The following is a 110,088-nucleotide window of genomic DNA, read 5'->3' on the forward strand; positions in this document are numbered from 1 at the left end:
GTCATAAGACCGTCATCATTATGACATGACACTATCATGAGCATTACTGAATGCTTATGACAGATGTCATTAAATGTCATCCGGCAAATTATGTCACCAACTTCATTTATATCCGTACATCCATTCGAAAGTGAGATAATTTACCCGATGACACAAAATGACATCTGTGATAAGCATTTATTAATGCTCATGACAGTGTTGTAATTATGATTGTCTACTGACAGTTTTACGGCGCCACTGTCAAAGAAAGTGTTACCAAATACCATAGCAATTAATTAAATTGGAACAGTAGCTGAAAAAATAATTAGCACAGAACATCAATTTTGATTGCTATTTACATCTGCAGCGCTGCAATGCATGCTAGGAGGCATGTTGGACAACAACGTTGACAGCAGGTGGCAGCAGAGGTTCTCTCGCTCCCCCAAGGGAGCAGTGATGGCCAAATGAAGCTTCTTGATGCAATGAAGCTTTGCAGCGAATTGGTTCAAAGCTTCATGGTGGTTCATTTGGTCTTATGACAGTATTATGATGTCGCTGTCAAATTTAGTGTTACAGGTTAATATCTTTTGGTGTAAATACCCCATAATAGTGAGGACAGCTGTGGCTTATAGTCCAGTGCGGCTTGTAACTATAAACAAATGCTGTTTTCGCGTCAAATTTGGTGGGTGGCGGCTTAAAGTCTGGTGCGCCTTATAGTCCGAAAATTACGCTAATCATCCTTTGTTCTCATGACTGTGTGTTTATCTACAGTACGGCTTGCATACAAGGACTTCTTCCATTCTTTTGTCTAGTTAAGGGCCAGCACTGAGCTGCTGCTTGTTTTTTTCCACTGTTTGTGTAGACGGCAAATATAAACAGTATAAATTTTAAGGTCGAGGCACTTCTTCTGGGAAGCACGTCGTGGTGCTATGGGAGAGATGTCCTGGTTGCTCAGCTTCTAATGACTCTTTCCTTAATAAATGTACAGTGGGGCAAATAAGTATTGAGTCAACCACTAATTGTTCAAGTTCTCCCATTTGAAAATATTAGAGAGGTCTGTAATTGTCAACATGGGTAAACCTCAACCATGAAAGACAGAATGTGAAAAAAAATCACATTGTTTGATTTTTAAAGAATATATTTGCAAATCATGGTGGAAAATCAGTATTTGTTCAACACCAAAAGTTCATCTCAAAACTTTGTTATGTAGCCTTTGTTGGCAATAACGGAGGCCAAATGTTTTCTGTAACTCTTCACAAGCTTTTCACACACTGTTGCTGGTATTTTGGCCCATTCCTCCATGCAGATCTCCTCTAGGGCAGTGATGTTTTAGGGCTGTCGTTGGGCAACACGGGCTTTCAACTCCCTCCACAGATTTACTATGGGGTTGAGATCTGGAGACTGACTAGGCCACTCCAGGACCTTGAAATGCTTCTTACGAAGCCACTCCTTGGTTTGGTTGCCCTGGCTGTGTGTTTGGGATCATTGTCATGCTGAAAGACCCAGCCACGTCTCATGTTCAATGCCCTTGCTGATGGAAGATTTTCACTCAAAATCTCTCGATACATGGCCCCATTCATTCTTTCCTTTACACAGATCAGTCGTCCTGGTCCTTTTGCAGAAAAACGTCCCCAAAGCATGACGTTTCCACCCCCATGCTTCACAGTGGGTATGGTGTTCTTCGGATGCAATTCAGTATTATTTCTCCTCCAAACACGAGAACCTGTGTTTCTACCAACAAGTTCTATTTTGGTTTCATCTGACCATAAACACATTCTCCCAGTCCTCTTCTGGATCATCCAAATGCTTTCTAGCAAACTGCAGACAGGCCTGGACGTGTACTTTCTTCAGCAGGGGGACGCGTCTGCCAGTGCAGGATTTGAGTCCCTGGCGGCGCATTGTGTTACTGATAGTAGCATTTGTTACTGTGGTCCCAGCTCTCTGTAGGTCATTCACTAAGCCCCCCCGTGTGGTTCTGGGATTTTTGCTCATTATTTTGACGCCACGGGGTGAGATCTTGCATGGAGCCCCAGATCGAGGGAGATTATCAGTGGTCTTGTACGTCTTCCATTTTCTACTAATTTCTCCCACAGTTGATTTCTTTCCACCAAGCGTTTTACCTATTGCAGATTCAGTCTTACCAGCCTGGTGCAGGTCTACAATTTTGTTTCTGGTGTCCTTCGACAGCTCTTTGATCCTGGCCATAGTGGAGTTTGGAGTGTGACTGACTGAGATTGTGGACAGGTGTCTTTTATACCGATAAAATGTGTTAAAACAGGTGCCATTAATACAGGTAACGAGTGAAGCCTCGTTAAAACTTCGCTAGACCTCGTTAGATGTTAGACCTCTGACAGCCAAAAATCTTTTTTGTAGGTGACCAAACACTTATTTTGCACTCTAAATTTTGAAATAAATTCTTTAAAAATCAAACAATGTGATTGTTTTCACCACATTCTCTCACGGTTGAGGTTTACCCATATTAAAGGCCTCTCTAATCTTTTCAAGTAGAACTTGCACAATTGGTGGTTGACTAAATACTTATGTTCCCCACTGTATATATCTTAGGTGAGCTTTTTGTTCCCAAATTGTGTGATCTCCTGTTCGTTAATAAAATAACCTGTAAAAAGAAAATCTTTTTCCCTTTACGTGACTAAACAAAAGTCTGCGTAGCCATTCAATTAAAGGTTTTACTATAAATATAGATGCTCACAAATAAATGTGTAGCAACCTTCGTTTGTGTAGGTAGGATTCAGAGCCCTCACAGTGAAAACAAAGGACAGCTATTGTAGCTGCCTGTAAAAAGAACTGCACTGAAGTGTCAACATGAAACACCAAGCAAGGAGCTCAAAAGATTTGCAAATGAGATATTGCTAAGCACTTTGGATACAGGCAGTCCGTAACAAGCTAAAATTCTGTAGACGTGGAGGAGGTAAAAAAAGAATGAGTCGGTGGTGAATATAAAAACTCGTTGACAATATTCATCTTTATATTAATACCAACAAAGCAGTTTTTTTCTGTTCCAGTTTAGAACATGAACAATTTGTTTAAAATAAATCGAGGGTAGTCATCACTGTCTTGTTGCCGATGTCCTGTTGGGAGTCATCCCGAGGTGATTTTCCAGTTTTCCCTCTCACAATTCAGTGTCCATGTGGAATGAAAAGAAAAAAAAATCACAAGGAATTTACACAAAGGAGAAAATCTGCACTTGGCTCCTTTCACCCATGTATAAAAAAAAATATGTTTAAAATCAAACTTGGCCAGCCTCATTTCCAAGATGCTGTACCCTCCCCAAATCAAACAAAATACAGTACATCACATTTTGTTTTACTTCACTTCAACTGCAAAACGAGAGGGCGGGCATGAAAAATGAAAATGTAGGGATGCACCGAAATAGAATTTCTTGGCCGAAACCAATAATGATGAAACCGTGGCCGAAAAGTCAAACTTTGAATAAATTGTGTAAGCTCCAATGCTACTGTTGCTTTAGAGCTGTTTAATTGTACAATCTGGCATTTACTGCAATATTAAATAAGATCTAGGCCATTTTTACTGCCATTTGATATCCATACCTGTCCCTTGAAATTGGGGCCTTGAAATTTTCCATGCCCGATGTGGTTTCGATCAGAGGATTCTCTCAATTGTGGGTCGATGAAGATACTCTTTTGTGATCAAGGACTATAGGAATTTGCTGTGACTTGATATAGTAAACTTAAGAAAATGTTGATAAATGCTTGTTAATTAGTTATAATAGTGGGATAATTTACTTGTTTGAGTTTCCTCAAGAAGGATTTTAGGACTATCTTGCTCAGGAAGTAGGATTGTTTTCTCAAATCTTCTTTTTAAAATTTCCACGTTTTATTTTTTAATTTCCTTGAAATTATTTAGACAATTTTTCATGTGACGGTTTTCAGTCGAACATTTTTAGTGACAAGAATTTTAGGTGCATCCCGTGTACCAAGTGTACAAAGATGATTCTCAGTGGATCCGTACAGGTATCAAAGGGAACAGTTGAACTGCAATTTCTTCCTTCCTATTATTTTTTTTGTTTTTTTTTGTTTCCAAAGTGATGTCCATGACAGCCGACCACCTCTGCCTAATTTCCACAAGTCCTCTTCACCCTGGTGCCAAGACCCAGGGAGGCCCAAAATGGGGGTTGGGCGATGTCTGGCTTAATCATTCTTTTTCTCCCCTTCTGGTTTGTCTGTAGTGACTGGGACGTTGGATGCGGCCACCGCCGTGTTATTCTGTTGATGATCTACTCCGCTGGTTCCGTATTCGTTTACCCTGTTGGGGTCTACTCGATAAATCCAGCGCTGATACAGGTAGATGAAGAAGACCACATCTGCGGAGAGGACAGACCCTTTATTAAATTTTCTCATGTAGTGGTCAATGGCACTGATTTAACATATTACGATGAATCCAAAATGTTGAATTTTAGTGACACTATTTACAAGAAAGTCTACTTGTATTTGTGCTGGGCAATCCTGAGGGGGGGGGGGGGGGTCACTTTTTCCTCCTCATATTGTATGATTTTACATTTTTCACATTTTTTAAAAACTTGATTTTTCTATTTTATAAAGCAGTAGTTATAATTTTTTAAAAATCACATTTGGATTAAATATAATTTGAATTATTTTCTGTCTTTTGCAAACAACACTTCTCAACATCAATATTTGAATTAGTAAACCTAAAATTACAAACGCACAGACATGAAATGAAAAGGAATAAACGTAATGAAATACATCCAGAAAAATATAACTAGAAATAAAAATAACTCCAAAGGGGAAAAAAATAGTTTTTTGTAATAACTTTTTTTAAAACATAAAAAGTACAAAATACCTGTGATTGTTGGTATAATTCCTGTCTATGAATGTTCCAGAGTTGGGTAGAGTAGCCAAAAATTGTACTCAAGTAAGAGCAGCGTTACTTCAAAATAATATTACTCAAGTAAAAGTACTAATCTCAAAAAATGTACCTAAGTTAAAAAGTATTTGGTGTAAAGAATACTCAAGTACTCAAACAATGGTATTATATTTTTTCTCAGCATAAAGTTATCGATATAAACTGTTGTTATAATGATACTGTCCAGTAACCCATTACATAACAACATTAAGCCAAAGAAATAAAGAAAAAGAAAAAAATTCCGGCGAGAGGAAAAAAAAAAAGACAGAAATGAAGCATTATTCGTCCACAGAGCATTAGTGCCCTCCGGTGGAGAAAATAGTTCCTAGTTTGAATACTGATTAGTTCCCTCATAGTTCCTAAAATAAAATAAAATAAAATAAAATAAAATAAAATAAAATAAAATAAAATAAAATAAAATAAAATAAAATAAAATGAAATAAAATCATAATCATCATATCTCTGGTTTTCCGTGGTCAATCGGTGCCAAATATGAACTGGGCGAGAGGTTAAAATCTGCGCTTCTGAGTCACGTTGAGGACAGCACTCCAAGTCAAATACTTCATTTTTTAAGGTGCTTTAAAGACGCCACGTGATTGAACAAGCTGGCATGGTCATAGAACGGTAAGCTTACATCTGATTGGTATAATGGAGTCATTTAGAGCTGAAAAGAATACTCAAGCAACTCGAGTTTAAAAACTGATCTGAGTTATTTCATTCACCTCGAGGAATCGTTTTATTTTGCCAGCTCTAAGAAGCATCACGTTTTGCCCAGACTACTATTAATGCGGGACAAGGCGCCGACGTCACGTGCGTACAGAAAGAAGCATTAGTACTTTACTGTAGCCGACAGCCGTTACAAACTACGCCGACGTTGCTAAAAACTACGCTCGCATGGCGCTACGATGGTAGCAGGTAGCGTCTGATGAGTCTCATGGATATCACATAAATATAGAACTAGATGCGAAATGACAGACTCAGCGGCGTTAGTAAACAGCCCCCATCTTAAAGCAGTACACTTCGTTAAATAACATTAACGTTACTGTCCCTCGCCCTGCGGAGGGCTAGGTTTCTATTCATTATGACTACTGTCGATGCGTGGCTAACGTGTCTTACATACAGGCTTTATTTAATCTGTTAAAACATAGCGCTGTAGAGTGATGAGGGTGTAAAAAGAAACTTAATAAAGCTAACTGTCAATTTTAGCTCAGTAGTCATTGCTGGATAAAACACCAAGTAGCACTGGTCCCTAATGTGCTCCAATAAAGCAGGTATCATACATTTATTTTGAACACTGCAAAAACTCAAAATCCTACCAGGACTTAAAGTTAAGATTAAAAATTCAACTAGAACTTAAAAATAGCTTGACACAAATGGAAATTCAATTGCAACACGTTGGAAAAACACCTAACTTTTAAGTGATGTGTGTTATCAAGGGTAATGACATTTTTAGGTAAGATATATATGGCGGAAAACACTCAGGTGACTTGAAGTTCCGCTCTGAGACCCAAAATTTGGCCAAATTTCAAAATTGTCCAATATGCATGAGAGATACATCACTGGAAAGCTTAAAATCTCAATTTTCTGGGGGAAGAAAATTTTTGAACAGGAGGGCATTTTTTTTTTTTTTTAATTAAATTTTTAAACAGCAAAACCCTATCTGGAGGTGAGAGCACGCGAGAGCAGAATTACAGACGACATGACTTTAACGAGATATTATCGCGTACTTACCTTGTTTCGATCCAAAAACTCCATGTAGCATATATCACCAAGTGTCAAGACACAGCTGTGAATGGCCAGTTTTGGACACAGCTGGATTTTTGGGGGGATTATTGTGACGATTATGAAGATATTGTTTAATCAAATACAACAGTTGTTTTGGCTAAAAATACAGCATTTTCTTTTAAAGAGGAGTGCAAGAGCAGAAACTGCTTTTACAGTCTTGTCTGTGTTTTCCGCCATTTATATTGTTTTATCCAGATCTAGAAATGTTTTGAGTTTAAGCAGTGAATTAGTCTTTTTTTAATCTAGTCACATCTGAGATGCAATTGTTGGCTGTTTTCAACAATGCACATTGAAAATAAAGACATTAATTGACTGAAAATGGTTCAATATTAGATGAAATATCTTATTTCTCATGTATATTTATAATTGATCCTTTCCTAGAAAAAAATATGTTTTATCCGATTAATCAATTGGTATTTATGGATGTGTCCTCAGCTGATGTGGGAATAATGTTCCTATCGCGTGTTATTATTGACATATTATCTTTTTGCCACAAGATGGGAGGATGGAACTTAATTATCTAAAGTGCCACTTATATTTTGCTTGACTTTGATTACTTTGATTGGTGGGATTGCCTGTGAAGACAGCATGAGAGAGGATGTATCCGCATGTCGGTGGAAATTAAACACGCCGAGTTTTGGCTGAAAGAAAACTTATTCTCCTTGAATTATTCCTATGAATGCAACATTAGGCTGCAACCAAGAGTAGCGTTTTCTTCACAAATCTACTCAAGTAAAAGTAACGGAGTACATGTAACGCGTTACTACCCACTTCTGTAATGTTCCTGATACGTTTGTGTGTGAATATTATCCGTTTTGAGAGCCAAATTACTAAAATCATTGCTGATTTTTGTTCGCATGTAAACTAACTTTCAAAAAACAAAAATGTTTGTATTTCAATAAACAGTATGTGTACATTTGCTGCTTTTACTGTTGAGTTTTACAGTTCAGTTCAACTGGAGTAGAATAAACTGCTTGAAAACAAACAACACTGGACTCCTTTAGAGAAACACTTTGCAATCTGCCAAATGCAGTCTTTCGGCATCTTCTCCGTATTTGGTTGATAAAACGTGACACATCTAATCGAGATCTCAATTGTTTTTTCAATATTCAACCTCAATCCTAAAATCGCCCAGCCATAGTTTGCATTCTAGTGAAAAGGAGTTGTACCGTCTCTGAGGCATCCTATCCTGTACATCATTGGCATCTTGATGACAAAGGCAAACAGGTCATCAATGAACGTATTGAGAGCCTTGTATGTGAGCATCCTCCACGGGAGGTGGGCGACTGACTTCATTTTGTAGTTGATGAATAGCTGCGGCGTCATCGTGATGAAGCCTAAAATGGAGAGGGATGACAAACGTTGGTAATTGAACATGCGAGCTTGCACGCAGCAGAACCAAGCTTACCGAAGGTTAGCAAGAAGCCGTATAGCATGCTGAGTACCCATGAGTACCAGCCTTTGTGCTCCACATACAATAAACTGTAGACGGCATAACAACCGAACAGAGGGTAGAGAAGCCATGACAAGTACTTGAATGCCATCTGTACAGAGGCAGAGAGACCAGGTCAAAAACAAGAACACGTAATCATCACATTACTATTATTTTTTTGCCAACTATCTCGACTTACATCGTCATAGATTTTGGTAGAGGACTCCACATATGTAGATTTGTCTTTGAAAACGAGTCTCGGGAAAACTCCGGCGATTTTGTTCTCTCTGTCCAACTACAGAAATACACAAATCAAGTTTATAAAGCTCCTGAATGATCATTAAAAACACATTAATTGTGTGTGGTGTTGGCTTACTTTAACATCCATAACCTTGGTGATTTTCCAGAGGTCGATGAGAAGGCCGATGAAGACGCTGACCTGCACCACAAAGTTGGTCTCGTTGTCGAGAATGTACAGCAGCACCACCAGAGACTGGAAAACTCCGAAGATGATGGAGCGCACAGACAGGCCTTCCAAAGACTGTCGACTGTTCCAGAACTGGATGTCTTGGGAAGGACAGAGCAGTTGCAAACGGTGTGTTCCAACAAGAAAGTCTCTTAGACACATAAACTGTGAGAAGTGATGTCGTAACTTTACCATTTTTAAAGGCCAAAAACTCAAAGATGCTGTGAACGATGGAGACCACAATGGTGAGTCCTAGAAGGTAGGGGTTGGTTTCTAGCAGGGCCACCTTTAAAAAATATTTTCAGTACTCTGAGTTAGAAGAATGCTTATGCTTGGTGTTTATTCAGCACAGTTTCTCCAACATATTAAAGATTGTGGGTGCACCGCCATGCCTAATTTATAATTTGTATGATTTTACAATACGTCTAAATGAATATCTATAGCTCATTATTTACGCACTATTTGACAGACGTCTGATTTAACACATCAAATTGTTCCTTTACAGCTTTATTTTGTAAATCCTATCGGTTCTCCTGTTGCAAGTGTGAGTCTGACTGACTATGTTGGCGCAGAGTCGATAGAAAAATCCATACAAGGGCATTTCAAGTTAATGAAAGTAATTCTGGTTTATTCTTTTTGGCGTGTTTTACCAGAATCGTCGTATCCTAGCATAGCATTTGTTCATTGCTGATGTCACTGGTAGTAATTTCAGATGAGTATTTAGAAAAGATTTAAGTTGTCAATGGAAGAGGATCCGTTAACAGAAGGACTATTATTGTTGTGGTAATGTGTGCATATTAGAGCCAAATAAAGAAAAGAGATGTAAGTCGTACTATAGCTACGAGGAAAAAAAATCGTATTATCAGTGTTGTGCATGAACGCGTTCAATGAACGATCGTTCATGAACACGTTCATATTTTGGGCGAACGTGAATTGAACGCATCATATTTCTGTCTCATGAACGTTACTGTGAACGCGCTCATTCTAGCGGTTGTGAGCGGTGCTCATAACTTCGTTCATGAGTTCATCACATTTAGAGCCTCACCGACAAAACTGCATGTAAAGCCATAGGCTAGAAACACACGATAAAAAAATTAACCTTAATAGCGGAAAATTATCCAACCTGGCAACCTAAGCTGCCTGTCACGGCCGTATAGTTTAAGCAAATACGTCATCACAACAACGGCAGCATGGACACAGAAGCTGGCAGCTCTTGAAACCCGGCCCGCTCTGAGCAACTTTCTACACAGTACCAGCATTTAAAAGAGTTTTACGAAAAAGTCAGTACCGACCTGGATGGCAAAAATATAACGATTACTTGTAAACTTTGTCCACCTGGATTGAAGAAGACCGTCCGTACGTCGGTAACGTCTTTAGCCAACCTTAAACGGCACATCGAAATAAAGCATGCAACAAGCCTTGCTAGGTATCTGCGACTGCGAGCATGTGCGATTAAGAAATAGTCGGCAACGGTTGGCCAGAGCAGTACCTCTGCCACCCAAATACTGCTAACAGCATACCAGAGTGGCCCCGTTTTCTGTTTCTCGCAAAGCATTATGGAAATCCCAGTAATCTGAGGGCTGCCCCCTCACTGGTAGTGTAAACCCTGGTTGGACAAGGATTTGAAATTGAATATGAAGATGAATCTGACACATAGTTTCAGTGTTAAAAAGGATACATGGATTGCTGTCTGTGGTTCTATATGGACACTGCCAATAATAGCTTGCAACAATTTTTGGCGAACAAAAAGAACTGAACTACAAAAGTCCATTTTTTGGAAGCATGAACTTTAGTTCAAAATTTTGAATTATGAACTATGAACTGAACAGTTCATTTTAAAATTTGTGAACTGCAATTTGAACTAGTTCATGTAGAAAATGAACTTTCCCAACACTGCGTATTATTAAGTTCGGGAAATGTAGCTGTAATCAGGTACACATTTTACGTACATGTACCGTAGCTGAGAGCTACGACGAAGCATTAGTATAAATCCTTCGACTGATTATAACTTGATTAAAATGAGGCAAAATATTAAGGATTTCCTTATTTGGTAAACTGATTCTAAAACACAAGATGCTTTCAATATTTTTTATTTTAACGGAGGCGGCAACGTGCTATGTCAAGTATGTAGCTATTTATTCAGCTACATTGCCCCTTGTGATAACACGATTTTTATTCTTATACTATTAATTCGACATTTATTCTTGTAGTAATAGTTTGACTTTTAGGCAAAATCCACAACCCTCGTTGCCCCGACAACAGTAACTCCCAAATCCTCCTGTCCAAACCACAAACAGACAATAATCCCAAACACACCCTTTTTCCTGCCCACGGCCCGCCCCGCGAGAGCCTTTAAAAGACTGAATGTTTAACTAAGCGTTGTCATTTTTTTCTCAGGAACCTTCTGTTTACTTCTGATGTGGTGACCTTGGAACGAGCTTGTCTCACCGCTTGAGTGTTTCTGTTTGGCCTTGCCGTTTTGATCGCTGTCGACCTGAATAAATTGTCAACTTGTTTTCGGTGAGCCTTCTTTAAACCTTTTAAAATGGAGTCAGTACAAGGGTTAAGACCAAGGTGAACACACGGAGTTTGGCCCTTCTGGCCGGATTGCCGGTGTCCCGCCAGCCTGGGTCCTTGGAACCGCGCCAGTGCGGGTCCGACGGTTCTCCTAGCGTGATTCTGGCGGTCTGGCTGGAAGGTCAGATTCCTTCAAGCTACATTACGCCTACTTAATAATACTACCCCCCCCGTAGAAAATTTAATCTCATAGTCATTTTATTCATTTATTGTTTATTTGGCCCCATTACTCCAACATAAATTAGCCCGGCTAATGAAATATTTGAAATAGATCTTTGTTATGGTATTTGGAAAAGTTAAATGTTAAACTGTCATTAGTCGTGATATGAAGCAATTTCGCCGTGGCACAACATGTGGGGCCGTCTGACTTCAATGCAGCCCACCACCACTACAGTTTAAAAAAATACTAAGGAAAACCCTGTTCTGGTTACTCCAGACAACTTAATGTTCAGTCCGCTTTCATTAATCAACCCTACCTTGACAGAGTCCTGATCCTCATCATGCTCATAGGTGTCCTCGGGCAGGAAGTTCCATATCGAGCGAGCGTTCTGGGCAGCGTAAAGCTGCCAGCGCCACAAGGATAGCGGACAGTAGTTGAGGCGAAGTGGCAGTGTTGTCAGGGTGTCGTTGATGGGATAGTAGTCCTTCTGAAGGTTCCAGTAGTCATTGAAGTACACGATTGGGTAGTAGTCACCGCTCAGTGCATCAAACTTTACATCTGGTGGTAGACGAAGAAGAGGAATGTAGTAATTCATCTATGAAGTTGGATCGCACGCATGTTGTAGATAAGTAACTTACGTTGGTCTAGCGGAGGTGGGACAGAGCCCTTCACCCAGGCTGTGTGGTCATCCACCATGTTGATGGTGAGGTTGGGGTGCCAGTGAGAGATGATCTCCACAGGACCGTGGCTCTCTGCTCGCTGAGAGGCGATTCGATTGCACAGAGGTCAAGAATATGCAACTTTATTAATAAAAGTGTAAAATTGTTAAAAGTCGTAAGTAGAGGCGTGCAAAATTTCCGATTCTTAGATTATTCGCGATTCGGCCGTGGAAGTTTCGAGAACGATTCACAAACATCCAAATTCCGATTATTGAATTATACCAGGTAAAACGGGAGTAAAACACAGTCAGCGCGGTCTTTGGGACGCAATGAGGAACGGACCGTGAGTAAATATCATGTTCAACTCATGCCGCTAGATAAAAAAAAAAAAAACAATCATACCTGACTGCAGCAGACAGCCGCGACAAACAACGCCCAGTTGCTAGTTGCTACAAACATACATATATAGATATCATATATATGTAGAACTCGATGCAAAACGACAGAAGAAGGCGGTGTTAGAACATGTATTATTGAACTGAGATGCGAAATGACAGACTTTCCGGCGTTAGTAAACAGCCGCCATCTTAAAGCAGTACTAAAGCAGTGACTTCTCTAGAAGGCTGTTGTAGCGAACCTAATTAACTTTTTCTCTAAAATACTCCTAAATCGGTAGAATCTTGTCTTGAATCTATCTTTAAATGATGAAATAGTTTTAAAACTTTGACAAAAGTAGACTGAAGGGAAATTATGGAATAACGGGAGCAATTTTAACAACAGTTGATTCACAACATTAAATTAATTGAATGTAGTTTAAAGCTGCTGATACAGAATGGGGACTGGAGTATTTTATTTACTGTTATTTTTGTATATTTGTTTACTGTTATATGCTAACTTGATACTGAAATAGTAGTTTGGTTTAGCCTGAGAGGATTTTTGAACAATTTTGTACGGAGCCTCTAAATCGTAATCGTAATTGAATCGTTAGGTGCCCAAAGATTCCCAGCTCTAGTCGTAAGGCACATCCTGCTAAATGTTCAGCGATTGTGTGGCTCTATTTTATATGTTCTAACTTCTTACCAGTATTTTCCATATTAATATTTACCAAGAGCATGCTTTTACTACTGCATCGGTGGTATAAAACAGCACATTACAACTTAAAACTTTGGCTTTCGTCAGGGCTGTACCTTAATCATCTCAGGATCTGCTTCAGTCTCTCCCGTGAGCAGATTCTTGGTCTTCATGAACTTCCTACGTTTGAATTTGTTCAGCACTGGAATAACAAAGATTGCAGTTCTACACGTCACAACAACTGTGAATGACATGTTTCAGAGGAGATCCTATTTTCCGCTTACTTCGCGATGCATGAACAGTTGCCAGTCGGCGATACTGCCCTTTCCGGGTGGGGTCTGGCTGCAGTCCACTTTTCGTGAAATATACGTGAATGTAGAGGGAGCCGTTCTGCTGCACGGCCTGCAGATGCACACAGGTACATTTTAATTCAAACGTTTTCTTGTGTTAACTTTAATTCAAACGTTTTCTTGTGTTAACTAATCAGTCATTCATGTAATATGGGTTCATGATTATGTGCCTTGGTAGACTGTTACATAATTCAAACAGAATATTTTAAACCTTAAAGGCCTGCAACGGGAAGCAGTTGTCAAGAGAATCCACAAATTTGAAAAACAGGGTCTTAATGGAACCTTTTTTTCAAATATGTAAAGAAGAAATATAAAAAGGGTAATAAAAAAAAGGGTACCTTGACATATGAACGCTTCGACACATTATCTTTTCGACATCCGCCGTAAAATTTGACTCGCTGTTTGTTTCCACATCTGACAACGTGCTCGAAATACGATTTACGACAGCGCCGCAGTTTACAGATGCATGGCGGATTTTCTTGTGAGTAATCAACATTGGTTCCAAGAATGTTAGTGCAGGTGGTAAAAAAAGGAAAAAGGTGCGGCTTACCATTGAAATGAAGATGGAAACGATAGAAAAATATGAGCGTGGTGTGCACTTCCGTGAATTGGCTCGACAATACGGCCATAGAATGTCTACGATCTCGACGGTCCTCCTCAGACCTCTGTTCGCCAGACTTTATAAGTAAAGGTGACAATTATTTATGATTGTAACATCGACCAAAAATTGCCTGCTTCATCAGGTTTTTAATCATTTTTTTTCAGAACTTGTGCAACACAACATGCTTACTGTCCGCCGCAGCTGGACATGAAAAGTGAAAGTAAAAAGTCTTCTCTTCAGCCACGTGGTGCATTCAGGTACACCACGCAAAACACTCGCCATATTAGAACCCGATTGGTTACACTATTACAGGTATTTTAATTATTAGTATTATTATTATTCCTATTTTTATTCATAATTTAATTGTTTTGCTATGTGTAATTGCTATTTGCAATCGTACTAGAAGTATTTATTAAGGAATTAGTTTATAGCTTTTTGGGCTGTGGAAAAAATTAATGGAAATATCATTGGGAAATACGTGAAAATCCTGCTTGACATACGACCATTTCGACTTACAAACAAGGTCATGGAACTAATTAACGTCCGTTGTACAGGTACCACTGTATGTGTAATAAGCACGCGTATCTATAACCCTTGCTAAATTTTGATTTCTCTCATGGAAACTGCAGATGAAGAAATTTCAAAATTCTGAATTAAGAGTGTCAAAATTATGAAATTCTAAGTATCAAGTGTGATACATTTGGCAATTAGGAGGTAAGGAAATTACAAATTACTTGCCGATTTGTGCAATTCAAAACAGGACTATCACTGTAAACACTTTCACTTGATTCAACGTCCTCTTCTAATAGTCTCACCTCAGGGATAGCCATCTCTTTATAGTGCTCATAGCAGCCGTCCCCGTTCTCCCCCGTGGACCAGTCTCCGTAGACTAGGTCCCGATGGAACCAGAAGAGAGAATCTGTGTTGTTGAAGTCGGTGAAGACTTCCTCTTGGGAGATGTACACGTACATATCCTGAAGGCAACATATGAATTAAATGGATTAGGACACACATAAGAGCTGTCTGACTTTATCATCAAATACAAGAGACAAGAGGATTAAAAATGTTTGACAGACTAAGCGACATCTGGGAAAAGGAGACGCCTACTGGAGAGACTATGGGACAAGTCGAGTGGACCATTCAAGCATTTTTTGGAAATGCCGGGTTATTATACCCAAATGGATTGAAATCTACAGACACTTGGAAAACATTTTTGGGGAATGTGTCCTTTTCAGATGTGAATGTCTGTATTTGGGGAATTTGACGCAGGAAAATTGAAACGCCAATGATAAAAGAAACTAAAGATTCTATTAGCAGCCAATAAGAAATCTATTATGAGAAAATGGCTTAAAAAAGAACCACCTACAATTGAGGAATGGATAAAATTCTACATGACATTTATATCGTGGAGACGCGATCATTTTCTCTTAAGCTTGAGAAGGACACATTTTATTTGATATGATCCAAGTAGACAGAGTACATGAAACCAACTACCGTATTTTTCTGACTATAAGTCACAGTTTTTTTTCATCGTTTGGCTGGGGGTGCAACTTATACTCCGGAGCGACTTATGTGTGAAATTATTAACACATTATTATATCATTTCACATGTTATTTTGGTGTTTTGGAGTGACACTGATGGCTTGGTAAACTTGTTAGCATGTTCTTTATGCTATAGTTATCTGAATAACTCTTAATAGCTATGCTACGTTAATATACCGGCCATGTTTGCATTTTGTTGTTCATACATCATGTAACATTATCGTTAGAGATGTCCCGATCCGATATTTGGATCGGATCGGACGCAGATATGGGCAAAAAAAAAATGCGCATCGGTATCGGATCGGCCGACACGGAAAAATTCCGATCCAGACTTCCAGCGCACCGATTTACATAATCCATTCCAGTTTTTGCTTTGGTTTCCCTAAAATCCGGTCCCCATTTTACGGCACACCTCCAACACACTACATTACTGTCTCCCATTTTACCGAGAGACTTTATCGGTAAAAATGTCAGCTGTGTGGGATCATTTCACCTTAAAGGACGACAAAGACGAAGAGGCAGCGCGCAACATATGCCACAATAAAGTCAAGCGTGGTGGTAAAGCTGTAAGAAGTTTTAATTCAACCAACCTAATCAAGCATTTAGCAAAATACCACCACAAACAATATAAGGAGTTTGTTAAGAAAACCGAAGAAAAAAGAAAGGTCCTACGCAACTAACACTGGCAGAAACTTTTGCAATGCGTGACAAACTGGCACTCGACAGTCCCAAAGCCCAGGGAATAACAAGAGTCGAAGAATTCATTTTGGATGACGAGCCATTATCTCTCGTGAGTAAAGACGCACCATCCAACACTTAGAACCACGGTACAACATGCCCAGCTGTCATTACATCCTTGAGCGATTCGGCCGCGGAAGATTCGAGAACGATTCACAAACATCCAAATTGCGATTATTGAAATATGTCGAGTAAATAGCAGAACTAATACACAGCGCGGTCTTCGGGATGCAATGAGAAACGGACCGCATTGCGTCCCGAGAGTAAACATCATGCTTATCGTAGACCCGGGTAATGCCAATGCTCAACTCACGGCTTTAGCTCAACTCATGCCGCTGGATAAAAAGCACAAGAATACCTGACTGCTGCTGACAGCCACTACAAACTATGTCAACATCGTTTAACTGTAGATAATAGATATCATATGTATATAGAACTAGATGCAAAACGACAGACTCGACTGCATCAGCAACATTGAAGTATGGAAAACTAGATGCGTTAGTAAACGGCCGCCATCTTAAAGCAGGACACTTCCCTAGTAGGCTGTTGTGAACCTTCCAAGCGAACCTAATTAACTTTTTATCTAAAATACTCCTAAATCGGCAAAATCTTGACTTGAATCTATCTTCAAAACAGTTTTAAAACTTTCACATGTCGAAAGTAGACAGAAGGGAAATTATGGAATAACGGGAGCAACAACTAACAGTTGATTCGCAAAATTAAATGAATTGAATGTAGTTTAAAGCTGCTGATACAAATTGGGGACTTGAGTATTTTATTTACTGTTTTAAAATGTTAACTTGATACTGAAATAGTCGTTTATTTAAACCTGAGAAGCTTTTTATGCAATTATTGTAACTAATGCACTAAACATTAAAAGCATCTAATAGCTTGGGGGGGGTTTGTGGGATTTTCCACTGAGGTTGTTTGTGTGTTTTGCTTTTTTAAGACAGTTTGCAATATTATTTGCACGTTTGTCACTGAATAAACAGGTCAGTTTCTTGTTACCAACCGTTGTGTGTTATTCAAACTCACCTAATTCAGCTGGCTAGTTGTTATCAAGAGTACTAAAACTCTTTTCAACATGAGTCTGACAACTAAGTAAGGAGGCTAAATAACTTTAAACTTTAACACATGATCAGATAGGCCGGTATCGGTATCGGCCAGTATCGGATCGGAAGTGCAAAACAATATCGGTATCGGATCGGAAGTGCAAAAACCTGGATCGGGACATCCCTAGTTATCATACTGTACACTTATACGACCTATAGTCCGAAAAATACGGTATTTCTGATTTCAAATGACGCTAAACCAGTGCTTCTCAATTATTTTCTGTTACGCCCCCCCAAGGAAGACGTAAATGTTTCGCGCCCCCCCCAAACTCTGCCGCCACTGTAAATAGTATCATTTGTCTATAATATTACCATTATAAGTACGCCTCTGCCTCACATTGTCATTTTTTTCTATTACAGAAAATAACAGCTCAACTTATAAAGTATAACTTTATCAACATTGTTTTGTTTGTAACAGAAAAGACTTAACGCGCATCAATTTGCCTGAATTTAAAAAAAAAAAAAAAAGTTACATCCAAACTGTAAAAATACACTCAAGGTACATTTTTAACATTTGATACTGAAAAATAAAATCAGTAAATAATAACAAATTCAAATTGATTAGAAACATTAACTCATGAGGACAATGTGCCAAAAAAATTGACCGAAAAAACAAAACTGAATAGAAGGGGGAAAAAAAGGCGTGTCTTTGGACAAAAGGACAAGTTTTTATTTTCGCTGCTCACAGTATCACCTCCAGTTTGCAATAGTGTGGGGTTATTTTCCACTGAGCATGCTAACAGTGCTCACTGGTTTACTTATATAACACTGACAAAGTGGGACGATTATTGTAAATATTCGGCACGTTTTCGCTGAAAAACAACCAAGCGGCTTATCAATGAGATTGGGGTCTAATGTCTTTAAGTGGCGTCTTAATTGATTTGGCTTCCGGCTGTCCGCTACAATCATTTTTAGACACAGTAAACAGTGGTCTTTCCTCACCTACCACTGTATTAAATGTCAAAGCCAAAAGGCAAACGGCCCGAAAAAAGCGCATTCTCGGCGGCCGAGGGAGAACCGTAGGTGACGGCGGTCGTCGTGACAATCCCAAGCCGAAAATGGCACGTCTCAGGCGGACACGTGAGAACCGGAGAAGACAGTGGGTCGCTGCGTGAGTCCGGCCGGAAAACGGCTTTCGAAAACAGCTCTTCATATCTCTCGTCTGTGTGCTCTTGCTTACTTCAAAAATACTGCGCGCACTTTGAAAATGAGAGCGCCACTGCCACCCACTGAGTGGATGCGCAAGTACACTTTATTATAGTATGGCAAAAAAAAGAAGAAAAAAAAAGAGCATGTTCCCCGAGGTCACATGCGCCACCCCTGGCATCGCTCTGCGCCCCACTATTTGAAAAGTACTGCGCTAAACTAACGTGCTCCCAAAAGTTTTGTTTAAAAATTCCAATTAGATTAAAATGTTTCCCAAAGATATATTGATAATACCATTAAGGTGTCCTTAGTGAAGAGGTTCCTGCTCGGTACTCTGGGGGCCCCGGCCGGGGTGTTGGGGTCTGGAGTGGACGGCCCTCGACGGAACCAGCTACTGATGGCCCAGATGATAAAAATTCTAGAGGTACATCGAAAAACAAGGCTTAGAGTAAGTTTCAGGGAACATGATATTCGACATATAACAACATCAAAATGATAGAATTCAATTAGTGCTGCATGATAATTATCGGTCCGACAATAGGAATTATGACGTCATCCCAATAAATCCGATAACATTATATATTATCGGGCCTATTAATAATATTTTGGCCACGGTGTCGGATTGGGATGTGTGCGTTAGTTTCCACTCCTGTTTTTCCAGTATGCAAAGTTTTATTACTGTTCTAGAGGCCGTATTTTTCCTTCACTGAGTTAGAAACCTTACTACGTCAATTAGCAAATGTTTGCATTTAACAGTGTTATGTTTACAAGTTCTTGAGAGATCTTTTGGTTATTGATAGGCTTGCTGTTCTATAATTGCCAGGTTAAGAAAGTGGTTTCATGGACCATGACGACAAAAGTCTCCTCTCCTGTTGCACCACATGTTTTATCTGCTGACAAAGCACAATACCTGTTGGGTTTATGTTTGTTTTAGATCAGTGCTCATTGTTCAGGGGAACACATCGTCAATGATATTGACTGATTGATTGTTATTGACTCTAATCATACTTATTTGAAAAAAAATAATATGGGCACTATATTTAAGTCTAAACTGTTCTTTGTTTTGATCATTATAAAAATGTTCACGTCATCATTTTTGCTGAATCAACCACTAGTATTTTTTACCTAAAGGTGTTCAAAAACTCAAGTGAATATACATTGAAAAATTATATTATCAGTTATCGTATCGGTATCGGCCTTGAGGAGCAGGAAGTTATCGGTTTCAAAAAATGGATATCGTGCACCCCTAAATTCAATTCACCCACAGATTTTCAGAACAACAAAGATTGCATACATTAAACAGAATTATTGTTGCTGCATAGGATTTACAATTATTGTTTATGTACCTGAAGAGAACCCCTTTAATAACTTGCCAGGCATTAGGTGCTTGTTGCTGTTGCTGCTGCTGCTGCTGCTGTTGTTGTTGCTGCTGTTGAGGGTCCTGTGCATTTTCTGTCGTCTGCACCGTCTGACCGTCTGTTGTCGCAGCGCTTCCGTTACTGCTAACCTGCAGCACAACAAACGTAGCGTTAAAATGGCTTCTGTAGATTTGGTTAAGTGTTGCTGATTCAGAACATTCTCAACTATTGGGATTGCGCAAACAGTGTTCTATCACCATTGTTGCCCCCCCACCACCATCTTTGTACAGTGAATTTAAATTCATCAATAACTGGTAGACGTCCAATTTATTTGAATTGGGAGAGCGGCAGCCGCACCTCCCACTTCAAATGGATTGGACGTCTATCGTGGTCATTGGCAGTTAATGAATTAACTATAAAAAATTCGCTGGCTAATTTTGGTCAAGTTATTGTATCAAAGTTAGAATTTTGGCATTATGACAAACCTATTCTCTTCTGCATTGTTGGTTTCATCAAGAATAGTGATAACGAATATATTTCGTCGATGAACTATTTTTTCGTGACGATGACGAGCTAAAAATGTGGCTTGGGAGTCTAGAGTATAACTAGACGAATGCCAGTTTTCATCTAATAATATGACAACGAGAAGAAAATGCGACAGTTTCATATGTTCACAATGCATAATTTTCATATTTGTACATGGAGTAGGAGTGGGAACCTCTTGGTACCTCACGATACGATACAATTTGCAATACAAAGCTCATGATAACGATAATCTGACAATATGGTGATACAACGATTATCGACACATTGGTCAGGAAATCATTTAGGATATTTTACAAACAACTAATAAACAGAAAAACAAGCTTCTGCTGTGAATTGGAATGAGTTTATCACTAGTAGACGTCCAATCCATTTGAACCGGGAGTCCCTCCCACTTCAAACGGATTGAACATCTATGGCCATCAGTGGCAGCTAATGCCAGGCAATGAGGTAATTTTGGGCCATTTAAGGTCATGTTGATTTTCAGTAACTTCCTGTTGATTTTGGGGTATTTTATGGGTCACTTCCTGTTTTTTTGAGTTACAGAACAGGAAGTGACCTGGGAATCACCCAAATAAATAGGAAATGACTCAAACTCAACAGGAAATGACATGAAAATGCCCTAAAATGAACATAAAGTGACCCTGAAAATCGGATGGAATGACAGTGAATGCTCTGGTTTCGAATGAACGAATGTTCCCAGTCTAAATGGATTGGGCGTTGAGCACCGTCAATGCAGCCTTAGAGTTAACTGAGACACTATTATGGTGGAAAATTTTGGTAGCAACTTGTTGGTTCATTTGTATTTTTTTCTAGACATTGACACCTTTTTAAAACGATATCTCGATTCTTGGCAGGCGCATATCGATAACCTTTTGGGATACAAAGTATCACAATATATCACCGTTTCAATATTTTGTCACACCCCTAACACGGAGTATTTCAGCTTACGTTGTGGCAGTGTTTGAGTCATGTCACTCATGTGAGATGTGCTGGGCCTCTGCCACACTCTCCTCACTGGAGTTTAGGATGTGTTTCAAGCTAGGCTGCGCTCCATCTTTTCTTGTTTGGAAACACATGGTAAGATTGGTTTTCTTATCTTGGCAAGAGAGATTATGCAATGTTTCTTTAGCCTTTAAAGGTCTGTGCTGAGTGATGATCAAACATTAAATGTAACTCGTCCCGTTAGCATTAGCACCAACTTTAGTGTGGCGAGCATAAATGCATCTTAAACGCATAACTTTTTTTTAAAATATAGTTCCTGGCTTCTAGGAGGGTTTAATTGTAAATAATGTACTGCTTTTCCTGCTGAGTTTGTATTATCATCACAAAGTTAGCGTTGTCCTTGTAGACGCTACAAAATGTGTTCGTCTTTGTTAATTCGAAATTTTTAGAAACCTTCATTTTTGGATTAAAACTTTGGATGAAAACATTTTGAGTAGCTATCAACCAAAACAAGATGAAATTTGTAATTTTTTCGACTAAGACTAGACAAAGACGAACACATTTTGAAATGAATAAAAACACTAAAATAAAAAAACACTAAAATTAAAATTAAAAGGGCTGCCCACAACAACAATGCTCTACTGTAGTTTTCAAATCTTAGAAATTAAAAAATAAGGAAGAAACTAAACTAGACCTTAGCCGATTTCCTGACCTCCGATTTGATTTTCCTATTTTTTTTCTTAAAAGGTATGTTTTACCAATACCGATTCGATAGCTATATTTTAAGACAAGTAAATATAATGCACAAAAAAAAAAAAAAAACATTTTTTGTATAAAACTGAGCTCTGCTGGTACCTCCTCAAGAATAGTACACGATCCTTTGTTACTATCATTAATTCTAAAAAGCCAGAGTGTCACTCAGCGGACACATATTTATTTTCTTCTGGTTTGATTTACAGCAGCTAAAAAGCACGATGGTCCTGAAGACACAAGACTACTGGATCGAATACGACCTTGTGACTAGAGATGTACCAATCCGATCACGTGATCAGAAATTGGGCTGATGGCACCATTTTTCAGAGGATCGGAATCGGGTGAAAGGATCGGGTTTGAGTTTTTACACTATATATTTATTACTGTACATTATGCTCGCAAAACCTCTCACGCTTCCTCCTGCCGCTTTTCTTGCTCACCAAGCAAGCTGCTTGTTAACGTTAAGATGGTGACAGCTTTGAAAGCTTTGATCTTTCCAGAGAAGCTTGGGAGCGCTAACCTGAAAGGCGCTGAATTTATGAGCTCGTTGAGCTTGTTAAAATAAACACCAGCGGTAGTGTGCTGTGAGGCCTTCTCAGCAGCGTGAGTGGATTTGAGTGGACTCACTCAATGGAATATTTAATAAAGACAAACATTTTTTCTAAATTATTCTTGTATGAAGATAATTCAGTGGGACATGTTTCTCTTATTTTTTTAACAACACTTTTCTTTCGGTATCGGATCGAGACGCGGTATCGGCAGATCAGGTGAGTTGGACTCGGACGCAAAAATATGTGACTAGGCATCTCCGGAAAAGACAGCTGCACAATCAATACAAGGCTACGAGTACACAATAAACTTAATAATCACATAACAAATCCTTAAAGATTTGACAGAAGGAATTTAACCTTTCAACGATGTGAAAATACCAACAACAACAACAAAAATCAACTATCCACCTCTACAAACAAGGCCACTTTTCTATTCAAGTGACACAATAGACACAATAGCACATGCCAAGTCATGAGACTCATTTGCTATCTCGACGCTTAATCTTCCCCTTTGTTTTCAACACATAGGAGACAAAAGGGTTCGCTTTTGTGAAGTGGAGACACCACTCGGCAGTACAGCAGGTAGATTATTAAAAGTGGCATGAAGCTTCTAGTAAAACAATAAATTAGCAATTTCCAGCAAGGATTAAAAATTAACAACTAGTCGTAAAGTTGGGAAATTACATTCTTATAATGGTTAATGCACTTTGCCGAAAGTGCCATCTTATTACTGCATGACATTTAAAAAGCATGGGAAATGCAGAATTAACTGATTACAACATTAAGAGCTTAAACACCAATCAGTCTAAGTGTGAAGATTTTGAACTTACTGGGTGGTGAATATCATTTCATTCAGCAAGTTGATGATCAAGCCGATCCAACTTACGAAACAGTGTAATCTTTGACTGCTCCAATTTGCTCGGTTTATGATTCTGTCAGTTGGCGGAATCCAAGCCTCAGTCAGACCAGATGCAGGTTTTGCCTCCAGTCTGATTGGATTTGAATTTAATTAGCTCTAATGGTCATTTGTCATTCTAGGCAATATTAGTCATAAGTTGCTAGTTGCTCTTTGTTTCTAAAAGTGGACATCAGCCTAATTTCCACAGTTCCATACGAAAGTCTTCGTTGTTATAAAGTTAAATATAGATATTAACATAAAAAAGCATCTCATTCAGGGCTAGATGTTGGGCTAAATGAAGGTTTTACCAACTAGCACTTTTGTTGATTTAGCATCAATGTGGCAACAACAATTCCAACAATGAAACTGCGACGCTGTCATAAATCGTCGTATTTCGAGCATGTCTCCATATGTCGAGACAAATGACGAGTCAACTTTTACGTCGGATGTCGAAAGGATTGTATGTCGAGGTACAGTATGTGCATAACAGAAATTTTCCAGCAAAGACAGTTAAATTTATTACATTGAACGACCAACTATTTTCTATATGTTTATTTAAAACCACATACCATAATATCTAAACATAACTTGTTTGCAATCTTATTTAGCGCTGCACAACTGATTTACAATGTTGTTTACCAGTTCACTGAAACCACTGTTGTAGTAATAACCCCTTTAGATGGTTCTAATGTTAGGATAGCTTTGTTTAAACGAGTTAAAAATACAAAATAAAAAAAGATATCTGATGAGGTCTCCGTATGGGTAAATCCTCAAAATCAGGTGTCTCAAGACTCACATGCAAAAACATGTGATCAGGGTAGGCATGTGCCACCAAAATATCACAGGTTCATGGTATTGCAATTACAGCTCTAAAAGGTGTTACTTTGAGATATCTGGGTTTAAAAAAAAATAAAAATAAAAAAAACTTTTCCATTGAACAGGATTCAAATCATATTAGCAAATTGGAACACAAGTACAGTGGTACCTCTACATACGAATTTAATTCGTTCCAGGACCTTGTTTGTAAGTCGAAATGGTCGTATGTCGAGCAGGATTTTCCCATAGGAATACATTATAATTCCATTAATTCGTTCCAAAGCCTAAAAACATATACTAAATTCTTAATAAATACTGCTGGCACTGTTACAAATGGCAATTAAACATAGAAAAACAAATAAGTTATAAATAAATAATTCAGAATAATATAATAAGAAGAAGAATAATTAATAATTATTCCTGTAAATAATGTAACGAATCGGATTCTAATATGGCGGACACTTTTTACTGTCCCTGAACGCACCGCGAAGTGAGATAGGTCGGTGCGGTAGAGATAATACTTTCGTTTTCTTGAGAGCAGTCAACTGCTTAAGACAATGGGCGTTTTGTGTTGGATAAGTTCTTAAATTAATGATAAAAACGTGACGAAGCTGGCGATTTCCTTGGCAATGTTACCACAATGATAATTTTCACCTTAACTTATAAATAGTGGCGAACGGTGGTCGGAAGAGGACCACGGAGCTGTATTGTTGAGCCAGTTCAGGCTTTTTACTGTCCCTGAACGCACCGCGAAGTGAGATAGGTCGGTGCGGTAGAGATAATACTTTCGTTTTCTTGAGAGCAGTCAACTGCTTAAGACAATGGGCGTTTTGTGTTGGATAAGTTCTTAAATAAATGATAAAAACGTGACGAAGCTGGCGATTTCCTTGGCAATGTTACCACAATGATAATTTTCACCTTAACTTATAAATAGTGGCGAACGGTGGTCGGAAGAGGACCACGGAGCTGTATTGTTGAGCCAGTTCAGGGACACGCACCCCAAGCTCATATTTTTCTATAACTTGCATCTTCATTTCAAAGGTAAACATCACTTTTTTCCTTGTTTCTCCAACTGTATCAACTTTTTTTGAAAACTGTGTTGATTTCTCACACAAGAAAATCCACCGTGCGTTCGTTTGCAGTGCTGTCATGTCGTCGTATTTCGAGCAACTCGTCGGATGTAGAAACAAATGGCGGCTCAAATTTTACGTCGGATGTCGAAAAGATCGTGTGTCGAAGTGATCGTATGTAGAGGTACCACTGTATAATGTTAAAATAAAAATATTCTAACTAAAATAAAAGGCCCGGTTTGTATGACTCTTATCATGTTGACATTAAACTAGGGCTGTCAAAATTATCGCGTTAACGGGCGGTAGTTAATTTTTTAAATTAATCACGTTAAAATATTTGACGCAATTAACGCACATGGCCCGCTCAAACAGATTAAAATGACAGCACAGTGTCATGTCCACTTGATACTTGTGTTTCTTGTCTCCCTCTTTTGGCGCTTTGGTGTGACTGATTTTATGGGTTTAAGCACCATGTGCTTTGTGTAATTATTGACATCAACAATGGCGAGCTACTAGTTTATTTTTTGATTGAAAATTTTACAAATTTTCTAAAAACGAAAACATTAAGCGGGGTTTTAATATAAAATTTCTTTAACTTGTACTAACATTTATCTTTTAAGAACTACAAGTCTTTCTATCCATGGATCGCTTCAACAGAATATTAATGTTAATGCCATCTTGTTGATTTATTGTTATAATAAACAAATAGAGTACTTATGTACAGTATATTGAATGTATATATCCGTCTTGGGTCTTATCTTTCCATTCCAACAATAATTTACAGAAAAATATGGCATATTTTATAGATGGTTTGAATTGCGATTAATTACAATTAATTAATTTTTAAGCTGTGATTAACTCGATTAAAAATTTTAATCGTTTGACAGCCCTACATTATACACATACACTTTCTCAACACAGACAGTTGCCAGAGAGAAAAAAAAACAATTTTTTCCACTGCTAGACACACTAAACACGCTAGAGTAGCTGATGGGAAACATTCACGACAGTGTTTACTAACCTTTAATTTTGTATAAATGCGAAATCATATTGGAGGTATTGCCTCCTCAGCAGCCACCGAACGCAAACATATTTTACATGTCAGTTGGCCCTCCTCTTCTAAGCCGCGGCTGTCTGACTTTTCTGTAGCCGAAGTATTCCCATACCAGTGATTTCGTTTTCTTCGATGGGGGAAAAAGTTCAGGAGATTTTTTTAATTAACTTGTAGCAGTGAAAACGTACCATCACATCGCAAAGCATCCTAGCCAGACGCGCTCATCTCTTCTTCTCCCTATTATACGTACACTCCGACAGCGCCACTCACTGGCCTAACTGGTATTGTCACAACAGAAACGTTGCATATGTCTGTAAACACAACAGAATCGGTTTTACAAATAAGGAAACCTTATTATTTTGCCTCACCTACATCACATTATAATCAATAGAAGAATTTATACTAATGGTTCGTTGTAGCTCCCAGCTAAGGTACATGTATGGCAAAAGAATATAAATGTTATCTCAGTGAGCTTTTGAAAAATAAACATCTTTGGGAAAGTGCACTCCTGCGGAAAGAAACTTCATCACATTCGACTTCAAAGACTGATACTTATATACAAGTTAAAAATAACCCTGTGAGAAGTTCATATAATTCATAAATTTCATATTAATTGTATTAATAATAAATAATAATACATTTTAAATTCCTATAAATAATAATAATACATTTTAAATTCATATAATTTTTTAAAAATCGTGATAAACTAATATTTTTTTAACCCTGTTTTTTTTTTTTTTTTTTTTTTTTGACCCTGCCTCTTAAAAGAATCTGAATCGAGAATCGTTCAGACCCCGAATCGAAACACGGAACCGGAATCGTTCAATTTCAAACAATGCCCAACTCTAGCCGTTAGTAACGCCGTTATACTCTAACGCCGTTATTAACAACACTGATTTCTACACGTAGCAGGGTATTTGGCAAAAAGAAGAACTTTTTCTACGGTTTGGCCTATCATCCACACACACACACATTTAAACGAGGGTTCTTGAAAACTGCGCCCAAAGTGATGATGTGCGAATTCTGCATTTGTGGCACCATCATGTTGAAACTGAAACTGTGGAAACGTCACTGACTGCGACAAACTTTGTCCCTACGTCACACGTGAGACCAATGTTTACATTTGGAGTACATTAGACAGGTGCTTTATTTACAATCTCTTGCAGTGCTTCATACTGAAGGACACATGCGAAGGATGGGGTATTATGGAGTACTTAAAAATGAATGAATGCAGTTGGCTGTGGAAGCTTTTTTTCTACAAACGTGCTGGTGTGGATGTAATTATTTGTTCCTGACGTATTAGGGCAGGATCCTCGGTAATCACAACCCTGCAAGGTGTAAACATGGTCTAACTTGCAGTGTTTAATGACAGTACCTTAGTAGTAGAAAAAAAAATGCAAGCAATCTGCTCTAAAGCCAAAATCATTATCTTCAGGTAAATCACAATTCATCAAACAAAAACGCAAAAAATGTTAAAAATTGAGAGTAGACCACTGTTGTCCTCAAAGGCTAATTTGTCACGAGTTAACGATGCTTAGAATCTGCGTGGTTCTCTCTCGTCCAAGGCCTTGTAAAATAGCTAACTGACACGGCGAAGCGCTTCCACTTGACGGCGGGGGGCTAATTAGCCGCGAGCGTGGTGAGTCTTCCCGGTAGATGTTTCCGAGAAGACCGCTCTCAGACTAGCACTAGTCTTGCTCGCTTACTGTGAATTTGTCAGTATGAGCATCTGTAGAAAGAAGGGGGGTCGCGTTTTGAAAGCAACCGGCACTGACAACGTCACTCGGCCGCTTATATAGGTAACCGCGTGACACTCGAAAGCGAAGCGGCAAAGCGACCTCGCCGTCACCGAAAACGACAAACGGAAGGTCATGTCAGGGCGGGATTGGTTGAGTTTACCTCGCCATTACTGACGACCGCCTTAGTCGCTTGTCTCTCCTGCGTCGCCATCTTTCCTTGTCTCTGTAGCGCACAAGCACGTTAGCAGCACACTGCTACCTCGCTGGGAAATCTCGCGAGAGGAACGTCACCGACGTGACGTCTCGGTACCGGTAAGTGGAAACGTCAACATTGGGATTGAAAAATTTTATCACTACTCATATCTTTAAATCTGTAGGAGGTCTAGACTTTCTGTTAAGGTTTAATTATAACATTTCAAAGTTCCCAGTTAAATTAGCCAAATTTCACACTCACCTTCTTATGTCATTGGTCAATGAGATATGAACACAGTTTTTCACCACATAGAGCAGACATGTCTAAAGTCCGGCCCGGGGGCCGAATGTGGCCCGTGGTCAGATTTCATCCGGCCCCCAGCCTCTGTCATAAAATCAATAACGTCTGGCCCGAACACAAACTTTTAATAAATTGGTCAGCAGTACTGCAACCAGGATATGAAGTAGTTTACACCCAAAATGCTCCCCCTCATTTACCCACCAAAAGGCAGCAGCACTTTAACCCTTTATTGCCAAATGTATCACATTTCATACAACTAAAATTTCATGATATTGAGACTAATTTAGAATTTTGACATTTCTTTTTGAAAAAAAAAGTGATGGATGCATCTGCAGGTTCCATGAGAAAAAAAACCCCCACATGATTTAGCATGGGTTATAGCTATAGAGGGCTTATTAAACATATTCATTTTGACTTTTCTTTTTACAAATTTGAAAAAAAAAGGTTTCATTAGGACCTTATTTTATCAAACTTAGGGATTCTCTGATAATTTCTTCATGTTGGAGGTATTTAAGGGCTAAGCAACCTTACTCCGTGTGACCCATTATTTCCATTTTCTAAAATGGTGACAATCAACAACAAAAAAAGAAAGTTGACTGTGACGGCCGACGCTTCAAGGATAGGTGCAAATTAGACAATTTCTTCACTAAAATACGCAAAAACTGTGTCTGCCTCATTTGCAAAGAGACGTCACTGTTTTTAAAGATTTCAATGTGAGGCGATATTACCAAACAAGACACGCTGACATGTATGACAAGATTACAGGGAAGATACGCAGTGAGAAATTGAAGCAACTTGAAGCTAGTTTAATGTCACAGCAGCAGTATTTCACAAGAGCCCGAGAGTCGAAAGAGAAAAAAATAATAACGCAAACGTGACACACTGAATGGCTTGCTAAAATTTGCTTAAATATATTGTTCTAGGTAAAGGACGTCAGCCAAGGTCGGCCCCCCACATTTTTACCACACCAAATCTCGCCCCCTTACAAAAAGTTTGGACACCCCTGACATAGAGATTACATTTGGAACAACCAAGATATATAGTATCGAAATAGATCTTTGTATATTGAAAGATGGGTCAAAAATAACATTCTTAGTTAGTCAATTATTGAACGAAGATGGTCAACTTTTCCCTTATCAAGAATTTTGTTTATCTTATAGTATGGTTGTTACGCCTCGTGAATATTCTGTTGTGTTTGATGCAATATCAGAGGGCTCTCGAAGATTATTACAAAATTCTCCTAAAGGTAGAAATTGTAACGTGCCAATCTTTGATCCAAAGTCTCTGTTTATTGGTTATAAATGTGCACTATTAAGCTCTGAAGCCTCCAAACAGTGTTTGAGAGGACTTATTCAAAAGGAGATAGTTTCCAAACCTGCAGCAATTTCTTATTGGAATAATTTATACGACAATATTGAATGGAAACATACTTGGTTTTTGCCTAGAAAATATTTATTAAGAAATAAAGTAAAAGAAATCACACTCAAATTACTTCACAGGTCTTATCCTGTAAAGACGACAATGTTTAAATTTAAAATTAATATTGAGACATAATGTTCTTTTTGTGCAAATGCAGAGGAAACTATTTCCCATTTGTTTTGGGAATGTATTTACTCCCACATATTTTGGGTTGACCTGAACAATTACATTAATTCCAAAGTTGTGCCATCATTGAAAATTGGTTTTAGACATATTTTGTTTGGCCTATCCAACGTTGAAGAACCAGAAATGGATAAAAGACATGTTGTAAATCTTATTTTAATATTGGCAAAATTTCACATTCACTGTGTAAAATATGCTAATCAAAGACCAAATTTTCATGTTTTTGGGAAAATGTTTTCTTTATATTTGGACAATTTGAGTTCCTCTTTGAATCCCAAAGCTATAAGGACCAAAAGACTTTGCAAACAGTACGGCTTGTGTTAAAAATGACCCCGACCATTTTATTTATTATTTTGTTGTGTTTGTAAATCTGTTGATTGTATGTGTGGGAATTGTTCACCCATTATGTGTATTTGTTTTTGTGTAAATAAAGTTTGTTTAAAAAAACAAACAAACAAACATTGGGATTGAAAGGGAATGGCAGTTTTTTTTTTTTTTTAATTTAAATTTTATTTAATTTTTATTTTTTTATTGAACCATATACACACACAAAACAAAGCACTCAAGTATCAACATCAAATACAATATTAGAGATTGAGCAACACAAAAGAAAAAAAAAAAACTTAATTTTTTTTTTTTTTGGAAAGGACTCGCTAAACCAACTTCAATTGTTTGAATAAAGAAAAAAATGAAGGGAAGACTTCCCATCGATCAAATTAAAGCCTTTGCAATAGATAGAGAAATCATTTCTCCAGTGAGCCATACATACAGTGAGTACACCTCTCGCATTTCTGCAGATATTTAAGTACGGTGTATCTTTTCACAGAGGTGTCGCGTCCCATTAGGCAAACCAGGAAATTGCCTAGAGCCCCCAGCCAGCAGGGGCCCCCACAGGGCCAACAGATTTAGCACACGCAGCTTTAAAGCCTTGTGTCTGAGTTCCTTGAAGGGGCCCCTTCATTCGCACTACCCCCCCCCCCCCTCCCCCACGTGACTCAGAGTGATAGTGAGCGGCGATTTGGCTTTTTTTAAATTGGCGCATATCCAAAATGAAGAGAAGTTATCCTTTTGGAAGCGACAAAAGAAAGAAAAAAAAAGCAGAAGAGGAGAAAAGGAAGCAAGACAGCGGTGAGTGTACTATGTTACTGTAGTTTTATGTCCTAATGTAGTAGAAGCCGGGAACTTTGAGTGTCCTAAAAAGCGCTCTATGAGACCGAGGCGTTATTATACTTTTTTAAAATATGCTATTGCTCCAATTTCAACTGTCCCCCTTACTTGCACACGCTCGAAGGGCCCCATGTTGCTTGTTGCCTGGGGCCCCCGGGGACCCTTGCTAGACTTTTCATGGGACAACACTGACAAAATGAAACGTTGACACAATGAAAAGTAGTCTGTGTGCAGCTTATATAATAGAGTTAATTTATTTTCCCCTCAAAATAACTCAAAATATCGCCATAAATATCTAAACCCCAGGCAACAAAAGTGAGTACAATCCTATGAAAAACCGCACATCCCTAAATGTCCAAATTGCGTACTGCTTGTCATTTTCACTCCAAAATGTCATGTGACTCGTTACAAAATTGAGATGCAGAGGTGGGGGGTCAGCCTGTTAGTGCTCAGATCATACGCCGCACTCTACATCAAATTCCTGTGCATGGCTTTCACTCCAGGAGGAAGCCTCTTTTGAAGACAGTAAACAAGAAAGCCTGCAAACAATTTGCGAAGACATGCTTACAGCACTCCTGTAACGAGTCACATGACATTTTGCAAGGAAAAGGACAAGCAGTACTCAATTTGGACATTTAGGGATGTGCATTTTTTTATAGGGGTGTACTCACTTTTGTTACCGGGGGTTTAGATATTAATGGCTATACTTTGAGTTATTTTGAAGGGAAAATAAATTAACTCTATTATATAAGCTGCACACAGACTACTTTTCATTGTGTCAAAGTTTCATTTTGTCAGTGTTGTCCCATGAAAAGATATACCGGTACTTAAATATCTGCAGAAATGCGAGGGGTGTACTCACTTTTGTGATACACTGTAGTTTGGTTTAAAAAAAACTACACTTATGAATAAAAAACTTCCCCATAAGCAATATTACGTTTAAAACAAATTCTTAATTATTCTTTTGATAAACACCAAACAAAATTGTTTCTTCTGTCAGGGTCATATCAATATTTTTAGATTGCAGCCAAGTCTTTGACTTCAGAAGGAATTAACAACATTGCAGTGAAAAAAAAATTGATTTCAATTTTCTACATCCATATCACAAAAAGTACAATTATTCGCTTCAAAACCAAATTTTAATCTTAAAAATTCTTTTGTTGGGTAAATTTCATTCCACAAATTTTAATTGGACCTCTATAGCGTTAACTTTTATTTATCAATAGATTAATCAATTAATCAAATTTATTTATATGGCCTTTTACAAAACCCGAAAGGCCCTCAATGACATTAAAAAAAAACAAAAAAACAAAGACAGCGCATCGCGATAAAAGTCCAGCAAATAAAACAATAAAACCGATAAAATCCAAAGACATTAAAAAACCCTTAAGCAGATAAAACCAGGCTATCCTAATCTGTGTAAAAGACGAGTCTAAAAAGGTGTGTTTTTAGCCGAGACTTAAAAAGACCTAGATACATGATGGTGCGGATTTCGGGGGGGAAGGCTATTCCACAGCCTGGGGGCAGCAACCGCAAAGGATCTGTCTCCCCACTGTTTAAGTTTCGACCTCGGAACATCTAAAAGAAGCTGGCCGGTCGAGCGAAGAGTCCTGCCAGAGTTACGGAAAGTTAAAATTTCCGATAAATAAGATGGAGCCTGGCCATTAATAGAATTAAAAACAAACAGTAAAAGTTTGAACTCAATTCTAAAATGGACTGGAAGCCAGTGGAGTGATGATAGCACGGGGGTAATATGCTCACGTCTAGGTGTACCTGTTAAAAATCGAGCAGCAGCATTTTAAACAAGTTGCAGCTGAGAAATCGAGGACTTAGGGAGGCCAACGTAGTAGTCCAGCCTTGAGCTTATAAAAGCGTGAATTGCTTTTTCAAGGTCGTGGCGACTAAGAATACTCTTCACTTTGGCTAAGAGACGGAGCTGGAAAAAACTTACTCTTACAACAGAACTAATCTGTTTTTCAAAGTTAAGTTTGCTATCGAATATCACTCCGATATTTTTTAATGTGTGTTTTAAAAATGTCAGCCGGAGCGCCAAAGTTGGGCTAAAGGGCTTTCATCATGGAAGGTGTGCCAAAAGTAATAAATTCAGTTTTGCTCTCGTTAAGATGTAAAAAAAAAAAAATTGTGCAAGCCACTGCTTCACATCAGATATGCACTCCGTCAATTTAGCAAGAGCAGTTTTTTTGTTAGGTCTCAGGGGCAGATAAAGCTGCAGGTCATCATAATAAAAATGAAAAGCGATATTGTGGTTTTTTTTTATAATTGATCCTAAAGGTAGGAGATAAAGCGCAAAAAGAACAGGCCCTAAAATAGAGCCTTGCGGTACCCCACAAGACAGACAAGTTTGTGAGGAGGAAAATTCCCCAATCATTACCGAGAATGTTCTATGTTGTAGGTACGATTTAAATCATTTTAGAGCGTATGGCTTTATGGCAAAAATTTTGATGGAGCAACCATTTCCCATTTTCATTCAACATGAGAGCAACAGCCCATACACCTTTTGAATGCCATTCTGCCTTAAAAAAAACGATTTCCTATTTAGTAATATGTATGTTATTCCATATCGGTTTATTATGTGGCGTAAAATTATGGCTGTACAATAGTTTCCAATAAAGGAGTGCTTGTTGATGAAAATTGGAAAGTCCAATCGGTATCGATGTATATTTGAAGTCACATCTCAACAAAAATTCTATTCCCCCTACCTTTTGAAAAACCAGGTTAGGAACGATGCACCAAAATGATTTCTGATTTGTAGGGAAAGATTTCAGCCATTTCAATTTTAAGATTCCATTCATGACCTCAAAATCTAAGGCGTTTAACCCTCCTTCTTCATACCCTTTACCATGTCATTTTTTTCTTATATACTGACATCAGTTTTAGCATTTAAATTTAAAATTGATAGTATTTATCATCTTTATCATTTTGGTCAGTATCGGTAAGGAAAAGGCAGGAAAAATGACTGTTGATAGGCTCTCCATTTTTGTTAACAAAACTCTTCCAAAAATTGAAATATCCCTTTGTAACCACCTTGATAATGTAGATTTACATTTGTCCAGTTTCACAGATATTCATTTTTTCTGTTAACATTTTGTCTTTGGAGATAACAATCCCCTAGTATTTAACTTTCTTTGTGGAATGGCAGTTTAATGCACGATTTATGTTTTCCTTTGAAGACCACTGATCTCAAACAGAGAAAAAAATTAAGCACACGAATTTTAGTGACCTACCTGGATATTTCATCCTTTCATGCACAAAATGTTTTTTTTAATTTAAATATTTTTTTAACCCTTACATGGCACCAATTTAACCCCTTGATGCCTGCATGTACATTTGAAAAATATACATGAAGTATGAGGAATACATAAAAATAGTAGCTAGAAAAATACTAAATATAGTAAATTACATTGAAAAATACTGTATAGCTAAAATTTAAAAAAATATATATATTTTAAAAATGAAAATATGGAAAAATTAATTTAAAAAAATTAAACACATTTCAAAAATAAAAAAGGAGGGTTTAAAAATGAAAATAATCCAAAAAATGAGTGATTTATCTCCCTTCCCGTTTGGTCTGTAAAAGTAATTTTTACTGAAAAACAAGTTTTTTTCCCTCTTGATTCCCCTTTGGTTCCTTAAAACCAGAAAGCTGATATTTGAAAAGACTCAAGCTCTGTGTTCTGTCCATATCTTGTTTTTTCCACACAATAAAACAACCGAGTGAACGTCCAACAAAACTGATGATTCCAACATTTTTTTTACTTCATTTTAGGGCTGTCAAAATTATCGCGTTAACGGGCGTTAATTAATTTTTTAAATTAATCACGTTAAAATATTTGACGCAATTAACGCACTAGGCCCGCTCAGACAGATTTAAATGTCAGTACAGTGAAAGGCCAACTTGTTAATTGTGTTTTATGGAATTTTTCCGCCCTCTGTTGGCGCTTGGGTGTGACTTGCATATGTTATGTGGCGTAATGTCGCCCTCTGCTGGCGATTCAGTGCAGCTGATTATTTGGGTTTCGGCGCGCTTTTCTCACGTGATTATATGTCGACGCGAACTCACACTAATAGACAGTGCTATTCAGACCAGCTAACGTCCGCATCCAGTATTCAGTGGCAGTTCTTATAGCCCCATCACACTGTTTGTGTCTAATACATGCACCGCTTGTGAGTTATATTCCTCCTTTGTTTATATTCATGAGCATTAGATAGTTATTGATGATGTGTATTTGAATTTGTTCACCTATATGGTGAAATGCAGTTACATTGTTAGATGCTTGTGAGCTAATTGGCTAGTGCTACTGCTCAAATGGACACGTGTGTGTACATTTTATGTTATTTTGTGATTTATGCAAGTTATTGACACATTGCCTTGTTATTTTCAGTTTTACAAAAATACAAGAAACGTGCTCCTGTCAAAAAGAGATGACTTCAGTAAAGCCCATGTAACTTTGCCACACCGTCTGATTTCTTTTTGGAACTTATGTTCGCTATCTTTCAATTTGTGTACTCACATACATTGAGGACAGAATAGGGCTACTAGTTTATTTTTTGATTGAAAATTTTACAAATTTTATTAAAACGAAAACATTAAGAGGCGTTTTAATATAACATTTCTATAACTTGTACTAATATTCATCTTTTAAGAACTACAAGTCTTATTATCCATGGATCACTTTAACAGAATGTTAATAATGTTAATGCCATCTTGTTGATTTATTGTTATAATAAACAAATACAGTCCTTATGTACCGTATGTTGAATGTATATATCCATCTTGTCTTATCTTTCCATTCCAACAATAATTTACAGAAAAATATGGCATATTTTATAGATGGTTTGAATTGCGATTAATTGCGATTAATTACGATTAATTAATTTTTAAGCTGTAATTAACTCAATTAAAAATTTTAATCGTTTGACAGCCCTACTTCATTTATGATTTGGTCAAATTTCTTCATAAAGGTAGTTATATAAAAACATGTTTATCTCATCGACTTCCTTGCTCCTCGTTCTAAGTAGATTGGGCATATGTCACTGTCAATGGCTCCGAAACATGTTCATTGAATGCCAGCCCTCCAAGTTCAAGCAGATTGTTTATCTAATTCCGTCAATGGGAGCCTATGACAAGATTTAAACCGCAGTGGTTTAAAAAAAAAAAAAAAAAAAAAAAAAGTACCACAAACGTTGAGAGTGCAAACATTTTCAACGAGAGGAATTTATTTGGAAAAAAAAAAAATACAGCTATCAACATGGAAACTTGATGGATGAAGAATAGCTTTGTACACAATTGTCTTGAAATATCTTCCTTTGGTACATGCACATTTGCACATATAGTATGTAGAAAACACATGGTTTAGGTTTATACACACCAGTATGAAGTAGTGGGTTAGTATCATGACTAATACAGCTTAGGCACAAGGGAGTCAAATGAACAATTCTGCACAACCCCATCCTGCATAATTAAGAATGTACAATATAGTCCTCCAATAATTCTACTGCATTTACATGAATATGAAGAACCAAAAGTTCAAAACAATTTATAGATCACCGTTTGTGGTTCACGCCTTCTTGGAAAAAAAAAAAGCAAGGAAAACGGGTTATCAACAGTGTCTTTTCATCATTCTACATTTCATCTAAACCATAATCCTCCTCTGGGAAGTCTCCTACAGTCACGCTTAATGGCCTTACAAACGCACCATAGTTCTTCCCGCACTCAAAGTAGCGCTTGCCCTCGCAGCTGCGACGGAAAACGACAAGCAGAGGTTATATTAAAACATGGAAAAAGAACACCATATCAGTGCTGGGCTTGTGCACGACCCTTGTCTCACCTGCCATCGTTTTTCCCCAGTGGTTCATCATATTTAACTCCCACCCAATAGCCTGACTTGAAATCTGTTGTTCCTGGAAACACAACAACCACAGTTCAACATTTAACATTTATACTGCTTTAAAAAAAAACTGTCAAAAAAGGTGTATTTTAGTTCCAATATCACAGGGCGACTTCAAATTAAGAGCATGTTTGGAATGTAACAGGACAAGTGTACACTCGTTGTTCTGTTGCACTGAGTATCCACAGCTCGGTTATTCTATTACCGATCTGCAGTGTTCAAGCGCCTTACGTCATAGCTTAGCGGTAATTGATCTTATACATTAAAAATCAATGCAAATTCCATTTGGCATTTTCACTGTTCAAAACTGAACATTGCGACTGACTTTGAATAATCCCAAATGACAGCAATGCTATGTTGCAGATAGGCCTGTCGCGATAACAAATTTTAGTGTGCGATAATTATTCTCATAAATTATTGCGATATGCGATGTTATTGCGCCCCCCCAATTTTTTTCAACCAATTTACAATAACACAGTGAGAATACAGTATATATTAATAGATCAAGTACACCCATTTAAACACGATAAATATTTACTCCTAAATTCAAAAATACTTTTTAAGAAATCACAACTAAAAACAATAGACCAGGTGTCAGCAACCTTTTTGGTGTGGCGTGCCACTTTCAAATTTTCTTGTCAATCAGTGTGCCACACCAAGATTAATGAAGCACATCTGAATTTTTATATCCAACAGAGCTGTAATTTTACTTCAAAGAAAACAACATGAACATACGTTGAAATCTTACAACTACCATTCTTTATCAAATAACTAAAAAATAAATGTATATTGTAGAAAATACACAACACACACAACCCAGCAAGAAAACGGGAACAAGCGTGATTCTCAGTACAGGTCTCTCACAGTACAGAGCGGGCTGTTTTAACCTTCAAAGTCAGAACAGGCAACTACTTTGTCTTGTTCACTAACAGTGAATTCTATGCACAATTTTAGATTTTATATAACAAATACAAAAGATGCCTACCTTAATGTGATCCCTGGCCCTGTTTTCCATGAATTTTTATGTTTTGTCTCATAGTGGCGTTTGACACTTGTTGTGTGACACACACACACAACTCTCTTGAGGCATAATGCACAGAGCTAGCGGAAGTAACCAGCCAACCAGTTGTTACCGGCATCCTTAAGGGGCCGCTGTCCCCGACAGTATGACCGGCTTACTAGTTAAGGGTGAGAAAAAGAGAGGCAGCGAAACAAGGTGTTGAGAGAGAGAGTTGTGTGAAGAGCGCCGTGAAAAGTGGCTGTGTCCCATGATGGTTTTAGTTTTGTTAATAAAAGTCTCCAGCAAAATGCCATCCAACGTGTCACTGTGTTTTTATACACATCACCACCTCTCTTAAGTAAGCACCGGGCGAATCGACGACAACAAGCCACGTTAATCGCCTGTCTACTACACACTATGGTGCAGAGTTGAAACCACTGCAATTACCAGAAAGTGCAATTGGTAACACAGTGTACTTCCGCCAGCTCTCTGATTGGTCGGCTTCGTGACACGTTAGTAGCGTGGGCTGAATTAAACGCGCAGAGAAAAAAATCCGACAAGCACAGGAGTCGAGAAATAGAGGAAGAGCTGGAGGTGTGCTCAAAATCCATTATTGCTCGCATATAACGCCACAGGCAGAGTGGGTGAGAGGGGCGCTCCCGTAAAGCCCCTAAATAACAGGGCGCGCAACTGAAAATGCCTTGATTTCCGGTAAAAAGGCGCATTGTAAATGGGCTCGCTTCCGCTATCCAAGCAGCTAAACATGAAAAAGTTCACACTCCTGATTTTTTCAGTAATCCTTTATGTCTCTCTTTCCTTTTTTGTGAGACTAAAACAATGAAAAAATACATGCAATCAGCAACAATGCTGCAAATAACAAAAACGCCATCCATATATGCAAACACAATTAGCCTGTATTCAGTAGTTCTTAATTAGAAATATCAAACATTTCCCCTCAAACATGCAACCTAAAGACAATATAAAGAGTGAAATTCTCAGATTGACAACAAAATACTCACAGACGTTGCTCTAACAAACACAAATGCCGCAGAAGTTGTGAGAGTGGAGCTGCCATGTAACACACTGAATCACATTTGAAGAACTTCCTATTTGCATTTTTCTTCTACTGTTTTAGAACCAATAAATAAAACGGCCACAAGATGGGGCGCTTCAGCAACTGATAAAGATACAACTGACAATAAACATAACACGCTTTTTGTTTGTTTGTTTTTGTTTTGCCATGCCCTCGCGTGTCACTGGTTAACCCTTCGCGTGCCAGTGCTGACATGCGTGTCATAGGTTGCCGACCCCTGCAATAGACCATGCCTCTTAAGTAAAAAACAACAATATTGATACCGCACAGAAACACAGAATAAATAAAATGTGTTTAAAAAAAAAAAAAAAAATTGCACTTAATAACTTAAGCATTTAGGCAAATGAAAACGTTTCCCGTCATAGCTTCTGCAATGGTGTTCCATAGGGATGCAACAATACAGTTAAGTCATGGTTCGGTACGATTTTTGATACGGGGGACACAATTTTCGATCCGATTCAATACATTTAATGCTCAGTAAAAAAACAACAACTACTATATATATATATATATATATTTTTTTTTTGCTAACGAGCAAAAATTAAATTGCCATCATATAAACATGCATTTTAGTGCATAATATTTATGTGCTTACTTCTTACTGAAAACATTTTGTATAAAAGTGCTGAGAACAATCTTTACTGTTTGTAAAGTGAGGCAGGGCACACTGTTGATTAGAGGTGTGCAAAATTTCCGATTCTTAGATTATTCGCGATTCGGCCGTGGAAGATTCGAGAACAATTCACAAACATCCAAATTCCGATTATTGAAATATGCCAAGTAAAGCGGAAGTACAACACACTCAGCGCGCTGCGCGGTCAATGAGCAACGGAGCGAGAGTAGCTAAACATCATGCTTCTCATTACCCGGCCCCTCGGGTAATGCCAATGCTCAACTCACGGCTCTAGCTCAACTCATGCCACGAGATAAAAAAACACAACAACATACCTGAAGCTGCTACAAAAGTACGTCATCCACATAATGTTACGGTAGATATAATTTATATAAGACTAGATGCACTACGGTAGCGGTAGCGTTTGCAGCACATCTATAAAAAGCTAGATGCAGACGTAGTAAACGGCCGCCATCTTAAAGCAGTACACTTCTCTGCAAGGCTGTTGTAGCGAACCTTCCAAGCAAACCTAATTAACTTTTTATCTAAAATACTCCTAAATCGGTAAAATATTGACTTGAATCTATCTTTAAAATAGTTTTAAAACTTTCACATGTCGAAAGTTGACAAAAGGGAAATTATGGATTAACGGGAGCAATTTTAACAACTTTAACGGTTGATTCACAACATTAAATTAATTGAATGTAGTTTAAAGCTGCTGATACAGAATGGGGACTGGAGTTTTTTATTTACTGTTATTTTTGTATATTTGTTTACTGCTCTATATGTTAACTTGATACTGAAATAGTAGTTTGGTTTAGCCTGAGAGTATTTTTGAACAATTTTGGAACAAATGTACAAAATATTAAAAAAAAAAAAAAAAAAAAAAGGGGGGGGGGGGGCATCAATAATCGTTTTAGAATCGAATCGGACCATCTGAATCGTAATCGTAATCGAATCGTTAGGTGCCCAAAGATTCCCAGCTCTACTGTTGATTGCTACAGCTCTCTTAGCAGCTAGGTTTACTACATGAGCAAGACATCCTATTTGTGGTCCGAATCCATCTGTGTCACGATACTGAATTAACAATATTTGCAACATTATCTATAGTCACTGGTATGGATTGATTTGGCCTTCTTAACTTCCATTCAGTCATGACAGTTTAGAATTCATCGATGTAGTATATGGACTACGTGTCCCATAATCACTCTGGGCTCACGTAGCCAATGGCATGGGACGTAGCACATCTAGTTTGCCATTTCATGATATCTAGTGTGTGCACGCATTAAAAAAGTTAGCAAGCGCCGCTGAAGTCACGTCTGCTCATTACTACCCAACACCAGCATATGACAATCGACTTTCATAAGCAGGACGAGTTTGAAGCACAGCGCTCTTAATTTCATTCAGCTATTTGTTGTCAAAGCGAGGTTGTTCGTAGCAGCCAAGTCGGTAACAATGTTATGGCGGACTTCGTTGTAAATATCCGGCGTTGTGCCGAAAAATAGCCGCCCTGCATAAAATGTCATTCCTGACGGGAGTGCCCACACGTCAACAACACCGGCGCGCCATAGATGGTCCATAGTCACGCCGGAGCACTGACGCGGCCGGTATACATTGAACAATAGGATATAATGGGAACGATTGGCTCCGGCGCTAATTTTTGCCGGACCTGGGTCGAAGATGCATTTTGGGCAGTTGGTAACGAGGAATTCGAACTTTTAACAGCATGTCTGCCGCACGCGTGCACGTGCGATAAATCGCAGCGGAAAAATTACTGCCTTCATTTTTATTTATCGCGCGATAAATGGAATTATTGCATATTGCGACAGGCTTAGTTGCAGAGAACATCACTGGCACACCCACCACCTGTCCCACAGAACTTACCAACAAACATGACGGTCCCAACTTTAACTGGCTGCCCAGGTACGCGCACTTGGCAACGGCTGCCCACGGAAATAGCTTCCGCCGCCACCCGATGCTCCTCCTCCCGAGCGATGCTTTCAGCTTTCTTTCTGGCCATATCCTCCTCATTGTAACGACCGAATGACTGCTTTTTCATGAAGGATCTTGCCGAATCTAAAGGACGGATAATTGGTTATGGATCTTTTCTGTGTGAAACAGGCTACAGAGAAAACTCACCTGTTAGTTTTTCATAATCCTCGTCCGCCATGACATACTTTTCCACTTTGGTGACGTCGGTAAATTCTCCCAACTGGCCCCCACTTCGATCGATAACCTGATAAAAAAAAAAAATATATATATATATATATTAATATATATATTAATATATGTGGTTAAAAACATTTTAGAATCATGTATCAAAGCGTACACATAGAATGTTCCTTTATGTTTAAGACTGCCTGGAGGAATGTCTCAAAAACTCGCTTGGTTTGTTCTTCTTGAACGACGTTACAATTAAAATTGCTAATTTCCCCTTATTCAGGTATTTGGGATTTTTTTTTTCGTCTAAAAGCTGAATAATTATATCTGGGTTGAAGATTTTCGTAATTTTAAGTTGCAGACTTGTCCATCCAAACGAATGAAATCGTGTGAATCCATATACAGTGGTACCTCGACCTTCGATCGCTTCGACAGAATTGACACACGATCTTTTCGACATCCGAAGTAAAATTTGATTTGCCATTTGTTTCTACACACGACATGCTCTAAATACGACGACATGACACCTCTGCAGACGGACGCACGGTGGTTCCAAGAAGGTCAGTACAAGTAGTGAAAAAGTTGACACTTACCATTCAAATTAAGCTGGAAATGATAGAAAAAAATGAGTGGGCTGTGCATCCGTGAACTGGCTCAACAATATGGCCGTAGAATGACTACGATCTCAATGATCCTTCTCCGACCTCCGTTCACTTGTCTTTTTAGTTAAGGTGTCCATTATTATTGTGGTAACATCGCCAAAGAAGTCGCCAGCTTCGGCAGGTTTTTATCTTTTTATTTCAGGACTTGTGCAACACAACACGCCTACTGTCCGCCCCAGTTGACTGCAAGTCCCAAACAAATATAAAAGAGAAAGTAAAAGCTCCATCTCACTGCCAGGCGGTGCGTTCAGGTGCAACACGCAAAACAAGTCCGCCACATTAGAACCCGATTCGTTACATTATTACAGGAATTATTATTTTATTATTCCGGTATGCATTAATAATTTGTTTTACTATGTGTAATTGCCATTTGTAATAGCACCAGCGGTATTTTTTAAGGATTTAGTGTAGGTTTTTGGGCTGTGGAACAAATTAATGGAACTATAATGAATTCTTATAGGAAAATCCTGCTCGACATACGACCATTTCGACTTACAAACAAGATCCTGAAACGAATTAACTTCATATGCAAAGGTACCACTGGATTATGTATACATATTAGTTTTTGTATATGATTAACGTATGATTTGTTGTCACATGTGAACGTACTGTATATTACTACTCTGTTGTTCTTATAAAGTTTCATCATTTGTACTGCATACTACGAGAATGCAGAACACTACGTATGAAAACTCGGTAGGTGCTACAGATACAAATTTCCATTCACAAGCAGATGTGAGCACCTTCTATAAATATCCGCACTGGATTTCATAGCCTCATTATTGCACTTGTTTTAGCATCTGTTTGCATATTACTTTAGTTTTCCTATGTAGTTCTGCGGTGCATATACTCTTCAACCTTGCACACTTGATTCAAATATAGAAATATCGACTAGTGTAACCTAAGCCTACTTTCATACATGTATTCTGCAGTCATCATCAACAGGATAGGAGCCCAGCAAAGCGTTATCGTTGTCCAACTTTTGCAATAACGTGTCTGACGTGCTGAACAATTCTAGGTCCATGCTCGAGGCGGGAGCACCCACCACCATTTCCAGTTTGCCCTTAAAAAGACAGACTAATTAATACCAATAGAGATGGATGTTGTTCCATGCTAGGTAATTCCGCTCATATTGACTTACCTTCAGTTCTGCAATGGAAATCCCTCTGTCGAACCGTCGCTTCACTTCAAAGGACGATATGGTGGTTGTAAGGCGCACATTAACAGAGGGATTGGTAATAACACTTACTGAACCGTCCATCTTCTTGACTGTACACAGATGCGAGTTTAAAAAAAATGAAAGAAGAACAGTACATTGGTAAACTTATACAACACTTGACAGTCAATGAAATAATCAAGAGTCACATTAAATAATTGTCCCCTTCTCAAAATAGGGTAATCGTGCAAAAGGGCTTAGAGATTGCTAGTAAACATTGATAGCCATGGGTTGTCTACTTTCAACGCAATGCTGTAGAAGACAACGCCTACTTCTACTATTTAGCGCTTGTCAGTTTACTGTATGCCTCCCCTAAATATCACACTTTTAACACTTATAATATAAATTGTTCCGGTGGTACTCAGTTTACATGATGTTATTATTTTAATTTGATAGCAAGCCACCGCCAAACCACATGACGCGTTAGCTGTTAGGGTGGCTAACATAGGTAACAAAGAAAACACTCAGGAGGCACAAAAGATGTACATTTAATGATTGTTACTTACAATTGGTTCCTCTGGGGTGTACCTGCGCGAGTGTTGTATATCACAACGGGAATTTATGAGTCACGTTAACGTGTTTTTGCTGAAATTGTGTCAGCTCTCGCTGTTATGTGCAGTCGTATGTGTTGAGTTATGATTGACTCCCACAGTATTCTAGGCAAGACACGCCCTTAGTGTGATGTGATTGGCTTCTTCATCCCGTCTGAAAGAGGAAGGCGTGACCTACAGTGAAATCTCAGCCAATCATAATGCAGCAAGGCGTGTCCTGTCCATAACACCGGTGGGATTTCTGGTTCTAGTCGCGATTCAACGCTTTTGAACCCGCCCTAAAGAGTTCAAACAACCAATCATAGCTGGCAAAACTTTCGGCCCAATGGCGTTTCAAATGTGGCGGAAGCGGAACATCATGTGCCCCTTGAGTCAATGAGGCCTGGCGGCGTCACTCGTCCGCCATTTTGGGTCGGGGCTATTCAATAAATACAACATCACATTAGTCAATAGAGCATCCACTTATAAAGCGCTATAGGTTGCTCAGTTTTGAACCGGCTTAGTTTTGCATAAATTACATAGTACAGTAAATTTACTGCACACTTTAGAAAAATATAACTTTTTAAATTCAACTCCACTCCATTTACCAAGCCTGAATGGTCGTCAAGTTATTGTGGTTTGTTATTAAACAAACCTTCTGTAAATCCGTGAATTCAGCGAGTTTAAGAGAATTTTAGTGAAGAAAACCACTCTCATCTTCAGTGTTGGGTACGTTACTTTAAAAAAGTAATTAGTTACATTACTCACTACTTCTTCCAAAAAGTAACTGAGTTAGTAACTGCATTACTCTATAGTAAAAGTAACTAGTTACCAGGGAAAGTAACTATTTCCGTTACTTTAAAAAGAACTTGTTGTATGTCAAAGAATTTGAAATTTTCTCAGCAGTATTCGAGTCAGTGGAATAGAGAAGAACAGACAGGTCGTTAACTTGTTAGGTGCTTCAGCAGATTTGAATTGCTTACCACAGATGTCGACAAAAGCTTTGCTCCGGGACATAAATTACACAATACATGCAGGTTCTTTCCTTTAATTTCGACAAACTTGAAATAGTGTCTATATCTCCACCTCTTGAAGGACAATTTTTCTTCTGAATGCTCTGCCATCCTGACCCTGTGCATCTGTTTTGCGTGTGTGTGTTTGCCGCACGCGCTGTTCCGGTTTGCTTGTGAGATCACCGGCTCTGATTGGCTTATCACGACACATGACTCTAACCCTAAGCCAATCACAATCACTTCCATCGCATCTCTCGAGGGGGTGCATTCAGGTAGGCTCGTTTCCCGACTATTCACGTCACCTTCAAAGCGTCTGCCGTCCTCAAGATGGAAGCAGAATTATTGCTGGCTGACAGTGGGAGATGGGAACGAGGCTAGCATCACGTGTAGCAAATAAAGAAACGTTACAAAACTTTGGAAAGCATTGTCTAATTGAATGAGCAGGGACAAACAGCTTGGAGTCAGAAGTATGTGCGCTATTCTCGAACCTGAACGCACCCCAAGTCTTGGATGACAAATCAACAGAGCAGAGAGTCGACTCGACACGGCTGGTAGTTTCTTCAATTTATTCAGAGTAAGTAACGCACCACTTTTGACCGTCAGTAACGGTAACGGCGTTGTAATGGTGGAAAAAGTAATTAGTTAGATTACCCCGTTACTGAAAAAATAACGCCGTTACGTAATGGCGTTATTTATAACGGCGTTTCTCCCAACACTGCTCATCTTAGGTCCACTGCAGAGCACGCCGGAGGAGTTTCCCGACGTAAGACGGCCGTAGTTCCTAACGCCGCCGACTCAACTTTTAGACATCTACAGTAAATCTAGCCGTCTCTAGGCCTAAACCCGCCTGATGAAATAGCTACAATAGAAAGAGATATTCAAATATTGTAAAACTAACGAAATGGCCGAACGTAAACAGTATATCTCGAGCTATCTCGACAAAGTTAAGACATACACAGAATGGAATCGTTTAAGTGACACTTTTTAGTGGTTACGGGAGAGGTTTTGTCAATTTATGAACTTAAATCACATTTGCTTTTCATAACGATGAATTTGTTTGTATTAGTTATGTCACTCGTCATGCCTACTTTTTTTTATTGACAAACAACAACAAACATTACAACATAAGTGGCATGGTACAATGTTAAACAACTTTAAAAGTAACAGACAAGCCTAGAGCATAATCATGTACATAATATCTAAAATTACAATCACATAAAAAAAGAAAAGAGAAATGGAGGAAAGAAGAAAAAAAAAATATATACAAAATAAATAATGGTAAAAGAAAAAGACTAGGGTCTACTAGCCAAGTCCAGCTCCTCAACAATTTCACAGTTTTAAAGCATTTCCCCCTTCATATACTGATGACAATTCCAAAGAAAAAAACCCCCAACTATTTCTATTTTTTGTATTTATTTACACATTTATATACATTTACAAACAAAAACGGGCTCACACATTTTCAACATTCTAACAAGAAACCAAAAATAACACTCTCCATCATAATATACACATTTCTACTTGTTTGCCATGTTTGTATTCATACACACGCGTCACTATACAACATACACACACCCACACACCCGCACAAACACATACTCGAACACAGGGCTTTACAAAGAAATATTAACTTTCTCAAACAATGAAACCAAATTGAGAGCTTTTTGCTGCTTGATCAATTTCAGAGATCTATACCATATGTGAAACTCATTCATCCAATGTTTAAAACAAGGTCTTGTTTTAAAGTACCTGCATTTGTGAATGAAGAATTTTCCAAGGAGTAAAATCACATTAACAACAAAAACCAAATCCTCATTTTTGCCAGACACACCAAACTTAATAGATTCTACCGTCCACGTTGAAAGATCAATTAGTTTGGACTGAAGCCAGCTCAGCATATTAAAAAAAAAAAAACTAATGACAATTCCGGCTTCTATTTCTCCGCCCATCCTTCTTCTGACAACCAATCAGATCCAGGTGTAACTCTTTTCACCAATGACGTTTAAAACATGGCGGAAGTACAATGCGAACCCGCCTATTATCCCACAGATTGACACATTTCTAGCCAATCAAAACATAAATGTAACACGACGGTGCGCTAAACCCAACTTTACCGTGAGCAAACAATAGTTTACTTTTACTATACTAAATAATATTTAGGCAAGAATTATTAACGTATTTTTCTGCCAGGGCTTTAAAAAGACCCAACAAAAAGGCAAATTATTTTAATATGTTATTTTATTAGAAAGAAAAAAAAAAAAAAAAACAGAAAAAGTGAAAATAATTAGTGTCGTGGGTATTTTTTCCTTTAAAAAAACAGGAACAAACACATGCGGTTTTACAAACGCACCCTCAGCGAATAAAACTAAAACAGAAGGTGGCTAAATAATTTTTACAAATACATTTGCTAACTTTTTACGGGCTGTTGCTGAGAGGCGAAAATGGGCGCGTCCTCGTTGTCACATTCGACTCCGCTGGCGCAGGACAGAAAGGGGAGCGAGGAGGAGGCGGAGGAGGAGGAAGGGGGGGAAAAGTTCAAGCAAAAAAATGGCTTCCTTGTCTCCGGACTCCACGGAACAAAATGGCAATAGCACTGAAGAGCCCGCCTCCGTGGAGGACGAGAAAGACGCGGAGCAAGTAGCCGAACGCCTGCTCCAAACTTTCCAGCTATCCGCGGTGAGTTTTTCCACGGAGCAGGTCTCGTGTCTGTGCGAGGCCCTCCTGCAAGCGGGCAATGTGGATCGCCTGTGGAGATTCCTCTCCACCATCCATCCCTCGTCCGAGCTGCTACGTGGCAACGAGACCCTGCTGAAGGCCCAGGCCTTAGTGGCGTTCCACAAGGAGCATTTCAAAGAGCTTTACGCGTTGCTGGAGAGCCACGACTTCCAGCCGTCCAACCACGTCTTCCTCCAGGACCTCTACCTGAGAGCTCGCTACAAGGAGGCGGAGAGGTCCCGCGGCCGGAGCCTGGGCGCCGTGGACAAGTACCGGCTCAGGAAAAAGTTTCCTTTGCCCAAGACCATCTGGGACGGCGAGGAAACGGTCTACTGCTTTAAAGAGAAGTCCCGCAACGCCCTCAAAGAATGCTACAAGAGCAACAGGTACCCCACGCCGGACGAGAAGAAGAACCTGGCCAAAGTCACCGGGCTGTCCCTCACGCAGGTCAGCAACTGGTTCAAGAATCGGAGGCAGAGGGACAGGACCCCACCTGGAACACACTGCAAAAGGCAAGAAAACGCCCGTCTAATAAGCCTTTCTTTAGTTGACCTGCATTTCTCGCGTGTGTAAACAAAGACAAAAGAAAGTCAAAAGTCGATAGAAGCCGCGTTATATAGGAGGTGACAGCACAGCGTGTTGCTTTGTTATGAAATGTGAGAAGCGTAGTGGCTCGAGTGTCCTAAAAAGACATCTTTCACACCGACTGGCACCCGCATGTTGCACGGTAATAAGCAGAAGTGGGTAAAGTAGCCCAAAAGTGTACTCAAGAGTAGCGTTACTTCAAAATAATATTACTCAAGCAAAAAATGGACTACAAGTAAAAAAATTACCCAGTGAAAAGAATACTCAAGTAATGAGTAACATTGTAACCAAAGGCAGAGTTTGACTTTTGGGGCAAGGGGGGGCACAACATGTTGATGACCCCGAAACGCAGTGTCAGCAATAAAATTATCTTACAAGAATATTTATAATAATACATTGAAAATTAGTGTTTTTTTCTTTCCCATCATTTTTGAGGGGAATTCTAAATCAGGCTGCTTATGACTAGAGGTGCACGATATCCATTTTTTTTTTAAACCGATACCGATATCGATAACTTCCTGCTCCTCAAAGCCGATACCAATAACCGATAATAAATATATAATTTTTTAAATGTATAACCTGAGTTTTTGAACACCTGGAGGTTTAAAAAAATAGTGGTGGATTCAACATAGATTTGCCTTTGATCTCATCAGATTTTTCATAATGACATGAACAAAACAGTGCAGTTCACTTCTGCAATGCCCGACAGCCAGCTAAGAATGAATGCACTTCCATAAACCACAAGGCTTGGTCTTTCCTTGCTTTTATGGGAAGACACTCATTTTAATAGTGTGAAAGTACAACAGAAAAATACACATATTCAATACTCAACATACAACAAACTGCACAATAAACTTATATACACAATAGAGCTGGGAATCTTTGGGCACCTAACGATTCCATTACGATTACAATTCAAAGGCTCCGATTCGATTATAAAACGATTATTGATGCACCCCCCTCTTTTTTTTTTTTTTTTTTTAAATGTTTTGTACATTAGTCTCAAAATTGTTAAAAAATCCTCTCAGGCTAGACCAAACTACAATTTCAGTATCAAGTTAACATACAACAGTAAACAAATATGCAAAAATAACAGTAAATAAAAAACTCCAGTCCCCATTCTGTATCAGCAGCTTTAAACTACATTCAATTAATTTGTTGTGAGTCAGCCATTACAGTTGTTAAAATTGCTCCCGTTATTCCATAATTTCCCTTCTCTCTACTTTTGTCCAAGTTTTAAAACTATTTCATCATTTAAAGATGGATTCAAGACAAGATTCTGCCAATTTAGATAAAAAGTTAATTAGGTTCGCTACAACAGAGCCTTCTAGAGAGGTCTACTGCTTTAAGATGGCGGCTGTTTACTTACGCCGGAAAGTCTGTCATTTCGCATCTCTGTTCAATGATCTAACACCGACGTCGTCTGTCATTTTGCATCTAGTTCTACATATATATGATATCTACTGTATCCGTAAGTTTGTACCAATTAGCAACTGGGCGTTCTTTGTAGCGGCTGTCAGCCGCAGTCAGGTATGATTGTTTTTTTTTATCTAGTGGCATGAGTTGAACATGATATTTACTCTCGGTCCGTTCCTCATTGCGTCCCAAAGACCGCGCTGAATGTGTTTTACTTCCGCTTTACCTGGTATAATTCAATAATTGGAATTTGGATATTTGTGAATCGTTCTGGAATCTTCCACGGCCGAATCGCGAATAATCTAAGAATCGGAAATTTCGCACGCCTCTAATACACAACTATTATATGTATAGCATAGCACGCTAGCTTGAGCTACTAAAGCATTGGCTGGCTTCGATAACACAACTTATGAAGTTCTGTACATATGACCCTTCACCACAGAAGTAAACATATATTGCACATCCATATTTTATAGTAAACATAAAATACTTACATATATTTCCGAGGTGGAAACGTAACAGAAAGCATTCACAACTGTCAATGCTCCCGCTAGACACCGCAATGTGTAAGTGATTGAACCAAACTACTGTAACAAAAAAAATAGATGCAGTGAATTATTCTGACCTGCAGGTGGGCGCAATGGCCCGCAAATGGTCAACTGATTTCCCATACTAGAAACTGTAAAGCCAGAACAGTACATATTATCGGTCCTATTATAAACATTATTGGATTTATCGGGATGACGTCATAATTCCTATTATCGGACCGATAATTATCGGACCGATAATTATCGTGCACCAGTACTTCTTCTTCTTATTATTATTATTTTTTACTTACTTACTTATGACAGCTATACTACTTCGCCAAGATCATCATCCATTGAATATGGTACGCCCGCCGGTGTTCTGTCAAATTTTGCACTCCATCAGAAATTGCGACTTTGTGTTAAAAATGGCCGCGAATCCAGCAGTTACAAAGTAAACACTACAAACTTTCTTTAAATTAAGGAATATTTACTACTTACGTTTGATTATGGACGGACATGTAGAAACGTTCTCCTCAGACACCTACCATGTTAGCTGCACACAACAACTGCACGCCGCTCTCTCATTGTTTACGTCTTCGCCGTGTAGTTAAGCATTAATTTACGCCATATTCGTGTTGAACATGTACGTATGTTTACAATGTTACTTGTTTATTTAGAACCTTTGGATAACATTGAGAGCCCAACTGAATGTAAAAGAGGGCTTATTCTCCACCACAACAGCTTTGGGACTGAAGGAGTTGACGTTTTTTACTGACAGATCTTTAGTTACAGAACAGAAGAGAGGCATCAAGTTTCAACATTAACTGTCCACTGGCGGGCTTTTTATCAGCTGTCTTGAGCTCGACATTACTAATCAAACACGCAGATACGATTTGCTCATATCTTCACAATAGTCACATGATCCGTTCGAAAAATAATTTTGACCCATTATCTTTTTTTGTTCATTTCATTCATTTTTGTTGTTTGTTGTATTACTTTACAACTTTTATAGACAATATTTTACCAGAAAATTCTTCATTATAGATTCATATATAGGAAAGTCAATTACATGCAAATAGGAAAGTCAATTACATGCAATGACACTTTTCGGTCACCTGGCCCCTCCTTAAACTCCGCTTATGATTGTAACTGCTTATTTATTTATTTTAGGGCTGCCAAACGATTAAAATTTTTAATCGAGTTAATTACAGCTTAAAAATTAATAAATCGTAATTAATCACAATTCAAACCATCTGTAAAATATGCCATATTCTTTTGTAAATTATTGTTGGAATGGAAAGATAAGACACAAGACGGATTTATACATTCAACATACGGTACATAAGTACTGTATTTGTTTATTATACCAATAAATCAACAAGATGGCATTAACATTATTAACATTCTCTTAAACTTTAAGAGAATGTTAATAATGTTAATGCCATCTTGAACTACAAGTCTTTCCATGGATCACTTTAAGACTTAAAGTGATCCATGGATAGAAAGACTTGTAGTTCTTAAAAGATAAATGTTAGTACAAGTTATAGAAATTTTATATTAAAACCCCTCTTAATGTTTTCGTTTTATTAAAATTTGTAAAATTTTCAATAAAAAAATAAACTAGTAGCTTGCCATTGTTGATGTCAATAATTACACCATACTCACTCATGGTACTAACCCATAAAATCAGTTGGACCCAAGCGCCAGCAGAGGGCGCCAAACACCAAAAAACAAGTAACAACCGGGTATTACACTGTACTGTCATTTTAATCTGTTTGAGCGGGGCATGTGCGTTAATTGCGTCAAATATTTTAACGTGATTAATTAAAAAAAAATTAAAAACCGTTAAAGCGATAATTTTGACAGCCCTAATTTATTTATTTATTTATTTATTTTTAAACAATTTTTTTTCCCCTCTCAGCACGAACTTATCTATATATGAATTGTTGTTATAATGATAATGCACAATAACCCATTACATAACCATGGTAAGCAAAAATAAATAAATAAAATAAAAAAAACTAATTGAATTCCAGTGAGAGAAAAAAAAAGGCAGAAATCAAGCATTATTCGTCCAAAGAGCACGAGTGCCCTCTAGTGGAGAAAATAGTTCCTAGTTTGAATATTTCCTTCATAGCAGCGTTGTTATTGGCAGCCCTTTTAAATTTCGTCTTAATCTTAGTCTTTTGTATGATAATACTTATCAGTCTTAGCTAGGGTTGGGCATCGTTTGTTCCGATTACGATTCCATGTTTCGATTCCGGTTCTGGACGATTCTTGATTCCAATTCTTTTAAGAGGGTCAGGGTAAAAAAAAATACAAAAAAAAAACTTCTGGATGATTTTTTTAAATCATATGGATTAAAAAATTTTTTTTATTATTTGTTATTATTATTTATCATTAATTCAATTAATAGGAAATTTATGAATTATATAAACTTCTCACAGGGCTATTTTTAACCTGTATATAAATATTAGTCTTTGAACTTGAATGTGATGAAGTTTCTTTCACAGGAGTGCACTTTCACAAAGATGTTTCTTTTTCAAAAGCTCACGGAGAAAAAATTTACACATATTCTTTTGCCATACATGTACCTTAGCTGGAAGCCACGACGAAGCATTAGTATAAATTCTTCTATTGATTGTAATTTGAAGATCTTTTAATACTGTTGATTTTAACGGAAGCATCTACTGCTTTAAGATGGCGGCTGTTTGCTAACGCCAGCAAGTCTGTCATTTCACATCTCGTCCTCTATACATGTGCTAACGCTGCCGACTCTGTCATTTCGCACCTAGTTCTATATATCGACCACAGCCCGACGTAATAATACGACTTATTCTCGTACTATTTTTCATCCATCCATCATCTACTGCTTAATCCGGGGTCAGATCTCGGGAACAGAAGAAGACGGACGTAATTTATTGTTTTACTTACCTCTCTGACTGGTTAGAGGACCGGCGCGGCACTCAGCTATGCTACTCGGCACTTGTATTCCATGAAGCCGGAGGGGTTTAATCATACTTGTCGTGCAGCTACCTTTGCATGATATAGTTGTGTTGCAAATGTTGCACTGAGCTGACTGGTCTTTTTTTTTTTGTGTAAAGTTCAGCTAAACGTTTGAGCGCCGCCGCACCGTGTAATGGTTTGTTTTGAAAGTGTTTGCATTTAGTTGTAATGATTTGGGTTAATACACTGCCCTCAAGGGGCAACAGTGAAAATGACATAATTCATTTCACACGTTTTTGAACCATTTGTTCAGAGCATTGTAAAAAAAAAAAAAAAAAAAAACTTAGCATTTTATTATCATTTAAGCTAGGGGACCTTTGCTATGTAAGTTAGCCAATTGTTTTTTTGTTGTACTTAGATCCTCATTTATTTATTTATTTTTTATACCGTTTGTGGCTCAGCTCAGGTATTTTAATTTTTTATGTTCCTTATTCGATTACTCGATTATTCAAATTAACTAGTTCACCGATTAATCGACTACTAAAATAATCGATAGCTGAACCCCTAAGTTTTGACAAGTACATATTTTTTCAGATGTAGAAGTAAAATTTTCTTTAACCATTTATAGGGCAAGTAATTATTTTTGGTAACTAAACAAAAAAAACAAAAAAACAAACCTGGTGTCCACATATGTCACATTTTTGGTCAAATATTAACAGTTGTTATAAAAGTGTGACTTGCAAGATCCAAAAATGTAATGTCCACATGGTCTGAATTGTCATTCATTAATTTTATCTCTATAAGTGTTGAAAATACTGTGTGGAATCGGCCACAGGAGCTACTGTATTTGGTATTATTTATTTTTTTCCCTGAAACTGCATACTTGAATGTAGAGTAATTACTATCATGGCTTGATTAGACACTGATGAACTCATTGTCTGCCACTGACAGGGCTAGACGTTCAATCAATTTGAAGTGGGCAGTGAATTTACGAACGTTCATTTGTTTTTACCCTCCTACTTCAAATGGATTGGACGTCAACCGGTGATAAAGTCATTTAAATCCACAGCTGAAGGGTGATTGGATGCCATACAATTGGAACATTTATCATCATCTTGAGAAGGGCAACAAGTGCTAATAATTTTAATGGCGGCGTGCGTAGTTGACGGCCATCTTGGGTAGGGGGCCCATTGGTTGGAAACGATCTCAAAAGTCCTTTTTGCACCATACTGGCTTTTTATTTCTTAGTTAGTACTCGCCGATACCAATGACGTCATTCTAGTACCGGATCAATACTGATACTAGCATCGGTATCGGGGCTACACTAATACAGATTTTATGAATTAATTAAGTTAAAAATTAATACAATATTCAAAGTTTAGTTGAAATGGATGGAATGTCTTGCGCGGTCAAAAAATGTACAAAGAATTTTGTATTATAATTTTTTGTGAAAGTTGAAAGCAAACAAAAAAATGTCTGAGGACCTCCTTATGTTAGCATTACTTGTGGAAAATTTGTTTGAGAGTGTCCAGTTCAGTCTCGATTGGCTGCTTTGCTCAGTGTACCATAGGCCTGATTGATTTTAGAAATATGAGCACTAGAGCTGGGAATCTTTGGGCACCTAACGATTCGATTCTGATTCAGAGGCTCCGATTCGATTATAAAACGATTATTGATGCACCCTCCTCCTTTTTAAAGATTTTTTTTTATTTTTATGTTTTGTACATTAGTTCTAAAATTGTTCAAAAATCCTCTCAGGCTAAACCAAACTACTATTTCAGTATCAAGTTTATATATAACAGTAAACAAATATACAAAAATAACAGTAAATAAAAAAACTCCAGTCCCCAGTCTGTATCAGCAGCTTTAAACTACATTCAATTAATTTAATGTTGTGAATCAACTGTTACAGTTGTTAAAATTGCTCCCGTTATTCCATAATTTCCCTTCTGTCTACTTTTGTCAAAGTTTTAAAACTATTTCATCATTTAAAGACAGATTCAAGACAAGATTCTGCCAATTTAGGAGTATTTTAGATAAAAAGTTAATTAGGTTCACTACAACAGAGCCTTCTAGAGAGGTCTACTGCTTTAAGATGGCGGCTGTTTACTCACGCCGGAAAGTCTGTCATTTCGCATCTCTGTTCAATGATACATGTTCTAACACCGACGTCGTCTGTCATTTTGCATCTAGTTCTACATATATATATGATATCTACTGTAGCCTTATGTTTGTAGCAACTAGCAACTGGGCGTTGTTTGTAGCGGCTGTCAGCCGCAGTCAGGTATGATTGTTTTTTTATCTAGCGGCATAAGTTCAACATGATATTTACTCTCGGTCCGTTCCTCATTGTGTCCCAAAGACCACGCTGACTGTGTTTTACTTCTGCTTTACCTGGTATAATTCAATAATCGGAATTTGGATATTTGTGAATCGTTCTTGAATCTTCCACGGCCGAATCTCGAATAATCTAAGAATCGGAAATTTTGCACGCCTCTAATGAGCACTATATACATAAAGTGTTACAGTTGAGATCGCAACTCGTGCAAACATTCAAATTATACCACTTGTGGGCAAATCCAGTCTTACATTACATTTCTCTGAAAGTACATTGTTTATTCCTGTGGTGTTTCAGTGAGTCTGATGGAAACCACAGCAGTGAGGACGAGGCTAGCAACATGAACGACACAGCGGATAAAGTGGACGAGCCCGCCGCCTCCAAGGCCTCCATCATCTCACTCTCAGCAGTGAACTGCGCCCAGGGAAGTCAGCTCATCGTCAACGGCTCTAGCAGCTTCCTCGCAGCTTCTCAACCGTTACTGTTCAATGGCAATTCGCTCATCTCTGGTACTGGTGCTGGTGTTATCATCAATGGGCTGAATTTGGGGGATTGCCAGAAAGTCACCCTGAGTCCCGTTGCAAGCTCACCTTTGATACTGAATGGACCTCAGGTTCTAGGCAAACCGGGAGCTCCGCAGCAAGCCGATCAGCAGGTCTCTCCCATTGTCACAAAACCAAGCAGTCTTCCAGCAGTCGTATTTAGCACAAACACCTCACCGATCTCCAACCCGACGTCAGTCATCACTCTACCCGCGCAAGCAAAGAGCCGCAGTAACAATGCAGTAGATTTCATCAATGTGTCTGAAGACATAAAACAAGAAAGCAACCAGCTCGCATGCTCCTCTTCAACCTTGTCTCCATCTTCGCCGACTTTATTGCCAACTAGCCATCCATCTCTGGCCCTTACACAATCTCCCCAGTGCCAGGATGCCATCATAACATCAGCAGCCTTGCCCATTTCCACTTCTGCCTTGTCCCTGCCAAATCAGCAGGGGGACTTTGTTGCCTTTGCCAGTTCTTCACCTCAGATAAACCCTCCTAGCGCACTCGTCAACTCCGTTCAATCAACTCCTCAGGTGTTCTCCTTGCCCCAGGTTGTCCCTTCCATCCAGGGTATACCAGTGTCCCAGCTGGTTCAACACTCTTCCATAGGGCAGGTGTCCCAATGTCCTCAACTAGTCCCGGTTTCCCCACTCACAGCTCCGGCCATTAACTTCCAAAGCATTCCGTCTACGTGCAGACAGCCAGATACTTCTATACCCTTGACTGATGCTTCCACAACCCTGGTGTCTATCTCACAGGTACCCACTACTCCTCTACCACAGCAAGTGATGCACCAGTTGGGAAACCAAACCAACAACTCCTTGCCTTCTAAACTCGAAATACCACAGGTCATTTCCATCACTTCGCCAACACATGTGGTTCCAGTACCGCAGGCGAAAGCCACCGCACCAGCACAGTTAGTCCCAGTATCCGTGCCCCAGCTGGTGCCGGTCTCGTCCAGCCAAACATCGAGCACCATCTCATTTCCCCAAGTGGTTCCTGCCAGTCCCTCTCTGTCCATGACCTCAGCCGGAGTTCCCATGCAGGTCCTGGCTTCCGCTCCTGGTGGGATAAATCAAAGTCCTCTCAGGATAAACCAAATGAGACCCATTCAGAGTGTGGTGCCCCCGACCGGTGTGTCCCCTGGTATGCATCTGCTCAACTCTGGGATCATTCAGCTTCCTTCTGCACCTCAAGGTGAACTCACAATTTAGTAGCTACTACACATGAAAAGGTTCAAGGGCAAAATAGGTTAGCCTTGAAACTTCACCTGAATATTTCTAATACTTCTAACTTTGCAGTGCATGTACTATTTATTCAGAGCAGAAAAGTACAAACTACAGTGGGGCAAATAAGTATTTAGTCAACCACTAATTGTACAAGTTCTCCCACTTGAAAATATTAGAGAGACCTGTAATTGTCAACATGGGTAAACCTCAACCACGAGAAACAGAACGTGGGAAAACAAAAAAGAAAATCACGTTGTTTGATTTTTAAAGAATTTATTTGCAAATCATGGTGGAAAATAAGTATTTGGTCAATACCAAAAGTTCATCTAAATACTTTGTTATGTGCCCTTTGTTGGCATTAACGGCGGCCAGGCGTTTTCTGTAACTCTTCACAAGCTTTTCACACACTGTTGCTAGTATTTTGGCCTATTCCTCCATGCAGATCTCCTCTAGAGTAGTGATGTTTTGAGGCTGTCGTTGGGCAACACGGACTTTCAACTCACTCCACAGATTTTCTATGGGGAGACTGGCTAGGTCACTCCAGGACCTTGAAATTCTTCATACGAAGCCACTCGTTTGTTGCTCTGGCTGTGTGTTTGGGATCATTGTCATGCTGAAAGACCCAGCCATATCTCAACTTCAATGCCCTTGCTGATGGTAGGAGATTTTCACTCAAAATCTCTCGATACATGGCCCCATTCATTCTTTCCTTTACACAGATCAGTCGTCCTGGCCCGTTTGCAGAAAAACAGCCCCAAAGCATGATGTTTCCACCCCCATGCTTCACAGTGGGTATGGTGCAATTCAGTATTCTTTTTCCTCCAAACAAGAGAACCTGTGTTTCTACCAAAACGTTATATTTTGGTTTCATCTGACCATAACACATTCTCCCAGTCCTCTTCTGGATCATCCAAATGCTCTCTAGCGAACCGCAGATGGGCCTGGATGTGTACTTTCTTCAGCAGGGGGACACGTCTGGCAGTGCAGGATTTGAGTCCCTGGCAGCGCATTGTCTTACTGATAGTAGCCTTTGTTACTGTGGTCCCAGCTCTCTGTAGGTCATTCACTAGGTCCCCTCGTGTGGTTCTGGGATTTTTGCTCACCGTTTTTGTTATCATTTTGACGCCACGGGGTGAGGTGGGAGTTGAAAGTCCGTGTTGCCCAACGACAGCCCCAAAATATCACTGCTCTAGAGGAGATCTGCTTGGAAGAATGGGCCAAAATACCAGCAACAGTGTGTGAAAAGCTTGTGAAGAGTTACAGAAAACGTTTGGCCGCCGTTATTGCCAACAAAGAGTACATAACAAAGTATTGAGATGAACTTTTGGTATTGACCAAATACTTATTTTCGACCATGATTTGCAAATAAATTCATTAAAAATCAAACAATGTGATTTTCAGTTTTTTTTTCACATTTTGTCTCTCAAGGTTGAGGTTCACCCATGTTGACAATTACAGGCCTCTAATATTTTCAAGTGGGAGAACTTGCACAATTAGTGGTTGACTAAATACTTATTTGCCCCACTGTATTTCAAAAAGGGTTTTCATTCTAACCGATCAATAGGACATTTTCACCAATCTGATTTCTTTACAAGGGTAATCAGGTGATTGCAGTCATATAGTTAGTTAAACTGTCCGATCTGTAATGGTTAGAACAAAAACCTGAAACCACAGCGGCCTTTAAAGAGCATACGACACGAGAAAAAAAGTCTTAAATGGCATTATTATGTGAATTACAATCATATTTTGAGACGATTCGACTATATACACCAATTTAGCAAAGCACAGATGACAAGAAATTAGTCTTTTAATCTGCCGGTTAGCCACGCCTACCATTATAGGGCTTTAGCGTCCCCAACAGGTGGATGACGTCAGCGGTAGACTGGGCTCATCGGTTTACTTTTCAGCCCATTGAGGGGGAATTATTCAGAACGAGGAAAACGCGACGAAGAGAGCCGCAAAATGTCATTGTTTCAGTCTCTCTACTCCAATATTTTTACAGGATATTCTTTTTATCCAAGTATTTTTCCCCAATAGCTATATAAATGGCTTGAGAAGGACCAGTCAGCCCGTCAAGGAGGAACTATTCACAACGAGGAAAACGCGACGAAGAGAGCTGCAAAATGTCATTGTTTCTGTCTCTTTACTTCAATATTTTTACAGGATATTATTTTTATCCAAGTATTTTCCCCAATTGCTAAATAAATGGCATGGTCATGACAAATAACAGTCTTGTGCTGAATGGAATATGAAATAATAAAAATGCATTTATTCAGGACGACATGGCAAAATTACTCCATAATGGTCAAAACTGTCGACTTCACCTTTACTGTCGCACCTCCCGAACGATATTTTATGACACCTAAATCGGACATATGTCATTTCCCTTCACCGGCTTCGGAGAATGTAAACAAACCAGGAGGCGTGACAGCTAGCTGACATGCTAACCCGAACCGAGTGATGTTTCAAAGTCTTCGAAGCGGAAAATCACACATAACTAGCCTGGATTATTTGACATGACGACCCGGTTGTCGATTGTCTTCGCGGATCCGCAAACCGCCCGGCGGAGAGCAATTTACAGTTCGTTCCCCGGAGGTGGGTGGCTGGAGTTGTTGTGCAGCTAACGTGCTGCTGCTAATGAGCATTTGGAGAGCTTTTTACATGCCGATCAATGATCAAACGTAAGTAGTCCATTATTTAAAGGAAGTTTGTCGTGTTTACTTTGTAATAGCTGTATTAATATTTGACATAACACAAAACAAGATGTTTACTCACTTCCTCTTAAGTCCAATGGTCCCACAGTAGTCGTCGGGCTTGTTTTAGCCAATATCAACGGTGAATGGGAACCTTTTGAAACTCCAAAAAGGCGCATACGCCTCTCCCTCATACAGAATGATTTTTCTGCAGCCGTTTGGCTGGCGTGATGCGAAAAATAAACGTATTGATCCGCAAAATCAGCTGAATCCTTCGTCCTCATACACAACAGTACACTGTAGCGTGAAGAGGACGTCTTCTACCGTACACGTCACAGCGCCCTCCTCCTCAATGCAAGACCGAAGCCGGAAGTCACTCATTTTCATGGCGCGGGATTAAAAAAACTAAATAAAAATAGCGATCGCTTCCACACACATCCAAGCGGTCCATATCATTCAGGGGCATAAAATACCGCATGTATTATGAAATAAACATACTTTTTCGTGTCACAGGCACTTTAATGACAGCTTTATCCACCTCTGATCTCGAGGTTGCGTAGCTAATCATTTCGCATAGTCGGTATCCAAAATTGTTGTTAACCATTTCTGATTGCTTTGATAGGTAACCTTCTCCTGGGTGGAAGCCCCTATTTAAGTGTTCAGCAAGGCAAGCTGATTCTGACCATTCCGGCTGGCTTTCAACTCACCAGTTTGCCTCTGAAACCAGTTTCTGACCCATCCACCCTTCCCACTAACGGGGTTAACCTTGGTCTCATGCCTTCAAACGTTCCTGTAGCGTCCCAGCTTTCAGCCACCTCAGAGCAGCCCGCCAGTGTTCTTGCAACATCTCCGCTGAATTTCCTCAATCCACCCGCTCCGTTTTACACCACAGAAACCGGGAGCGCAACCACCCAGACATCATCGGTTTCATCCCCGACCACGCTGGATCCATCAGTCACCCCTACCACACCACACACACTCTCTCCGGAGAGCATGCTCACCCTCAGTCCCATGTATGGAGGAGGGGTGACACCTAGCAGCCAGTTATCTCAGCCGGCCTGGAGCCCCCTGCCTCTCTCCACTTCGGCTGGTCTGAATTTGTTTGACGGGCGGGGGAAGGGGGACCTACCTGTAGATCCGGCTTTGTTGGGTCTACCGGGCGGGGACGCGTTGCTTCTGGGTAGCCCTTCTTCAGAGCAGGACAGCAGCTCCCCACTGGAGCATCCGGAAGAGATAAGTGGGGACGCCAAGATTCTAACTCAACTTCAGTCTGTCCCGGTGGATGATGACCTAGGCTTGTAGACTGTGGATTACCTACCATTTCTGAAAAAAAAACAATCAAACCGCCCCAAAAAACAATGAAACAAACTATATGGTGCCTGTAAGTGTATGTTTCTAGACTTGTTCACTCATGTACAACCAGCACAGCCTCAGCTGGGACTTACAAGATGAACCTTCTACAGCTTTAAGAGAGACCACGCGACATCCATCCAGCTATTTTATATTACTTATCCTGTTCCTTGTCATGTGGAAGCTAGAGTTTGCTCCGGATGACTTCAAGCTACACCACAGATTGGTCCTTTAGTCAATTACAGGGTACATAGAGACCAGCAAGCAATGAAACGCACATACAATCAGTGAGCATTAAGCCATCCTTTACAAGTTACACCAAAGTCAACATTGTTATGCTGAAGGACAATTCTGGAGTTTCTGGAGCAACGCTTTTCAAAGAGTGAGCTTCACTTTAGTTCTAATCACCCATGAAGTACAAACTCAAAATTGATTATACAGGGTGTCCATAAAGTCTCTTTACTAAGGGTGTAACGGTACATGTATTTGTATTGAACCATTTCGGTACGTGGTACTCAGTTCGGAACGGAGGCGTACTGAATGAGTTTCTGGCGTAAGGTAACCCTTACTTTTCGAGGCTGTGAGTCGATCGGGTTACAGTTTCTTTGTGTAGATTATATTTACTCTGTCTTCTCTACTATAATGAGGACCAACACGGTAGGACAGTATAACCCAGAAACGTCAACGGCGCGACAACGTGGCCGCTGCGAGAACGGAGTGAAACGCGGGCGTTAAAGTCAATCAGCCAATGCACACCAGTTGCGGTGCGGGCGCCTGTTAGACGCGTCCCAGAAGCGGCTCAGCATGACGCACGCGAAAAGAACGGCAGAGTTTATAATTTGACGCGAGACGAGACCCTCCTCCGTCAATACTACTACCGGTAGCTAGGATCAGGCAGACCGGAAGTCACTCGTGTAAAAATACGGTGGATCCGGTCGATTTTCAAACTAATATGCAATCGTAACCCACTTTTTGAGTCCATCAGATCTCTTGAGTGGTAGATCGGGGCACAGTTGACTTGTCTTTGTTGATTTACTGCTGTCTTCTCTGCTATAATAATAACCAACACGGCCCCGTGTTCAATACAAAACCCTCCTACCACAACAAAACGAGTAGGAACTAATATTCACATAGGAACTAAAGTTACATAACATAAAATATTAGGGTTGTTCCGATCATGTCTTTTTGCTCCCGATCGTTTTAGTTTGAGTATCTGCCGATCCCAATATTTCCCGATCTGATTGCTTTTTTGTGTGCTCCCGATTCAATTCCAATCATTCCCCATAATTTTTCCCGATCATATACATTTTGGCAATGCATTAAGAAAAAAATGAATAAAACTCGGACGAATATATACATTCAACATACAATACATAAGTACTGTATTTGTTTATTATGACAATAAATCCTCAAGATGGCATTTACATTATTAACATTCTTTCAGTGAGAGGGGTCCACGGATAGAAAGACTTGGAATTCTTAAATGATAAATGTGACTTTGTATATTGTGACTAAATCTTGCCATCTATTGTATTTGTTGAACTTTCAGTAAATGATACTGCAGCCATTTAACTTCTGCCCAAATGCATGATGAGAAGTGCAACCATGACTGTGCGTCGTGGTACCAATTGATATATCTTCTCTGCGTTGGGAAATAACATAGGGTGTTAAGGAAAAGATCAACGTCTACCTTTCTTTCCCACATTGCTTCCCACGATTATTCAATTTGTTGGTAGAGGGATTGTAAGGTTTTAGCCATTTAACAAAAGGCTCCAAAGGCTGCCAAAATTCACTCTACTCATTTTACGCTGCCTTTTATCTCTCTATATATTGTATGGGTAAAACGGCGGTATTATAGATTGAGCGCGACAATGCGTGAGTGGGTCGTGCAGCTCATGCGTTAATTACGTTAAATATTGTAACGTGATAAATGTAAAAAATATTAATTCTTGCCGTTAACGCGATAAATTTGATAACCCTACCTTAAGCTTAAACTAAACACTCTGGAAGAATGTAACACATTATGTCTGTAACATTAAATACAATTAGAAAACGATTTAATTAAAAAATATATCTAGATATATATTAAAAAAAAAGGCATGTCCGATATTTTTTTGCCGATTCCGATACTTTGAAAATGACGTGATCGGACCTGATTGATCCGGGTGCCAATCGATCAGGACATCTCTATAAAATATACAATAAAAATGAATACTACAACGCATTTGTAAAATATAAACACATAATAAAATAAATAATAGACCATTTAAATAAAAAAAAAAAATTGAAATGAGCTACAACACCTGTAATTAAATAATAAGAATAATACACAGATCCTGCTTACACAATTATATTGATTCATTTCTGTGTGGCGCTTTAACTTGAGAAAATCCACCAATAAAGCTTTTGAAAACCGTTCATAAGAAAAAAAAGAATCTTTGAGGCATTTTATTTGTTAAAATCCTTGTCATTGCGATTGCTTTTCTCTTTAGCACAGGACTTCTTTTTTCGTCTTTCTTTCAGAAAGAAAGCTGACCAATACGCGGGGTCTGAAAGGCAAATTGTTGTTGGATTATCTTTAAAAACCCGCTACTTTTTGAGCAGAATTCTAGCTTTGTATAGGCTAATGTTCGTATTGTTGAAAGCACAAAGGTGTGTAATAAACAACTAGCACATTATAGTTAGCATTTTGTTTTCTTACTGTACTGAAAATGACCCGAATTGTGACCTCAAAACCGAGGTACGTACCGAACCGAGATTTTTGTGTACCGTTACACCCCTACTCTTTACCATTTCAAAAATGTATTAAAAATGCAATTGAATAGATATTTTATTCAGATTTTTTCTATTGTATTCAGCGTTTATTGAAGTTTTTTTTTTACATCTTTTAATACACTTCTACATGGGCACCATTAGTTGCACGAAGCACAAATGACTCTTCTGCAAAAGTTTACCTTGACCTTTTAACTGAATATGTGGCAACACAACTGAATGACCTTCAACCAACCATCATTTTTTAGCAGGATGGTGCACCACCACATTGTGGGCTAGGAGTGGGAACCTCTTGGTACATCACGATACGATTTGTGATACAAAGCTCACGATAACGCTGATCTGACGATATGGCGATACAACGATTATCGATACATTGGTCAGGCAATCATTTTAGAATATTCTACAAACAACTAATAAACATAAAAACAAGCTTCTGTGAATTGGAATGAGTTTATCACTAGTAGACGTCCAATCCATTTGAACTGGGAGGGTGGCAGCGAATGAACGTTCGTTCATTCGCTGCCATCCCTCCCACTTCAAACAGATTGAACGTCTATGGCGGTCAGTGGCAGCCAATGCCAGGCATTGAGGTAATTTTGGGCTATTTAAGGTCATTTACCTGTTGATTTTCAGTTACATCCGTTTTATTTTAGGGTATTTTACGGGCCACTTCCTGTTTATTTTGAGTTACAGAACAGGAAGTGACATGGGAATCGCCCAAATGAAGATATCGTGTATTGAACAAAGATAAGGGACATTACTGACCTTAAGCGAAGGATTACTGATGCAATTGCCAAAATTTATGAGGCTATGCTACAGCGAACATGGCAAGAAATCGAGTACCGTCTTGATGTGCTTCGTGCAACTAATTGTGCCCATGTAGAAGTGTATTAAAAGAGGTAAAAAAAAAAAAATACTTCAATCGCGTTAACGGGCGGTAATTAATTGTTTAAATTAATCACGTTAAAATATTTGACGCATTTAACGCACATGCCCCGCTCAAACAGATTAAAATGACAGCACAGTGTCATGTGCACTTGTCACTTGTGTTTTTTTGTTTTGTCGCCCTCTGCTGGCGCTTGGGTGCGACTGATTTTATGGGTTTCAGCACCATTGTGTAATTATTGACATCAACAATGGCGAGCTACTAGTTTATTTTTTGAAAGTTTTACAAATTTTATTAAAACGAAAACATTAAGAGGGGTTTTAATATAAAATTTCTATAACTTGTACTAACATTTATCTTTTAAGAACTACAAGTCTTTCTATCCATGGATCGCTTTAACAGAATGTTAATGTTAATGCCATCTTGTTGATTTATTGTTATAATAAACAAATACAGTAATCATGTACAGTATGTTGAATGTATATCATACTATATATCCGTGTTGTGTCTTATCTTTCCATTACAACAATAATTTACATAAAAATATGGGCTGTCAAACGATTAAAATTTTTAATCGAGTTAATTACAGCTTAAAAATTAATTAATCGTAATTAATCGCAATTCAAACCATCTATAAAATATGCCATATTTATATACATATACATATATACATTCAACATACGGTACATAAGGACTGTATTTGTTTATTATAACAATAAATCAACAAGATGGCATTAACATTATTAACATTCTGTTAAAGCGATCCATAGATAGAAAGACTTGTAGTTCTTAAAAGAAAAATGTTAGTACAATTTATAGAAATTTTATATTAAAACCCCTCTTAATGTTTTCGTTTTAATAAAATTTGTAAAATTTTCAATCAAAAAATAAACTAGTAGCCCGCCATTGTTGATGTCAATAATTACTTACACAATGCTCATGGGTGCTGAAGCCTATAAAATCAGTGCCACCCAAGCGCCAGCAGAGGGCGGCAAAACTCCATAAAACACAACACGTGAGCGTTTCACTGTACTGTCATTTAAATCTGTCTGAGCGGGTCATCTGCATTAATTGCGTCAAATATTTTGACGTAATTAATTTAAAAAATTAATTAACGCCCGTGAACGCGATAATTTTGACAGCCCTAGTTTAAATTAATCATGTTAAAATATTTGACGCATTTAACGCACATGCCCCGCTCAAACAGATTAAAATGACAGCACAGTGTCATGTGCACTTGTCACTTGTGTTTTTTTGTGTTTTGTCGCCCTCTGCTGGCGCTTGGGTGCGACTGATTTTATGGGTTTCAGCACCATTGTGTAATTATTGACATCAACAATGGCGAGCTACTAGTTTATTTTTTGAAAGTTTTACAAATTTTATTAAAACGAAAACATTAAGAGGGGTTTTAATTAGGGCTGTCAAAATTATCGCGTTAACGGGCGGTAATAAATTTTTTAAATTACTCACGTTAAAATATTTGACGCAATTAACGCACATGCCCCGCTCAGACAGATTTAAATGACAGTACAGAGAAATGCCCACGTTAATTGTGTTTCATGGAGTTTTGCCGCCCTGTGCTGGCGCTTGGGTGCGACTGATTTTATAGGCTTCAGCACCCATGAGCATTGTGTAAGTAATTATTGACATCAACAATGGCGGGCTACTAGTTTATTTTTTGATTGACATTTTTACAAATTTTATTAAAACGAAAACATTAAGAGGTGTTTTAATATTAAATTTTTATAACTTGTAATAACATTTATCTTTTAAGAACTACAAGTCTTTCTATCCATGGATCGCTTTAACAGAATGTTAATAATGTTAATGCCATCTTGTTGATTTATTGTTGATTTATTATAAACAAATACAGTAATTACGTACAGTATGTTGAATGTATATAATACTATATATCCGTTTTGTGTCTTTCCATTACAACAGTAATTTACAGAAAAATATGGCATATTTTATAGATGGTTTGAATTGCGATTAATTAAGATTAATTAATTTTTAAGCTGTGATTAACTAGATTAAACATTTTAATCGTTTGACAGCCCCAAATAAAATATCTGATCAATTGCATTTTTAATACATTTTTGAAATGGTAAAGAGACTTTATGGACACCCTGTATTATTTTTTGACGAAAATGTTATTTTATTTATTTTTTTAAACAATGACAGTTAAAATCCAGTGATTCTGGTGTGAGAATAATTATTTACCACATCCTTCTGCTTTTCGTAATACAGTACACTTCCTGTTTTTAATTTGGGAACACATAAATTTCAAAATTGCAAGACTATTTGAAAAATGGAAGTTTGATAATTCTTGTATACAACTGATGCATATTGAGCTGCTTTTCATAAAACAGTCTCAACCTCGAAAGTGATCTTTTTAACTAAATATCCTGGAATGTTCTTAATTCAAAGAAATTTGTGTTTCCATTTGTAAGTCAAAAAAAAAATATTAAACAGAGCCAGAAATAGCACATTCCCAGATTTCCCTTGCTGTCTCACACTTTGAAAAGCTACGTTACAAGAAACTGGATCTAGACTTTATTATTGGACGCAACTTTCTTTGTTCTTGCAGTTGACGCGAATGTTTCGCTTCTCTAGCACTGGGAATGCGTTTGCCTTTTTGTTGGCAGTGTGGTCATAGTTTTGGAGGCAACAAAGTAAACTATTCACCAGACCATCTGGGAAAGGCACAGGTCTTGAAAATAGTTGTCTGACATGTCAAAAAAAGAATACGATGCCTTATTTTTTCTGTGAAACTATGTACGTTTTCAAAGCTAAAGTTACATGTACCGGTTAAATAAGATAACCGTCCTCCATTTTTAACAATGCCTATGCAATTTTCTCACTTTTAGGACACTATGACGTCTCATGTTCGTAAAAACAAGGGAGCACAATGAAAGCTTTACATTTCTGAACTTCAAATGATGCTGCATGACACTAAAAAGACAAGTGCCTTATATTAGTTTTTTTTTGTGTTTTTTTTTTACGTCTGCATCCATTTGTATACTGGACACTCATTTATGTATGCTTTTATTTTGACTTTTCTTTGTATATTTTGCACATTTCATCCATACAATGTTTACGCCGCATCGCTATGACAATGTTTGGACTCGTGATCACTTTGGACCTTATATTGTAGAATCTTTCATTCTAGTCTGAAATGGTCGCGCCAACCTTCCGCTGTCATTGGCGAAACTTTTTTTTTTGTGTGTGTTTTTAAATGACGTTACACAGTGGTTGTAAAAAGTCTCGACTTTTACTATCCAATGTATGCTGTTTGTATTGTTCGTACATTTAATCCAAAACACGTGTATTCATCTGTGTTTTATGCATTATTCTCAAAAGGACAATTTGCAAGGAAATTCAATTTTCAGACGTTCACAAATGGTAACGTTTAAAGTTAAAATGGTAGCATTGCGTGGACAAATCATCACCATAGCGGTATAAAAAAAGGGAAATCTGAATTTTTATGAGAAAATGTTATGCTAGTGTACGAGATTCTTCTAACCAAAAATCATAGCCTGTGTTGGCTAATGCACAATCGTTTGTTTTGTCGCCGGACATCCTTCCGCATTCACCAAAGATAATGTATTGACTTTTTCATAGTGTTTGAAAAGGGATCACTTGTGTCATATTTCCTTTTTTTTGGTGTATTAAATGCATTTTATTTTTTATATCACAGGATGTAATAAAGTACATTTATATGAACTGTAGTGCGATTATCTTCATTGATTCACTTTACTCCATTTTTTAAAATAATCCATTTGAATTTGAGAGAATCCCTCCAAGTTCAATTTGAGTGGATGTCTATTGCCGTCAATGGCACGGAATGAGTTAATTCTTTTTAATGGTCCTTGCTGTTATTTTATTTGAATGGACCAAGCTAAAATCATTTTTCCATTTAGACGAAGTAAAGTTTATTTCAATGCTTTATGGAAGCATCTTGTTGTCAAACCCCCCCCCCCCCAAAAAAAAAATCCAGTAGGCCAAATGATTTCACATGAATGTATCATGCAAAAACAATGTCATGGACTAGTAGAAACATTAAGATCATCACAAGCGGATTTGAAGGGGGGGCCAGGCCCCCCATTGGTGGCGGAAAAGTGTCATTGCATGTAATTGACTTTCCTATACATACATACATATATAAATATATATATATATATATATATATATATATATACACACACACATATTAGGGCTGTCAAAATTATCGCGTTAACGGGCGTTAATTAATTACGTTAAAATATTTGACGCAATTAACGCACTCCCCCCGCTCAGACAGATTTAAATGACAGTACAGTGAACTGCTTGTTAATTGTGTTTTATGGAGTTTTGCCGCCCTCTGCTGGTGCTTGGGTGCGACTGATTTTATAGGCTTCAGAACCCATGAGCATTGTGCAAGCAACAATGGAGGGCTACTAGTTTTTTTTTTGACTGAAAATTTTACAAATTTTTTTAAAACGAAAACGTTAAGAGGGGTTTTAATATAAAATTTCTATAACTTGTACTAACATTTATCTTTTAAGAACTACAAGTCTTTCTATTCATCCATCCATCCATCCATTATCTTCCGCTTGTTCCGGGGTCGGGTCGCGGGGGCAGCAGCTTTAACAGGGAAGCCCAGACTTCCCTCTCCCCAGCCACTTCAACCAGCTCCTCCGGCGGGATCCCAAGGCGTTCCCAGGCCAGCCGAGAGACATAGTCTCTCCAGCGTGTCCTGGGTCGTCCCCGGGGCCTCCCGCCGGTGGGACATGCCCGGAACACCTCTCCAGGGAGGCGTCCGGGAGGCATCCGAACCAGATGCCCGAGCCACCTCAGCTGGCTCCTCTCTACGCGGAGGAGTAGCGGCTCGACGCCGAGTCCCTCCCGGATGACCGAGCTTCTCACCCTATCTCTAAGGGAGAGCCCGGACACCCTGCGGAGGAAACTCATTTCGGCCGCTTGTATCCGGGATCTTGTTCTTTCGGTCACGACCCAAAGCTCGTGACCATAGGTGAGGGTAGGAACGTAGATCGACTGGTAAATCGAGAGCTTTGCCTTTCGGCTCAGCTCCTTCTTCACCACTACGGACCGGTGCAGCGTCCGCATTACTGCAGACGCCGCACCGATTCGCCTGTCGATCTCCCGCTCCCTCCTACCGTCACTCGTGAACAAGACCCCAAGATACTTGAACTCCTCCACTTGGGGCAGGATCTCATCCCCGACCCGGAGAGGGCACTCCACCCTTTTCCAACTGAGGACCATGGTCTCGGATTTGGAGGTGCTGATCTTCATCCCAACCGCTTCGCACTCAGCTGCGAACCGCTCCAGTGAGAGTTGGAGGTCACGGCTTGATGAAGCCAACAGCACTAAATCATCTGCAAAAAGCAGAGATTCAATGCTGAGGTCACCAAACCGGACCCCCTCAACGCTTCGGCTGCGCCTAGAAATTCTGTCCATAAAAGTTATGAACAAAATCGGTGACAAAGGGCAGCCTTGGCGGAGTCCAACCCTCACTGGGAACGAATTCGACTTACTGCCGGCAATGCGGACCAGACTCTGACACCGGTCGTACAGGGACCGAACAGCCCTTACCAAGGGGCTCGGTACCCCGTACTCCCGGAGCACCCTCCACAGGATTCCCCTAGGCACACGGTCGAACGCCTTCTCCAAATCCACAAAACACATGTAGACTGGTTGGGCGAACTCCCATGCACCCTCGAGGACCCTGCTGAGGGTGTAGAGCTGGTCCACTGTTCCACGGCCGGGACGAAAACCACACTGCTCCTCCTGAATCCGAGATTTGACTTCCCGACGGACCCTCCTCTCCAGCACCCCTGAATAGACTTTAGCGGGGAGGCTGAGGAGTGTGATTCCTCTATAATTGGAACACACCCTCCGGTCCCCCTTTTTAAAAAGGGGGACCACCACCCCGGTCTGCCAATCCAGAGGCACTGTCCCCGATGTCCACGCGATGTTGTAGAGGCGTGTCAGCCATGACAGCCCTACAACATCCAGAGCCTTTAGGAACTCCGGGCGGATCTCATCCACCCCCGGGGCCTTGCCACCGAGGAGCTTACCAACCGCCTCAGTGACTTCAACCCCAGAGATCGAAGAGCCCACCTCAGAGTCCCCAGACTCTGCTTCCTCAAAGGAAGGCGTGTCGGTGGAATTGAGGAGGGCTTCGAAGTATTCTCTCCACCGACTCACGACGTCCCGAGTCGAGGTCAGCAGTACACCATCTTCACTATACACAGTGTTAATAGTGCACTGCTTTCCCATCCTCAGACGCCGGATGGTGGACCAGAATTTCCTCGAAGCCGTCCGGAAGTCGTTTTCCATGGCCTCACCGAACTCCTCCCATGTCCGAGTTTTTGCCTCGGCGACTGCCGAGGCCGCAGTCCGCTTGGCCAGCCGGTACCTGTCAGCTGCCTCCGTAGTCCCACAGGCCAAAAAGGCCCGATAGGCCTCCTTCTTCAGCTTGACGGCATCCCTTACCGCTGGTGTCCACCAGCGGGTTCGGGGATTGCCGCCACGACAGGCACCAACCACCTTACGGCCACAGCTCTGATCGGCCGCCTCAACAATGGAGGTGCGGAACATGGCCCACTCGGACTCAATGTCCCCCACCTCCCCCGGGACAAGGGAGAAGTTCTGCCGGAGGTGGGTGTTGAAACTCTTTCTGACAGGGGATTCTGCCAGACGTTCCCAGCAGACCCTCACAATACGTTTGGGCCTGCCAGGTCTGGCCAGCATCTTCCCCCGCCATCGGAGCCAACACACCACCAGGTGGTGATCAGTTGACAGCTCCGCCCCTCTCTTCACCCGAGTGTCCAAAACATGCGGCCGCAAGTCCGATGACACGATTACGAAGTCGATCATCGAACTGCGGCCTAGGGTGTCCTGGTGCCAAGTGCACATATGGACACCCCTATGTTTGAACATGGTGTTCGTTATAGACAAACCGTGACGAGCACAGAAGTCCAATAACAGAACACCACTCGGGTTCTGATCGGGGGGGCCGTTCCTCCCAATCACGCCCCTCCAGGTCTCACTGTCATTGCCCACGTGAGCGTTGAAGTCCCCCAGTAGAACGAGGGAGTCCCCAGAGGGGGCGCTCTCTAGCACACCCTCCAAGGACTCCAAAAAGGGTGGGTATTCTGAACTGCTGTTCGGTGCATAAGCACAAACAACAGTTAGAACCCGTCCCCCCACCCGAAGGCGGAGGGAGGCTACCCTCTCGTCCACCGGGGTAAACCCCAACGTACAGGCGCCAAGCCGGGGGGCAATAAGTATGCCCACACCTGCCCGGCGCCTCTCACCATGGGCAACTCCAGAGTGGAAGAGAGTCCAACCCCTCTCGAGAGGATTGGTACCAGAACCCAAGCTGTGTGTGGAGGAGAGTCCGACTATATCTAGTCGGAACTTCTCTGCCTCACACACCAGCTCAGGCTCCTTCCCTGCCAGAGAGGTGACATTCCATGTCCCAAGAGTTAGCTTCAGCAGCTGGGGGTCGGACCGCCAAGGCCCCCGCCTTTGGCTGCCGCCCAACTCCCTACGCACCCGACCCCTTTGGCCCCTCCCACAGGTGGTGAGCCCATGGGAAGGGGAACCCACGTTGCCTTTTCGGGCTGAGCCCGGCCGGGCCCCATGGGGACAGGCCCGGCCACCAGACGCTTGCCTTCGAGCCCCACCTCCAGGCCTGGCTCCAGAGGGGGGCCCCGGTAACCCGCGTCCGGGCAAGGGAAACTGGGGTTCAATAATCTTGCTCATCATAAGGGGTCTTTTTGAGCCATACTTTGTCTGGCCTCTCACCTAGGACCTGTTTGCCATGGGTGACCCTACCAGGGGCTTAAAGCCCCAGACAACATAGCTCCTAGGATCATTGAGACACGCAAACCCCTCCACCACGATAAGGTGATGACTCATGGGGGGCTTTCTATTCATAGATAGCTTTAACAGAATGTTAATAATGTTAATGCCATCTTGTGGATTTATTGTTAAAATAAACAAATACAGTCCTTATGTACCGTATGTTGAATGCATATATCCATCTTGTGTCTTATCTTTCCATTCCAACAATAATTTACAGAAAAATATGGCATATTTTATAGCTGGTGTGAATTGCGATTAATTGCGATTAATTTTTAAGCTGTAATTAACTGGATTAAAAATTTTAATTGTTTGACAGCCCTAATATTTATTTATTTTAGGGCTGTCAAAATTATCGCGTTAACGGGCGTTAATTAATTTATTAAATTAATCACGTTAAAATATTTGACGCAATTAACGCAGATGCCCCGCTCAGACAGATTTTAATGACAGTACAGTGAAACGCTCACTTGTTGTGTTTTATGGAGTTTTGCGGCCCTCTGCTGGCGCTTGGGTGCGACTGATTTTATAGGCTTCAGCACCCATGAGCATTGTGTAAGTAATTATTGACATCAACAATGGCGGGCTACTAGTTTATTTTTTGATTGAAAATTTTACAAATTTTATTAAAACGAAAACATTAACAAGGGTTTTAATATAAAATTTCTATAACTTGTACTAACATTTATCTTTTAATAACTACAAGTCTTTCTATCCATGGATCGCTTTAACAGAATGTTAATAATGTTAATGCTGTCTTGTTGATTTATTGTTATATTAAACAAATACAGTCCTTATGTACCGCATGTTGAATATATATCTCCATCTTGTCTTATCTTTCCATTCCAACAATAATTTACAGAAAAATATGGCATATTTTGTAGATGGTTTGAATTGCGATTAATTGGGATTAATTACGATTAATTAATTTTTAAGCTGTAATTAACTCGATTAAAAATTTTAATCGTTTGACAGCCCTAATTTATTTATGTAAGTTGTAAGGCAATAAAACGGCAACAAAAATGAATGAACAAAAAAGCATATTTTTATAATGGGTCGAAATTATTTTTCGAGCACTTTAGACATATATTAGACAGATATATGGCGGAAAACACTCAGATGACATGAAGTTTTGCTCGCAGACCCCCAATTTGGCCAAATTTCAAAATTGTCCGATATGCATGTGTGATACGTCATTGGAAATCTCAATTTTCTGGGGGAATAAAAATTTTGGACAGGAGGGCATTTAAAAAAATGTCTTATGAACAGCAAAACCCTATATGGAGGTGAGAGCACGCGAGAGTAGAATTACGGATGCCATGACTTTAACGAGATATCGCGTACTTACCTTGTTTCCATCCAAAAACTCCCATGTCGCATGTATCACTGAGTGTCAAGAAACAGCTGTGAATGGACACAGCTGGATTTTTGGAGGATTTTAGGGGTGAAACATGGTAATATAACAAGGTTCACGATGCAGAAATCGCAGACATCAAGGAGTGGTTGAGATTTTCATTTTCATATATTTGCTCTTTTAAACGTTTTTTTTTTTTCAGTTCTTCATTGTCTGGATCGATTATTTCTCATTTAAAATATTGGGGAAAACCCGACAGTTACAAAAAAAAAAAAAAAAAAAAATACAATTAAGCGATAGTTATGAGGTAGATATCCGTGACTTTGTTACAGACGCCAATTTTTTCATTGTGATGTAATTTGTTTAAAAGTTTAAAATATGTGAGTGAATAATTTTTTTAAAGTCGTTTTTTTTTTTTTAACTAAATATCATTTAATGATTCTAAGCTAAAAATGACAGACATTTCGAATAACAAATACAATTACTTACCTTCTTTTTATAGCTAGGTTGAAACAAAAGCGGTTGCGCGAGGTCTGTAAACTGAGGTTTTCGGGGTAAAACAGACAAATTAAAAATTGTTTGGGGGCTTATTATGCCATGAATCTGCTATGGCAGCATATCGACATATTGTTCTATCAAACGCAACAGTTCTTTTGGCTTCAAATTCTGCAGTTTCTTTTAAAGAGGAGTGCAAGACCAGAAACTGCTTTTTCAGTCTTGTCTGTGTTTTCCGCCATATATATTAGAGAAAAAAATATTTTTAAAAATGATTTAAATTTTTTTTTTTTTTTTTTTTTAATTGAAGCAACTTTTTGGGGGATTGAATGATTTAGACACAAATGTCAAAAGGATTGCTTCAATCAAAGAAAATTTTCTCAATGAAAAATTAAGTGTTCAAATGCAAATTTTACAATCTCAAATATTTTTTCGCATTCAAAAACTTTTTTCTATGATTGAAATTTTTCTTTTTTTGATTGAAGGGATTTTTCTTTTCGAAAATCTATATTTTTTGAAGCAACTTATTTTTTGATGGAATAATAAAGAGAAAAATGTACTAGCCAAAATGTGGCTCTAACACAAATCGACATTACTTCAATCAAAAAGTTGCTTCAATAACAAACAAAAAAAAAAAAAAAAAGGAAAATTCATCAAAGAAAAATAGCTTCCACATGCATTTTTTTTTTTGAATTTCAAATTTATTTTTGCATTCAAACACATTTTTTTTAATTGAAAATATATATTTTGATTGAGGTAACACTTTATTGAAGCAACTTTTTTTGGATTGAATAATAAAGACACAAATCTACCTCCATATGGCTCAACCCAGGCGATACATTTTTTGACTGGGGTAACTACATTGGCACGACACCGGCGGGCATACCAAATTCAATGGATGACGATCACGGCGAAAAATATTGCCTAAGCAGCCTGATTTAGAAGTCCCCTCAAGGATGATGGGAAACAAAAAATGCTCATTGTCAACTTATTATGATAAATATTCTTGTCAGTTAATTTTATAGCTGACACTTCGTTTTGGTGTCATCAACATGTTGTGCCCCCCCTGCCCCAAAAGTCAAACTCCGCCTATGAAGATTATTTGGTATTTGAGTGTATTTGTTTTGTTGTCTTATCGGCTCTCTGCTTACCGCTTAGTTTAGTATTATTGATCCCCGTCGACCTACTGTCACAGACCCATTTTGTTATTCCCCCTTCTCTGTGATCGCGTGTATTTTTGTTAGTATTTAATATACCCATGAACGCATCCCTCCGTTGTTTTTTGCTTTGAGGTACAACCTTATTTCCGCAGTTACGGATCCCCAATATCGGCAACAAAATACACCACACATTTCCAAAGATGGTTGATGGAATCGCTTCCTCGGCTCTACGATCCAGTAGCAATTTATTTATGTTTTCAGTGTAATTTAGCTATTTCCAGCTTGCTATGCTGATAATTGCGATGTTTGTTTACCGCTTTTCGTCTTACTGCGAAGAAAGAGGAAATGACGATTGCCCCACCCATGATATTTACGCCATCAGTCATCGTGCTGTGACCCGGGAATGTAACGCTTGCTTTCACAAGTGCCACGTCCCGGGAAAGTCCCGGAAATTATACAAAGACGCGACCAGTGAAATGTCCGTGTAATCTCCATGTAAATCGACCCGTGAAATTGCTTTCACATAAAAGGGGTGCCTGTTCAAATCCTGGGATTTTAATGGTGTTTAGGGGGATGTAAAAGGGGCTTAAGCCACACAGTTACTAAAAGTCATATTCTATTGTTTAACCACAACTGGATTTATTACCTTATTACGATTCGTCCACCACACAGCTGCTGGAAACAGAAATGTTGTTTAGTCCATCTGTAGGCGACCGGGATATCGATTTTTGATTCAGTGATGATTTTACAACACTGTTCGGGTGTGCGCTGGTCCTCATGGGAAACACAGTCTTTCTTAAGGTAAAACACTACCGTTTTTGTCCACCGGCGTCGCTAAAATCGACCAAACTGAAAAGTTCCGTTGCTTTAAAACAAACGTCCATTTTTCTCGCTAATGTATCTCTTGTAGTGCTGCAATGATTAATCGATTAACTCAAGTATTCGATTAGACAAAAAATACTCTATTTAAATTTTGTTGCTTCGAGTATTCGTTTCATTACAGTGGCATCGTAATGGTTTATTTTTAAAGTGTTTGCATTTAGTTTTATTGATTAGGGTGGATACACCGCCCTCTGGTCTGCCTGTTTTCACATGGCTGAATCCAACTGCTCCCCGTTAAGACCAAAATAAGCTAAGTTTTTGTTTGAGCTTGTTTTTTAATGCATTTATAATTTAGTTTATAGGTATATTTAGCTGATTTTTGTAGGAATATGTGTCTGAACCATTTGTATAGAGCATTGTAAATAAATTTTTAGCATTTTATAGCACTTAAGTCAGCTGACTTTTTTATGTAAGTTAGCCAATTGTCCTTTTTTGTACATACAGTGGGGAGAACAAGTATTTGATACACTGCCAATGAGTTTTCCCCATTGGCAGTGTATCAAATACTTGTTCTCCCCACTGTAGGTCCTCATTTAAAAAAAAAAAAAAAAAAAAAAAAAAAAAACGTTTGAGGCTCAGCTCAGGTATTTTAATTTTTCATGTTCATTATCCGATTACTCGATTATTCTACCTAGTCCATCGATTAATCGACTACGAAAATATTCAATAGCTGCAGCCCTAATCTCTTGTCTTGTTCCTTTTTGAATTTTTCCTCATACATGATTTTAACTTCTGATTTCATGCTTGTTTTATTATTTTTTGCATTTTTTAAAATTCCATTATTCTTGGAAAGAGTCTCAGTGCAATGAAAAGTGCTCGAGGAAATGTATTATCATGCAAAAACGAGAAATGTGCACATAAGAATGTTAGCGACAACTCCTGAGTGACTTAGCAAGTCACGTCTTTCAGGTAGACTTGTACAATCACCTGGCTACCGGTTGCACACCAAAGCACAGGCACTGAGCATGGATTTGCTCACATTTTTATTAAATCAGTGTACCAGAAGCGTGTCTCATGCACCTGAAGCATAAACACGTGCTTTCAATGTTTCAAAGTGATAAATCACCACATTTTTACATTATAATATCACGTAAACAAGTGATACTAGACTTTCTTTTAAATGTAAGCTTCCGTAATGGCCCACGATGGCTCAAAACAAAGTTTTACAATACGTACCATTTAAGACATTTGGTATAGTAATTTCAAGTATCAAACAGATGCGTTAGAGCATTGTGAGAGGACAAATCTGCTCAAACTGGTGCTGTGGTGCAGTAGGGGACAGATACAGTGGGGCAAATAAGTATTTAGTCAACAACTAATTGTGCAAGTTCTCCCACTTGAAAATATTAGAGAGGCCTGTAACTGTCAACATGGGTAAACCTCAACCATGAGAGACAGAATGTGGAAAAAAAAACAAACAAAAAAAAAAAAACAGAAAATCACATTGTTTGATTTTTAAAGAATTTATTTGCAAATCAAGGTGAAAAATAAGTACTTGGTATATACCAAAAGTTAATCTCAATACTTTGTTATGTACCCTTTGTTGGCAATAACGGAGGCCAAACGTTTTCTGTAACTCTTCACAAGCTTTACACACACTGTTAGTGGTATTTTGGCCCATTCCTCCATGCAGATCTCCTCTAGAGCTGTGTTGTTTTGGGGCTGTCATTGGGCAACACTGACTTTCAACTCCCTCCACATATTTTCTATGGGGTTGAGATCTGGAGACTGGCTAGGCCACTCTAGGACCTTGAAATGCTTCTTACGAAGCCACTCCTTTGTTGCCCTGGCTGTGTGTTTGGGATCATTGTCATGCTGAAAGACCCAGCCACGTCTCATCTTCAATACCTTTGCTGATGGGAGGAGATTTTCACTCAAAATCTCTCGATAGTTGGCCCCATTCATTCTTTCCTTTACACAGATCAGTCGTCCTGGTCCCTTTGCAGAAAAACAGCCCCAAAGCATGATGTTTCCACCCGCATGCTTCACAGTGGGTATGGTGTTCTTCGGATGCAATTCAGTTTTCTTTCTCCTCCAAACACGAGAATCTGTGTTTCTACCAAAAAGTTCTATTTTGGTTTCATCTGACCACAACACATTCTCCCAGTCCTCTTCTGGATCATCTAAATGCTCTCTAGCAAACCGCAGACGGGCCTGGACGTGTACTGGCTTCAGCAGGGGGACACGTCTGGCAGTGCAGGATTTGAGTCCCTAGCGGCACACTGTGTTACTGATAGTAGGCTTTGTTACTGTGGTCCCAGCTCTCTGTAGGTCATTCACTAGGTTCCCCCGTGTGTTCTGGGATTTGTACTCACCATTCTTGTTATCATTTGGACGCCACGGGGTGAGATCTTGCATGGAGCCCCAGATCGAGGGAAATTATCAGTGGTCTTGTATGTCTTCCATTTTCTAATAATTGCTCCCACAGTTGAGTTCTTTACACCAAGCGTTTTACCTATTGCAGATTCAGTCTTCCCAGCCTGGTGCAGGTCTACAATTTTGTCTCTGGTGTTCTTCGAACGCTCTTTGGTCTTGGCCATAGTGGAGTTTGGAGTGTGACTGACTGAGATTGTGGACAGGTGTCTTTTATACCGATATTGAGTTAAAACAGGTGCCATTAATACAGGTAACGAGTGGAGCCTCGTTAGACCTCGTTAGAAGAAGTTAAACCTCTTTGACAGCCAGAAATCTTGCTTGTTTGTAGGTGACCAAATACTTATTTTCCACTCTAATTTGGAGATAAATTCTTTAAAAATCAAACAATGTCCTTTTCTGTTTTTTTTCCACATTCTCTCATGGTTGAGGTTTACTCATGTTGACAATTACAGGCCTCTCTAATCTTTTCAAGTAGGAGAACTTGCAAAATTGGTGGCTGACTAAATAGTTATTTGCCCCACTGTAAATTTGTTGCGGGGTGTCAGTTTTGCTAGGTTTACAATAAAAATGCTGATGACCTCAGACTCATCCCCAAGTTACTTTTGAGAACCTTGTATAATCCAATGTTTCCTATAAATTTCTGGCTGTGACATATTTACTCAGAAGAACGTCAGATATAAGCACATTAAATCTAAGAAATTGCACTATTTTCATAGTTTCTTATTTATATTTGCTACAATATTTTTTTCAGTGTTTTGACAGACTAAAATTGAAAATTTCGGCATCTATTCTAAAGGCTTCTAAAAAATAAATGTAATTCACATTTTCCTTGAGCTGCGGAAACATTAGGTAGTAGGTGCAATACTTGACCTAGGAGACAGCACAGTGGAGGAGATCTTTGGTTTAGCTCAGCTGGTGTCCAGTCTCTCTCCACTGAAGTGCAAATGGTGCTGATAAGGTCATCCTGAAAACGTTCTTGTCCTGGCCTCACAACCCAAGATACTCGGCCAGGAACAATGCCAAGATCTTGGTCAAATTCTCCACCGTAGGCCGATGCATGTTCTCCTCGGTGTCGTCGAACGTGTGCCACACATGCGGGAAGGGCGTTGCGATGACGTGAAGTACCGGGACGCCTGGAGGTGACAGATTCATGGAGTACATTACTTTAAGGTGGTACCAATTAGGGGTGTGACAAAATATCGAAATGGTGATATATCGTGATACATTGTATCCCAAAAGGTTATCGATATGATCCTGCCAAGAATCGAGATATCGTTTTAAAAAGGTGTCAGTGTCTAAAAAAAACCCCTAACAGCTATCGATTACTTTAGTAGTCGATTAATCGATGAAATATTTAGTTCGAATAATCGAGTATTCAGATAAGGAACATAAAAAAATGCAAATACCTGAGCTGAGCCTCAAACGGTATAGAAAAATAAATAAATGAGGATCCCAGTACAGCAAACGAACAATTGGCTAACTTACATAGCAAAAGTCCGCTAGCTTAAATGCTATAAAATGCCAACTTTTTTTTTTTTTTTACACAATGCTCTTAACAAATGGTTCAGACACATATTCCCACCCAAAAAATTCGGCTAAATATACCTATAAACTAAATTACGATTGCATTAAAAAAAAAAAAACTTAAGCTAAGTTATTGTTTGAGCCAATGTTGGTCTTAACAGGGAGCCTACTGCTACTTAATTAATCTATTTTTCTCTGTTGTTGTTGAAGTGCAATTGTTTGTTTTACTACAACTTTATGCCTCTGTGCCTAAATGCTTAAGTTATTGAAGTGCAATTTTATTTTTTTCTTGAAAAGATATTTTTTTATTCTGTGTTCCTGTGCGGTATTGGTATTGTTGTCTTTTACTTAAGAGGCATGGTCTATTGTTTTTAGTTGTGATTTCTTAAAAAGTATTTTTGAATTTAAGATGAAACGTTTATTTTGTTTAAATGGGTGTACTTAATATTACTAAGTATTATTAAAATATACTGTACTCTTACTGTGTTATTGTAAATTGGTAAAAAAAAAAAATTGGGCGGGGGGGGGGGGGGGCGCAATAATATCGCATATTGCAATAATTTATGAGAGAATTTATTGCCCACCAAAATTTGTTATCGTGACAGGCCTACTTTCAAGGCGCTCAAAACACTTTACACTACATCGCCATCTACCTACTGGTGACACAGCAATGTGGGGTTCAGTATCTTGCTCAAGGATACTTAGGCGAGTACATCAGGGCAGAGAATTGAACCCACAACCTCTGAGCCACACCATCCCCCAGTAAACCGGTAGTGTTCATCTAGTGACACTGACAAACTATGTTATCACCCCGAGCGTCCATTGCACACATAAAACATGGCGTCCTCCGTAGGTCGAAACATGTACTAAATATTATAGATTTTTTACATCAATGGCAATATCTTATGTGTTTCTCATAACATATTTTAGTAAAAGAGAACAATTGTGGCTTATTAGATAAGTCTTTAAGTCTGAGGTTCCCTTTAAAGTTTCAAATACCGTGAATGAATATTTTTCTTTCATCACTCTTGATTTTTTTTTTATTGGAGTGCTAAATAGTTCCCATTGTTTTTTGGGTCAAACTGTAAGATCGGTGCAAATATTGCTACAATTTAAATACACCATAGGCATTCACCTCTACGAAGAAAGGGGACATGATCGTCCTCAACCCTTCCGAAGCTCCTGTCCTTCCTGAAGTATGAGTGCTCTGACGGGTGCGACTTCAGGAGACCCTGACGATGGAGGCGCTTCTCTGTTAAAAAGACACCCATTAAGGGATTATAGCAGGGTAAGTCAATAAGTGTCTTCACTTTTGTTCCAATGGCGTACCGCAAGCAACAAGTCACTTCCGCTCATTAATATTGGTGACGTTAGCTACTAGCGGTGTCAACAATAATCGATGCGGCGATGCATCCCGATGCGGGACATGGACGATTCGATTCGATGCGGGCAACAAACCGAATCGATTCAGCGCATTTTAAAATATATAAGTACGTTAAAAAATCTTCCCTGCGCAATTCCGGTGATGCAACGGATTTGGTTTCCCCATTTGTATTATTATTCTCATGTTTCATTTTTTACACACCGCATAACTCTGGTCAAGTTTCCCACCAACCTCGTAGAAGCCAAAATGTCTCCAGATGTCTGCTTTCAATGTCTTAGGTGCATCAATAATCTTTCTCGCTCCCTCTTTCTCCGCTTCAGCCATTGTTATGTTATGTCCTATCTCTTAGAGGTTAGATCTTGTGCCCGAACTCGATTAACATTTTGGGCCCGACCCGAATTTTGGGTCAGGTCGGGCCCAAAATGTTAAGCATTCACGTTCGGGACTAATAAATTATTTAAAAATAAATAAATAAATAAAATTTTTAAAAAAGGGATAAAACCGAGAGCAGGCTCTCTGTATTGTGCATTTGCTTGTGCACTCACATGAACGCCGTGGCCCGCATGTTTTATATTAAACTTTCCCAGCGTTATTTCGTTGTGTAAATGCTTTTATAATGATCATAAAAATATGCAGACTATTTAAACATTAAGAAAACTTGCGTTTTTTTCTGCCAACTAAGAATTCGTTTCGAAAGACACTTTTATTAATGCACAGAAATGCAAGAGAAATGTGATCCTTTTGAATCTTCTCTGTGTGTCTGCAAAACCCAAGTTTTTTTTTTTTTTAATATTAAACTTTCCCAGCGTTATTTCGTTGTGTAAATGCTTTTATAATGATCATAAAAATATGTAGACTATTTAAACATTAAGAAAACTTGCGTTTCTTTCTGCCAACTCGAAGAAATGAAAATAAATTGCTGCTGCGTTTTTTTTTTTTCACGTCACTCCAAGAAAAAAAAAAAAAAAAAAAAAAAAAAACGGGTCGTGTAGGGTCGGGCTGGATTTTTTAGGCCCGATCTAACCTCTATTGCACATATATAGTGGGCTAGGCCTACATTTTACTTTTGTTCTACATTGCAATTTATTTAATGTTTTGTTTGCAACTGAATTGATCCCTGGATTGATATTGCGATAGAGATGCTGCTGCAGTACAGTATTTTCTTTGTCGTTTTCTTTAATATTTACTTGAATATTTTTATTGATGGGTCGTTGAGACTAAAATACAGTGACTGTTATTACTGATTTTGCACAGGAGTTCAGATGTTGCACTGTGTGAAAGGCTGCTACTGTGTGTAAAAAAACAGAAAGCCCTGGTCTCATTCAAAGCACTAATTAAATGGTGTGATCTGTTTTTTTTTTTGTTTTTTTAAAAAAAATATATACAGTATATCTGAAAGTATTTTCATTTGACTTCAACCAGGAGTGACACAAGAGCCAATTAAAAAGTTGTTTAATGTCTGACCGCTTGTGTTGCCTCATGATTGAAGAAAAATATGCTTTGCTTCAGAATTTTAATGCATCCCAGGCTTTAATGCATCGCGATGCATTGCCGAATCGAATCATGACCCTCTTAATCGAATCGAATTGTGGCCCTCCGAATCGTAATCAAATCGAATCGTGAGGGCAGTGCCGATGCACACCTCTGTTAGCTACTGTTGCTAAGTGAAGGACAAACGGGAGCTCTTCCCCAAAAGTAAATGAATGGAAATCATGTACGAAGGAGATGTTTACAGAGCGAAACCTACCAATTCTCTCCGAAAATTATGCCCCTGGTGCCAAATTCACTGACAAAGATGTGGAAGAACATAAAAATGTTCAGTTAAATAGATGGCTTGAGTGTCGAGGGCTGAAAAAGACGGAAAAAAAAAAACGAGCCGACCTAAGCATAGCCTTAGCTTTTTTATCGACACCTTTTTCTTACGCGACTGACACTGACATTCTCCTGTTTCAACAAGCTACCCTTTACCACCAGCCCTGTCCTCTCAGTGTCCTACGTCTCTGACCGTTCTTGGGGGTAATTTATATTCTTAGTTTTGTGGAGCGATCGCAAATGCTACTCAGTGACAGGCAACGAACACTTTTAATTTTTTCACTCCTAACAAATCTTAATTCTATAATTTATTTATGCTTCCCCCTTACTAAAGTTTTTTTTTTTTTTTTTTTTTTTTTTTAACAACAGAAAAGGTAAGTGGCAGTCAGATACCATTTTAATTATTTTCAGGTCATTCATTGTCAGACAGAAGCAGCACGGCACAACATCATGCTAAAAAATAAGTTAAAAATATCAAAACGGCTGCGTGAAGTCTCTGCTCGTCTATGATAGGGCGCGCTCGGGTGGGGGGTCCCGGTGCCGGGATTGCCGATGGGGCCGGGTAGGGTCGGTCGCCAACGGGCTTACACTCACAAAGGATTCACAGGATTACTGGGTTCTAGATCACAGAGTTGAGTTGTGTTCACAGCTGAACAGGACAGTTTAAAAGGAAAATAAATATATAAATAAAAATATAAAAACGGCTTACTTCTTTGTCCTCTGTAAGACCATGCCAACCCAACAAAATGTTTACTGCATATGAAATGTTAATGGCTTCACCGAGCTGCTGTTAAAACTCCGCGCAAGTTGATTAATTCTTCACATTTTTTCCTCCGAGGTTTTGGTTTCGGGAAACGTATGAAGAAAACATCTTTCATAAGTCGTAATGTCTAGAGTCGTTTCTACAAGTTCCAAAAAAGCAATGTGTGATCGGCATGTTCCTTTTTGAAAGATTACCGGAGAAAAGTAGCAAAATTAACATGGTTTCTATGCGAGGGAGGGTCTATAATATCCCACTTCTGCTTTACTTCCGCTTTACGATGCGACGTCACGGTCTAAAAATGGATGTGTGCGGTACGCCATTGCTTGTACGTATATAAATTAGATTGGCTCATATTTGCTGTTCATCTACCCGCTGCCATCAGTTGGTCGAACCAGCGTGCCGTGTTGTCAAAGTGGTTTACTATCAGTGGATCAGGAGGACCCAGAAGGTCCAGCAGCACAAAGAGTTCCTGGAAAGTCAGTTGAAAGTGAATCAGATTGAATAATAGTGGTGTCAACAATAATCGATGCGGCGATGCATCCCGATGCGGGGCATGGACGATTCGATTCGATGCGGGCAACAAGCCGAATCGATTCAGCGCATTTTAAAATATATAAGTACGTTCAAAAATCTTCCCTGCGCAATTCCGGTGATGCAATGGATTTGGTTTCCCCATTTGTATTATTATTGTCATGTTTCATTTTTTACACAGTGTATAACTCTGGTCAAGTTTCCCACCAACCTCATAGAAATGTCTCCAGATGTCAGCTTTCAATGTCTTAGGTGCATCAAGAATCTTTCTTGCTCCCTCTTTCTCCGCTTCAGCCATTGTTATGTTATGTCCTATCTCTTAGAGCAGACCCGGGCATTTTACGGCCCGCGGGCCAAATACGGCCCGCGGACCCACTCTGACTGGCCCGCGAAAGGTTGCTTGGACTTAAGAAAATAAAACCTACTTTCAAAATTGTGCGTAATGCGTGGACTAAAACAGCCGGGCTTTTACTTTGAAACCTGTTTACGGCATGCGTACGTCATTTACGTCCAGGTACTGAAACAAGTCTGAGTGCATGTGACTAGCAGCAACTCAATGGTAACCCTAAAATGTCTGCATACGCCAAAAAAAAGAAACGTGGACGCTAAAGTTCGTGGTTTTAAAAAAAATATGGACAACTAAATATTTATTTACAGACGTCGGTGGTAAACCCGTGTGTTTACTTTGTGGTGAGCAGGTCGCCGTGTTTAAGGAATACAACGTGAGTAGGCATTACGAGACGAAGCATGCAGAAAAATACGGACATCTGACTGAGGCTGGAAGAGCGCGGTTATCTGAAGATTTGCTAGCGAAGCTAGAAAAACAACAAGGCTATTTTACCAAGCTATATGCAGCCCGGGATGCAGCAACCAAGACCAGCTTTGTGATATCTCATAAAATCGCTAAAAACTGTAAGCCGTTTTCGGAGGGAGAGTTTGTGAAAGAGTGCTTGGTGGACTCTGCAGCACTAATATATCCGGAGAAAAAAGAAGCATTTGAGAAAGTCCCGCTGTCCAGGCGAACGGTGACCAGAAGGGTGGAGGACATCGCGGAGAATCTCCGACTTCAGCTAAAAAGTGGAGTAGCAAGTTTTGACTTTTTCTCCTTGGCTTTGGACGAGAGCTGTGACGTCCGCGACACGGCGCGGTTACTCGTGTTTCTCCGAGGAATAACACAGGATTTCACGATTACGGAGGAGCTGGCAGCAGTGAGATCAATGAAAGGAACAACCACGGGGAGTGATTTGTTCAAGGTAAACGCATGCATGGACAAGCTTGAACTGAAATGGGACAAACTGGTAGGAGTCACTACTGATGGTTGTCCCAATCTGACCGGGAAATAGTAGGACTTTTGAAACGGATGCAAGATAAAGTGACTGAACTTGACGCTGAGCATAAATTGGTGTTTATTTGGTGTTTTTCTACCTACACATGTGAGCAAACATTCTCAGTAATGAAGTTTACCAAATCCAGGTACAGGTCCTCTCTGACTGAAGACCATCTGTCAGATGTGCTTCACATCTCCACCTCAAACATTCAACCTGACCTTGATGCTCTTGTTAAAGCTCAACAGAGGCTAGATTTCTCTCGCTGAAGAAAAAAAAATACTGAAACATGTTTGTTCTGCACTGTTTGGCAGTTTGATAAAAATGTTGAGTTATGTTACATTATTGTGGTATCGTTATAGAAAGTTAAAAATAAAGCATTGTGGTAATGTGACTGAAAAGCAGTCAAAAATGTAGCAAACTTACCTCTGTTTTCACTGAATAAATTCAGGTTTTTTGTAAAACAACCTCACTCTCTCATTATCTAACAATAACACATACTCTTACCAGCTTCTGTAAACAATACAATTTACTTATTTCAATGTTGAAATAAAATTAATAACGAGTAGATTTCAAATTTTGGTCCGGCCCTCCACAATATTTTCTGCTTCTCATTTGGCCCCTGGGGAAAAATAATTGCCCACCCCTGTCTTAGAGGTTAGATCTTGTGCCCGAGTTCAGGCCCAAAATGTTAAGCATTCACGTTCGAGTCGGGTCGGGTCGGGTCGGGTCGGGCCGGGCCTCCCCGCGCCGGACTAATAAATTATAAAAAAAAAAAATTTAAAAATGGGATAAAACCGAGAGCAGGCTCTCTGTATTGTGCATTTGCTTGTGCACTCACATGAAGCAGTGAAGCCGCCCGCTTTTTCTTCTTCTCCTCCGCTGTGGCGCTTGCGATTCGTTACGAAAGACGCTTTTATTCATGCACACAAAGGCAACACAAATGTGATCCTTTTGAATCCTCTCCTCTGTGTGCCTGCAAACTCGTTTTAAAAAAAAATAATAATTTTTTTTAATATTAAACTTTCCCAGCGTTATTTCGTTGTGTAAATGAATTTATAATGATCACAAAAATATGTAGGCTATTTAAACATTAAGAAAACTGCCAAGAAAACTTTTTTTCTGCCAACTGAGAATTCGTAACGAAAGACACTTTTTTATGCACACAAAGGCAACACAAATGTGATCCTTTTGAATCCTCTCCTCTGTGTCTGCAAACTCGTTTTTTTTTTTTTTTTATATTAAACTTTCCCAGCGTTATTTCGTTGTGTAAATGATTTTATAATATCACAAAAATATGTAGACTATTTAAACATTAAGAAAACTTGCGTTTTTTTTCTGCCAACTGAGAATTCGTTACGAAAGACACTTTTTTATGCACACAAAGGCAACACAAATATAATCCTTTTGAATCTTCTCCTCTGTGTGTCTGCAAAATCGCATGTTTTTTTTTTTTAATATTAAACTTTCCCAGCGTTATTTCGTTGTGTAAATGATTTTATAATATCACAAAAATATGTAGACTATTTAAACATAAAGAAAACTTGCGTTTTTTATCTGCCAACTGAGAATTCGTTACGAAAGACACTTTTTTATGCACACAAAGGCAACACATGTGATCCTTTTGAATCTTCTCCTCTGTGTGTCTGCAAAATCGCATGTTTTTTTTTTTTTAATATTAAACTTTCCCAGCGTTATTTCGTTGTGCAAATGCTTCTATAATGATCACAAAAATATGTAGACTATTTAAACATTAAGAAACATGCGTTATTTCTGCCATCTCGAAGAAATGAAAATAAATTGCTGCTGCTGCGTTTTTTTTTTTTCGCGTCACTCCAAGCCGGGTTGGGCTTCAATACCAGTGGGCCGTGTCGGGTCGGATTTTTTAGGCCCCATCTAACCTCGACTGTCTCTCTGCTCTCTCAATTGCTAAAAAAAAAGATATTTCCTCATGTTGAAACAGATTGTTATGGCTGCTAAAATGCTGCTGCACATTTTAATTCATTATTTTTTATTGTTATGTGGTAGTTACTGATTGCATTTCTAAGTTGATTGCACATATATAATGGGTTAGGCCCACATTTTACTTTTGTTCTACATTGCAATTTAGTTGGATGTTTTGTTTGCAACTGAACTGATCCCTGGATTGATATTGCGATAAAGATGCTGCTGCACTACAATATTTTCTTTTTCGCTTTAATATTTACTTGAATATTTTTATCGATGGGTTGTTGTGACTAAAATACAGTGACTGTTATTACTGATTTTGCACAGGAGTTCAGATGTATTTCACTGTGTGAAAGGCTGCTACTGTGTGTAAAAAAAAGAGAAAGCCCTGGTCTCATTCAAAGCACCAATTAAATGCTGTGATCTGGTTTTTTTTTTTTTTTAAATATATATCTAAAAGTATTTTCATTTGACTTTAACCAGGAGTGACACAAGAGCCAATAAAAAGTTGTTTAATGTCTGACCGCTTGTGTTGCCTCATGATTCACGAAAAATATGCTTTGCTTTAGAATTTTAATGCATCCCAGGCTTTAAGGCATCGCGATGCATTGCCGAATCGAAACGAATCGAATCGTGACCCACTGAATCGAATCGAATCGAATCGTGGCCCTCCGAATCGTAATCAAATCGAATCGTGAGGGCAGTACCGATGCACACCTCTATTGAATAACTTGCATAACTTCCTCCCGTAGGACGGAATTATACTTGTATGCCAGGGCATCCCTCACCACAGATTGCAACAGAGTAGTTTCTGAGTTGTCGTCAGGGTGGAGCGTGGCGGCCATACGTTGAGCCAGGTGACGGGAGCCGTAAAGCGAGTCTGTGGCCGTCCATTGCCCAAATGCCTCTTCCCCGTCGAAAAAGACGAGCTGCAGAGTTATAGGAGGCTTCTACGAAAAGAAGATGGGAGAGGAAGAAGCTAAGACAGTAGTGATGTTTTTACGAACAATAAAAGCAGTAACATAAAAAATTGAAGAACCTTACATGTTACCGTGCTTCCACTCACTTGTTGTTTGAAGGACTTGAGTTGTTTATCCAGCACGGTGGCCAACTCCAAAATCATAGCGCAGGGCACCGCTGAGTCGCTAGCCCCAATAAAGACTCTCCCCGGGTTCCGGCTGTGTGGAGGTAGCGCTTTGGAGTCGTAATGACACGTCAGCAGCAGCCTGCGAGGGGCCGAAGGGTCCAGAATGGCAATGATATTTGTGAACGTGACCATCCCTTTTGGCGTGGCGGCCGTGAAGGTGTCCAGGTCTAAGTCCCAGCCGGCGGACAGCAAGGACAACGTGGAGGTAATATGCTAAAGAACAACAACTTAGCAGGACAACTGTATAGCAGGGAACACTTTAATGAGACTTACCTGCCGTACAACCAGGCTGCCTTTCGACCCAGGCAGCCTCTCTATCAGGATGGGCCTCAGATGAGCTTCCCACAACCGATTTCCATCCACTTGGGAGGCTAAGCGCTGCACTTGAGTCGAAGAGTACTTCGTGTGTTTGTGATATTGAGACCGCTGTAGAAGAGGCAAAAAAAAGTGATCCTTTATACGTATTAAATTTTAGGATGAATCAGCTTATAGCAGGCACACGACACTTATCTGCCTGCCGAACATTCTCAACCTGCCCGCCAGCTCATGCTCTCGTAATTATTTTTGTCACCTGATAACACAGCCATGTCTTCGTCATATCCCCCCACAAGCCCACTTCCTTACCTTTTTTTAGATTCAGACTTTTCTGATTGTGAAGAAGGCCCTGATTTGGTTAATCTCCATTCCGACTGACTCTGACCCTGATTATTACTTTCTGCCCTATTTCACCCAGTCACTTTTTGGCCCGCCTCCCTCAATTGACGTCCCCTTCTCAGTCTCACCCCGACGACTGTTACCTGGGTTCCCGGTTGGCCATCTACATTGGACCACATATAGCACGGCACTTTTTTTTTTTTTTGCTTTTAACCAAGAATCGAGACTGTTTTACACCCATATCTATAAAGAATTCGGGGATTTAAGCATTTATTCGCAAGAATTATCACCGGAAAAGCTCTGTTTACATAAGGCGGCCGCTAGCTACATTCACTAACAGACTAGCATTGTACTTCGACATATTTACGTAAAATAAATGCTAACTGAAAGTTTTTTTTTTTTTTTTTTTGCTTTTAACCAAGAATCAAGACTGTTTTATGTCCATATGTATAAAGAATTCAGGGATTTAACGATTTATTTACACGAGTTTTCACCGGAAAAGCTCTGTTTGCATAAGGCGGCCGCTAGCTACATTTACTAACAGACTAACATTGTACTTGGACATATTTACGTAAAATAAATGCTAACGGCAAGTTTTTTTTTGTTTTGTTTTTGCTTTTAACCAAGAATCAAGACTGTTTTACATCCATATCTGTCAAGAATTCAGGGATTTAAGCATTTATTCACAAAAATTTTAAACGAAAAAAGCTCTTTGTCTGTGATTCCACTCGGTCAGCTTTGACGCCCTCGCCAACAATGCAGGCCCCCTATTTATCGGCCCCGCGCCCCGTCAATACATTATGAAGTCTATGTTATGCGCATTGGGCCAGTCTTGGTTTAGTGGTCTGATGATGCTGCAGGCATAAAGATAAAAACATACATTTTGGCCTTTTTAAAAACATGCTGTCTAAATAAGAAGAAATTTGAATGGAAATTCACTTAGGTTTTAGCTTGCTAGCCTAGATATATGGATTTTGAATTTGGGAAAAAAAAAATCTAATTCCAAAGGGTTCGGTTAATGCATGTGTGAAACGTATGGGGGTTTGGTACCTTTACAATGTTAAGAACCACTGTGCTAGGCAATAGCCTATGGCAGAACAGCTATAACTATGTTATGTTCAGTAAACTTTGGGAGCTGCAAGTAGTAGCCCATAATGTATTTTTGCCTTTCGTATCCCGAAATTCCTTTCGTAACAAGAGGCAATATTTTCCCGTTGAGGTGTGATGAAACCTGAAAATTCTGTATGTAGACTGTAGAGACGTTCGTAAGTAGAGGCGTAGAGACGTTCGTATTAAAATAGCTACTCCTCCATTATTGCACAATGTACACACAATGTTTTTTGATGAGCTTACCAAAATACTGTCTTCCGTCTGCATGGACTTTGATTGTGTTGTTTTAGTGGGTGACTTTAACATTCATGTTGATAATCCTGAAGAAGGATGTGCTAGAGAGCTTTTAAATATTTTGGATACATTTGGTTTATCTCAGCATGTCACAGTTCCAACACATAACAGAGGGCACATAATTTAACATTTTTAACAAATTTTACATAATTTATAACTTAATAATATCCAAAGGTCTTAACATCTCTGAGGTCACAGTGAATGATGTTGCTCTGTCTGATCACTACTGCATTATGTTTAAAATGACCACCCCTGTCCATCCTCTGAAAAGGGAAACAGAGGTGATTAGGAAGCGTTACATAAGTGATAACACATGTGCGTTATTCACACAGGCGTATGCCTTATCATTAACCTCTACAATAGCTCCAGTGGAAGAACTTGTAAATAGTTTCAGTTCCAGTGTGATGACTGTAATGGACACTATTGCCCCGATTAAGACAAAAACTTTGTCAAGAAAGAAGAGGTCACCCTGGAGAAATGCCATACTAGCTATAAAACAAAAACAAGTTTGTAGACGAGCAGAACGCAGATGGCGAAAAAACAAACTCCTAGTTTTTTATGATATCTACAAAGAGAGTCTTCGCAAATACAACCAGGAACTGAAAAATGCTAGACAATCATATTTTTCAGAGATCATTAGTAGAAACACCAACAATACTCGCACACTATTTTCTGTTGTTGACAAACTGACAAACCCACAAGCATCAATACCTCAGGAATTGGCATCTGAGGTGTCCTGTAATAATTTCGCAGCATTCTTTACACACAAAGTACTAAAGATTAGCCAGGCTGTGTGCAACTCCGGATTAACAAATGTTACACTAAACACCTCCCAAAATGTCCCCCACGTCAATCTTAGACAGTTTAGCCTCCTGGACTATGCCACTTTAACAGAAATTGTATCGAAATTAAAGCCCACAACATGCTGCCTTGACATCCTTCCTTCAAACTTCTTCAAAACTGTTTTTCATTGCATAGCCCCAGACATACTTCAGATTATAAATACTTCCCTCCAAACAGGAGAGTTTCCTCAGACTTTAAAAACTGCAGTAATAAAACCTCTCCTAAAAAAACCTAATCTGGATGCCTCAACCATTAGTAATTACAGGCCATATCAAATCTGACATTCCTGGGGAAAATTATCGAAAGGGTTGTGTTTGAACAGATCCAGACTTTTATGATGCAAAACAATCTTTTTAACTCATTTCAGTCTGGATTTCGGCCACAACACAGCACCGAGACCGTGCTTATCAAAGTCCTAAATGATATTCGTCGGAATACCGATGCAGGCAAATAATCTGTTCTGCTACTATTGGATCTCAGCGCCGCATTTGACACGGTTGATCACAACATACTACTCAGCAGATTGGAACAGTGGGTAGGGCTTACTGACACTATTCTTCAGTGGTTCACATCCTATTTACATGATAGAGATTTCTTTGTGTCAATTGGAAACTATCAGTCAGAACGAACCAAATTCACGTGTGGAGTCCCTCAAGGGTCAATTCTTGGACCATTCTTATTTAACATCTATATGCTTCCGTTAGCTCAGATAATGGAACAGTATGACATCTCCTATCACGCCTATGCAGATGACACACAACTGTACATTTCTGTGTCCCCACATGATTATAGTCCCTTAGTCTCCCTGAGTAAATGCATTCGTCAAATCAATGAATGGATGTGCCAGAATTTTCTCCAGTTAAATGTAGAGAAGACAGAGGTGATCATTTTTGGGCCAAAAAAGGAAAGGTCAAAGATAAGCAGCCAACTTAGCACAATGTCACTAACAGCTACAAATCAAGTCAGAAACCTTGGCGTAATTATTGACTCAGACCTAAAATTTGATAGCCATCTAAAGTCCGTCACTAAATCCGCTTATTACCACCTAAAAAATATAACCAGAATTAAGGGGCTTCTGACTCAACAAGACATGGAAAAACTTATGCATGCATTCATTTTCAGCAGATTGGACTACTGCAACGGTATATTTACAGGTCTTGATAAAAAATCAGTCAGGAAGCTGCAGCTAGTACAGAATGCTGCAGCCAGAGTCCTCACAAATACAAGGAAGCTGGACCACATTACACCGGTTTTGAAATCGCTACACTGGCTTCCAGTGAGTCAAAGGATAGACTATAAAATACTACTGCTCGTCTACAAAACACTTAATGGCCTTGGACCAAAATACATGCTTGACTTGTTAGATTCCTATGAGACATCTAGACCCCTAAGGTCGTCTGGAACGGGTCTTCTGCATGTTCCAAGAACAAGAACCAAGCAGGGTGAGGCAGCATTTAGTTATTATGCTCCTCACCTCTGGAACAAGTTACCCGAACGTCTGAAGTATGCTCAAACTGTTAGCTCCTTTAAATCAGGGCTAAAAACGCTTTTGTTTGGCACTGCATATCCATAACTGTCTATATATTTCAACCTACCTGCCTTCTATTCCTCTTGTGCTTATGTCCATTGCTGATTTCAATGATTATTAGTAGTAGTAGTTTTTGCTTTATTTTTATTTTTGTTTTATTTTTATTTACTTATTTTTATCCTGTGATTAAATGCGATCATTTGTCTTGGTTTTTACGTTGTGTTGATTTAAATGTGATTTTTATGGTCTTCATGTGATGTAAAGTACTTTGAATTGCCTTGTGTTGAATTGTGCTATATAAATAAATTTGCCTTGCCTTGCCTTGCCTATTGTTGAATGGATCAGAATGAAATTTAGTAGGTATATTCTATGGATGTAAACGCATCAGTGGTATGAAAAAGTATCCAAACCTTTTGGAATTTCTCATATTTCTGCATAAAATCACTATTAAATGTGATCTGATCTTTGTCAAAATCACAGATGAAAATACAGTGTCTGCTTTAACTCTGTGCACAAATCAACTATATGAAAAACCATGGCTAAGAATGGTGTTCATAGGAGGACTCCACTGAGGAAGCCACTGCTGTCTAAAAAAAAACATTGTTGCTTGTTTAATGTTCGCAAAAAGGCACTTGGACAATTTGTTTTGGCAAAATATTTTGTGGACTGGTGAAACCAAACTTGAATTGTTTGGGAGTAACACACAAGGTCGTGTGGAGGTAAAATGGAACAGCTCACCAACATCAACACCTCATCCCCACCGTGAAGCATGGTGGAGGGAGCATCATGATTTGGGGCTGTTTGTCTTCCTCAGGGCCTGGACAACTTGCAACCATTAATGGAAGAATTAATTCAAAAGTTTATCAGGGTGTTTTGCAGGCAAACCTGAGGCCGTCTGTCAGACGGTTGAAGCTAAAAGAGGATGGGGGGGCTGCAACAAGACAATGATCCAAAACGCAGAAGTAAATTAACTTCAGAATGGTTTCAGAAGAACAAAATATACTTTCTGGAGTGGCCAAGTCAAAGTCCAGACTTGAACCCCATTGCGATGCTGTGGCATGACCTAAAGACAGTGATTCATGCCAGACACCCCAGGAATCTGACTGAATTACAGCAGTTTTGTAGAGAAGAATGGCCCAAGATTAGTCCTGATCGATGTGTCAGACTGATCTGCAGCTACAGGAAGCGTCTGGTTGAAGTTACACACGCCACAAAATATTAAACGTGATGGTTCACTTACTTATTTCCCCCCTTCTGTCATTGTTTGCATACTATCCTCATTAAAATATTAAAACCTATAAATGTTTGGGTGGTTTTAGTTAAAGCAGACACTGTATTTTCATCCTTGTGATTTTGACAAAGATCAGATCACATTTCATGACAAATTCCAAAAGGTTCAAACACTTTTTCATTCCACTGACCGAGTCCAATTAAATAATCGCAGCTGATTAATTGTAGACCATTTAAGTAGTTAGTCCAGTTATCTTAAAGATGCCAGCGTTGCGTCTTTTTGTGTACTGGGCAGTCGTAGTTCATTTGTATTTCTTTTTAAGAGAGTATTACTTGAAAGATTGTGGTAAAAAAAATAAATACAATTTTGATGGATAAGAAATTGCAAATATGTTGCCATATGGAGCAAATTAAAAGGTTGTCAACAAAAGATTTGGTGGATGCATCAAACATTTTCACATTATGGGCAATGTGGATTGCTCTTTTGTAGCGGGTGGGAATCTTGGATACATCTCCTGAACATATGTCAGCGACGCGTGTGAACAAACATGGGTAACAAGCAATCAGAAGAAAAACTATGATTAAGTTTGATGACCTCACAGACCATTTTAATGGAATTTTCACATCATTGCACAATGAGATGTCATTTTTTTTGCCCCTTTCCGTTTTACCTTGTCTTTGGTCAGATCTGCAGCAGACACGCTGTTCCCGTCGGAGACGTTGGACACGTAGAACCCGAGAACCAGGACCACCACCAGCGCCCCGAGGAGGAACAGCAGCAGCAGTAGCAGTTGGGGACGGGGCCTTGTCAGCCGGTCACAGTCGTTCCCCTGCCGCGGGGGCATATACCGTCGGGTAGTCTTGGACATGACAAAGACTGCGCAGGTTCTCTTCGCAGCGGATCCAAACAACTACGTGTTCATAGATTGATCAAATAAGGGAAGGGAGCAAAACAAGAGGCGGAACCTGAGGAATAAAAACAAGCTCATCTGAAGTGCAGAAGTTTACGTTAACGTAAAAATATACTTCTAAATGCTATTTTGAGGTAACAACGCATTTCCGTCGTAACACGTTAGTGTATTTCAATTAAAAAATATGAACTAATATAAATTATTGTGCTGGGTTTAGCGCATTAGTTTATTTTAAAAATTTAAACATGTAAACTTCCGGGGTGTGTTTATTCTTCTTCTTGTTTTTTTTTTGTTAGCACTTGACAGTTTAACCCTTGTATCATTGAGCATTACCGCCATCTACTGGGTTGACGGTTTGGCAAGAGATCAGGTTGTTACAGACTGCAATTCTGCTATTCTGACAATTAAAAAAAAAAAACACACCCAGTGTGGAAAAAGAAACTCTACATAATTTTCATTAGCCCTGTTTCCTTGAGAAATTCAATTAGTTGTCTTTGAATTTTGCTTGTTTTTAACTTTAGAATATTTTCCAGCCTAAATATATTAATACCTCTTTTGCCTATTCCAGAACGGTTTTCAAATGTTTCCTCTCCTCCCCATATTTATCACACACCGTTAACACATGTTCAACTGTTTCACTTTCCTCGCAGTGTGGTTTATGGCGGAAAACATAGACAAGGCTGAAAAAAAAAAACAGTTTCTGCTCTTGCACCCCTCTTTAAAATAATCTGCTGTATTTTAAACCCCAAAAAATGTTGTGTTTGACAGAACAATATGTCTATATGCTGCCATAGCAGATTCATGGCGCATCAAGTCCCCGAACTATTTTTTAGGGCTGCAGCTATCGAATATTTTACTAGTCGATTAATCGATGGACTAGTTAGTTCGAATAATCGAGTAATCGGATAAGGAACATTGAAAAATTAAAATACCCGAGCTGAGCGTAAAACGGTATAATTTTTTATTTTTTTTTTAATGAGGATCTATGTACCACAAAAGAACAATTGGCTAACTTACATTAAAAAAAATGTTTTAGCTTAAATGCTATAAAAAAAAGTTTTTTTTTTGTTTTGTTAGTTTTTTTTTTTTTTTTACAATGCTGTTAACAAATGGTTCAGACACATATTCCCACAAAAAACTGTTAAATATACCTATAAACTAAATCATGAATGCATTAAAAAACATTACCTCAAACAAAAACTTGGCTAATGTTGGTCTTAACAGGGAGCAGCTAGTTTCAGCCATGAGAAATGAGTTATATCATATTAATTGTTGCCACCCAAATCAATAAAACTACATGCAAACACTTTCAAAATAAACCAATACAACGCCACTTTAATTAAACGAATACTCAAAGCAACAAAATTTAATTCGAATATTTTTTTCTAATCGAATACTCGAGTTAATCGATTAATCGTTGCAGCACTTCTATTTTTATTTTGTCCGTTTTACGCTGGAAACCCCCGTTTATAGACGTCGTGCAACCGCTTTTGTTTCAACCTAGCCATAAAAAGAAGGGAAGTTATCGTATTTATTATTCGAAATGTCTGTCATTTTTAGTTTAGAATCATTAATGGATGTCTAATATTTAGTTAAAAAAAAACAACTTTAAAAAATTATTCACGCGCATATTTTAAACTTTTAAACAAATTACGTCACAATGAAAAAATTAGCGTCTGTATAAAAGTCACAGATATCTACCTCATAACTATTGCTTAATTGTATTTTTTTCATTACTGTCATTACATTTTCCCCAATATTTTAGATAAATAATCGATACAAAAAAAGAAAAATTGAAGAAAAAAACATTTAAAAGGATATATATATGAAAAAGAACATCTCAACCGCTCCTTGATGTCTGTGATTTCTGCATCGCGACCCTTGTTATATGACCATGTTTCACCCATAAAATCCCCCCAAAATCCAGCTGTGGCCCTTCACATATGTGTCTTCACGCTCGGTGATACACGCAACATGGAGTTTTTGGATCGCAACAAGGTAAGTACGCGATAATATCTCGTTAAAATCGTGGCGTCTTTAATTCTGCTCTTGCGTGCTCTCGCCTCCAGTTAGGGCTTTGCTGTTTAAATTTTTTTTTTTAAAATGCCCCCCTGTTCAAAATTGTTCTTCCTCCAGAAAATTTTAAGCTTTCCAATGATGTATCACACGTGCATATAGGACAATTTTGAAATTTGGCCAAATTGGGAGTCTCAGAGCGGAACTTCAGGTCACCAGAGTGTTTTCCGCCCTATTTGTTTTTTTTCCTCCCTTAAATAGCAGCTACCAAACGGCCTTTTGAGAGCACTACCGCCATCTTCTGAAGTGTAAGTGTAGATCATTATTTTAACTCTCCGTGACCTCACAAAAACCTTCAATAAACTCCTATATTATTGATGTGTGTCACCTTTTACTTAGGTTTCGTTTGATCAAAGTTCTGTTTCATATATTAAATTACTGTTTACCTACGTCATCAAATTACAATCACCATTTATAATTGTATTTATATTTGTATTAATAAAGCATTCACTTTCCATAATAAATCCCAGATGGGCACAAACCATACGTTTAATCTACATTCTTTTTATTTCATTGGCAAATTTGTAAATTTCCACACGACGCTTTCAGTTTTTCCTCGGTTACATATTGATTTTGACCTACTTTATTCAATCCCGCCATATTTTGTTCCGGGAAAACGACCGGAAAAGGAAAACATCTTGAAAATCTTGTTGCTCCTCCCTCGATGGCGATTGGTCAATGTGATTGGCCAATATCATTTCCTTGACGTCAATTGGCCAATATGCAGGCTCGGTCCCGCCTTCCACTTCCTTTGCTACAAATTAACGTTAGCGGGAGTTCACCGGGATAAGCGGTCACTTCTTACCGCACTGTTGCTCGGACTAGGACTCCAAAAATTCGGCGGTCGAGTTTGCACTTTGACGCCGTGACAGGAGGTCTCCGTTAGCCGCATTGTGGGTGGACTAACTAAACGCTACCAGTAAGATGCATGTGATTAAGAGAGGTGAGTCAATCGGTTGTTTACTTGTTACATTTCAGATTGTACTTCTTGTACATTTTCACAAATTACTTTTTAGTAGTCAAGATCTAAGGGGAATTTTAGCTGTTTTACCTATTCCATTAAACGATTATGTCTATAAAAGAGCCGGTTTACTGTGGCGTTATCTTGGTTAATTTGTTTATCAGGTGGATTAGACTTAAACGACTAAGTTCGATTGTAACGACAACAACAACAAAAAAAGTGACTAAACAACATTGCGCTCAGTAATTTATGTAGACGTTGCGTTTTTCGTCGCTTATTTTGTATTTTCAATGTGTCTTTGTCATGTTTGGCGCCAAACTGCATATCAAGACGCGCATGCGCACGGAAGACAAAACTCAGGTTTACAAGATTCGGTCTTCCATGCAAACGTTGAACAAATTAAACCCCTTTTGACATTTTTCACTCTTAAAGGATCAGACAACACCTTTATCATGTGTATCCGAGCAGAAATAATCTTGTTGTGAAAAAAGGGAGAAAAAAACCACAATTTTTAAAAAAACAAATGTCATATTGGAGGAACAACATAAATAGCCACAACAGTCTGGTTTTCGCCCAGGTCACAGTACAATTACAGCTTCAGTTTCTGTCCTAAATAACATTGTCTCCTTTCTTGATAATAAACAGTTCTGTGCTGCTCTTTTCATTGCTCTTTCAAAAGCATTCGATACCGCTGATCATAAAATTCTACTTCATAAACTGCAGGTCATAGGTTTAGACGTTAATGCCCTCAACTGGTTTAAGTCCTACCTTACAGACAGAATACAAACAGTTGCTGCTGACGGTGTTCAATCAAGTCCACTTACTATTAAAAATGGGGTGCCGCAGGGGTCTGTCCTTGGACCACTCCTTTTTACGTTATACATTAATAATATTTTTCTTTCTAATCAATATTGTAATGTCCACTTTTTTGCTGATGATTGTATTCTATATGCGCCCGGTTCTTCCCCATCTCTAGCTCTGACTCATTTACAGACTGCTTTTGATAGCTTACAAATATCTCTTCATAATCACAGATTAGTTTTAAATTCTGAAAAAACTAAATACATGGTTCTCTCCACTTCCACTATTACTGACAATGACTTACCCGGAATCAAATCCCTAAATGGTACTCAAGTTACTCTCACCAATTCATACAAATACTTAGGAATTTGGATTGACAGTAATTTATCATTCAGAACTCATATTCATCATCTAATCCGTAAATTTAAGTTTAAACTTAGCTTCCTGTATAGAATCAAAGGCTGGCTGTCAACTTCTAACCGAAAAACCATTGTATTATCTTCTTTTGTAATGGCAGCCATTTTGTCAATGCTGTTACCTTTTTAGGCAATCAAATGCAAGAATCTCCGATAACCTGCACTTCCTTGTGACATTAGTAACATGATAACTGGGCAATATTATCAGTATATTTTGATATGAGGTGACTATGCATGTGCCGGTATGAGATACTGACAGTATGATAATCTTAAGCCATGTAAATATCACTGTTTCACGGTATTGCAATTACAGCTCTAAAATGTGTTACTTTGAGATATCGAGGTTGAAATCTTATTTTTCTTTCTATTGAACGGGATTTTTGTTCTTCAAAACATATTAGCAAATTGGAACATAACCATAATGTTCTAATAAATTTAAAAAATAACGACAAATAACTGAAAAATTCTAAATGTACCGTAATTTTCGGACTATAAGCCGCTACTTTTTTTCCTTCATTTTAAATCGTGCGGCTTATTTGTTGATTTATTTGGGTCAATAGATAACACTTCATTTGACAGTGGCGTCATAAGAATAAGCATTCATTAATGCTCAGGACATTTTCATGTCATAATTATGATTGTCTAAATGACAGTCTTATGGCACCACTGTCAAATAAAGTGTTACTAAATACTATATTGTAACTAGCAGTTAATGAAACAAGCGGTACAGTAACTGAAAAAATAATTACCACAGAACATGAATTTGATTGTTATTTACATCTGTAGCGCTGCAATGCATGCTAGGAGGCATGTTGGACAACAACAGTGTCGACAGCAGATGGCAGCAGAGGTTGACTGTCTACCCCAAAGGAGCAGTGATGGCCATATGAAGTGTCTTGAAGCAATAAAGCTTTGCAGCCAATTGGTTCAAAGCTTCATGGTGGTTCATTTGGTCTTACGACAGTCACATGATGCCGCTGTCAAATAGTGTTGCCGGTTAATATCTTTTGGTGTAAATATCCTACAGCTTCGGCTTATAGTCCAGTGCTGCTTATCTATGAAAAAATGCCGTTTTCGTGCCAAATTTGGTGGGTGGCGGCTTATAGTCAGGTGCGCCTTATAGTGCGAAAATTATGGTAATTAAAATAAATGCAGTCCTATAGGTGAGCCTAATTCCACAGGTCAACATTATTACCACCAGAACAAAAATGATATAATTATTTTCCATAAAAAGCACGTGTGTATGACTCGTATCATGTTTACATTATACACCCACTCGCTTTCTCAACAAAGATACCAGAAAGAATAAAAACACAGTTTTTGCCACCACTAGACACACTAAACACGCTGGAGTTCACTCTCGTAGTTGGTAGGAAACGTTCATGACAGTTTTTCTGTTTTGTTTTGTCTCTTCAACTCATTCCCTGTCATTGATGAATATAAACGTCCAATCCGTTTGGACTGGGAGAAGTGGTAGCGATCAGTCAAAATAGTTGTCAATGGCAGCCAACAATTTAAAAATACAAGTTTTTATCATCAATAACTTTTTCGCTTGGTTCCAGATGGACGCCAAGAGCGCGTCATGTTTGACAAAATCACCTCGCGCATCCAGAAGCTGTGCTACGGCCTCAACGCGGACTTTGTGGACCCCGCCCAAATCACCATGAAGGTCATCCAGGGTCTCTACAGCGGCGTGACCACGGTGGAGCTGGACACGCTAGCGGCAGAGATCGCCGCCACTCTCACCACCAAGCACCCCGACTATGCTGTGCTGGCGGCACGCATCGCCGTCTCCAACCTGCACAAGGAGACCAAGAAGGTGTTCAGTGAAGTCATGGAGGACCTCTACAACTACGTCAACCCGCTCAATCGCCGCCACTCTCCCATGATCTCCAAGGAGACGCTGGACGTGGTCCTGGAGCACAAGGACCGCCTCAACTCGGCCATCATATACGACCGCGACTTCTCTTACAACTTCTTTGGCTTCAAGACCCTGGAGCGCTCGTACTTGCTGAAGATCAATGGCAAGGTGGCCGAACGCCCGCAGCACATGTTGATGAGGGTGGCGGTGGGCATCCACGGGGCCCGCGTTGACGCCGCCATCGAGACGTACAACCTGTTGTCGGAGAGGTGGTTCACGCACGCCTCGCCCACGCTCTTCAACGCCGGCACCAACCGGCCGCAGCTGTCTAGCTGCTTCCTGCTGGCTATGAAGGACGACAGCATCGAGGGCATCTACGACACCCTCAAGCAGTGTGCCCTCATTTCCAAGTCGGCCGGCGGCATCGGCGTGGCGGTCAGCTGCATCCGCGCCACCGGCAGCTACATTGCTGGCACCAACGGCAACTCCAATGGCCTGGTCCCTATGCTGCGCGTCTACAACAACACTGCGCGGTACGTGGATCAAGGTGGCAACAAACGACCCGGCGCCTTCGCCATGTACCTGGAACCGTGGCACTTTGACGTCTTTGACTTCTTGGAGCTCAAAAAGAACACTGGAAAAGAGGAACAGCGCGCCCGAGACCTCTTCTACGCCCTGTGGATCCCGGATCTCTTCATGAAGCGCGTGGAGAGCAACCAGGATTGGTCGCTCATGTGCCCCAACGAGTGCCCCGGCCTGGACGAGTGCTGGGGCGAGGAGTTCGAGGCGCTGTACACGCGCTACGAGAGGGAGGGCCGTGTCAAGCGGGTGGTTAAGGCCCAACAGGTGTGGTACGCCATCATCGAGTCGCAGACGGAGACGGGCACGCCGTATATGCTCTACAAGGACGCGTGCAACCGCAAGAGCAACCAGCAGAACCTCGGCACCATCAAGTGCAGCAACCTGTGCACGGAGATTGTGGAGTACACCAGCGAGGATGAAGTGGCCGTGTGCAACCTGGCATCTGTGGCGCTCAACATGTACGTCACGCCCGAGCGCACTTACGACTTCGAAAAGCTGGCCGCCGTCACCAAAGTCATCGTCAAGAACCTCAATAGGATCATCGACATTAACTACTACCCGGTCCCCGAGGCACAGCGCTCCAACATGCGCCACCGCCCCATCGGCATCGGCGTTCAAGGCCTGGCCGACGCCTTCATCCTCATGCGGCACCCCTTCGAAAGCCCCGAAGCGCAGCTCCTTAACATCCAGATCTTCGAGACACTCTACTACGCCGCCCTGGAGGCCAGCTGTGAGCTGGCAGCCGAGCACGGCCCTTACGAAACCTACCCGGGCTCCCCCGTCAGCAAAGGGATCCTCCAGTACGACATGTGGGAGCGGACGCCTACCTCGCTGTGGGACTGGGCGCTCCTCAAGGAGAAGATCGCCAAGCACGGCGTGAGGAACAGCCTGCTGCTGGCACCCATGCCCACCGCTTCCACCGCGCAGATCCTTGGCAACAACGAGTCCATTGAAGCGTACACTAGCAACATCTACACGCGGCGGGTGCTCTCCGGGGAGTTCCAGTGCGTCAACCCGCACCTGCTCAAGGATCTCACTGAGAGGGGGCTGTGGGGCGAGGACATGAAGAACACGCTCATTGCTCACAATGGATCTGTACAGGTAGGAGAAACCACTGTTTATGAATTACACTGGTCCGAAAATTGTATTTAGAGCTGGGAACTAGGGTTGTTCCGATCATGTTTTTTTGCTCCCGATCGTTTTAGTTTGAGTATCTGCCGCTCCCGATATTTCCCGATTCGATTGCTTTTTTTTTTTTTTTTTTTTGTGCTCCCGATTCAATTCCGATCATTCCCGATAATTTTTCCCGATCATATACATTTTGGCAATGCATTAAGAAAAAAATGAATAAAACTCGGACGAATATATACATTCAACATACAGTACATAAGTACTGTATTTGTTTATTATGACAATAAATCCTCAAGATGACATTTACATTATTAACATTCTTTCTGTGAGAGGGCTCCACGGATAGAAAGACTTGTAATTCTTAAAGGACAAGTGTGACTTTGTATATTGTGACTAAATATTGCCATCTAGTGTATTTGTTGAGCTTTCAGTAAATGATACTGCAGCCATTTAACTTCTCCCCAAATGCATGATGGGAAGTGCAACCATGACTGTGCGTAGGGGCACTAATTCATATATCTTCTCTGCGTTGGGAAAGAACATAGGGTGTTAAAAAAATGATCAACTACTACCTTTCTTCTTCACATTGCCTCCCACGCTATTATTCATTGCTGAGAGAGGTATTGTAGGGCTTTAGCCACATGAAAAATGGCTCCAAAGGCTGTCAAAATTCTCTCTACTCATTATACGCTGCCTTTTAGCACTATCTATAGGTAAAACGGCGTCTTTATAGATTGAACGCGACAATGCGTGAGTGGATTGTGCAACGCATGCGTTAATTATTTAATGTGATTAATTAAAAAAAATTAATTACCTCCGTTAACGCAATAAATTTGATACCCCTACTGTAAGCCAAAACTACTCTGGATGAGTGTAAGACATTTTGTCTGTAACGTTAAATACAATTAGAAAACGATTTAAATAAAATAATAAAACAAAATATATATATATATTTTTTTTAAAGAAGGCATTTTTTTGCCGATTCCGATACTTACAAAAAAGACGTGATCGGGTTCGATCGATCAGCATCTTTAGTGGGAACCTCTGGGTTCCTCACGATAAGATAGGAGTTGCGATACAAGGTTCGGGATAACAATTAGCTCAAGATGTGGTAATACAATTAGTGATACATGGGTCAAGAAATCATTGAACAATATATTGATTTTTGGTCACTTCCTGTTGATTTTGGGTTAATGAACAGGAAGTGACCCGGGAATGTCCCTAAATGAATAGGAAGTGACTCGAAATTGACAGGAAATGATCTGTAATCACCCCAAAATGAACATGAGGTGACCAATAAATGCCCTCAAAACACTGGTTATGAATGCTCTGTTTCAGTGCCATTGATGGCGCGAGGCATCCAATCCATTTTGACAGGGAGTGTCAAGGGATAGATTAGCAGCCAATGAGCTAACACAGATTTTGATAGCAACCTGTTGGTTCCTTTTGTTTTTTTTCTTTCCAAACAATGATACCTTTTTGAAACTAGACATGTGCCGGTTACCGGTTTACCGTGGTGTGAAAACGTCGCGGTTTCAAAACCACTAAAATTTTCCGTCATACCTTAGTACGGTATTCGCTATTTTTCATGTGGCAAAATGCAGCCGAAGTGGCTTGATGCGGCAGCGCTCACACTTCCCGTTTGTTGCCGTGAGTGTCAGTGACGCTATTCTGCTAAACAGCCAGCAAACCCCAAAAACAAACCCTCCAAACACAAGGCGTACTTTTCTTAAATTTATTGAGCTCTCAAATCGTGTTGAAATATGCAAATGAATACATTTAAAACGTTGTACAATTGTATTTTTCCACGTGTGATTAGGTTCAACAGGATAGCAGTAGCACCATTAATAAGTTCGCCAAAAACAAAACACACATTTTCCTTTCAAATTCAATATACAAACTAACTAAAACTTACAAAGACGAATGTTAGCCTCGGCTAAGCTGGGAGAGCAGCTTCGTCGAGGTTTTATGTCTCACAGCCGCTGAGTGAAAAACAAGCTTGAATGAAGGGGGAAAGAAAAAGGATCGCGTCAAAGATCGCTAATTGAGAAGGGAGGTCTCACTCCTCACTTTTTTTTTTTTTTAGATGAGACCTTTCCTCAACAATATTTACATTTTAACTAATTTATAAAACTAACTTATACATTTTTAACTAACTTATTAACTTATGAATTCTTTGTTCTTTTTAACACAAAGGCATGGTATCATGTAGACTAGAGTTGACACAGTGGCTGAAAATGGCAAAACTTCACTTGAGCTTCCCCCCCTCAAAAAAAAGTCATACAGTATGTATTTTTAATTTTATTTAGAAGTGTTTTTACTTTTTTATAGCAATTATTTTGTTCTTACTCTAATATTGAGCAACTTGAGCTGTGGCTGTGGGTATAGTCTAGGTTCTATTTATTTTAATTTTATATAAAATATTTGTTATTTTTTGTTAATTTATTTATTTTCACATTATATTCATATTCCAATTTGCAAATATATTTTGAAAAAAAATCCTGTTCAATGGAAAAACATTTTATTTTTCTTTCTTTTCTTTTTTTTTAAAAACCCATACATCTCAAAATTTTGGAGCTATAATTGCAATACCATGAAACCGCGGTATTTTTGCTCACGGTTATCGTACCGTCAAAATCTCATACCGGCACATGCCTATTTGAAACGATGTATCAATTCCTGGCAGGCGCATATCGACAACCTTTTGGATTACGTCACCATTTGAATATACAATGGTATGAAAAAGTATCTGAACCTTTTGGAATTTCTCCCATTTCTGCATAAAAGCCCCAAATGTGATCTGATCTTTGTCAAAATTGCACAGATGAAAAAAAAATCTGCTTTAACTAAAACCACCCAAACTTTTTAAGGTTTTCATATTTTAATGAGGATAGTATGCAAACAATGACAGAAGGGGGAAAATAAGTAAGTGAACCATCACATTTAATATTTTGTGGCCGCCTCTTGGGCAGCAATAACTTCAACCAGACGCTTGCTATAGCTGCAGATCAGTCTGGCACATCTACCAGGGCTAATGTTGGCCCATTCTTCTCAGGGTTAATTCAGTTCAGTCAGATTCCTGGGGTGTCTGGCATGAATCGTTGTCTTTAGGTCATGCCACAGCATCTCAATGGGGTTCAAGTCTGGACTTTGACTTGGCTACTCCTGAACGTGTATTTTGTTCTTCTGAAACAGTTCTGAAGTTGATTTACTTCTGTGTTTTGGATCATGTTGCAGCATCCATCCTCTTTTTAGCTTCAACTGTCTGACAGACGGCCTCGGGTTTTCCTGCAAAACATCCTGATAAACCTTTGAATTCATTCTACCATTAATGATTGCAAGTTGTCCAGACCCTGAGGTACAAAACCGCCCCAAATCATGATGCTCCCTCCACCATGCTTCACGGTGGGGATAAGGTGTTGATGTTGGTGAGCGGTTCCATTTTTCCTCCACACATGACTTTGTGTATTACTCCCAAATTCAACTTTGGTTTCATCAGTCCACAAAATATTTTGCCAAAGCTTCTGTGGAGTTTCCAAGTGCCTTATTGGAACATTAAACGAGCATCAATGTTTTTTTTTAGACAGCCGTGGCTTCCTCCATGGAGTCCTCCCATGGACACCATTCTTGGCCATAGTTTTACATATAATTGATGTGTGCACAGAGATATTGGACTGTGCCAGTGATTTCTGTGAGACTTTGGCAGACACTCTAGGGTTGTTTGTTAACCTCTGAGTATTCTGCGCGGAATTCTTGGCGTCATCTTTGGTGGATGGCCACTCCTTGGGAGACAAGCAACAGTGCCAAACTCTCTCCATTTGTAGACATTTCTGACTGTCGACTGATAAACATCCAGACTTTTACAGATGGTTTTGTATCCTTTCCCATCCTTGATCGTAGGTCTTCAGACAGCTCTTTTGACCGAGCCCTGATGCACATCAGACAATGCTTCTTGTCAAGACAATTCTTAGCATGTGTGTGTTTTATAGTGGGAAGGGCAGCTTTAAACCACATCATTAGGGCACACACCTGACTTAAATGGTTGTCATTGTCAATTGGTTTCAATTGCTCTTTAAGTCTCCTTAGGCAGTGGGTTCTTTTACTTATGTTTTCCCCCTTTCTGTCATTGTTTGCATGCTATCCTCATGAAAATATGAAAACATGTAAATGTTTGGGTGGTTTTGTTGAAGCAGTTTTTTCATCTGTTTGATTTTTGACAAGGATCAGATCACATTTGATGGGGGGTTTTATGCAGAAATGTGAGAAATTCCAAAAGGTTCAGATACCGGAAAATTGTAACGGTGATGGGTGAACATGTGTATGCAGAATCTGTATAAAATACCATTACAGTAATACAAGAATATCAAAAATGCATAAAGGTAAACTTCCAGCCCATCTCAAGCATTGTTTTTCCCCTTTTCCAGGATATCGCGGAGATCCCTGCTGACCTCAAGCAATTGTACAAAACCGTGTGGGAGATCTCCCAGAAGACGGTGCTCAAAATGGCCGCCGACCGAGGGGCTTACATCGACCAGAGTCAGTCGCTCAACATCCACATCGCCGAGCCAAACTACGGCAAGCTGACCAGCATGCATTTCTTCGGTTGGAAGCAGGTACGAGTCAAACCGTCCTGATCGACGAAGCCTTTTTTTCGCCGCTCTTCCTCGTAAATGACCGCCTGTCTTGGTCCCCAGGGTCTTAAAACAGGCATGTACTACCTACGCACCAAGCCCGCCGCCAACCCGATTCAGTTCACGCTGAACAAGGAGAAGCTGAAGGAGGCGTCCACCAGCACCGGCACGACAGAGAAAGCCTCCGAGCAGGACGCCAAGGAGCGCAACACTGCCGCCATGGTTTGCTCTCTGGAGAACAGAGACGAGTGCCTTATGTGCGGCTCTTGAACACTCCCTCAAATAAGCTTTGATTCGGTGACAGCATTTCAGTTCATCAGTGTTCATACTTAGGACATACTAAATAAAATACTTATATTTAAAAATGAGTTGATTCTATTTCTCCTAATCCTTTACAAGACACTCTTAGAACTCATTTACGGCGCTAGACTTCTCATCTGACCAAAGCACACGGTCCCAGTTAAAGCCTGGGACCGTGTGTATTTTTCTGTGAGACCAAGATTGAGCTTTTTGGCAACAAACATTCTAAGTGGGTCTGGCGTGCCACGAAAGATGCGCATGCTGAAAAGCACCTCATACCCACTGAAGTATGGGGGTGGGTCAGTGATGCTGCGGGGCTGTTTCGCTTCCAAAGGCCCTAAGAACCATGTTAGGGTGCATGGCATCATGAATGCTTTGAAATACCAGGACATTTTAAATCAAAATCTGTTGCCTGAAAGCTGAAGATGGGTCGTCACTGGGTCTTCCAGCAAGACAATTACCCTAAACATATGGCCAAAT

The 110,088-nt window shown here is 39.4% G+C and overlaps 5 protein-coding genes across 6 annotated transcripts; 2 read left to right on the forward strand and 3 right to left on the reverse strand.

The window, feature by feature from the left end:
- Positions 1–2,931: 2,931 nt before the first annotated feature.
- Positions 2,932–28,550, reverse strand: clptm1 (CLPTM1 regulator of GABA type A receptor forward trafficking). The gene is made up of 14 exons (XM_057838539.1): positions 28,408–28,550; positions 19,867–20,027; positions 18,815–18,938; positions 14,798–14,956; positions 13,316–13,433; positions 13,148–13,233; positions 11,940–12,060; positions 11,618–11,859; positions 8,757–8,850; positions 8,475–8,665; positions 8,298–8,393; positions 8,075–8,210; positions 7,836–8,003; positions 2,932–4,321 (listed from the first exon to the last, which is right to left on the reverse strand). The coding sequence occupies exons 1-14, from the start codon at positions 28,456–28,458 to the stop codon at positions 4,149–4,151; spliced, it is 1,920 nt and encodes a 639-aa protein (XP_057694522.1). The 5' UTR covers positions 28,459–28,550; the 3' UTR covers positions 2,932–4,148.
- An 8,164-nt stretch (positions 28,551–36,714) lies between these two features.
- On the reverse strand, positions 36,715–44,816 carry tbcb (tubulin folding cofactor B). Its single transcript, XM_057838546.1, has 7 exons — positions 44,669–44,816; positions 44,088–44,215; positions 43,866–44,009; positions 42,264–42,360; positions 42,009–42,200; positions 37,359–37,431; positions 36,715–37,267 (listed from the first exon to the last, which is right to left on the reverse strand). The coding sequence occupies exons 2-7, from the start codon at positions 44,205–44,207 to the stop codon at positions 37,153–37,155; spliced, it is 741 nt and encodes a 246-aa protein (XP_057694529.1). The 5' UTR covers positions 44,208–44,215; positions 44,669–44,816; the 3' UTR covers positions 36,715–37,152.
- A 3,347-nt stretch (positions 44,817–48,163) lies between these two features.
- Positions 48,164–66,421, forward strand: six5 (SIX homeobox 5). Of its 2 annotated transcripts, XM_057838537.1 has the most exons (4): positions 48,164–48,932; positions 56,530–57,535; positions 57,626–57,974; positions 61,322–66,421. In XM_057838537.1, exons 1-4 carry the CDS (start codon positions 48,253–48,255, stop codon positions 61,999–62,001), a joined length of 2,715 nt encoding a protein of 904 aa, XP_057694520.1. In that variant the 5' UTR covers positions 48,164–48,252; the 3' UTR covers positions 62,002–66,421. The 2 variants fall into 2 exon arrangements, with proteins under 2 accessions (XP_057694520.1, XP_057694519.1); XM_057838536.1 differs by having other exon boundaries at positions 48,165–48,932; positions 56,530–57,974.
- Positions 66,422–78,874: 12,453 nt separating this feature from the next.
- qpctla (glutaminyl-peptide cyclotransferase-like a) lies at positions 78,875–97,119 on the reverse strand. The gene is made up of 7 exons (XM_057838544.1): positions 96,610–97,119; positions 90,553–90,705; positions 90,199–90,492; positions 89,921–90,082; positions 85,699–85,798; positions 82,506–82,622; positions 78,875–80,979 (listed from the first exon to the last, which is right to left on the reverse strand). Exons 1-7 carry the CDS (start codon positions 96,805–96,807, stop codon positions 80,834–80,836), a joined length of 1,170 nt encoding a protein of 389 aa, XP_057694527.1. The 5' UTR covers positions 96,808–97,119; the 3' UTR covers positions 78,875–80,833.
- Positions 97,120–99,670: 2,551 nt separating this feature from the next.
- Positions 99,671–109,652, forward strand: LOC130917289 (ribonucleoside-diphosphate reductase large subunit). The gene is made up of 4 exons (XM_057838538.1): positions 99,671–99,868; positions 102,666–104,647; positions 109,102–109,290; positions 109,372–109,652. Exons 1-4 carry the CDS (start codon positions 99,850–99,852, stop codon positions 109,576–109,578), a joined length of 2,397 nt encoding a protein of 798 aa, XP_057694521.1. The 5' UTR covers positions 99,671–99,849; the 3' UTR covers positions 109,579–109,652.
- The last annotated feature ends 436 nt before the right edge of the window (positions 109,653–110,088 follow it).

The sequence above is a fragment of the Corythoichthys intestinalis genome, chromosome 6 (genome assembly GCF_030265065.1).
Source record: "Corythoichthys intestinalis isolate RoL2023-P3 chromosome 6, ASM3026506v1, whole genome shotgun sequence".
NCBI lineage: Eukaryota > Metazoa > Chordata > Actinopteri > Syngnathiformes > Syngnathidae > Corythoichthys > Corythoichthys intestinalis.

Bases quoted from the DNA above. Each gene is read 5' to 3' on its own strand.
- clptm1 (XM_057838539.1), bottom strand. From the start codon at position 28,458: ATGGCGACGCAGGAGAGACAAGCGACTAAGGCGGTCGTCAGTAATGGC. The intron at 14,957-18,814 runs GTATTATCAATA...TGTTGCCTTCAG, and splicing joins TCACTAAGGACACCTTAATG to GATATGTACGTGTACATCTC. The intron at 13,234-13,315 runs GTAAGCGGAAAA...TTGTTATTCCAG, and splicing joins AACTGTTCATGCATCGCGAA to TGCTGAACAAATTCAAACGT.
- tbcb (XM_057838546.1), bottom strand. From the start codon at position 44,207: ATGGACGGTTCAGTAAGTGTTATTACCAATCCCTCTGTTAATGTGCGC. The intron at 42,361-43,865 runs GTATGAAAGTAG...TTTTTTTATCAG, and splicing joins ATGATGACTGCAGAATACAT to GTTATCGATCGAAGTGGGGG. The intron at 37,268-37,358 runs GTGAGACAAGGG...TTTCCGTCGCAG, and splicing joins CTGGGGAAAAACGATGGCAG to CTGCGAGGGCAAGCGCTACT.
- six5 (XM_057838536.1), top strand. From the start codon at position 48,253: ATGGCTTCCTTGTCTCCGGACTCCACGGAACAAAATGGCAATAGCACT. The intron at 48,933-56,529 runs GCAAGAAAACGC...GTGGTGTTTCAG, and splicing joins CCTGGAACACACTGCAAAAG to TGAGTCTGATGGAAACCACA. The intron at 57,975-61,321 runs GTGAACTCACAA...TTGCTTTGATAG, and splicing joins GCTTCCTTCTGCACCTCAAG to GTAACCTTCTCCTGGGTGGA.
- qpctla (XM_057838544.1), bottom strand. From the start codon at position 96,807: ATGTCCAAGACTACCCGACGGTATATGCCCCCGCGGCAGGGGAACGAC. The intron at 90,083-90,198 runs GTGAGTGGAAGC...TTCTTTTCGTAG, and splicing joins TCAAGTCCTTCAAACAACAA to AAGCCTCCTATAACTCTGCA. The intron at 80,980-82,505 runs GTGAATGCCTAT...TGTCACCTCCAG, and splicing joins TGTCCCCTTTCTTCGTAGAG to GCGTCCCGGTACTTCACGTC.
- LOC130917289 (XM_057838538.1), top strand. The intron at 104,648-109,101 runs GTAGGAGAAACC...CCCCTTTTCCAG, and splicing joins CTCACAATGGATCTGTACAG to GATATCGCGGAGATCCCTGC. The intron at 109,291-109,371 runs GTACGAGTCAAA...CTTGGTCCCCAG, and splicing joins ATTTCTTCGGTTGGAAGCAG to GGTCTTAAAACAGGCATGTA.